The following is a 144179-nucleotide window of genomic DNA, read 5'->3' on the forward strand; positions in this document are numbered from 1 at the left end:
TAGCCTCAACTTCTATAGAGTCTACTTATGTATGGTAGCAATCAAAACACTGTCAAAAACAACATCTACAACAATGTTGGTCAATCTCTTCTTCTATTCAAGGGCATGCCCAACTTTTGAAAAGTACCAATCAGGTCAGGGTCCACCTCATCCACGCTACTCTTCCTCTTCTACTCTCTTTGTTTAGGTTTAGAATAATATCAAATGTCTTGGAAATTGATGGGTGGGTAAAAGTTATTAGACTATTTGGGTTCTTCCATTTTTAATCATTGTCTAAGCATTGAGTCTAAATTTCAAAAGCCATTCAGATTCCTTCTTTTTAGGTGAAATTAATCTAAGCTTTGTGGAGTTGTAAGGTTTAATGGATCTAAGTATATTCTACTTAAAATATAGTAACATGGTTTAGAACTATAGCCATTGAGATTATAATCTAAGGATGAAACAAAAAATATTTTATGTTCATGATTACAAGAAATTTTAATTTATATAACAAAGTTTGAGGAAGGAATAGTATTTGAATCTTACCAGAAAATATGGTTGCATAACTCAAGGCCTTTGAATTTGGGCATTATAGATTCCATTACACAAACAACCAGCATAGATCCATCTTTACTCTGAACAATTTTTTTTCACTCTATGCTAGTTTGCATATGAGGATATTTGATCGCTCTCGGTGCTTAGTAGATCCACAGTAAAGATGGATCTATGTTGGTTTAATTCCCCCCTTTAAATAGGCTACATTCCACTTGAATACCATGGATCAATACCATTGCTTCTCAATACCGTGGTTCAATACCATGTGCCATATTTACTTCTATTAATATCAATATTAGGGTTAATAATATTTTTTTTGCATAGTATTAATAATAATTTGGCCCATGGTATTTGGCCTATAGGCTCACCTAAATAAAACCTCATTTTTTAGCGTTCGTAAATATAAAGGGAATTATGGAGTAAATATAAAAAATGTTTATTTATTTACCATACCTCTCGTTTATTTATATTTTTATTAACTTCCCATACTTATTTTATAAATATGGTATTTGACCCATAGTATTTAGCCCATGGTATTAAAATAGTATTTAGCCCATAGGCTTCACCTAAACAAAACTTCTTTTTTTAGTCTTCTTTAAATATAAAGATGTTTTATTTATTTACCTTACCTCTAGTTTATTTATATTTTTATTTATTTACTATACCTTTGGAGTAAGTATAAAAATATGTTTTATTTATTTACCATACCTCGATTTTATTTATATTTTTATTTATTTACCATACCTTTTTTTAGTGTTCATAAAACTCTTTATGTTTAAAATTTATATTATGTTTATAAAAAATAATAATTAGATTGATTTCTAAATAGGGTCGACATCAGATTAAAAATGTTAAATGTTAAACATTACATACTAAATTTTTGCATTTACGTTTAGGTTTACGTGTTTATGTGATATCTATCCCCATAGGTTTTTTACATGTTTATGTGAGATCTATCCCCATGTAATGCCCCACTTAAATCTTATCCTACAAATTTTGTTAATGTTTACATTATCTAAAAATATTGAGAAATATTGGTCTAATATAAAATTCATGATTTCCATTATTCAAATTCCCCACTTACCTTCTCAAATTGAATATTAGGTAGGATATGGTCTCCTTCCATTATTTCAAAATATATGTATTCATTTCACATTACCCAATGTACCCTCACATTTACTAAGGAGAAGACATGGTCCTCTCCATGTAATTACATCTCACATTCCCCAATGTACCCTCACATTTACTTGGGAGAAGACATAGTCCTCTCCATCTTATTATCAATATATATATTCATTTCACATTCCCCAATGTACCCTCACATTTACTAAGGAGAAGACATGGTCCTCTCCATGTAATTACATCTCACATTCCCCAATGTACCCTCACATTTACTTGGGAGAATACATAGTCCTCTCCATCTTATTATCAATATATATATTCATTTCACATTCCCCAATGTACCCTCACATTTACTAAGGAGAAGACATGGTCCTCTCCATGTAATTACATCTCACATTCCCCAATGTACCCTCACATTTACTTGGGAGAAGACATGATCCTTTCCCATTAAATTCTCAATTTTATATTCATGTCACATTTCCAAATGTACCCCTAGCTTACTTGGGAGAAGAGAAGTCAATTGTAAGGATGGAAGAGAAGTTAATGACATTAATGAGAGGTGGTTGAGATGGAGAAGGGAAGGAGGGTATAAAAAGGGAAGGGGGAAGGAAGAAAAGGGGGGGTTGGAGTCTTGCTTAGGATTGGGGGGGTTGGTTGTGATTGTTTGGCCTTGTCATGATTTTGGGAGACCTTGGAAACCTGTGGAGGTTTCTTGGGTTTGAGAAGAGGAAAGTATCATCATCTAGTTTTGCACATTCTTCTTGAGGACACACTATATCTGGTTGGACTTGGGCACGGAGGGCTAGGGAACCCGAGGAGGTTTCCTGGGCTAGGAATTTATTTCCTAGTTGGCTGGGAGGTAAATCCGGTTGGGTCGGTGAGAAGGAGCGTTCAGCAGGAGCTATACAAAGGTATCATCATCAACCGCCGGAACAGGTATTTTCCATGGACCACTCTTGTTAAGTTGATATCAATGGAATGCTCACCTTAATTTATGTTGCTTATGATAAAGTGATAAGATGTTAAATGTTTAAATCTATGTAAGAAGGTCAGCAAGTTCTTTTTTTACTTTTAAAACAGTAGGAAAATAGATCTGTTAGTGTATAATAGATTGAGACTCTAATAATAGGAATCAGGCCCCTTACACTTGGTATCAGAGCTGGTTCAACTTTCGGACCTGTTAAGTTTGTTAAAGATTTAAATTTATCGAAATAAGGTGGTGCTAAAGCCATTCAAATCATGCACCCAGTAATCAATCTAACAGTACTCATTGTCTATTAGGACTTTAGCTAGATGAACTTTCATATGCGACCTCCCTATTGATTGTTTTACCATAGGTCTTCTCAGCCTCACTGGAAACTGTATCTCTAAGCTTTGTGCAAAACACTGCTTGGCCCTCGTTTCCTTTTTGTTATAGACATTTTTGTGCCTTACAGCATGAAGCATGAAATGTCCATAATCTAAGGGATCCAAAGTCCCTAAACATGTTGTTCCTACCCCTAGAGGAACAAGGTCAGCAAACCACAGCACTGAATATCAGTTCTCCACCTGAAAACACTCAAAAACAAGGCAATTCTGGATCATGTCAACTGCTCCACTGAGCATCTGCGCTGAATGTCAACTGCTCCACTGTCTACCTGCGCTGAATGTCAACTGCAAAGAAGGCAACCTGCGCTGGGCGAGTTGGGACATGTGGCACAGTCATTCCTCAAGGTGTCAATGCCCAGGAAGCTTCCAAAATGACACTTGGATCAGGGAATTCGACTGGTGATGAGTAAGAGGGTCTAGATCTCCAAGTGGAAGCAAGAACCTCCAAGTGGACTCAAGAACTAAAGAATAACTGAAGTGGGAGAGGACACTAGTCAGCTTCATGCCAGCCTCAAGCTAACTCATCCTTTCTCCAAAACTCCTATATATAGAGCTCTCTCATGAGGTCTAAGGAGGCTGGAATCTTGTGAATGTAAGGAAGTGCTGTTGGTTTGAGTATAGAACTATTGGGTGATTTGCTTTGAAGGAGGTGAAGAGGAGATTTCTTTCTGCTGGGAGGTGATGCTGGATTGGGCCTCTTATGGTTGTATCACTTCCTAAACTTTACTTCTTCCATTAATAAAGCATTTGAGGTTCTTCTATATGCATGTGTTTCAATGGTGTATTGTTATACTTGTGTATTTGATTTATTCTAATCCTTGAATCAATTATGAATGTATGCTTCTTGTAGTTTCCCTCTCTTGCCATTTTGCAGGATCTTGTTGTAGCTGGGCCAGTGAAAGAGCAAGGAGCTGGGAGCAAGCAGCAAAGAGAGAAGATTGGATCAATCATTAGTGAAAGACATCGGTTAGTGGATCCCTTTCTCCCCTCTTTTACATCTCATAAAGAAGTAATCTCAAATAGCTTTGCTTTGATTGTTGCTGAGGTACTATCACCCTTAGAGTGGGATAGGGTCATTCCGTATTGGATACTTTTCCCAACAACAAATTGGCGACTCCGCTGGGGATCGTATCTTGTTGGTTGTTTGTGTTTTTGCTATTCATTTCCTAAACACAGGGAGTACCGAATCGAACTGCATTTGGATCTTTCAAATGCAAAGTAGAGGGCAGCTACTCTAGCTCAGTCTCTGGGCATGTTTATGATTTGAAGAGCTGATCCACAAGGACTCTGAATAGCTCTTAGTGATAGCTTTTCATCCTCCTTTTCATCCTTTAGTGTGTACTTGATTGATAGCTTCTGATTTGGCCAAAAACTGTGAATTTTTGAGCAATATGTAACCCGGAAACTGAGAAAAACGAAAGTTTATCTCTTCATTGCAGGCACTGTGAAGGCAGTCTGCATTTCATCGCAGGTCCCGAAGGGGCTACCTACACTGAATGTCAAACTGACAGTGTACTACCTGCGCTGAACCAGTTTTGCCTTGTGCAACTGGGGTTCCCTGCTGTTTATTGCCCTGTTTTCATCCTTGTTTTTGCAGCCCGTTACCAGTCAATGTGCCTATCTGAAACCAACTTTCCTTGCCACTATTCCGCCTCGGTTGTATAAAGAAACTGTATTTGTTTTTTGTGTATTTCTTATGCCATTTGCAGTTTCCCATAACGAAAAGTGAACTAGTCTTGCTGTGGCCTCTTAGATCTAGACCTGTGATAAGTGTCGTTTTGATCTTAAGAGTTAGTTTGTTTGCTGTTCATAGCTGATTGAGCTTTTGCTTTTGTCATATGGTTTGAATTTATGTATTTCTAGTGTTGAAACAAGTAAATCTTAAGGTGTCTTTTGATTTTGGACAAAGCTTGTTTGCTTCCACTTGAAATTGAATTCAAAAGTTATACAACAACTTTATTTTTGTAATACATCAACATTAAGAAAGAGAAAAGAAATACCTGCATTGTGCATTTTGCATTTGATAAGTTTGCATGTTGATTTAGGAAAAAGTGCATTAGTGTGTGCTCTTTGATCTGTGTGAAAAGATGATGTCTTTCTTTTCCCTCAGTAGTTAAGATTTTCATAAGTCGAAAAGATTGAAAAAGCTTGCTTATCATCTTAGACTGCATTTAGGAATTTGTATCATACATCTCGTGGTGAACCTTGAAAGGCAAACTTTAAAAAGATCAACTTAAAATATATTGAATGAACCTAACAACGCTTTGAAACATAACGCAAACACATAGAGGTCTAGGTAGAGACGTGTTCCGGCGTCGTTAAACATAGTGACTGTCGATCTCGAAGAAGGTGGGTGATTCCTCCTGAGAGTCGGTGGCACTAATACGGATTGTGCTCCCACGTACCGTCGCGTATATATTGGGAGACCCCTATAGGAATAAAGCCTTTATCCATAGGAAGCCGTGTCAGCCGCCCTACTGATCGCAATGCAGTGAACACAGCATTCACGAAGATCGACCACTCGTACCGTAAAACGTATTCTGTGGTTTTGCGAAAAGTTTGGCACACCCTCTGCCTAGAACTCCAGAGTAGTTTCTTTTGGCCTTTTTCAAACTCTATAACTGAAAAAGTCCATCCGAGCATTTGTCACTTCGGGCTCGTTAAAACATCGAAGGAGACTAGAGTCATCTTTAGCTTTTTCTCGACTCTTAAAAAGTGAAAAAGCAAGTTGTGTCTAAAAGCGTCTAATAAAATTCATTCAATTCGGAAACACAAATTTCCCCTTTTAATATTTTGGTTGATCGAGTAATCCGCAATCATGGAAGAAAGTCAATTGAAACCCCGTCGTTCGCAGAGGCTTACGAGTCAACCATCTTTGTCTCCGGAATCGAAAACAGTACGGACAAAGCGGACTCGTTTAACCGGTTCAAAATCTCCTATAAAAGTTAGAACAAGTGTTCCAACTACATCTGAGGTTCCGGTTACTCCAAACATTTCTGGAAACCCTGCCTCTATAGAAGAAGTTCAACAGCCACAGAAGGACAGTAATACTGATCCTAGTCTGGGGGCAAATACTTGTATAACTGAACCAGTTCCATCTGTAACCGGTCCAGAGAGTTTTGTTCCTCAAACAACTATCGCTGTCGAAAAAACCACTTCTTCGGCACCAGAAATATTTTACGGACCTGACGGTCTTCCTCTTCCACCGGGTTTGATTGCGATAGAGGAAATTGCAGAAGATCCACAAGTAAGTACTCCAACTCATTTTGGAGTCGGGGTCACTCTATTTCCTTCATCAGAGGTTAATCCACCACAAGTGGAAGTTCCTGTAGAATCGCTAGGCAATCTATTGGATAGACTTAAAATGTCTGAGCAACCGTCATCATCTAGGACTGTGTCAAATGACACAGCGACAGCAGAAGCCCCTGCCGTCACTCCGAAAATGTTTGCCGGCATACCAGCTGTCCCGACTAGCTCACAACAGCTAGAAGGAGTCCACCAAGGGACTATGTCGACAGTATGGTCTGTTCCAGTTTGTTCATCCGGAGTAATATCTGGAAACTCTTATGTTGAGACTCGCCAAATTGATCCATTTGGAGGTCAATTTGGTAAATCCAGTCCCCAAGGACAATCAATCCCCTTGAGTTCCGGATTGCTACCATATGGGGGGCAGTATGCCCTTTCATTACCCCCTCCGGGAGGGTACCCATATGTGAGTTCACAACAGTATTCAGGTTATACTGGAATTGCATCAAGTAGTTGGGTACCTATGCTACCTCAACAACCAAGGGTTGTATATTCTATGCAACAGTGTGTACCTATGACGAACATCCCAACCACACCGGCTATTGTAACAGTGTCACAAGTTCAAGCGATACCTGTTGCATGTCAACCTCAGATCTCTCAGGTTGTAATGCAACAGCCACTTGACCATGGGTCACAACCACAATCGCCAACTGGTGGGGCGACACAGGTCCAAACGGGTACAATTACCCCACACCTTGGTCCAACAGTTAGCATAGCACAACAGAACATGGCTTCACAACCATGGCTAGTACAATACCAACAACCACAATTCTAGCAAGTGTACCAAGGTTCTGAGCAGCAGATCTTTGCGAATAGTGGACAACCGTATATCCAAAACGGTCAAAACCAACCACTTTACAGTGGTCAAGTCCACCAACCGTATTAGTCATACCAACATCAATTACATTATGCTGGTATGCAAAGGCTCACTGCTCAAACGATTCCATCATACCCTGGTTATGCTTCGCCTAACCTGAATCAACAGTTACCATTCGTGGCGACTTTAGAGTTACCCGATCTACACCGGTTAACCAACGATCCGATTGCTTATGCCCCTTGGTGGCCAGCGATTCCTCATAAACTTCCATCTGACATTCCTAAATTCAATGGATATCCAGGTGAAGACCCATCGAATCACGTGATGACTTTTCATCTGTGGTGTTTGTCGAACACCCTAAACGACGATTCGATAAGGCTTCGCCTTTTTCAGAGGACATTGACAGGTCCAGCGGCTAAATGGTATATTGAATTACCTAGAGCCTCTTTCGACAATTTTAGCTCCCTAGCCACGACTTTCTTAACACATTTTCAATTACCGATAAGGTATGAAACGGGAACAGAAATATTAACCAACTTCAAGCAGACAACTGCCACCCATATATCTGATCATATACATGAGTGGCGTCGTCGTCGTAGGATGGTGAAGACATACGTTCCCGATCAGCTGTTAGCTGAATGGTTTATAAAGTCGTTACTTCCTGCTATAACGGAAGATGTGGCCAAGGGAGGAGTCGTAATAGAGGAGCAAGTTATCGCTCGTGCACAGTATTTGGACTTAGTTTATACTCAGTCCGGCACGCTCTACGACAAGATACCTGACGCTCCTAGACCAGAATTTTCAATTCCTCCCCCTCCTAAATCCAATAGTGACTCTCATTCCGGTGATGGCGTGATTGGCACAGCAAACGCGAAATCGATAAAGGCTTCGTCAAAGAAAGCCCGTAAGAATTCGGATCAAAATGCAAAAGAAGAAATTCTTGCTTCGGAAGTAAATTCCGTATCAGCAGATAAAGGCAAAGAAACCAATCAACCAGGAAGCAAGAAGAAGCAAAACAAAGGGAAGAAGAAGAAACAGGGTGAGTCATCTCCTCAAAAAAATTCTTCAAACCCTCCTGGGCAAGGGAAACAAATTTATCCATGTCAAATATGTGATGAAGAGGATCATTACACAAAGAATTGTCCATTCAAAGCTGAGTTGAAGAGGTTCTTTAAAAGTTCCCAAACCTCAGCTATGTTGACTGATCCGTTTCCCAACCCAGGTCAAAATATGGTTGATAGTGGAAATGCTTCCCCGTCGCAAGTACTTATGTTGTCGGTTTCAAAACAACAGAATGATGCTTTGATTTCGACAAGGAACAAAGATTACGGGAATCCTCAGCTGTCGAACGAAAAAGGTAAAGATCAACCAAGTAGTTCGACAACAACTTCGACAGAAGTTGTAATGCCCACCATCCCTGAATTAACAATAAAACCGCCGAAGGGTGTAGTACACAAGTCGACATTTAATCCTCGCGCCAGAGCGGCGCAACATTATAACATAGTGGAAGATTTGGCACAATCGCCGTCCGCTATGTCGACTCTTGAAGTATTACAAAATTGTCCATCCCAAAGGCAGGCGTTGTTATCAGCTATTGGTGGGGTTGATCCTAAGGATTCCAATCTTGTATCCTTTGATCACAAAGGATACGATCCTCAGTTGCCAGCTCAACTAGCTTTCCTTATTCAAGTGAAAGCCCTCAACAAAACTGTTCACAGAACAATTATTGATGAAGGAGATGAGTTGCTGGAAAACTTTAGGATCTCCAACCTTGTCACGATCTTCGACGACATTAAAAGCTTTCGACGGTAGAAATTGATGTTGAGGTCATCGATGGAAATCTTGACTATAACATCCTACTGGGTAGACCATGGATTTATGCCATGGCAGCTGTTGTGTCGACTTATTTTAGGAAGATCGCATTCCCGTTTGAAGGAGGGATTACGGTCGTTGACCAACAGAACTTCCTCCCTAATGGTTCACAAGTTACAGGAAGCATTCCCATGATCCATGAGAGCAACCATTGCTTCAAGACATCGGAGTAGGATTATTGAAAGACCCCACATTGATGGGAACTTTCGCGCTACCACCTCCTATTTATATAGGAAATGTACCGTTTGTAGCAACCTGCAACATGATATCTTCCACGAAGGTCGACATGGATCGTGCAATTGTCTTGCCCCCAAGCCATTTAGAAATATTGTAGCAATCAATGTTTCAAGCATGGGAGGCGAACCCAAATCAACGCTCGTCAAGCATTTGGGTAGATAGGTCTAGAGAATATGGAACCCCATTAGATCCTTGGTCGAAAGTACATGGGACTGACGAAGGAATCTTACAATCAATGTTGATTGAGGGGGCACCATGGAATGATCACCACCATCATTCCCTTCTTCCGGAATATGAAGAAGATACTCAAAGTGACCTTTATCACCCTTCAGTTTTTGAATTCCTAACAAATACTGTAAACACGGTGGATTCCGAGCGAAACTTATCCAATATTGAAGAGACTATAGCCATAAATATCTCGACTAAAACAGATGTTGTAGAGAATATTTATGTCGGCAAAGGTTGTTCCCCTTCAGAACTGGAAATATATAACGCTCTTTTTCGCGAATTCAGAGATGTCTTTGCTTGGTCATATGATGAAATGCCAGGCATTGACTCGAGTATCGTTGAACACGAAATTAAAATGTATCCTGATGTCAAACCAGTAAGACAACGGCTTTGGCAGGTGCACCCCAAGAAAGCCGCTGCCATTAAGGCGGAAGTTGAAAAACTTCTCCATGCTGGATTCATCTACCCGGTTCCTCTAACCGATTGGGTATCGAATATTGTCCCTGTTATGAAGAAACAAGGGACGATTAGAGTGTGTGTCGACTATAGGGATGTAAACCAAGCTTGTCCAAAGGACAACTACCCTACACCCTTCATCGACCAGATAATTGATGAATGCGCCGGATGTGAAATCTTTTCATTTATGGATGGGTTTTCCGGGTATAATCAAATAAATATCCGCCCACAGGACCAGTCAAACACTGCATTTATTTGTCCGTGGGGCACATTCGCTTATCAAAAATTACCCTTTGGTTTAAAGAACGCAGGGGCGATGTTTCAGAGGGCAATGAATTATGCCTTCCATGACATCAAGAACATTGTTCAAACTTATCTCGACGATCTTCTGGCTCATTCGCGAAAGCGGACGGATCATCCGCAGCATTTAAGAGCGATATTTCTACGTTGCAGACACTACAAGATAAGACTCAATCCGCACAAATGTGTGTTTTGCGTCGGTTCTGGTCGTTTACTTGGCTTTGTAGTCTCTAAGGATGGGATTCGTCTCGACCCCTGTAAGGTTCAGGCAATCATTAATTTGCCTCCACCTTCAAATTTGCTTCAGATTCAAAAACTCCAAGGGAAAGCGAACTTTCTGAGGAGGTTCATTCCAAATTACGCAGAACTTGCTAAAGGTTATACTCGTCTTTTGAAAAAGGATGTACCTTTTGTCTAGGACCAGGTGGCGCAAGCTTCCTTTGATGCTCTGAAAGATTGTCTAGTAAAAGCATCATTAATGTACGCCCCAGACTATCAAAGAGATTTTAACCTGTATCTGGCTGCAGCAGATACGACCATTACAATGGTTTTAGTTCAAGAAGTCGATGGAATTGAACATCCTATATATTATTTAAGTAAAAACTTAAATGATACAGAAAGTAAATATTCTTATGTTGAAAAACTAGCGCTTGCAGCGGTTCAAGCGATTCAAAGATTTCGACATTATGTCCTCTTTCGGAAAACTACCATCTTGTCAGATTGCAACCCCATGACTTATATACTGTCGCGACAGTTGCTGGGGGGCAAATATTCAAAATGGATAGCGATCCTTCAAGAGTTTGATCTGGAATTTGTAAAATCCAAGTCAAAGAAAGCTCTAGTTTTCGCAGAATTATTGTGCGATCTCCCATTGTCGTCCAACGATGAAACATCAGAAGAGTCAATCGTGGACGAAAGTTTGTTTCTGATATCTGTAAGCGATGAGTGGTTTGGAGATATCATAGTTTATCTCCAAACCCAAAAATTCAGGCCAAACACCTCTCACTCCGAACAAAAACGTATACGATACCAAGCAAAAGACTACATGATCGTCGATGATACACTTTACCGTCGTGGTATCGATACAGTTCTGAGGAGGTGCCTTACCCATGAGGAGGCCGAAAAAGCCCTGAATGAATGTCATTCAGGCGCGTGTGGGGGGCATCAATATGGATATGCAACAGCACAAAAAATCTTACGAGCAGGATACTTCTGGCCAACCATGTTCAAAGATTGCATAACCGCAGTCAGAAGTTGCCATGCTTGTCAAATTTTTGATAGCAAAACCAGACGACCACCCGCACCTTTACAGCCAATAGTAGCTGTTGGGCCCTTCGCCAAGTGGGGCATCGATTTCATGCAATGTAACCCCACCTCGACCGGGGGGCATGGGTATATTATAGTCGCTGTTGACTATTTTACCAAATGGGCCGAGGCGATGCCTACATTGGATAACACTGGTGAAACAGCTGCCCTTTTCTTTTTCAGTCATGTAGTCGCCAGGGTCGGCGTACCACAGGCTATAGTTACAGATCATGGGTCGCATTTTCGCAATCACATGATGGTCGAATTAGCTGCCAAGCTAGGGCTATCTCACGACAGCTCTACCCCATATTATCCGCAAGCCAACGGACAAGTTGAAGCAATCAACAAGGTCCTGAAGCGTATATTGCAAAGGATGATCGGGGTTCATAAAAGAAGGTGGCACCTAATCCTGTACTCAGCCTTGTGGGCTTACCGAACATCGGTAAAGAACGCGACCGGGTTCACACCTTTTCAATTGGTGTATGGCCTGGAAGCAGTCTTGCCAATCTAGTGCGAAATTTCGTCGCTTAAACTCGCAATTGATCTCCTCCCCGGAACTTTAGAAGAAGAGGCTCATTTCTTGGAATTAATCCAATTGGATGAAACCCGTCGTGATGCCTCTTTGGCTAACAAAGCCCATAAGAAACGAGTCAAGGCTCAGTTCGACAAAAATGTCAAACCCCGTGTCTTCTCAGAAGGTGATTTGGTCTTGCTTTATGACCAAGAATCCGATAAATTGGGAGCAGGTAAATTTAATTCCTTGTGGATGGGCCCCTATATTGTTAAAAGGGTGTTAGCAAAAGGAGCCTACGAGTTAATGGATTATGACGGAATTCCACTGGCGCAGCCCCGTAACGGGCTGTACCTCAAGCGTTACTATGCTTAAATAGTAACCTACATGCTTTTGTTGTATTTTGTTTTCGCTAAAGTATTTGTTCTGGTCGAGTGATCCACCTTTTTAATTTGTTGCAGATGTCGAACCTTCTAGAGACATGTGTTGGATATGCCGACGAAGCGAGTCGTAGTTCGCGGAACCTATCCTCCGCAGCCTGGGCCATTTTTGATCCAAGCGGCGAGCTAGTAAGTTTCAGAGGTGTGTGTATTGGGCAATCAACGAATAACATCGCTGAGTATACTGCGTTGATAGAACTACTCTCTGATGCCATCACACGTGGCATATGCCGACTAATTGTCAGGCTAGACTCACAGCTCGTAATACTACAACTCAATGGTATATATTCCGTTCGCAATCCAGCTATTTATCGCATGTTCCTAAGGGTTAAGATTTTGGAAAGACAATTTGATTCAATTCAATATCAACATATTTCCAGAAATTTAAACACATTAACTGACTCATTAGCAAACTATGTGTTAGATAGACATTTGCAACATTTATAAAAAAGGACACATCATCAAAGATTGTACATATGGATCATATAACTCAAACAGAATAAAACTCGAAAATCAAAATATATAAGCTGTTTATAGTTCATACATAATGTTCTGTAACCAAGACAAAATTGGTCATATGACCCAAAGCTCAAAAAAGCGCTAGGGGGCACCCTAGCCTAGTGGTGCTCATGATAGCACGTCACGGCCTGTGCAATCATGCGCAAGAGACGAGTCCATCGTCTAGGCACACCAGTAGTGTGTCGCTGCAGCTGTAAAGGTAACTCATCAATCCTCACATCAGGAATGCCAAGAGTAAGGCTCTCAACCTGCTCCTGCACAGCTGTAAGGGTCTTAGTATCGTCGAGGTCGCGGAGGATAGCTCTCCTAGCAGGCTCCACTGCCGAGGCAGCAACTGGCGGTCTCGGATGAACTGCTGGACGAACAGGACCAACATCTGCATGCACACAAGAGTATGATTAAAAGTCTTGATAGAATAAAGCACAACAACATTATGAATAAGAACAGTAAACAGTGATATGGTCAAAGAATTTACCAATAGCGCCCCATTGTTCGCCATCCGGTAACACCAAATCTGGATCACCTCGGAAATCCATACCCACATATGGATACTCAGAGAAGACCATCTCCTGGCGCTCGAACCACCTGAAGAAGGCATCAGTAAAAGTAATCTGAGGTTGACCAGCATGCCTAGACATGTGATCAACCCACCTCTGCATGCATGGCTCGGTCGAAGAAGGAAAGTCGAGTATAATGTACTGAGGCTGCATCAGTGGGATTTTCTCCAAGGCGAAGGCAGTCAGAATAGAACCAAATCCAAAGTTCTTCAGCTTCCTGTCCTTCACCTTGGTCAATTGACTTTTCATCTGAACAAGTACTGCATCACACCAGTTGAATACTTTCGGTTGGAGACACTCCAAGGCGTGCTGCATATAAGATCTATTGGCAACATGTAGAGCTGCGCTACCGGCCATCCTACCAATGGTATACAGAATGGACCTGAGAGACCTGTCAGTAATCTCACGGATAACAATCTTGCTGTCTCTGCTCGGCTGAGAACCTTCCCTGCAATACTGGCGGACATAATCTCTCACGGAATCAGTCCCCCGGGCCGTACCTGACAAGGAAATGGGGGCACCTCACCTTGACAATCCAGTCAAGAAGTACATGTCCTCTATGGTCAAGGGGATGGACTTCCCCCTAATCTGGAATACTTGGTTAATAGGATCCCAAGCATCAAGCATATACTGCAGCAAAGTGATCTGTGCTCTCATGCTAGAGATACGGAAAAACTTCAGCAGGCCACAGTTCCGCAGCGCGTTCACCGTGACAGGGTCATGGAGGGCAATCATGTCCTCCTCTTCATGTTCTCGTTCTCGCCATGTAAGGGACATTTTGTTCAAAGTTCCCTGCAAAACAAACAAGAGAAGGAGTAAGTTCTTGATTTTGATGAAAAACTGGCGAAAATTCATCAAAAAATGAGCTGGAAACTCAGTTTTCTGAGCCCAACGCACGCAGAGAGTGTCCAACCTGCGCTGAAGGTCAGGCTGCCTTAAGGCAGCTTGACATTCAGCGCAGGTTTCGAATGGGGAACCTGCGCTGAAGTTAGGGCGCCCTGGAAAAACCCCTGAGGCTCAGAAAGACTGAAAAACAGGCATAAAACTCAAAAAGGAAACCATGAAAAGAAAGAGCTAGGGTTTAGCTCCTACCTGGTCCAGACGGCGCCGAAAATCGTCCGCAGAATCTCCCGAAATCAGCTGGTGAAAATCAAGGGGAAAGAGGCACCTCCAGAGCTCCAACAAACCAAATGCAAATGAAGTGGTAAAATGAGAGGTAAAAACACCTTTTATTGGCTTTTTACATAGTTCAAAGCGAAATATTAGGGTTATAATCTCATTTTCATGCAAATATTATTCATTTCTAACGAAGTTTGTTGCAGCAATTGAAAATGCAGTACTATCCTTGAAAAGAGAAAAGCTAGTAATGGTAAAAAATCAAAATCTGACCATATATCGAGCAGTTTTAGCACATAGTTCATGCTCGTTAAAAAATAAACATGAGATTCGAGCAGTTTTACCGCGGAATTTATGCTCGTTAAAAAATAGAAAAGCGAAGATCCGAGCAGTTTTAGTACATAGTTCATGCTCGTTAAAAAATAAACATAAGATTGAGCAATGTTTTGGCGCATTCGAGCTCTTTAAAAAATGAACCCAGTACCGGTAAATAACCACTGTGATCGTAAATTTATCAGCCATAAAAGCCTTGGTCGTGTTTTGCACCTGCCACCTCCACTGTCATTTGGCCGATCGTTCACCTCCATATGATTGTTTACCCATTTTGAGGGACAGCTGCGAAGAGTGATTTCACCTAGCGATCCTTGTGACACTGCCGTGATTGGAAAATTCCAACCTGTACCTGGAATCTGCTGCTATCCCTGTTTATCACTCGTTCCTCAAAAGACGAGTCTTCTTTGAGCTCTTTTCAACTGACTCGTAAAATATGAAAAGTTTGCCGAGTTTTGGCCTTCCAGCTCGTTAAAAGGACCGGAAGAGCTATCCCTCCTTTAGATTTTAATCTTTTTGGACCTGAGGGATTATTGCACAAAAAGGTCGAGCGCTTGTTTTATTCGGCTCGTTAAAGTTATGGAAAACTCATCCCTTTTGTATTGTTTTATACTTTTTCGGACTTAAGGGATTAGATGACGAAAAAGGAATTTTGGAGTTAACTTTCTGTACCTTTTTAGACTCTCTAAAAATGAAAAGGACCGAGTTTTCCTTGTCGTTAGACTCGTTAAAATGATTAAATAGCGACAAACTTGTCTTTAGACGAGAACAAGTTTCCCTATCGCTAGGCTCGTTAAAACATAGCGATGGGCTTGCCCGAAGGGCAGGTTATAGAACAAGCATATGTTATCCTCCTCAAGCTTGAAAAAAATAAAGAGGCACTGGTCAGAAATGACTGGGGAAAAATTGGGAGAACCTCAAAGCTTTAATGGTAGCAAGTCGCTCTTGAACATGACACTTTTCCTCCGTATCATATCGGGTTGGGTTGTTCCATTCACCTGTCTCATCACCATGGTCTCGCCAAACCATCCACATTTGGGGTAACGATACCGATCCATCGCATCAGTGTCATTATATGTTCAAGAGATGTTGTTCAGAAAGAGTCAACCGTGTCCCATCCACTGCCATACATTATCCTTCATCCATCCATGATCGCCACCCTGAATCATATGTCACAGATTGTTTTCACCTCCATCAAAATCATTAGCTCCATTCCGTGTCACTGATGTGGGATTCATTAAGGCCCTCCTTTGACGGATCGCTTCTTGTCGACTTCAGCTCATTATCCAAGAAGTTGATCTAGGAACAACCCCCTCAGTACTTTGAAGCTTGCATGCCTCAATGGCAAGTTTCTCACTTCCGGCGACAGGTATACATCAATGACCTTCGACCAGAAGATTTTGCGTGGTGTTCGACGCCAAGTCCTTTATTCACACCACGTGAATTGTACTGCAGTACCTTGAGGGTCATTATCATTATCGGTGATTCCTCTCGCGCTTGTTAACGGTTTACATCATTGACCGGTAATCAAGCGATGTCTTTCCATGTTCGACTTCAGCGCAATTCTCACATGGATCGACTTGTACTTAGAGTGAAGATCGAACGAGTTTGAAGACCCCGGATCTAGTTTCATCCATCCGAGCTGCGATATATATTCGGGAAATATAAAGACATTTGATATGTACATCATTGCAGCAGATGATCATCCTGCTCAAAGGATGATAATTTCAGCAGAGAATTATCAGTCTACCATCAGACGATCGTCTGTTCTATGTACCAAAATGAATTTATAAAGCTGAGCATGGGAATGCCCGCCTCAGCTAGATCATGAAAGTAGAATGAAAAATAATGTATTATTACAGGTCACCTCTCAGCGATTGAATGAACTTCGGATCCTCCTGATAAAGCATTTCACCCGATAAACGACCTCATACTTTAGGGGGCAACTGTTATAGACATTTTTGTGCCTTACAGCATGAAGCATGAAATGTCCATAATCTAAGGGATCCAAAGTCCCTAAACATGTTGTTCCTACCCCTAGAGGAACAAGGTCAACAAACCACAGCACTGAATATCAGTTCTCCACCTGAAAACACTCAAAAACAAGGCAATTATGGATCATGTCAACTGCTCCACTGAGCATCTGCGCTGAATGTCAACTGCTCCACTGTCTACCTGCGCTGAATGTCAACTGCAAAGAAGGCTACCTGCGCTAGGCGAGTTGGGACATGTGGCACAGTCATTCCTCAAGGTGTCAATGCCCAGGAAGCTTCCAAAATGACACTTGGATCAGGGAATTCGACTGGTGATGAGTAAGACGGTCTAGATCTCCAAGTGGAAGCAAGAACCTCCAAGTGGACTCAAGAACTGAAGAATAACTGAAGTGGGAGAGGACACTAGTCAGCTTCATGCCAGCCTCAAGCTGACTCATCCTTTCTCCAAAACTCCTATATATAGAGCTCTCTCATGAGGTCTAAGGAGGCTGGAATCTTGTGAACGTAAGGAAGTGCTGTTGGTTTGAGTATAGAACTATTGGGTGATTTGCTTTGAAGAAGGTGAAGAGGAGATTTCTTTCTGCTGGGAGGTGATGCTGGATTGGGCCTCTTATGGTTGTATCACTTCCTGAACTTTACTTCTTCCATTAATAAAGCATTTGAGGTTCTTCTATATGCATGTGTTTCAATGGTGTATTGTTATACTTGTGTATTTGATTTATTCTAATCCTTGAATCAATTATGAATGTATGCTTCTTGTAGTTTCCCTCTCTTGCCATTTTGCAGGATCTTGTTGTAGTTGGGCCAGTGAAAGAGCAAGGAGCTGGGAGCAAGCAGCAAAGAGAGAATATTGGATCAATCATTAGCGAAAGACATCGGTTAGTGGATCCCTTTCTCCCCTCTTTTACATCTCATAAAGAAGTAATCTCAAATAGCTTTGCTTTGATTGTTGTTGAGGTACTATCACCCTTAGAGTGGGATAGGGTCATTCCGTATTGGATACTTTTCCCAACAACACTTTTCCTTTTCTCTGCAACTCCTTCAGCCTCAAATCTCTGGTCAGTCGTTGGCTTCGAGGTGCATCAAGTTCATCGTATCTCGACACGTAGAGTCCTGGCAATTTCTTCATAAGATTATCACGCTTACTACAGAAGGACCTCTTACTGTCAGGACAATCTGCCGACTCTATGTCCATCCCGTCTTCTATCAGAGGACGAGTATTGGAGTCTCCCATTTCTCAATTTCTTCACAAATCCAACAAAGAAGGGTGTCTGGAGCCTTCTATAGCAGGGGTTTGTCGCTATTTCTGGGACGAGGATCCCAGCTTTCTATGCTTGCTGCCTGCGGCGAGATATTTCTTAAATTTAATCGATTCCCTGGCTTCACAGTTTAAGCTGGTGATCACAGGCGAAGGGCCAGGACAGAGCGACCAGACGGGTATAGATTCCCTTTTGGCCTCTGCAGCCCCTTGTCTTGCATTTCATCCTGGTGGAAGAAACTAATCCGTTGAAAAGGTGGTTGTATGCTCGGATAGCCACGTCGACAGGTCAGTCTAAGATCTAGAGTTTATAACATCAAATCAGATTCAGTCAGATTCAATTTTGGTTTAGGCTCTGCTTAACGGTCCGAACGATTTTATCGCCATTAACCATCTGTGCAAAAACGAATTTAGCCCATAATCAGTTTTATTATGAAAACTGTGATCATGGAATGAATAACTGCATCCAGTAAGAAAATTTAGAAACCTTTCAAACAATACTATTCCTGACAGGATCAAACAAAAATTTCCACCGTTTAAACCAAATTCTCCACTTTCACCGACTCATTACTATTTTCTAAAGCTAATACTATTCGTAAATAAATTATTACAAAATAATAAAATCTTGAAACTTCCTTTCATCAGTATACCGACCCTGACTTGGAGGTCCGACCTTGACTTGAAGCTCCTTATTGACCCTCAGAATTTAATCAACAGATCTGAGGATGAGCTATCCAGTTATAGTTCATGATGATACTACCTTTCAATTTGCAAAATAGTATGTGTTTGTCCTTAAAAACCCTAATATTGATGGTGAAAGCTCAAACCCTAAAACATTCTGATTGTGAAAATCACAAAGCTCAAATTTATAGTATCAAGAAAATCTCTGTGCACAAATTTCACCAGAACATATTATCGGAAAAATAAAAAAACATCTCAGTTAACTGCATGTTTGGAAAGTGTTTACTTCCAGTTATAATGTTAATTTTGACCTAATAATACGCTGGCATTTTGGGGACACTGGCAGTTTTGAAGAGTCTTTTGTTTTAGTCCTACCAGCGATTCTTTGCAACATATTGATACATCTTAATGTTTCACAGATTTTCATTTAATAGTTCAAAAAATGTATACCAACTTGTGCATGAACTGTAAAAATCATTCCATGAACTTGTGCATGAACCGTAAATTTTCCTTTTCTGCAAACAAATTTAAATTTAAATTTAAAGGAAAAAACGTTTAATTTGTAGTTTGACTAAAGCGATCTGTTTTGTCGTTAATTTCCTGCCAATCGACACAAGGTTTGATTTTAGCAGAAAATGAAGCGTGAAGAATGAGGTCTGCATTTGATTAGAGTCTCTGATTAATTTAAAGATCAAGATTTGACAAAATTCGACATGTTCCATAACTCCAATAATTCAATTTCATTAAATAATTTAGAATGGACAAACATTGCATTAAGTCATTCAGAAATTTGTGTCATATTCATTGTTGCACACACTCATCTGAATCAAATATATCTTAAATTAAGATAAAAATCCACCATGGTTAAGGAATTTTGTATGTTTGTTTTAATGATTGGGGGCTGTCAGTGCCACCCACTAAATCAACTGATAAGTAAAAGATCTGCACTAATCAAAGGGCCAATTTATTATGGAGTTTCAAGATTCTTTTTTTCACTAGCATAGAACATATATTGTTTTCTATGGGGTGTTTATCTCTATGAATTTATGACTTCAAGTCTTTAAGCTGTTAGACGTATTACAGGACACATTTTCCACAGCAAAACAAATACCCAATTCTTCTGCGTTAGGAATAGTCTACCCTTGAAATTCTTGGAGCGTGCACATGGATATCATCTTAACTTTGTCAGTCGCTATTCTTAGAGGTTACCTGATTTCAAATTTCTTCTCTACAGAACTCTTTAATCCAACCCAAGTTTACTATATTGCATGAAATTTTTTCCTCTAATTAATGGATTTCAGCTTCAGTGGATATTGAGTAAAGTTGTCTGGAAAATCCGCATGGAACTTTCCCTGATTATTGAATTCTAACTTCAATGGATGTGGATTACTGTAGCTTACATGGTAGTTGGAGTTGGCTCAGTGGATGTGAAGCCTGGGCTGTTAGTGCTAGCATTCCTATGGATTCCTTCCACGATACTTGTACCCTCTCTAAAATGCTCACTGCTCTCCATGATTTGCCTCATAATTTGTTGTTCTATCACAAAGCTCCTAATATCATTAATCATTTTTAGTACAGCTATATGTTAAGTACATGGTTGGCTTCTGAAATGTGTCCCTTTGGGGTTTTCTTTAATAGTAAAATAGTCCTTTCGGATGATAACCGTGACTTTGCGAAACAGCTCTTCAAAAGGATCTTCCGATTGATTTCTCATTTTCACCTTTTTCATAGATTAACTTAGAACATCTGCACTCAATTCATAAAACTGCAAAATTGCTAATAAACCTAAGTCACTGACATGGCAGCGACATATTAAGGGTAGAAGCAGTTAGTCTAGGTGCTTGAGTCCTTACTTTTCACAACCCTTAATCACAACCTAGGTTAGGAGGGCAACCCATATCAGTATTTCTCATATAGTTTCCAGGAAATATGGATATTAGGAGAGATTTGTATCGTCAGTTCATCCAAAATTCTGTGAAATACAATCCTACAGTTAGTAAATTTGTTACAGTCAAAGGTGGATTACATCTTATTCACCTTAGCAATGAAAGGATCTTTTTCCTGAGAACCGAGTAAAAAGGTTGGGCAACTAATGATTACAGAGCGAGGTCCCCTAACAGAACCACCCAACAGTGACTTAGAAGGAAAACTGGGGAGATGTGTTGAATTTTTTTTTATAATACAAAACACTGAAGATAGTTATTTCTTGATATTCAATACGCTACGAAGATAGAAAATTTTGTGGTCATGGCAAAAGTAAGTTCAAGTTCGATCCTCGGAAGAGGCAAGTTTCTTCGGAATACAAAAAAACTAAGGAGGGGGCTGGAGCTTATATTCTAGAATAGAATGCCCTTTAATGTGAATTTGGTCACCGGGATTTTGAACGACACTACTCATTTTATGCCCTCAATCCACATTCTCCGATTTATGTGCTCTTCAATTGATCCCTAGATTAATGTACACTGCTTTCCATACTTTTTAATGTTAACTTTTAAGGTTTTGATTTTAAATATCCCTCAGATAGTGGAAACTAACAAGTGAGTTAAGGGAGCTGGGTTAGGGTTTTTCCACTTTGTGCAATAAAATATTAGTTCACATAATCAATGACTATTAAAATACCTTGGTAAACATGAATGTAGATATTTATGACCCCAATTGGGGTCCACTTTAGACATTCATAAATGAAGAAAATCGTTTTCTGTAGCCCTTACTCAGTTTCAAGTTTTTGCATGAAGTTTAATGCCCAAACCTAATATTACATGTAGCTGAGATAAATGTTAAACCTGCATTCTGTGAAATTTTTTGAATCTTACACATCAGAACCTTTACTGCATTTTTTGGTTTACTATCTCCTACTTGTTCTTTGCATAAACAAAGTTATTTAAATGCATAAATATCAAATTAAACACAAATGCAGCCTTCCCAAAATAAACAGATCAACATGTTCTAAAGTTTAATTTTATGGCTAAGAAGTAACTTGAATAACTTGAATTGATCTATTGCTTAGGGTTCTCTATGGACTATCTAGAATGTGGTAGAAAATGTTAGGAATAATGCTAATAAGTCTTAGATATCACGTAGATTTTGAACAAATCAAAATGGCGAAAACACGAAGGAACCAAGGGCTTGGAGAGTCTTCACAAGGACCTCCTTCAAATAACCCATTACCTTCACCAGAATTGACTCTCATCCTGCGTTCCTTGGAAGCAATTAATGAAACCTTAAGAGGACGCCAAAGAAATGAAATGGAAGGGGAACACCCTTCATCAGGGTTAGGGAACCCCGAGGGATCTAGAGATTATGATAGAAGACCTCCAGTTGAGGACATTACTAGAGAGCTCCAGAAGATTAAACTCCCAGAATTTGCAGGAGGTCGTGCCAGTGAGCGTGCAGAAGCCTGGTTAGAGGGGATGGGAAGGTGTTTCGCACTAAGGGATTACAATTCCAATTCCAAAGCCAAAATAGCAATATTCCAACTCAGAGATAGTGCTCTGAATTGGTGGGGTAACTTGGAGTGTCAACTACACCTCACTCCAGACACAGTTACTTGGGAATTGTTTGAGGAGAGGTTCAGGAAGAAGTACCTACCAGCATATTATGAAGAACAACAGGTAGGAGCCTTCCATGCCCTGATACAAGGAGGTCGTACTGTAGAAGAATATGAAATTTGATTTATGGAATTGGTCAAGTATGTTTCCTACATGGATACTGACCAGCGCAAGCGGATCGTTTTATGTATGGATTAAGACCGAAGATTAGGGCAATGGTACAGATGTGGAAACCATCCTCAGTTGCAGAAGCTGTAGAACAGAATTGTTATGTCAAAGAACACCTAGATTTAAAGGGTGAAGGCAGAGCCATATTTCCACGTCAAACAGGGTTTATGGGGAAGGCCCCTTGTACCTTCCCAAGGGGGGGGAGTCGGAGGCCACCACCATATGGAAACAGGGTTATACCTAGAACACCAACAGTAGGAATTTCAATGGTTTCTAGTGTAGCTTCACCCACAGTTTCAAGGGTGCGTACAAATCAAAGTCATAGGCGAGGAACAACAAGTGGGGGTAGGGGTTCGAGGGGAAGAAACTCTTTCCAAAGAACTCCACAACATTCAGTTCAAGGTCCACCATGCATCACTTGTTGGGGATGTGGAGGACCTCATTACTAGTGGGACTGCCCAGAGTTTCGAACCAGTAACAACAAAAGAGAGGGAAAAGAACTAATGGGGGGAGCAGGTAGCCACCACCGAATCTATGCCGTAGTTGACAATCAACAAGTTGAACACCAGCCTGCCGTGGTAGAAACCTCAGGTATGATAAAAAAAGTAAAAGTTAAAATTTTGTTTGACTCTGGTGCTATAGATAGTTTCATTTCACCAGTTGCATTAGAAAAATGTGGGTTGGCAACCTATGAGCACGATGACTTTAAACAAGTTGAGATGGCTTCTGGAATAAAACAAGTAGTAGGGCCTAGTGTTGACCAATGTCAGGTAAACCTCGGGGTGTGTATGACTAAGTTGAAGGCATATGTCACAAAATTGGGAATGTATGATGTAATTGTTGGAATGGATTGGCTAGAAGCTCATCAAGCTTTGGTAGGCTGTTTCAAGAAGAAGGTGATCTGTTTAGATGATGAAGGTAGGCCAATTGAGATTTGTGGAATCAAGAGGGGAGTGTCCCTATGATTCATATCCATGATGAAGGTAAAACGTTGTCTCAGACAAGGTTGCAAACTGTATTTGGTCAAGACTGTAAGTGACCAGAAAGGACCTTCCCTAGATCAACATCCAGTTTTGGCTGAATTCAAGGATGTTTTTCCAGAGGAATTGCCTGGATTACCTCCTGTAAGAGAGATTGATTTCACCATTGATCTAAAACCAGGCGCAGAACCAATATCTAAGACACCCTATAGGATGACAACTCCAGAGCTTTGTGAGTTGCAGATTGTTATAGACATTTTTGTGCCTTACAGCATGAAGCATGAAATGTCCATAATCTAAGGGATCCAAAGTCCCTAAACATGTTGTTCCTACCCCTAGAGGAACAAGGTCAGCAAACCACAGCACTGAATATCAGTTCTCCACCTGAAAACACTCAAAAACAAGGCAATTCTGGATCATGTCAACTGCTCCACTGAGCATCTGCGCTGAATGTCAACTGCTCCACTGTCTACCTGCGCTGAATGTCAACTGCAAAGAAGGCTACCTGCGCTGGGCGAGTTGGGACATGTGGCACAGTAATTCCTCAAGGTGTCAATGCCCAGGAAGCTTCCAAAATGACACTTGGATCAGGGAATTCGACCGGTGATGAGTAAGAGGGTCTAGATCTCCAAGTGGAAGCAAGAACCTCCAAGTGGACTCAAGAACTGAAGAATAACTGAAGTGGGAGAGGACACTAGTCAACTTCATGCCAGCTTCAAGCCGACTCATCCTTTCTCCAAAACTCCTATATATAGAGCTCTCTCATGAGGTCTAGGGAGGCTGGAATCTTGTGAATGTAAGGAAGTGCTGTTGGTTTGAGTATAGAACTATTGGGTGATTTGCTTTGAAGGAGGTGAAGAGGAGATTTATTTCTGCTGGGAGGTGATGCTGGATTGGGCCTCTTATGGTTGTATCACTTCCTGAACTTTACTTCTTCCATTAATAAAGCATTTGAGGTTCTTCTATATGCATGTGTTTCAATGGTGTATTGTTATACTTGTGTATTTGATTTATTCTAATCCTTGAATCAATTATGAATGTATGCTTCTTGTAGTTTCCATCTCTTGCCATTTTGCAGGATCTTGTTGTAGCTGGGCCAGTGAAGGAGCAAGGAGCTGGGAGCAAGCAGCAAAGAGAGAAGATTGGATCAATAATTAGCGAAAGACATCGGTTAGTGGATCCCTTTCTCCCCTCTTTTACATCTCATAAAGAAGTAATCTCAAATAGCTTTGCTTTGATTGTTGCTGAGGTACTATCACCCTTAGAGTGGGATAGGGTCATTCTGTATTGGATACTTTTCCCAACAACAAACTGGCGACTCCGCTGGGGATCGTATCTTGTTGGTTGTTTGTGTTTTTGCTATTCATTTCCTAAACACAGGGAGTACCGAATCGAACTGCATTTGGATCTTTCAAATGCAAAGTAGAGGGCAGCTACTCTAGCTCAGTCTCTGGGCATGTTTATGATTTGAAGAGCTGATCCACAAGGACTCTGAACAACTCTTAGTGATAGATTTTCATCCTCCTTTTCATCCTTTAGTGTGTACTTGATTGATAGCTTTTGATTTGGCCAAAAACTGTGAATTTTTGAGCAATCTGTAACCCGGAAACTGAGAAAAACGAAAGTTTATCTCTTCATTGCAGGCACTGTGAAGGCAGTCTGCATTTCATCGTAGGTCCCGAAGGGGCTACCTGCACTGAATGTCAAATTGACAGTGTACTACCTGCGCTGAACCAGTTTTGCCTTGTGCAACTGGGGTTCCCTGCTGTTTATTGCCCTGTTTTCATCCTTGTTTTTGTAGCCTGTTACCAGTCAATGTGCCTATCTGAAACCAACTTTCCTTGCCACTATTCCGCCTCGGTTGTATAAAGAAACTGTATTTGTTCTTTGTGTATTTCTTATGCCATTTGCAGTTTCCCATAACGAAAAGTGAACTAGTCTTGCTGTGGCCTCTTAGATCTAGACCTGTGATAAGTGTCGTTTTGATCTTAAGAGTTAGTTTGTTTGCTGTTCATAGCTGATTGAGCTTTTGCTTTCGTCATATGGTTTGAATTTATGTATTTCTAGTGTTGAAACAAGTAAATCTTAAGGTGTCTTTTGATTTTGGACAAAAGCTTGTTTGCTTTCACTTGAAATTGAATTCAAAGTTATACAACAGCTTTCTTTTTGTAATACATCAACATTAAGAAAGAGAAAAGAAATACCTGCATTGTGCATGTGCATTTTGACAGCTTGTATGTTGATTTAGGAAAAAGTGCATTAGTGTGTGCTCTATGATCTGTGTGAAAAGATAATGTCTTTCTTTTCCCTCAGTAGTTAAGATTTTCATAAGTTGAAAAGATTGAAAAAGCTTGCTTATCATCTTTAGACTGCATTTAAGAGTTGTACCATACATCTCGTGGTGATCCATAAAGGCAAACTGCTAAACAAGATCAACATTAAAATGAATTGAATTTACATAACAACGCTTTGAAACATAACACAAACACATAGAGGTCTAAGCTAGAGACGTGTTCCGGCGTCATTAAACGTGATATCTTAGTGTTGAGTGGTTGGGTGATTCCTCCACGGTGAAGCGATAAGTATCAATACGGACTTGTGCTCCCACGTACCGTCGCGTATATATTGGGAGACCCCTATAGGAACAAAGCCTTTATCCATAGGAAACCGTGTCGGCTGCCCTACTGATCGCAATGCAGTGAACACAGCATTCACGAAGATCGACCACTCGTACAGTAAAACGTATTCTGTGGTTTTGCGAAAAGTTTGGCACACCCTCTGCCTAGAACTCCAGAGTAGTTTCTTTTGGCCTTTTTCAAACTCTATAACTGAAAAAGTCCATCCGAGCATTTGTCACTTCGGGCTCGTTAAAACATCGAAGGAGACTAGAGTCATCTTTAGCTTTTTCTCGACTCTTAAAAAGTGAAAAAGCAAGTTGTGTCTAAAGCGTCGTTATAAAATTTATTTTAAACGAAACATAATCACCTCCTATTCCTGCGTTGATCTGTAGGTTGAGAACATGGAACGCCCCAACCAAGGAATTCCACATGATGGAAATCCTAGTCCTTTCTCCTCTTGGGGAGAAGTTGGTGCACCCCACATGGCCACATTGTCGCTTCCAGGACTGACAATTGGCCTGCCAATTTGGCTATTCTCAACCAATGTAGTTCAGAACACCATGGTTCCTGAACAGTCGAGTCAACAGTCAGATCAGTCTAGAGCTGCCCAGCAGCCTTCTACTTCCTATAACTCTTCTTCCAATCCTTCATCTTCGCAAGGTAGAGCCGGCAAAAGCCAAGCTCCCATGGAGAAGAAGGAGAAGAAGAAGAGAGAGAAGAAGAAGAAGGAGCCTAAGGCGACTGGGGGCAAGCAAAAGACATCTGACAAAAATCCACACACAGCACAGACCGGGCCTAAATCGCCATGTGTCATATGTAGAGGAGACCACTTCCATAGAGATTGTCCCTGTATTCCCCGGATACTAAGGGACTGGTCCCCTCGTTTGCACAATTCGGGAGCATCAACCTTTGATAGCCATGTTGAATGCTTACCATCAACCAGCGAAAGTGAAGGTTCAAGACAAAGAGGGGGAGCAAGATCCCCCTGCAAACTGTGTGAAGGCGATCACGCCATCCACTGTTGTCCCTTCTTAGACGAAGCGAAGAGAGTTTTGGAAGATCGCCCGGTTTCACCGTTGAGACTTCCTCCTGGATACAAGAAACTCGTGCCAAGTCCTTCGTTGGTTGAGAATACAGCTGGCCCGCTCAAGTGGTCAGCTGAAGCGTCAGTCATTGAAAATGAACCTACTGAATCCAGACCGGACGAAAGTCCAAAGGTCGAAACGGCAGTTGACCCGGTTCTTCCTTCAGAAGTTTCATCGTCAAATGACACCGTCACTGAAGATTCATCTTCAAATGACACCCTCACTGAAGAGAATAAGGATGACACCATCCAAATTCTTTTCATCAACACAGACTTTGACGAGCATCAGGGCAATGCGCCCGTTCCTTTATCGCAGGAAGGAACATCGTCAGGGTCATATCCGGCCGTGTATTCGGTCCCACCACCAAGCAACCTGGTTGTGTCCTTTGATTGGAACCAACTAGGCAGACCCCGGTTGCTAGCCAGTATACCATTCAGAATCATGGTCCAAATATACAGAATGGTAATGGCTGGAACTATCATTGATGAAGGGGCATCTGTGAGTATCCTTTCCTCTATTGCTTGGAAAGCACTGGGTTCCCCGGCGCTTTTGCCTGAGATAAGAAATCTCTCGGGTTTTGATAAAGGAACCAGCCGACCATTAGGGATCCTCCCCAATGTGCCTGTTACATTGAAAGGGAAGACCGTTCAAATGAACGTGATGGTCGTTCAAGGACCCTTGGATTATAACCTACTCCTTGGACGAGACTATATATATTTCATGGGAGCTGTAGTCTCCTCACTCTTTAGAGTAATGTGTTTTCCACACGAAGGAAGAATGGTCAAGCTCGTAGATCAACTTTCATTTCCGGGATCACGCATCGCAAATAGTCACATACCAACCCTGAATGGTCTATTCAATCAAGAAATGTCTCCACCCCCAGTCCTCCTTCCCGATGAGTGTGAGTGATTCGGAAAGATGGGGCTGGAACCTAGGGGGCATGCATCCTGGTCTGCTTAGAAAACCTTGGGTATAAGATAGAATTTCCGCGGGAGAATATGACTAGTCCGTACCCCGTCCGTGGTTGGAAGAGGGGTTGTTCTAGAATAGGATTCTTTTGTCAAAGTTACGTGTTTGACAACAGTCATTCACCCTTGTCTATTTCGGTAGACATTGCCGAGGAAGTGTTCAGTTTGAAAGATTAACAGAACAATCTTTGGGTAACCTGAAAGAGGTAAGCCTCACCCTTTAAAACAAATGTTTTGACGGATAAGTAGGGGCAGCCTTGAAATTGTATTTTATACCTGGGGGCATGCAAACCTTTTGGAGTGCAAGCTAAGAGCGGTTATTTATCTATTTTTTGGGTTAGCCGTTTCCGAACTTGCATAAAGAAAGGATATGGAGTAAAGCTTAGTGAAGATGAAACTCCTTAAAAAATAGAGATCTCACAGGGGACATTTCTTATCTTATGACTGGTATATCGAGCAGTTTTAGCACATAGTTCATGCTCGTTAAAAAATAAACATAAGATTCGAGCAGTTTTACCGCGGAATTTATGCTCGTTAAAAAATAGAAAAGCGAAGATCCGAGCAGTTTTAGCACATAGCTCATGCTCGTTAAAAAATAAACATAAGATTGAGCAACGTTTTGGCGCATTCGAGCTCTTTAAAAAATGAACCCAGTACCGGTAAATAACCACTGTGATCGTAAATTTATCAGCCATAAAAGCCTTGGTCGTGTTTTGCACCTGCCACCTCCACCGTCATTTGGCCGATCATTCACCTCCATATGATTGTTTACCCATTTTGAGGAACAGCTGCGAAGAGTGATTTCACCTAGCCATCCTTGTGACACTGCCGTGATTGGGAAATTCCAACCTGTACCTGGAATCTGCTGCTATCCCTGTTTATCACTCGTTCCTCAAAAGACGAGTCTTCTTCGAGCTCTTTTCAACTGACTCGTAAAATATGAAAAGTTTGCCGAGTTTTTGCCTTCTAGCTCGTTAAAAGGACCGGAAGAGCTATCCCTCCTCTAGATTTTAATCTTTTTGGACCTGAGGGATTATTGCACAAAAAGGTCGAGCACTTGTTTTATTCAGCTCGTTAAAGTTATCGAAAACTCATCCCTTTTGTATTGTTTTATACTTTTTCGGACTTAAGGGATTAGATGACGAAAAAGGAATTTTGGAGTTAACTTTCTGTACCTTTTCAAACTCTCTAAAAATGAAAAGGACCGAGTTTTCCTTGTCGTTAGACTCGTTAAAATGATTAAATAGCGACAAACTTGTCTTTAGACGAGAACGAGTTTCCCTATCGCTAGGCTCGTTAAAACATAGCGATGGGCTTGCCCGAAGGGCAGGTTATAGAACAAGCATATGTTATCCTCCTCAAGCTTGACAAAAATAAAGAGGTACTGGTCATAAATGACTGGGGAAAAATTGGGAGAACCTCAAAGCTGTAATGGTAGCAAGTCACTCTTGAACATGACACTTTTCCTCCGTATCACATCGGGTTGGGTTGTTTCATTCACCGGTCTCATCACCATGGTCTCGCCAAACCATCCACATTTGGGGTAATGCTACCGATCCATCGCATCAGTGTCATTATATGTTCAAGAGATGTTGTTCAGAAAGAGTCAACCGTGTCCCATCCACTGCCATACATTATCCTTCATCCATCCATGATCGCCACCCTGAAGCATATGTCACAGATTGTTTTCACCTCCATTAAAATCATTAGCTCCGTTCCGAGTCACTGATGTGGGATTCATTAAGGCCCTCCTTTGACGGATCGCTCCTTGTCGACATCAGCTCATTATCCAAGGAGTTGATCTAGGAACACCCCCCCCAGTACTTTGAAACTTGCATGCCTCAATGGCAAGTTTCTCACTTCCGGCGACAGGTATACATCAATGACCTTCGACCGAAATATTTTGCGTGGTGTTCGACGCCAAGTCCTCTATTCACACCACGTGAATTGTACTGCAGTACCTTGAGGGTCATTATCATTATCGGTGATTCCTCTCACGCTTGTTAACGGTTTACATCATTGACCGGTAATCAAGCGATGTCTTTCCATGTTCGACTTCAGCGCAATTCTCACATGGATCGACTTGTACTTAGAGTGAAGATCGAACGAGTTTGAAGACCCCGGATCTAGTTTCATCCATCCGGGCTGTGATATATATTCAGGAAATATAAAGACATTTGACATGTACATCATTGCAGCAGATGATCATCCTACTCAAAGGATGATAATTTCAGCAGAGAATTATCAGTCTACCATCAGACGATCGTCTGTTCTATGTACCAAAATGAATTTATAAAGCTGAGCATGGGAATGCCCGCCTCAGCTAGATCATGAAAGCAGAATGAAAAATAATGTATTATTACAGGTCACCTCTCAGCGATTGAATGAACTTCGGATCCTCCTGATAAAGCATTTCACCCGATAAACGACCTCATACTTTAGGGGGCAACTGTTATAGACATTTTTGTGCCTTACAGCATGAAGCATGAAATGTCCATAATCTAAGGGATCCAAAGTCCCTAAACATGTTGTTCCTACCCCTAGAGGAACAAGGTCAGCAAACCACAGCACTGAATATCAGTTCTCCACCTGAAAACACTCAAAAACAAGGCAATTCTGGATCATGTCAACTGCTCCACTGAGCATCTGCGCTTAATGTCAACTGCTCCACTGTCTACCTGCGCTGAATGTCAACTGCAAAGAAGGCTACCTGCGCTGGGCGAGTTGGGACATGTGGCACAGTCATTCCTCAAGGTGTCAATGCCCAGGAAGCTTCCAAAATGACACTTGGATCAGGGAATTCGACTGGTGATGAGTAAGAGGGTCTAGATCTCCAAGTGGAAGCAAGAACCTCCAAGTGGACTCAAGAACTGAAGAATAACTGAAGTGGGAGAGGACACTAGTCAGCTTCATGCCAGCTTCAAGCTGACTCATCCTTTCTCCAAAACTCCTATATATAGAGCTCTCTCATGAGGTCTAGGGAGGCTGGAATCTTGTGAATGTAAGGAAGTGCTGTTGGTTTGAGTATAGAACTATTGGGTGATTTTCTTTGAAGGAGGTGAAGAGGAGATTTCTTTCTGCTGGGAGGTGATGCTAGATTGGGCCTCTTATGGTTGTATCACTTCCTGAACTTTACTTCTTCCATTAATAAAGCATTTGAGGTTCTTCTATATGCATGTGTTTCAATGGTGTATTGTTATACTTGTGTATTTGATTTATTCTAATGCTTGAATCAATTATGAATGTATGCTTCTTGTAGTTTCCATCTCTTGCCATTTTGCAGGATCTTGTTGTAGCTGGGCCAATGAAGGAGCAAGGAGCTGGGAGCAAGCAGCAAAGAGAGAAGATTGGATCAATCATTAGCGAAAGACATCGGTTAGTGGATCCCTTTCTCCCCTCTTTTACATCTCATAAAGAAGTAATCTCAAATAGCTTTGCTTTGATTGTTGCTGAGGTACTATCACCCTTAGAGTGGGATAGGGTCATTCCGTATTGGATACTTTTCCCAACAACACAGATGCAGTTAAAGGAGCTCTTAGACTTGGGATTGATCAGACCTAGTATTTCCCCTTGGGGTGCACCAGTAAATTTTTTCAAGAAGAAGGATGGTTCCCTGCACCTATGCATAGATTATAGAGACTTAAACAGAGCCACGATAAAGAATAGGTACCCAATACCTCGAATAGATGACTTATTTGATCAAATGAAGGGGGCAGCGGTCTTCTCAAAAATCGATCTACGATCTAGGTACCACCAATTGAGGATAAAGGAGGAAGACATCTCAAAAATTGCATTTCAAACTCGATTTGGGCACTATGAGTTCGTAGTTGTTCCATTCGGTTTAACCAATGCACCAACAATATTCATGAGCCTCATGAATGGTGTGTTCAGGAAGTATTTGGACCAATTCGTGCAAGTCTTCCTTGATGACATTCTTATATATTCCAAGAATGAAAAGGAGCATGAAAAGCACCTAAGGGTAGTATTGACTTGTTTAAGGGAAAATCAATTGTATGGGAAATTGTCAAAGTGTTCCTTCTTTCAGAAGAAAGTCCATTACCTTGGGCACATCATTTCAGGAGAAGGGATTTCAGTTGACCCGGAAAAGGTGAAGGCCATAATGGATTGGCCAGTACCAAAAAATGCCCATGAGGTACGTAGTTTTATGGGGCTAGCTGGGTATTATCGCAGGTTTGTGGAAGGGTTTTCAAGGATTGCAAAACCCATCACCACATTACAACGAAAGGGGGTTAGGTATGAATGGACAAATGAATGTGGCACTGCATTCACAGAGCTGAAGAGGTTACTAACTAGTGCACCGATCCTTCAAGTACCAGACATGAGAAAAGACTTCACTGTCTGCACCGATGCTTCGACGCAGGGATTGGGTGCAGTATTGATGCAAGAAGGTGGAGTAATAGCTTACGCTTCTAGAAAATTGAAGAAGCATGAAGAGTTATATGCTACCCACGACTTAGAATTGGCAGCAGTGATGTTAGCCTTGAAGCTATGGAGACACTACCTCATTGGGAGAAGATTTGAGTTAAGAACAGATCATGAAAACCTAAAGCATCTCTTCACTCAAAGGGATTTGAACGCCAGACAAAGGTGATGGAGAGAATTCATGAGTGAGTATGATTTTGAAATCTCATACATCAAGGGAAAGGAGAATGTAGTGGCGGATGCACTAAGCAGGAGGCTACGAACTTTCTTCCTAGTAGCCTTAAAGGTAAATTTAAGGGAGCGGATATTGGAGAAACTTTTTGAAGATAGTTAGTATTTAAAAGTCATGTCAGCTATCCAAAATGGGAAACAGATAGAACCAAAGTTTGAAGGATATGTCCTTGAACCAGATGGGCTATTGAGATTCCAAGGGAGAATATACGTACCTAAGGAAGGAGGTATAAGAGAAACCATCCTCGGAGAGTCTCATAGAGCACTCTATTGTGCACATCTTGGGGTAAAGAAGATGTACGCAGACACAAGGAAACTCTTCTTTTGGGCAGGCATGAAGCATGACATAGTCCAGTTTATCGCCAAATGTCTTGAATGTCAGCGAGTGAAGGCTGATCATCGCCATCCAGCAGGACTTCTACAACCTCATGACATCCCTACATCTAAATGGGAAGTAATTTCCATGGATTTTGTGGTGGGTTTGCCACTCACTTCCCAGAGGCACAATGCTATATTGGTTATAGTTGATAAATTGACCAAAAGTGCCCATTTCATCCCAGTAAGGGACACTTAAGATGTTACGGATGTGGCGCGAGTGTTTGTTAATGAAGTTATCCAACTGCACGGATTGCCCACAAAGATCATTTCTGATAGAGACTCCCGATTTACATCTAGGTTTTGGACGAGTTTGCAGTCAGCACTGGGAACTCAGTTAAACCTAAGCACTGCATATCATCCAGAAATAGATGGGTAGACCGAAAGTGTAAATCAGGTTCCGGAGGACATGCTTAGGATGTACGTCATGGATAATCAGACTCAGTGGGAAAGGTACTTACCATTGGTAGAGTTTGCCTATAATAACAGTTATCACAGTTCAATCGGGATGCCTCCTTATCAAGCTTTATATGGAAGACCTTGCAGGACGCCATTGAGTTGGGAAAAGTTGGAGGACCGAGTGATAGTTGGCCCGGAATTAGTTCAAGAAATGGAGGAGCAAGTAAAGCAAGTTTGGCAAAGGTTAAAGGAAGCACAGGATAGACAGAAGAGTTATGCTAACTCACATAGGATTGATCGCAGTTATGAAGTAGGGGACCAAGTTTTTATTCGTATCCAGCCCAACAAAAGCACCATCCGGTTTGGGAAGGGCACGAAATTGTCACCTCGGTTCGTAGGACCTTTTAGGATCAAAGAGAAGATTGGACCAGTTGCTTATCGTCTTGTACTGCCGCCCCATTTGCATAAAACTCATGATGTTTTTCATGTATCTGTTTTACGACATTATGTTTGTGATGAATCTCACAAACTGGATTGGCAGGACTTGCAGGTCTCGGACATGGGAACCATAATGGTAGAACCATTACGCATATTGGACCGTAGGGTTCGACAGCTCAGACGTCGCACGATGGACCAAGTTAAGGTCCAGTGGGACAAGTATAGCCCAGGATCTGCTACCTGGGAGGATGCAGAGACTATGCATCGTGACTACCCCTCACTTTTTGAGCATCTGTGATGCCTATTTTGACTTAGATAGCTACCTATGTTAAGATCATATTTCCATGTTATTTATTTATGAACATTATGTAATATTGATGCATTTGGTTGACACATAAAACTACTTATATGAATCAGTTGATAGATTTGATATTAATGATAGAAATGGTTGATGTATGGACTACATGTATGACTCACTTAGTGATGGACTATCTAGTGCATAACTTATCAGAATTATTTTGGTTCATATATAGCTCAAGTGGATATGATTTATTTAAATGAATGACTTAGCGAGAATTCCTAGATTGACACATGGATACTAGACTTAATAATGTGATGATTATATGTCTTGTTGTTATATAAATGCATGAATGAGAGCTAACCCGCAGGGGAAAAGAACTATGTGATAGCCAAGAGGGAAGGATGAGACATCTCATGAGGAAGGTATAATGTACATTATTTTACTTCATTTGGTATCTACTTGATATGCACTCTTATGACACAAGAAAAATGCAAATGACAGGTGGCAAGACGACCTGACTGGATTATTCGATGACAAGTCCAACCAGCTCTGTAGTGTGGTCTGTATTAGGGTATTAACCCTAGTTCTGCAGGAGGGGTGGAGGCATTTCCCACCGTGTATCCTCCAAAACCTGGAATCGTGGGAGGGCAGTGGTGGACACGCTCCCCTAGACGTGTGATGACGATTGCCAATTGCCTGCTGGGGAAGTTAGGTCGATGTATTCGACGCTTCCACCATGTCGGTTTTATTAGTGGTTAGTATGGCCGTTGCCACTAATAAAGCAACAGAGGACGGATAGGGTGGGAATGGAAGTAGGCTAGGGTGGATAGGAGGATATAGACCAGTTGGAGACTCTTGATGGGAAGAAATGCCATTGTCAGACTTATTCGATTTTATTGCTATAACTCTCTCTGGTTGCTATGCTTTCAAACTCCTTGCATCATTCATTCTAACTTCGGGACGAAGTTCTCTGAAGGAGGGGTGTATGTAATGCCCCACTTAAATCTTATCCTACAAATTTTGTTAATGTTTACATTATCTAAAAATATTGAGAAATATTGGTCTAATATAAAATTCATGATTTCCATTATTCAAATTCCCCACTTACCTTCTCAAATTGAATATTAGGTAGGATATGGTCTCCTTCCATTATTTCAAAATATATGTATTCATTTCACATTACCCAATGTACCGTCACATTTACTAAGGAGAAGACATGGTCCTCTCCATGTAATTACATCTCACATTCCCCAATGTACCCTCACATTTACTTGGTAGAAGACATAGTCCTCTCCATCTTATTATCAATATATATATTCATTTCACATTCCCCAATGTACCCTCACATTTACTAAGGAGAAGACATGGTCCTCTCCATGTAATTACATCTCATGTTCCCCAATGTACCCTCACATTTAGTTGGGAGAAGACATAGTCCTCTCCATCTTATTATCAATATATATATATATATATATATATATATATATTCATTTCACATTCCCCAATGTACCCTCACATTTACTAAGGAGAAGACATGGTCCTCTCCATGTAATTACATCTCACATTCCCCAATGTACCCTCACATTTACATGGGAGAAGACATGATCCTTTCCCATTAAATTCTCAATTTTATATTCATGTCACATTTCCAAATGTACCCCTAGCTTACTAGGGAGAAGAGAAGTCAATTGTAAGGATGGAAGAGAAGTTAATGACATTAATGAGAGGTGGTTGAGATGGAGAAGGGAAGGAGGGTATAAAAAGGGAAGGGGGAAGGAAGAAAAGGGGGGGGGGGGTTGGAGTCTTGCTTAGGATTGGGGGGGATTGGTTGTGATTGTTTGGCCTTGTCATGATTTTGGGAGACCTTGGAAACCTGTGGAGGTTTCTTGGGTTTGAGAAGAGGAAAGTATCATTATCTAGTTTTGCACATTCTTCTTGAGGACACACTATATCTGGTTGGACTTGGGCACGGAGGGCTAGGGAACCTGTGGAGGTTTCCTGGGCTAGGAATTTATTTCCTAGTTGGCTGGGAGGTAAATCCGGTTGGGTCGGTGAGAAGGAGCATTCAGCAGGAGCTATAAGACAAAGGTATCATCATCAACCACTGGAACAGGTATTTTCCATGGACCACTCTTGTTAAGTTGATATCAATGGAATGCTCACCTTAATTTATGTTGCTTATGATAAAGTGATAAGATGTTAAATGTTTAAATCTATGTAAGAAGGTCAGCAAGTTCTTTTTTTACTTTTAAAACAGTAGGAAAATAGATCTGTTAGTGTATAATAGATTGAGACTCTAATAATAGGAATCAGGCCCCTTACACCCCATAGATTGTAGAGTGCCACTCAGCGCAATCAACCACTAAAAAAAGGTGAAAAGAAAAAAAAAAAAAATCATGCATTCAAACCCTTAGGCAGGAGCGAACTAATCTGTACAATAAGGACATGAAAAATTCTTATTTGTCCATTGTCTTGTTCTCCACAATCAAGGTCTGCATTATCATAATCAGTAAAGCCTTTGTACAATAAGGACATGCACAATGCTTACTTGTGCATTGTCTTTTGATGAATTGTTGATTGCAACAATGCTTGCTTGTGCATTGTCTTTTGATGAATTGTTGGCTGCAACCAAGATCTGCATTGTCTTTTGATGAATTATTGTTGGCTGCAATCAAGATCTGAATTATCATGATAATTAAATCCTCAGCTCTAGATGAAATTTATGCTTTGACCATATAAATCATCGAAATTATTTACCCATAAGAACAAAAATCATCTTTAGTAGAAAGCAAGAACTCTCGAGTCCAAATTCATACCCATGTACAAATGGCCAAAATCTTCAGGTCGAATGACCTTGCCCTTCCTCCATCTAATCGTTGATACTCTCCTAAGGTGTTTCACATGCAAACTCCATCTAGGGTTCAAATCCCATTCTTCTTCTAGCATTTCCACGTAGATATTAACAAGGCAGACAAAAATGCAGTGCTACAATGTGATGTTGTAATCTGTGAATATTTTATTTGAACCCAGCCCTAAACTATAAATGAAAAAGAAAATAAATATTTATAATGGAAAAAATAAAAGAAATATTTATAATATAAAATCAAATATATAAATTGCAATTAGGTTAAATTAAAAAGAAGAAGAAGAAGAAGTTAAAAATGATATTGGGATGAGTGTAAACATTTAAATATGGCATAAATTAATAATAAAAAGTTAAATTAATAAAAATAATAAAATTAAATTTGTTATATTTTGATTTTGTTATTAACTTGTCAATAGGCTTTGTTACAATACCATGGGCCAATACCATGACTTATCATTACTACAAGTCCAAAAACCATAACTTATTTCACAACCAAAACATATATGACAAAATATTCACCCCCACATTATGGTAGATATTATTAACTTGTAAAAAATAGCCTTTGCTACAATACCATGGGTTAATACCATTAATTATCAATACCACATTCCCAAAAAACATAAATTATTTCACAATAGAAATATTTTATAACAATATGACAATATTGTTAACCATTGATATTCATCATCACATTACCATGGATATTAACTTGTAAATCGGATTTGTTATAATACCATGGGCCAATACCATGGCTTATCAATACCACATGCCAAAAAACCATAACTTATTTCATAGTAAAATATTTTATTTTAATTTAATTTTAATTTTTTTTTTTTAATTGAATCTAAAAAGGAAAATGTTACAATTTGAGATATATCTAAACCCTCTATCCCCATGACTACTAAGAATGTTCCCATAGAAATTAAATTAAGGTTTTAATGAAATTAAGCTAAGATCCATCTTAGCTAAGGATCCAAGGGATGAGAGCAAGAAAATTGACTAATTATAAAGTTTTTCATTATTTTATTTTTTTTGATATGATTGATCTAAAATATAGGTTTGATATTTTACAACCAATTATGTTTTTTTAATTTAGATTATTTCTTAAACACAATACAATGTGATGAAATTTAAGAGAGAGTTTGGGAGGGGGTGGAGAGAGGGAGGGAGATAGTGAAAAAGTTGGAGGGCAGAGAGAGAGAGAGAGAAAGAGAGAGTGATGGGGGTGGGAGAGAGGGAGCGAAAGAAAGGAAGAGAGGGAGAGAGATAGAGAGAGAGAGAGAGAGAGAGAGAGAGAGAGAGAGAGATGGAGTTGGAGTGGGAGAGAGAGTGAGGAAAGAACAAATACATAGAGAGATAGAGGTGGAGAGAGAGAGGAGTGAGAAGGGAGACATGGAGAGAGAGTGAGGGAGAGAGGAGAGGAGGGAAGAGAAAGAAGAGGAGAGGATAGAGATAGGAAGAGAAGGGGAAGAGAGAGAGATGGAGACATAGAGATGGTTAACGACATGGAGGGGTGAGACAGTGATAGAGTTGGACGGATGAGAGAGAGAGAGGGAGAGTGATTTGGGGGGAGAGATAGAGGGAGGTGGGAGATAAGGGATAGAGACAAAGAACAATAGGGATTAGGAGAGAGAGATGGAATTGGAGGGGTCAGGAGTGGGAGGGAACAAGAAAAACATAGAGGGATAAAGGTGGAGAGAGAGAGGGGGTGACAAGGGAGTCATGGAGAGAGAGTGAGGGAGAGAGGAGAGTGGGAGGGAATAGAGAGAGGGATATAGATAGAGATGGAAAGAAGGGGAAGAGAGAGATAGACAGAGAAGCAGAACAGAGGGAGAGAGAGTGTGTGTATGTTTTGGGGTTGAGATAGAGAGAGGGAATAACAAAGAGACACAAATACAAATATAGATATTATATAGTATTATATAACCAACCTAGATCCATATTAACCCTATAACTATCAAGTGCTGAGAGGGATCCAATCTCTTGAGGTGCAAACATTTCCTCAAGTTTTGCATTAGAAAAAAAAGTTTGTACCTCGAGTGATTGGATCCCTCTCGGTGGCTAATAGATCCGGGGTTAAGATGGATCTAGGATGGTTAATATGAAATTAAATTAGATTTTATTTGATATTATAGTCTTAAAAATAAAAATTGCTCTTCAAATTAATTTCAAATTAGAACTAGATCCAATTAGATTCAATGAATAGATTTTTTAAAAATACATAAGATATTTTTTTATTAGAAAATATATTTTTAAAATTACAAATTATTAGAGATAAAAAAAATGTAAAGTTGGATAACCTATATTGTACCATGTGAGGATGAAGAAGTGTTTAAGAAAAGATGACCTTTCAACCAATCTTTAACAACCTTTGAATCCCGTATCACTTGTAAGTTTAGATTGCTTGACACAATTAAGATGACTAACATAAAAAATTGATTCATATTATTGTAGTACTTGTTAGGTAGTTGTATTTTGTTCTTAGATTAAATTGGTCATTCATGTTAGTCATTTTTAGTTGTATTACTTATTATCTAGTCACATATTTTAACTTGTGACAAAATTAGTGATTTATGTTAGTCATTTTTAGTTTGGTCACTTAAGATTTCTCATTTTTGGTAGCATTTCATTTGGAAAAGCTGTGGTGACTAACTTTTTTAGTCACATAGTCAATAATTTATCATTTTCTACTAGTGGAAATCCAGTTTTTCATGATCGGTCCAAGCATATAGATATTCGGTATCATCATCTCAGAGATTGTGTATTGAGGCAGATCATGTTGTTAGATTACATTCCCATGGAGGAGAAAGATTGTGACATCTTGACAAAGGCATTGCCAAGATGTAAATTAGAGTTTCACAGAGACAGGATCAGGGTAGTGGATAATCCCTTTCTTGTTGAGAGGGAGTGTTGAGAAATGGCAACAAGAAATTTCAGTTTAATTTATCCTTGAATTAATCTGTGAATTAAAATATAATTATTTTCTCATAGCAATTTGAAAAATTATAATTAATTAAGTTTAATTAGCTTAATTAATTTAGGAAATTCAAATTGGAAGTGTTTTAGAAGACATGTATATGTTCTCCCTAACTTATAGGAGTTAAGGATGAGTTATGAATGAGTTATAATTAGTTAACTTAGTTTATTGAGTTAAGTACAGTTAAATTAGTTCCAATTAGTTTCAGGAACTGATAGTGAGAAAACAGTCAGTTGGGACACTAGTGACATAATTAGTGCTACTCTAGTTAACTGAAGATTCCACCATTAGAAACTCATGCATGTTGATTCTGAGAAAGGCCCAGTTGAGACTAGAGTGTAGGGACAGTATACTAATTGTTTTAGATTTTTCTGAGTTGCATTGGTATTGCATGCATTCAAGAACTGATCCTTGAGGGATTGCGCTATTTTTAGAGGCTTTATTTCCCTTTAAATACAATTTATCCTTCATAGGAATTACACATTGGAATAGATATTTGGAGAGCTTGTGAAGAGGCTAAGATTTGGCCTTGAGCTTGCTTATGAGTTGGAGATTGAATTTGCTGAGTGCTAGGATTGTTCTAGAGAATCATTGTAATTTCATCTTGTTTTTCCAGATTAATACAAAACAAATAGTGGGTTTTTGAGCTGTGGCTTTCCTCGGATATTTATTGTGTTATGTGCTTTTTATTATCTTCCTGTATTGATAATTTTTTTCTCGATGTTTATTGGATTTCGTTGTAAAGAGTATAAGTAGACTCTTGTCTCTTGTTTTAGTAGATTACATGAGCTTGTGAATCTACAAGTTTTTCTACATCACTCTCATATTTTTTCCATATAAAGTTATCAAAAATCCTTCTCTTATCAGCATATGTACTTACCATCGGTTAAAGCTAAAGCTACAGATGGTATCCATTGTAAAAACCATAATACGATAATACGATCTAATATCTATAGCAAGCCACCACAGGTCTAGAATTTTGTTCCAAGCATAGATCTTATCCAATATCTATATTGGTGCCACCACATGTGAGCTCTAGAGTCACATTGTATGTTATAATATTTGAGCCATTATATGCTTTTCCATTACAGAGACAGCAAATTTGAATCTCCTCTTTGTAATGTAGAGAACCATTGTAATGTGAATCATAAAGAATATAGATCGGGTCACAAAATTGTATAAAAAAACCACAAGAATGTGAAAGAAAATCCCAATCAAATATTCAATGAACCATATGAGACATAGTCATATATTTAAGTCATAATGTATAAGTGCAAGCATCCTTTTACACCAAACTTCTTCTACTTAAGAATTCATACCATATTACTTCAAAAATTTGGACTATTTTCCTTCATAAGACCACCAAATTCCATAGATGATACATAGACTTCTGAACACTATTAAGTGGATTATCACGTGACCTTGAGTTTCGATTAGTTCTTTCCAGGTCTTCTTCAATCCTTGGCATTTTATTAAGGCTTCTTCCACAATACTCCAGTCCCTGTCCTAGCTCTGATATCATGTTATGATTCCAATGAAAATGTGAATTATTTTATCATGATAATTACTTGTGAACATTATTTTGATTCTTCTTATAACTTTGTTAATCTTCTTCATGAATAAATTATCAATAGATACAAGACATTATAAATATTTGAACACAAGGAACAAGAGACATAATAAATTAGCCTCAAAGCCAAGGCAAAACCCCCATCATGGGGGAAAACCCATCAATCCTTTCTTTATAGAATCCAGAGAAATTCAAGTCAAATACATATGCTTTAGTAACTAGCTTCTTTCATTGCTAAGTCAACCCCCCACTAAATATTTCCTTCAACTATTCATAAGCTGATATCAAAATTCTCCTTCCAGTTCATACAACTGCAACAATATATCATAGTATTATATCTTCTCTTTTTTTATAGTAGCATGTTATAATAGCATATCATAGCAACATTGGAGCCTTTTTCATAGAACTTCGGATAGCAAGTATTTTGTAGAGATCAGATAGATTTCTCAGGAAATTCGCACATATTACAGTGCTATATCCACAATAGAAACTCACATTTCTTTCTCAGATCCTTAAGCCACAGAAACCTCGCACAAATTATCACAAGAAACTCACATTCTTGTTACAAAACTTCAATGAACTTCCTTAGGTGATTCCCAAACGTTTTGCCAAATGAATTAGCATGTTGGGATATATATAGTGGTTCTCACGTCTATTGAGCCGACCTGTCTCCTATGAGGGCCGACTATGCAATTTTGAAGACAAATTATCAATTTATAAAATTCAAATTTTCTTTTTCTTTTTCTTTTTCTTTCATGTGTCCAAATGGGACATATACGAAATCAATTTTCTTTTTATAAAATAAATATATTTTTCAATCAATTGTGAAGACCAAACCTAGTGACAATTTCCAAAATTTCCACCTACAGTGCAATAGAAGTTGATGCCATTATATTCCATTAGTTAGTTGGTACCCTATTATATTTGACTCATACTTGTATTGATATTTCATCTGATGTCGGTCTTATTTCCCGGTATATGCAAACACAACATGAAGGTCATTAGAAATCAACAAGAAGGATATTTTGATATATTAATGGTACAATTCAGTTTGAGATACATTATAGTTCAGGGGGGCTCATTTGTTGGTTGGTTTTACTGACTAATATTCGACAAGTGACCTTGATGATCGAAATTCCACTATAGGTCATGTTTTCAATCCTAGTTCCAGACCTATCACTTGGGCTTCTAAAAAGAAATAGGCTATAGCTCTTTCTTCAGAATAAGAAGAGTGTCAGGAAACAACTAATGCAAGTCAAGCAATCTTGTGGCTTTGACAAATCCTTTCAGAGTTTGGATTTCAGTAGTAGCATTTGAACACCCTCAAGTTTGATAATTAGAGTTCCATAAAGCTTATGAAAGATATAATAAAACATCAATGCAACAAACTCATTGAGGTACAAATGCACTTCATTAGAAAAATCATTCATGATCGAGTTATTGAAGTTCATTTTTTCCATATAGATGATCAAGTAGCAAATGTTTTCACAAAGTATCTTATAGAAGTAAAGTTTTCTAAACTTTGATCTATGTTAGGATTTCATAATTTTTTTCATTAAGGAGGGGATAACCTATATTTCCTCCTTCTCCTTTTCCGCCACCTTTGTAAATCCTTCAATCAGATTCCAATTTGTTCTTAAACGGGGATGTTAGGATATTTAGACAATTAGGAGTTAATTAAGTTCAACTTGGTTTAATGTGTATATTAGGTAAAAATGTGTTTCATAGCATGTTTCTTTAGGATGCCTTAGTTCTAGTGTAATAAAACAATCATAATATGTTCTAGACATAAATTGATTTGATCGCAAATATTCTCCTCTATAATAATATATATTAATCCATGGATTAATACTTGATTGGTCCATGATATCTATTTAAAGAGCATGGAGGGTCATGGCTAATGATCGATTATGAGAAATCTCTTATTTAAAATGCTTTGTTTTATATTAAAAAAATTGCCTCAAGTGGTCATTGATTGAGGTCATGCATTGTTTCCCTCTTAGATAGTTTTAGTCACATAAAAATAATGGCATTGTGACATCTTATCTCGTTGTGTAAGTGGTTATTGATGGTTTTCATCCTGTATGGAATACCATGTTTACCCAAACAAAACACGCACTCAAAATTTTCTACTTCATTAACACTTGAAAAATTTTACAAGATTTCAATAATATTCTCTAACTTTGATTCCTAAAATAAAAAAGTTCTCAATACTCTACTTTGCTTCCCATTCATTTCACTTCACCTTAAAAAAATTTCAATAGTATTAATCATTCTATTAACACAAAAACTCTAACTCAATGATGGCTTCTTTGGAATTGCTTTGGCTTAAACTCTTTGTTTGACTTTTGGTAGAATCATTTAATTACTCATTTTAAATTTGCCTCAACTTGCCAAAATTTTATCAATTATAGTTTCTTTGGAATTATTTTGGCTTAAAGTGTCTATTTGACTTTTGGATAGGATAATTTTTAATTTTCCTCAACTTGCCAAAACAATTTCAATCATGGCTCCTTTGGAATTACTTTCACTTCAAGTCTCTATTTGACTTTTGGTTATGATCATTTAACTACTCATTTTTAATTTAGGCCAAAATTTTATTTGACTTGACCTTGCAAATAAGAACATTAAGTTGATTAACTTTAGCACAAAAATCTAAAAATAAATCCATTACATTAATGCTTTCTTCAACTTTAAAAAATGAAGGACACCAACTTTCATGCTTTCTCAAAATTCAAAAATGGAGGAGGACTTCAACTATAATGCTACGGAGCTAATAAATATAAAGCTATTCTACCTTTCATGCCCTCTTTACACACATAGATAGGGGATAAACTCTTGCGAGCACTTCCTCTCTCTCCCTAATCCTATCCTTGTCTATATGCATTGCCATTCTTCTTTCAGACAACCTTGCTCTTTCTTATTTCACACACCCAAAATCAAAACGAGGTTGTTTCTCCTCTCACAAGTGTACTAATGGTTGGCTACCATTTTTTGTGTGTAAAACAAAGGAATATCTTGTGAGTTAAGAAGCATTGTTGTTATTCATTCGCTCTAGGAGGGGGGTCATGAGGAAGGGTGGATACAACATGGTAAACCAATATGTTTGGAGACAAGAGATGATGTTGGAATGAAAAGATGTGGAATGGGGTAGCTATCACTATATAAGCTCTATAGAATGGTAAAACACATTATGTAACGTGTTACTTAAAAAACCTTGTGTATACAAGGGGATTCACACATGCAATCATAAGACTATTCTCTCAACAACACTTGATACTCAAACCTTACCTGTGTTTTACTTATAACTCAAAAATATATTACACCAAGTTAGGCTTCACTACCACATATTTGTATTATTCCCATTGAGGAAAGCATAGAAAGCCTTAGTATGAACTTCAAGTTACCGTATATAAACCCACTTTACTAGATCACACTACTGAGGATAAAGGATCAAGACCTAGTTTGTTTAACCTGACTTTCAGGGACTAATAATTATCTTCTACCATGCTCTAGGAACCAAAAACAAGCCATACCTTTAGAAGTTCAAGTTTTGGGGCATTGTGGCAATCGTGCTTGTCAATAATAATAATGTTCCAACTCTTTATGGAACTCTAGAATCCTATTATATATCAAGAATAATATTTATATATCACTCGTTGGCATGCCCAGGTTTCTCAGTTGCTCTGAATGAAATGTGTAGAACCCAAAAAGTTGTGAATAAGATGTGAATTCCTAGAATCTGACCGCACTGTATCAAATACATCATTACCAATATCATCCATCATATATGTTTATCGCAACATTGTCACGTGACAAAAGCATGCAAATTTCGTCTTATAGTTGGTCTAAGAGATTTGCAACTTGCTTGGGTAGTCTCCTGTAGCTAGTCCACTTCTCCATCATTCTCCAATTCAACATGATGGATACTTCTGCACATTGTATTAATTATAATAATAATACATTACACTCTCACTTAATAATAATAATATAATACATGAGGCTTTGGAATATAGAATTGAGGTGCATAAAACAAATTTCTAATATGATTAATTGGATTAACAATCTTCATAAAAAATCTCTACAATATCTCCATGAATATTACAACCAATTTTATATGATTTCCATCTTTAATTTCTCTCATTGTCGTTATATTTTTTGGATGCCCCCAACAGCTAAGGGGTCTCCTCATTGTGAATTCCCAATTAGACCTCACACCATTTGGGATAAGAGCCTCATCTGGTATGTGGGCCCAGCTGCCACCATGAATGTGTTTCTCCTGGTTGTCAAATGAAAAGATGTCAAAGCGAGGGTAAGAATGAAATGCTTGAATAATGGAACAAGGTCAACCTAAGATTGAAAAACTACAAAAATATGTACAACAAAGTCACAACAACTATAAGTAGTATGCCATGAGAAGGATCAATGAGACAAAACCACCTCAGACATACATAAACAAGAACATAAGAGAGGTTAATTGCAAATTAGTTCGCAATAGGTCACCAACATGGCATGGAATAAGTAAGAATATACTAAAAAAAAACTATACATGCAACAACTATAAACAAGTCCATAGCATATTACTCGTATGAAAGCACACATACAAATATAGTTAAAACACTAGACAAATAATACAAGCACAATGAGTAGGCATGGGAATCAGTGCCATAAATGAAGAACTTCTTACTATTATTGTTGCAAATACAAGTAGACATCCTACAATTCGTCAAAGCCCAATATTGGAACATGGGCTATTCATACCATTATCCAATGCAAAACTCTAGCCTCGCTACAAGTCCTCTTACTAGCTACCATGTGTTGATTACCTCTAGCTTTCAAGCACTGATCAACTATCTACTACTGGTCCTAGCTCAAGTGTTAAGAGACCCCCTTATTACAAATGAGGCACGAGGGTATATTTATAGAAATGAGGAGGGTGAACTTTCACCTTCCCCTGTGATCTCTCATCTACCCTCATGACTCTTTACCTTTACTATTCCTTGTGGTCGTAGTCACACTTCCTAGTCATAGTCACCCTAGTAGTTGTAATTTCAATTTCTAGTGACAGTGGCATTTTCAAAGTGTAACTTGACTTGGTCAAATGCGATGAGAACAATCTTAGTCACAAGTCACATTTGTAGATGCTAGTCGCAAGTTTCATTAGAAAAGGCTAGTTGCAAGTCACATCAGTATAGGTTAGTCACATCTTCAAGTCATAGTGTTAGACGCATCTTCAAGCTACAATGCTGGTCACATTTTCCTCTTCATGGTGTTGGTTTCATTTTCAAGTCACAATGTTGGTCACATCTTCAAGTCACAGTGCTAGTCGCATCTTCAAGTCACAATGTCGGTCACATCTTTAAGTCATAGTGTTGGTGACTAAAAGTGTGACTTGCGACCTAAGGGAGAAAATTGGTCAATTCTAGTCGTGGGCTGCAATGATAGAGGGCATACAATGGTTATGTGTGATGGAAAGAACGATTAAGGGTGAGATAGTCATTTTCATGCTCAAAGTGTAAGTTGTTATCTCCACTAGTAGTGGCGAAGGTTGAAGGTTCAAGTCTAAGAAGAAATTTTGTGTTGTGTTAGAGGTGTAGTGATTTCGAGTAAAGGGCATCTTGGAGAGTGAGTTTGTAAGAGGGATATGAAAATGAAGAAGGGTAAAGAGTCTAGGTGTAAAATACCAAGGCGAAATATGTATGTAAAGTTGAGGTTCAGGGAATACAAATGGTTATTGAATCTGAAGAGACAAGGATATGAAAAGTCACAGGGAAATTCATAATCTCAAAACACAAGGACGGGTGGGTCGCAATCATAAAACTAGTGGCTAATCGCGGGTCACAAATCTAATGGTTAATCAAAGCTTTCTTTTGCAAGGCCAGGTTGTAGGTAGTAATTGTGACTTGAGGGGACTCATAGGATGAGAGTGGGTCACAAGTCACATTGAGAGGATATGTCCCAAGAGAAGATGGATTGTGAAGTCATAGAGAAAATAGGTTGCAAGGTCGCAGAGGAGAGTAGGTCGCATAGATCGTTTACCTTCATAGATGTGATCTTGTGACTAAGGAATGGTAAATCACAAATCATGATAAAAGCTAGATCACAGGTCACATAACTAAATACCAGGTCGCAGGAGTTGCTGGTTTCTGCAACTTTGATTCCAACTTAGTGACTAGGGGAGAGGTTGCAAGGTTGCAGAAGAGACCAGGTCGCAGAGGTTACTATCTTTTATAGTCGTGATTTTGCAACTATGCGACTAAGGGATCTAAGCAACTCACAAGTTGCACAATGGGTTAATATTACTATTGGTGGATCTGCGACTTGATAGAGACTAAGATCAATGGGTAGGAGAAGAACTTAGATCTTTCATCCTTTAGGGTAGAATTTTCTAAGTTCTAAGGAAACCCTAAATAAGTAAACATGGAGTGAAACTCTAAGAATTCATTGGTAAAGGATGGTAGAGAGAGTCCAGTATAAGGGTGATCAAATTCATTATTGAATGAGGACTCATGTATGGATGAAGCTCAGTTGACCCTTGCAACAATATACCAACATTGAACTACTGATGACTTGTGTTGCATCTTATAAAACTAGACATAATGATATATTCTTCTTTCTATGAGTTGCATCTTGATGGTGATGAATATTCTAATCTAGTTGCAGCCTTGTCAAACCCTAGAACATATAAAAACACACATAAATATCAAAACAAGATGCTCTCTACATAAATAAATAGGCATGAAGGAACAATGTTAAAATATCCATGGAAAAATGAATGAATGTAAATGCCCTAAGCCCTAGTGTTGAGGATGAAGCAGGACATGAAAGCTTAGATAATGTGCCTATAGAACAATTTTAGCTTCGATGATGGGTGCATTATTAAAGGGTTTTGACCATTATGATTAACAAAGATAACCATTACGACATTGAAAAGCACAAGAGGATTCAAAATTTGGGTATGCCTAAAAATTTTTGGTGTTGTTGTAGTGACTACAATAATTGGCAAACCACTCATAGAATCTAGCATCTCTGGCTACATCCCTATAATAGGTCAAGTCTAGTGAATTATGCAAGGAAGTATTAAACCAGGTACTATGGGTACTCCTTGGGTTAATAGACCTTTTATAGATGTACCCTTACCCTATCTCCCAGCTAAGCCCTATTAGCCATTGAAAACCAAACTATAATTTCACACACGCCAATAGTTAACGATGATGTAGAGAACAAGGTAGAGGGCATATCATATGCAGAAAATTAAAATGAGTTGATGGTTTTTCCTCGCTTCCAACAACCCTTTTCATTAACCCTATGGAGCCAATCCAAGCAATCACAAACATTTCTCTGTTGCCAACGACCTTGTTCAGTACGTCGGCAAAGTCGTTGCATCACCTCTCTGTGCAGGAAGCTTTTCTCAATCCTTTACCCTTTATTTAATTTAATTTTATTTATGTGCATATTGAGATAATTTATTATGCATTTATTTCATGACGGCCGATGAGGGATGCCGACATATTTTTCTTGCAAGAGACAATGTTACTTTCTTGATAGAAACTTAAATATTTTTCTGATTTAGGTTTTCCCTCATGCCCTACTTCCACATCATATCTCCAATTTATAGGTGGATAGTAAAAACACACTAGGAAATATTTAGGATCATGCTAGATACATGGTTAAGGTTACATAAATAGGTCATTTGAACTAATTTGAGTTCCGCATGAGTACATGCATATATTTTCCTCGTTAATGAGATAAACCGATACGAGACATGTTATGGATGTAGTTTCAATTACTGGTTCTAAGAGAGGCTACCCTTTGGAGCAACCACCATAGCCATAAGCAACCATTGGAATCACGTTTGCGACATTAGGGAAAAGTGCCTTTGAGAAATATTATAGGGTTTTTTCAAGTGCACAGAGGCATATGGTGAGTTCATCCTTACTTATAATATTTTCAGAGATCATGCTTAGAACCAGGCATGTGAAGATTGATGCGGTGTCATGCAACATAGAGAGGAGATGTAGTGCTAGGTCAACAACTAGGGTATGTTATGAAAGAATATGAATGCATGATGTAATACAACAAGAGGGGCTACAATGCAATGTAATTCCATGTAAATACAAGGAAGAAATCAAATAATTGCATTTAAAAGACATGTGCAATGCATATGCAGATATTTCATGAATGTCATGTAGAAAATAAGAGTGCGAGAATATGAATGCAACCTAGAATCATAATATGGTGCAGCAAATTAAACTACCTACAATAAAGAAAACACAAGAAATCATATCTAAACTGTAAAGAAGATCTTAACAAGAAAACCCTAATTATCAAACTTGTACAAATAAACTTTAATTACCAAACCCTAACTAGTATAAACCTAAAACCCTAATTTAACAAGAGAAGAGGTCAGATCATGTGAAATAAAACTTCCAATGCATCCATCGCAACAATTCCCAACCTGCAAAAAAAATATGTCAGTGATTAGAACGAGTATAAAGAATTGTGCAAAGACAATAATAGTTACCTGTGAAACATGCACAATAGCAAGAAGGTCGCACCTGTTGGTAGGAAAATGTGCATGACAGGATTGTTCAAGTCAAGTTGCAACTCTATCCTGGTAGACAAAATGATACACTTGAAAGCCATGATCATCCACCCATGATAGGTATTCATTCATGCTTAACCCTAAATCTAGTGCAAGTGAGGCAAGATGATATCTACTTATAGAGGAATTTGATAGATAAGATTATTCAAGCCAATCAATAATTTATCATTATATTGAGGATAATCAACATGAAAACCTTCACAATTTTCCAAATATGGTCATCCATTAGGTGAAATTGAGATACCAATAGGATCTAGTGCAGAAACCCTAATTTGAGGTTGTCCAAGGATTTTGTCAAGGACATGAGGACCTGACATAACCATCAGCAAAATCTGAACTGCCCCACCATCCTGAAAAATCTATGAACCCTCAAATGGAAAGTCATAAAATATCATTGGTTTTGTAAGATCAACATATGAATGCATACAATCATCACCAGGTGTTACAAGAAGATCATCAATGAATATATTATTAGTTTGGTCAAATGTTCTAGAAAATACCTACTAGTTGTTCAAAAGATCAGAAGGAGGTGAATCAAATAGGATAAATCTCCTGAAAGAACTTAGTAGTGATGTTTTCTCGCTCTCAGTGGAGTGAAAGACAACACCAACTTGCACCTCATTATCACCTACACGAGATAAGGAGGAATCAAAAGTATTTAAAACAATTACCAATGTGCTTTCTTCAACAAACGAATTAGGGTACAAAGAGTTTTTCATAGAAGATGATATATGATCGAGAAATGTGTCTAAAAAATTCTCGGATAAGGAGCTTTCCAGGATGAGCTTTCATCTAGAAAGATGATGTTGAGAGGAGAGTGGTTTGTGGAAAAACTAATTTAACCTAGCTTAGGGATCTCATTAGGATCATGAGAACCTAACATAACCATCAACAGAAGATGAAGTGCCTCAACTTCCTGACAAGTCCTTGGGCCCTCAAAAGATTGATCATCAAATCTCGAGGCTTAGTGAGGTCAACAGGTGAACATGGATAGTTACCATCAAAAGTATTATTGAATACATTATTGATTGGATGATATTAATAAAGCCACTGATTTGATTAGAGTCGGCATCTAACTGATAAGATCCTTAATGGATTAAGAATGATGATGAATCGACCAAAGGGTTCCCTTGAACTTTTGGGAATGCAGATCATCTTCTTCACATGTAAAAGATTGCAGATGGAAAATATCATGAACAATTGAATCAATATTTTCATCCTTTGAGTGTGAGGAAATGTTGTGATGCTCATGATCACAACCAATATTAGCAGGTTCTATATCTAATGAATTTGGAGGAACTACTCGCATAGAAGACTCATCAAACAAAATAGGGACAATGGATGAAAATCTTTGGATGAATGAACATTAGCTTTGGTTAAATGATATCCAAGAATCACATCCTATACATTAATATTAGCCTAAGGTACCAAAGGATCAGCATGCACATTGTGCTTAACGAACTAAACTGAACACCCAACTTTACCTGATAGAAATCTTTGTGTTAGGGTCATGGATGAAGGAGACTGTAAAGGATCCTTAGAAGAAGCATCACTTTCAACTAGATCTCATTCAATATTTTGATTTAACATCAAATTATTATATTTGTGTTATCCTCTATGGATTTCAGAGGACACTCAGCTTTATCCGAGACAAGAGTGGGGTGATTACAAGCTGGTGAATGAGGGAGAATAACATGAGGATATTTAGGTAAAGATTCAAGAATATGCTTAACATGTTCAAGTTGAATATTGTTAGTAGAGAAAGATGTTATTTCAACTTGATCCTTAGGTTGTCTAATTTCAACAGGATGTATGAGAGGCTCGGGAGCTGGACAACTTGATTCCTTTCCTTGCAAACACTCTTCATCATCTAAATTATTGATGAAAAAAATTTCATTAATTGATGAATCTAAAGGAGGATGAAAAATTTCACAAGTAGTAATTTCCTCCTTAAAGGTGTGAGGCTTTTCCCGACTCATAGAGATTGGCAAACAATATTAAGGATAATATTTGGCCAATTTGTATCTTTTATATTATCATGATGATAATCAGAATTGGGATTTGCTCCATCTTGAAAGTGTTGCAGAGAAACATAAACCAAACATTGAAATTTCTTACTCAAATACATCAAGTCTACATCTCTTTCAGAATATTCACAACAAAGATGAATAAACCTATCAGCAAAATCCTTTAATGATTCTTTAGGTTTCATTCTAAGCTTATTTATCCTTCTAAACACATCTTGAAAATCGTACCTATCAAAAGCTTGTCAAAGATTACTGATGAGTTTCTCGAACGAATGGATGGAAGTTGAGGCAACATATGGACGCATTGTTTGATGCGGCCTTCAAGTGTGAGGGTACAAAACATGCCAATAACATATTTACAATGTATTATTTTAGAGTGACAGAAATGAATAACTTGGAGCATGTGTCCAAACGTTGTTGTTCGATCCTTTCCATCAAACTTCCACCGTCACAAGTGATAAACTATTTCCGCCGGAACCAAGAGATTTCTATTTTTAGAAAAACACCCTAGGATAGAGATTTGATATGAAGCCATTTATAGATATGATAATAAACAGCAAGCTCCAAGGACTCAACTTGTCATCTGTCCTCCTTCTATCACCAAATATGTTGACGGTGTTGGATGTCGCCAATAGTTAAGGGGTCTCCCTAGTGTGAAGTCCCAATTAAACCTCAATTTTTTTTTGATAGGAGCCCAATCTAGTATGTGGGCCTAACTTCCACCATGAATTTTTCACAATTGGATTTTAAATGCAAATATGCCAAAGTGAGGGAAAGAATGAAATGACTGAATAATGGAATAAGGTCAACCAAATATTGGATAACTACATAAATAGGTACAAGAAAGTCACAAAAACCAAAATAAGTATTGCATGAGTAGGATCAGTGAGTCAAAAATGCCTCAGACATACATAAACAAGAACATTCCTTAAGTTAATTTCATATGAGTTTGCAATAGGTCACTCGCATGGCATGGAATAACTAACCATATATTCAAAAGAAAAGATACATGCAACAAATACAAACAATTCCATAAAATATTTCTGCTATGAAATCACACATACAGTGAAAGCACCATCCAACCGATACAACCACTATGAGTAAGCATGGGAATCATTACCATAAATGAAGAACTTCTTATTATTGTTGCTGAAAATACAAGTAAACTTCTTGCAATTCTTCAAAGCCCAACATTGAAACATTGAATTCTCATACAATTATCCAATACAACGCTCTATCCTCACTACAACTCCTCTTACTAGACACCAAGAGTTAATTGCCTCTAACTCTTAAGAAAAAATTAGTTATCTACTATTGGTCCTAACTCAAGTGCTAAAATCCCCCCTATTACAAATGAGGCATGAGGGTATATTTATAGAAATGAGGAGGGTGACCTTTCACCTTCTCTTGTGATCTCTCATCTACCCTCATGACTCTTGACCTTATGTATTCCTTGTGGCCACAGTTGCAATTACTAGTCATAGTCACCCTTGTAGTTGCAATTGTAATTTCTAGTGACAGTCATAGTTTCGACTTCGCTTGGTTACATGTGATGATAATAATCTTAGTCGCAAGTTTCATTTGTATATGTTAGTCATAATTCCATCAATAGGGGCTAGTCATAAATTACATCAGCAGAGGCTAGTTGCATCATCAAGTCACAGTGCTAGTCACATCTTCAAGCCATACCATTGGTCAAATTTTCCTCTTCATGGTGTTGGTCACATTTTCAAGTCACAATATCAGATGCATCTTCAAGTCACAGTGTTAATCACATATTCAAGTCACAATGTCAGTTGCATCTTCAAGTTAGAGTGTTGGTGACTAAAAGTGCGACTTGTGACCTAAGGGAGCAAGATGTTAAAGTCTAGTCACTGGTTACAATGATAGAGGGTAGGAAATGGATGTTGGTGATGGAAATAATGATTAAGGGCTAGAGAGTCATTTTCATGCTCAAAGTGTAAGTTTCTATCTCCGCTGGTAGTGGCGAAAGCGAAGGTTCAAGTCTGAGAAGTAATTTCATGTTGTGCTAGAGGTGTAGTGATTGTGAGTAAATGGCATCTTGGAGAGTGAGGGTGTAAGAAGGATATGAAAATGAAGAAGAGTAGAGAGTCTAGGTGTAAAATACGACGGGGAAATATGTATGTAAAGCTAAGGTTTATTGAATACGAAGGGTTATAGAAGCTAAAGAGGAAGGGATATGAAGGGGCATAAGAGCAAGCCATAATCGTAAAATAACAGGATAGGTGGGTTGCAAATCACAGCACTAGTGGCTAGTCACAGATCGTAGATCTAGTGCCTAATTGCAACTTTCATTTGCAAGGCCAGGTCATTGGTAGTAATTGTGACTTGAGGAGACTCACAAGATGATAGTGGATCATACAGGTTGCAAGAGAGGATAGATTATGAGGTCATAGAGAAAATAGGTCACACGATTGCAATGGAAAGTAGATAGCATAGATCGTTGACCTTCTCGGATGTGATCTTGTGATTATGCAACTAAGGGATGCTCAATCCCAAATCACAATAGGAGTAGATCATAGGTAGCATAAATATATAGGTTGCAAGGCCACATAAGAGACAAGGTTATATGAGTTTTGGGTTTATGCAAATAGGATTGCGACTTACTGACTAGGGAAGAGGTCACCAGAAAGGAGAGCTTGCAAGGTCGTAGAAGTGTCCAGGTCGTACATGTTACTATATTTTCTAGTCGCGATTTTGTGACTATGTGACTAAGGGATCTAAGAAAATCACAAGTCACACAATGGGTTAATGTTACTATTGGTGGATTTGCGACTTGATAGATACTGAAATCAATGAGAAAGAGAAGAAATTAAATCTTTCAGTTTTTAGGGTATATTTTTTCAAGTTCTAAGGAAACCCTAAATAAGTAAACAAGGAGTGAAACTCTAAGAAGCCATTGGTAAAGGATGGTAGAGAGAGTCCAGTATAGGGAGGTTCAACTTCATTATTGAATGTGGACACAAGTATGGATGATTCTTGGTTGACCCCTATGACACTATGCCAACATTTAACTATCGATAACTTGTGTTGCATCTTATAAACCTTGACATAATTATATTTGATTCTAACTATGAGTTTCGTATTAATGGTGATGAATCTTCTAATCTAGTTGCAACTTTCTACAAACCCTGGGAAACACAAAAACACACATAAATACCAAAAAATGATACAGCTCTACATAAACAAATAGGCATGAAGGAACAATGTTACAAAATCCATGTAAAAATGAATGAATGCAAATGCCCTAATCCTCAGTGTCGAGGATGAAGCAAGATAAGAAATCTCATATAACATGCCTATAAAAAAATTGTAGCTTCGATGATGGTTGCATTATTAAATCATTTTGACCATTATGATCAATGGGGATAACCATTAAGCCCTTGAAAAGCACAGGAGGACCCAAAAATTGGGATATGCCTAAACGTTTTGGGTGTTGTAGCGGCTACAACAAGTTCATAAGAATTTATTAACTTTTCCTTGTGAATTATCAATTTGATGTTCCATTTTGGTTTTATTATCAACTCCACCAAATTGTGACATGAAACCTTCTTAACATTTCATAGTTCACATGGTAGAACTTACCATTCATGGATACCCTAGCTAGAGCTCGGTATTCCATTTTGCACCCATGCTAAATTTTTTCATAAGCTTGGGAGCTCTCTTATTATTGCCATTATATTATGTCAAAGCTACATGACTTCCTCTCAATTTTATTTTTGGCCATGACTCACAAGGCTCCCACATTATTTTGTTTCAAGTGTCACTACTAAATTTCATGCCATTACTTGTCCTTTTTTTCCTAATGCCCACTTCAATTTGTCATACATTTCTCACTACTCCTACATTCTCCTTAGTTACTTCCATATGAATTTATTTCCTCTATAACTCATACCTCTATATCCATGAAGGAAACATATTGATGAGTGCCCATATCTTGCACATATTTTCTACATTTTGCATAAGTATGTTATGTGCACTTGGGCCTAATATTTTTGACCCATGACATGCATTTCCTTCAATATATTATAGAATTATTTTATGATTTTTCTAGGCCTTAATTACATGAAAAAAAGACAAAAAAACAAAAAAAATTGAAATACGATAAAGAGCGAGAGAATGGGGAAAGAATTACAATCGTTGTTTTTATTGAATTACGGCTTCTGTGATCCATATCAAGTTTTTGAGACATGTTTTTCAACGATAAGCACATCAAAATTCATTTTTGATGCGTTTCAAACCAGCAAGTGTGGTTGATCTTCAGGACAAAATGAAGAACCACATCATGGCAACAAGTTAAATAGAGAGACCGATCATTCAAACAGCTAGAAAGAAACAACTACTTTTGACCAAATGAAATGGCTACAATGGACTGGATGTTAGCTACAATTGACTGGACCAAGAATTGAGGGAAAGGTTGATAAATAATTAATTCATTAAATAATTAGTTAATTGTTAGATTTATTTATTTTATTTAAAACTAAATATATATCGTAAATAATTGTTAAGGGACATTATGAGTTCTTCCTTTTCAATTTAAAAGACTACAAATAAACTTATACTACTATATGAATGAAAGTGTATTAATTAAATAATCAATTAGTTAATTTGTTTATTAAGTTTATTTATATATATGTAAAAATATATTATATCCAATTTTTAATTTAAAAATAAATTATATAAATTTATCATGGGATAAATTAAAGTACTAATATAATTGTTTATTTTTTTAATATGTTTATTAAATATATTTATTTTTACTTGAATATAAGTTATAATTAGGGTTAAACATAAATGTATACTAATGAATCAATCACTTAGTTAAATTGTTTGAAAACTTTATTTATTCAATAAGAATGTAACTAATTAAAAATTCAATGAAAGGAATATAACAAGAACCTATATTTAAAAATTAAACCTAATAAATAAACATTACGTTAAGTTATATTATCCTCTTATTACAATATAAAAATAAACTTATAAGAATATTATTATAGGAACAAAAAGAAAATATTAATAAAATAGGAAAAATGGAGATAAAGGGTACCAAAAAAAGAAAAACAACAACTATAAATCAATAGAAAAGGGAAAAAAAAACAACCAGAAGTCGAGGGAATAAAAATAGAAAGGAAAACGAAGGAGGGTAAATGAAATGGGGGGGGTGTGGGGGGCGGGGCTGGTGGGACGGGGCTAAAAGGAAAGGGCAGGGATCCAACAGTGGTTAATCTTCCAGCTGTCATCCCTATTAAGATTGATCAACCTCCTTTCGATTTCTATGGCTTACCTAAACTTATGTTGATGAAAAGGAGCAATCTTGGCAATAACCTGGGCCTCCTCAATACATATATGATGCTTAGACTTCTCCATGTGATTAGCCAAATGCTGAAGACCGAGTCCTCCCATGCATGATGTCGGTTGCGTGCTCATGAATCCTCTGATTAATAGAGAAGTTTCACCAACATAGGGGGTCCCACAAGAACAAGGAATAACATAAACACCTTTCATGTCCTTGGGGTCAATAGGGTCTTTTACAGACCTAAGGGATCTACGAATGGTGTTAAGGGGTCTAAAGGTAGAGGGAAAATTATGCTTCCTAAGAAGCCTCACGATCTTGTCAGTGGTCCCCTGGATGAAAGGGATATGCACCCTGAGATTCAGTCTTTAGGGTCTTTCTTAGGCTTGGGACCTCTGCTACATAGTAAACTTTATGGAGAAGGATAGATCATTGAGATGCTGAAAAAACTAATCTAACTCTTCTTGGCCACGAGACCAGATGACACAAGTGTCATCCACAAACCTTTTCCAAAAATTAGGTAGGACTCAGGCTGAGGCCAAAGCCATGGATTCAAAGTCTTCCATAAAAATATTAGCAACAACTGGGGATAGGGCGGAGCCCATGGAAACCCCGCATGTATATTCAAATAATTCTCCTTCAAGGCATAAAAAAGTAGAAGTAAGACAAATCTTTACTAAATGAGCAGTATTGGGATCAGTGAGGTGATTGATGACCTCAATAGCCTCCTTAATAGGGATGAAATTGTAAAGGGAGACTGCATCAAAACTAACAAGAATATCCTCAGGGTCAAACTTTATTCCCTTTAACTCATTGACAAATGCAGAAGAGTATTTGACGAATGCATTTGTAAGGCCAACAAGGGGTTTAAGCTTCAGGGCAAGGAATTTGGCTAGGAGGTAGGTTGTCCCTCCTAAGGTGTTGACGATGGGTATTAGGGGGCTGGCTTCCCTATGGATCTTGGGAAGACCATAGATCCTCAGAGTGATGGGGCTACTCTCAATAAGCTTGTGGGAAAGGGTTCCCATAATGATACTAGACTTAATAGCCAGAGAAATTATTTTAGAGATCCTTTTTAGGGGATTCTTATTAAGATTTTTGTAGCTACCACTATTACACAAGTGATCCAACATCTTCCTGCGATAATCCTCTTTGTCAAGGATAACAATAGCCCCACCTTTGTCAGCTTTAAGAACGACAATGTCATGGTTATGGTTCAAGGATCTGAGGGCATCAAATTCATCCTTGCTAATATTGTTCCTAGGGGGCTTTGCCTTCCTGAGGATTACAACACAGTCTTGCCTTATTGTGTCTTTAATATTATCAGGTAAGCCCCTAATCCCAAACTCCACGTCACACATAATGTCTTCCACAAGGATTTTTCTAGGAGCAAGGGCAAAATTTAATCCCTTATTAAGGAGACTATAAACAGAAGGGGGAAAGGAAAAACTAGAAAGATTGACTGACTTATTTCTATAAGAAAGATTGTTATTATTATTATTATTGCTATTACTATTTTTATTATTATTATTATTATTATTATTGTTATTATTATTATATTTATTATTATTATTATCATCACTACTACTAATACTACTACTACTATTATTATTATTATTATTATCACCCTCATTATTAATACTATTATTGTTATTATATTCTCCATTATTACTAATATTGTTATTATTATTAACAATGTTGTATTTTATATTATATTTTATATTAGTATTATTATTACCATATTTAAATTTTTTATTAATATTATTATTAATTATGTTATTATTATTATTATTATTATTTAATTTCATATTATTGCGTCAAGAGGTGCTCCACAGGGTAGATCTCAAGTAAAAACGTAAACGTAAACTTAAACTTATGGTGTAGATCTCAACTAAAAATGTAAACACGTATATGTAAATGTAAATGTAAACATAAACATAAACTTAATGTTATTCGAAAATTTAATCTAATGAAATGACGTAAATCTCATGTAGAAAAAACATGTCAATGTAAATGTAAAACGTAAATGTAATGTGAAAAGTTAATCTAATTAATCTAATGTCGGCCCTAATAAAAAAACACGGCTATCCTAACTATATAAATAACACAAAAACAAAGTGTCTAATTCTATTTATGAGGAAGCATAGTGCGAATATTTGCGGATCTCTGCGAAGTGGGAAACGATTTCGGTGTGAGAAAGAACTGCAATTTCAGTGCGAGAAGGATTTCTAGGTTTGATTTCTTCTTTCGTGCATTTTATTTTAGGTTTGATTTCTCTCTCCATGAACCTTTTTTATTTTTATTCAGAAAATCTGAACGTAGAAAAGAAAATAATAATAAAAAATAAATAAATAAAAAATAAAATTGGCATGCTCTGTTCAATCTAGAGGATTGTCTTTATATTTTATGTTTTTCATAATGAGTTTCGGCTCACAATTAACATTTTGCACAGTTGTTCCTGAGGCCTACAAATTTTTTCGTTCAAAATGGAGGAATTTTTACTTTCTAATGGTGGTGTTAAATTTAGAGATTAGAGAACAATTTTGCCTCTGAAATTCCTTATTTTAACAACTTCATTCTGTTCACCGAGTTTGAGTTTCACCAAAACAAATCCTTCAATTTCTTTGTTAACAGAGCCTGTATACAATGAGATGCATATTATCTTACGATTAAAAAATATTTCACAAACCACAAAGTCCTTTGATATTATATTACAAAATATATAAAATAAAAGTATTATTGCACCGAGAGGTGCTCTACAGCCCAGTATGGGGGTAGATCTCAAGTAAAAATGTAAAAGTAAATGTAAACCTATGTTGTAGATCTCGCCCAATATGGGGTAGATCTCAAGTAAAAATGTAAAGGTAAACATAAAACTATGGTGTATATCTCACCTAAAAACATTAAAATGTAAATGTAAACATAAACATAAACATAATGTTATTTGAAAATTTAATCTAATGAAATGCGGTAGATCTCATGTAGAAAAAACATAAACATGTAAATATAAATGTAAATGTAAATAAATGTAAAAACGTAAATGTAATGTGAAAATTTAATCTAATGAAAAATTAATCTAATCTCGACCCTAATAAAAAAACATAGCTCTCCCTCACTATAAGAATAACACAAAAACAAACAAGGCATCCAATTCTATTTATGAGGAAGCACAGTGTGAAAATATTTCAGGATCTGCGTGATGTGGGAAATGATTTCAGTGTGAGAAAGAACTGCGATTTTGGCATGAGAAGGATTTCTAGGTTTGATTTCTTCCTCTATTCATTTTATTTCTAGGTTTGATTTCTTTCTCTGTGAATCTTTTTAATTTTTATTCAAAAAAAGTGAACACGACAAATTTTTTTGGCATGTTTTGTTCAATCCAAAGGGTTGTCTTTATATTTTATGTTTTTGATAATAAATTTCGGCTCACAATAAACATTTTTCAACATTTTTCACAGTTATTCGTGAGGCCTGCAAATTTGTTCATTCAAAATGGGCAAATTTTTACTTTCTAACGATGATGTTAAATTTAGAGATTAGAGAACAATTTTGCCTCTGAAATTCCTTATTTTAATAGCTGTATTCGAGTTTCACCAAAACAAATCCTTCAATTTCTTTATTAACATAGCATGTATATAATGAGCTGTATATTATCTTATGATTAAAAATCTTTCATGGACCACAAATTCCTTTGATATTGCATTCAACATAAATAAATAAAAATATTATATTTACTCCATAGGTATGGTAAATGAATAAAACCTCCTTTTATATTTATTCCATAAACCTCTTTATGTTTACAAAAAATCAAAAAATATGTTTTATTTAGGTGAAGCGTACGGGAAAAATACCATGGGACAAATATTTAATAATACCATGGGCCAAATACCATATTTATAAAAGAGGTATGGTAAATAAATAAATATAAAAAAGGTATAAAGAGGTATGATAAATAAATAAAAATATATCAAATAGGATTATAAATCAATATCTAACTATATACCAAGCCTATGGGCCGAATACCATTGTAAATAAAAGAGATATGATGAATAAATAAAAATATAAATAAAACAGATGTGTGGTAAATAGATAAAACCTCTTTTTATATTTACTCCATAAACCTTTTTATACTTACTAACACTCAAAAAATGGTTTTATTTAGGTAAAGCCTATGGCCCAAATACCATGGGCCAAATTATTATTAATACCATGCAAAAAAACATTATTAACCCTAATATTAATATTAAAAGATTATTATTATTATTATTAAATCTAATATTCATATTAATATTATTAAATTTAATAACTTTGGATTAATACAATATTAAATTGGTTATATTATAATATATATTAATATATCATGATGTATATTAACTCTAGATATATATGGGAGGGAAGAACAAAGACATAGAGTGATAGAGGCTTAGAGATAGGGGGAGTGACGAGAGAGAGAGAGAGAGAGAGAGAGAGAGAGAGAGAGAAGAGAAGAGACAACAAGAGAGAGAGAGGAGGAGAGAGAGGAGAGAGAGAGAGAGAGGAAGAGAGAGAGAGAGAGGAGAGAGAGAGAGAGAGAGAGAGAGAGGAGAGAGAGAGAGAGAGAGAGGAGGAGAGTGATGGGGGAAGGGAGAGGATTGGAGGGTAGAGAGAGAGAGAGAGAGAGATGGGGGAAGAGAGATGGAGGTAGGAGACAAAGGGAGAGAGAGGAAGTACAAGAGAGTAGACTTGAGAGAGAGGATGAGAGAGGGAGGGAGAAAGGAAGAGAGATGGAGGGAAGAATAAATACATAGAGAGTGAGAAGTGGAGAGAGAGAGGGAGTGACAAGGGAGATATGGAGAGAGAGTGTGTATGTTTGGGGATGAGATAAAGAGACAAAGAAGGAGAGATGAAGAGAATGGGTGAGAGAAGGAGAGAGGAGAGGGGGAAGGATAGAGTAACAGAGTTGGAAGGTGAGGAGAGAGAGGGGGGGGGGAGGTAAAGAGAGATGGAGTTGGAGGGGGAGAGAGGGAGGTAAGAAGAAAGAATTAGAGAAATAAAGGTGGAGAGAGAGAGAGGGAGTGATAAGGAAGATGGAGAGAGGGGGAGGGAGGACAACAAGAGGGAAGAGAGGTAGAAGTGGGGGAGAGGGAGAGAAGGGGAAGAGAGAGAGAGAGGGAGAGGAGGAGGGAGGGATAGATAGATATATTGAAGAAAGAGAGTGTATGTTTTTGGGGTGATATAGAGAGACAAACAAAGATATAGATATAGATGGAAAGTGAAGAGAGGGAAGAAGGGAGATGGAGAGAGAGAGGGAAGGACATAGAGATTGATAGATATGGAGTGAGAGAGCGTGTGTTTGGGGGGTTGAGATAAAGAGACAAATAAGGAGAGATGGAAGGAGATATAGATATAGATTGAGGAGGGAGATAGGGAAGAACATTTATTGCACTAGATGCAATGATTTCAGTTTAGATGGTGATTTCTAATCCTATTTCATTGCTTGCACTGGATGCATTGATTTTAGTGTAGATGTTGATTTCTAATGATATTTGATTTCTTGCACTAGATGAATTGATTTCAATGTAGATGGTTTCTAATCCTATTTGATTTCTTTCACTAAATGCATTGATTTCAGTGTAGATGTTGGTTTATAAACCTATTTTCTTACTTGCATTAGATGAATTTATTTGAGTGTAAATGTTGATTTCTAATCTTATTTGATTGCTTGCATTAGATGCATTGATTTCAGTGTAAATTTTGCTTTCTAATCTTATTTGATTTCTTGCATTAGATGCATTGATTTCAGTGTAGATGTTGATTTCTGATTTGATGTAATTGGATGTATAATGGTGCAATAATTTTAAAGTGATTGGATTAATATTGTGCATTGATTTCGGTGTAAGCATAAAAAATTATTGACAATGTACATTGATTTTTGTGTTATAGTAATTCAACCTATTAATATTGAAGAGAAAGAGAGACAATGTATGATGTTTACTACAATATCGCGAGCTAAATATTTAAATGGTTTACATTTTAACCTATGATTTTCATACAATCGATATGAAAAGACGACAAAAGTAACAAGGGTGACATTAAGAATAGTAGAAGAAAATAGTTTGAGATTAATCACAATGAAGGCTATTTGTAATTTACAATATTCTTATTATTCAGATTTTCTATCATTTAACACTATTACATTGTCACTTTACATTCAAAAATTTTATTTCATCATTTTTCGTAATTAAGTTATTCACAATATTCATCACTCAACAAATTGATGTAACTAAGAAAAGTTAAAAATAAAATGACCAGATTAATCTGAGACATATTTAGCATATTTAAAATGATTATATTTTTTTTGTAAGCTTGGTAGGACTCACCTATTTTCATGTCCATTACACACCCCACTACATCGGAAGGGTAGCCCAAGATTTGAACCCAAGACCTCCGGTTCGGTGAGACTTCATTTCCATGGCCACTGCCACTTGAGCTACCCCATGCAGACATATTTAAAATGATTATATTAATATAACATGTGTTTACATATTTTTTATAAAATTAATCATATGTTCATTATATTTTCTTTGGTCGCACACGACTGAAACCAACCTAGATCCATCTTAACTATGGATCTATCAAGCACCGAGAGGGATCAAATATCTCGAGGTGTAAACCTTTCCTCAAGTTTTTCACTCAAAAAAGAGGTTTACACCTCGAGATATTTGATCCCTCTCGGTGCTTGGTAGACCCAGAGTTAAGATGGATCTAGGTCGGTAGTAATCGCAATTACCAAAGTTCAAAGGTTCATTATTCGCAATGCTATGATACTCATAACCTAATATCCCAATCCATAAACTAATTAACCTATTATAAATGATTTGGCATGGTAACGTAGGCTTACCTTGGTTTTTGTCTAGTAAATGAAAACCACTAGAACCCCCACACGTGTAGGAAGGATCGGACTCAATGCCATTGTAGTTGGGAAGGCCCAGATTTGTTAGGGAGTAGGGAGGCCAGTCAACTAGGGATGGTGAAGGTAATTCTACAGTGTCAGATAACAAAGGGATGACAGAACCTGCGGTTGCGTTATGAATAAAAAGGACTATGTGGGTATGGATATCTACCAAAGGAGAAGAATGGGGCTCGAATGAACCATTCATCACGCCAATGGAACTGATATCAACCTTGGAGGCAAGAAAAGAATCTGAAGTAGGAGGGATCGAGCAGGGGCATCCAGATCATCGCGGTACATACCAAGCTCCATGTTGGGAAGCGGTGGAACTGACAGCGAACAGCTAGAGACCAAAAGTAAAAACTCCAGTGAATTAGCCTCTCCACTCAAACCCATCCATAAACCATTAATCATAGGGCCTCAATTGGTGTGAGGCCAACCATTAACCTAGGATCGAAGAGCGACAATTTGACCAATCGATATTTGGCTCTTAGAAGAATGACTGAAGGAGATAGAAAGATCGTTGAGCCGAGAGGATCTTTCAGACAACTTGAGAAACTTTGAAGACTACTTCTGCCTCCACATATCTTCCATCCTCTGAGATTTAAGAACCGAACAAGCATCGATCCTTGCCCACAAGGAAGCAAGAATTAAGCTAGAAAGTTCCAGATATAAAAAGAGAAGAATACAAGAATGTTGATCAAGAACTTTTCTAACCCTGCAAATCTCAGATCTCAACAAGGCTAAACTGGCCTTCAGAAAGACACGATGGTTCCTAGGAATATTAAGGCGATGATTAATCTAGGAAAAAACCAGAATGACTGAGTAATCTCTACATCTCTTAAGGAATGCCAGATATTACTTCAACTTAGAAACCTGCAAGTGTTCGCGTTCAAAATGATGAACCTTATTCATAGTGTCCCTTCCATGTAGTGATGTAATTATTGAATTAAGGCTTTTGTGATCCATATCAAGTTTTTTAGACATGTTTTTCGGTGATAATCACATCAAAATTCATTCGTCGACGTGTTTCAAACCAGCAAATGTGGTTCATCGTCAGGAAAGATGAAGAACCACATCATGGCAACAAGTTAAATAGAGAGAACGGTCATTCAAACAACTAGAAGGAAACCGCTACTTTTGACATTTTTTTTGTTGATAGCTATCATGATTTATGTCACCCTTAAACAAAGGACCAAGTTTTGAGTCATCCATTCAATGTGTTGGGATTTAATATAGTCTTAGGAATCCAAACTTGATTTTCAGTCTATCACTCATCTAATTTGTTACTCTTCTAGTCACTACAAAGAGTCTTTTTATGCCTCCCATGTTTCATACTTTTATCGATGTTTCATTTTGCATCAAATGTTCCCAAACTCACCATTATGTTGTGATTATGATCAAGTGAAGTTATTGCCTATGTCAAACATTCCTCAATTTTTTCTTGACTTCCCATGTTGGTCTTCTTGGTTTTTATGTTATCTCAATATCATTGGTATTCATTTTATTTACTCATGCCAATATGGAAGGTCTCCATTGACTTCTCACTATCAAGTAATCTCTCAATGACTATTGGCATATCGCACTTAGAAAATTGACCTTGTTATGAACCATGGGCCTAAAAATGATAAAAATCCAATAATTAAAGTCCACTTTGAAGCGGAAACCTAATTTTACAATGAATACAATGTGTGAGATAATATATGATGATCCTAAGACTAGGTTTCCTTGGGATATATATAGGAGATAAAGGTTAGAACTATAACGAAAGGGTACAATGAAAGCTTTTGGCCTATATAACAAAATATAGCCATATAAATGTAATAGATTACTATTTAGGGCCTAATAATAGGTTTCTAGGTTAAAATGGGGTTTTCCTAGGGATTAACATGCCCCTCTGGGGGAGGAAAGAGTGGGAGGGGTCATTTTATGCCCTAATGGAAAAATAGTGTCTCAATTTGCATGGGGTTTAGGAAAAGAAACAAACAATATGGCAAAATTCCTCGCACTATGGAAAGGATTAGAGGTGAGCATAGAAAAGAAACTTCCAAGACTCATATTTTTTGGAGACTTAATGATCGTCAATCAACAAATGACAAAGGAAAGGGAATTAATAAGCTACATGTCTCCTCCTATGAATTAAAGAGTGCTTAATTTGAACCTCAATTCAAACAACTAGAATTATACCATATCCTTAGACATTTCAATACTGGAGTAGAGGAGTTAGAAAAAAAAGGCTCTACCATGGAACAAGGTAGACTTTAAATGGATAATAATGTATGCATATTTCCAATTCCATTTGTGATAATAAATTTTACAAAGTTTGAAAGGATGGTTAGGAGCACCTCCACTCCTTTGATTTATGTGTTGGAGCATTAGTTAAATTCCATTCATTTGAATATGGACATAATTAATCTCAATGTTGGTTTGGTTATGTGGCTTGTCCTTCGGTCTTCTTTTCACAAGGTAGTAGAAAAATTAGGACCCTATCTCCAGAGAAATTCCTTCCTTCGATCTCACAAATATTCTTGTCTTATTAAATGTGAATTCAAGTGGATGGCCCCCTCAAACATTCCAAGAAAGTGGCATCTTCTCCATTTATTTTCTCACAGGTGGGATCTGGATTTATGGTAATCTTTTGACACCATGCCTTTGTTGTCATTCCTCTATCCAACTAATATTTGGGTGATGGAGATAGATCCTCAGATGATGCTTGGCTCATCGACTGGTAATAACCTCACCTATATAATGAGTCTTTGGTTTCCTCATAGTATTGATGAGCTCTCATCTCAAGCCAGTTATGTTGTAGGATCTTCCTTTACTTGTGAACAAAATAGTTGGGTGCTCAACTCCAATTTTTTATGGATAATTCTCTCATCCCTCCAAATAAGAATGAGGCATGTATGGTGTTAGACATATTGTTGGATGCTTCACATGCACTGCTTATCTCCATCTCAAAGCTCAAGGATATGGTTGAGAGGAAGTGAATGTCATTCCAATGTTTCCTGGAAGCCAAGATTCTTCATTATCAAGATGAAATGGAGCAGATGATTGATGAACTTAGAGAGGAAATTCAAGTGGTTGGTGATCATCTAGCAGCCTTAGATATAATTGAAAATGGTAATTCATTGAATATTGTGGGAGAGGAATTACCTAGCATCACTATTGGAGGGGAAAGAGTTTGTGGACTAATACGAAACAAAAATCCCAAAGTATGAAAATATCTTTAACAATATTTGGTTATTAGAAACATTATAATGGAAAATCCATGTAAGGGTTCTAGTCCCTAATATGTATATATTAATAAGTAACCCTTACCCATGGGGGCTTCACTCAATGAACCTCTGACATATCATGTGTGTTTGTGGAATAGTAAACAATACCCCTAATTTGACTACATATTGGAAAATACCTCTAAAAATCACATTATTAACCCCCTACCAATACAAACCCAATACACCTTCCCAATTTTAAAAAACCCCTACTTTCACCAGATATTGTAGGCATAGGTTTTTTCATTAACATTTTTTTATAGCCCTTTATATTTTTACATTAATTTTCAGCTCCATTTGTTGTACTTACCAATATAAAAATCCTTTACCCCTATATATCCCCCAATATATTATGTCATTTATTCCTCAATATATATCCCCCAATATGAACCCACGTGGTATGGTATTTATCCCCGAGTGAAGCCCCTAAGCCCATTCTATTTAAACAAAAACATACCCCTACCCTTCAAATAAGTGTTGTGTTGTATTCAAAATGTGACTAATGCATCTTCCCATGTTTCGTCTTCCACCAGTAAGCTCTTTCATTTGATGAGGCACTCAATAATTGCTCAATTCCTCAGCTACTTAATCCTTGTTTCCAAGATTGTTTGTTACAGTTCTAGTATGAATTTTCCTTCTTCATCAATCTTTGGTAAAATATTTTAGAGTAGGATCTTGTCACCCATTACCTTGTTTAAGAAAGAAACATGGAAGACCTCACGTACATGTGAAGATAGAAGTGACCCATTTTTGTAATATGTACTTTCAATACTCCACAACACCTCACACATGCCATAATTCCTTAGCATTAATTTATTGTACTTCTTGTTTCTTGATGGGATTTATTGATATGGTTGTAGTCTCTAAAATACCCAATCCCCCATTACAAATTTCCTTTGACCTAGATATTAATTTTCTTGTCATTTCATCATATTTTTTGCTATAACCAATTTTTCCCTCAATATTTTGAGAACCTCTTGTTGGTGCCCCATGTGTTCCTCCACTACTTGAGCCTTTCACATCCCTTTAAGGGTGATATGTTGAATGGATTATTATATCCATAAAGTGCCATAAATGGGGACATTTTTGATGAAGTATGAAGGAATATGTTATACCGCTATTCTCCAAAGGAAACCACTTGATCGATTTTGTTTATCTATTAGATGCAAAGAAATTAAAACATATTCTAAACCTCTATGTGAAATATCAATTTGTCCATTGGATTAAAGATATTAGGATGAGTTGTGAGCCAAATGAGTACCCAAAAAAGAAAATAATTCAGTCCAAAAAATTTCAGTGAAATATCGATCTCCATCACTTACAATAATCTTTGGGATTCCATAAATCTTTTGGATTGTTTCCATGAATGTTATTGTCACTATAATTTATTTAAAAGGATGAGAACGAGAGAAGAAAGATACAAACATTGTCAATTGATGTACCAATACCATAGTGACATTATTTCCTTTCTATTTGGGTACACTAGTTGACATGTTATTCAATTACCTCCTCGTTATTTAGTAGATAAATGAGGAGCTGCACATTTAATTATCAATTTGGTATTCATAAGGAACTTATTAATTTTCATGCACTATATATGTTAGTACAATAATGCTAAGTTTCAATGAGGTTGTGGTGTTCTAAATGTGTGTTTTGAAGCAAGATGTAAGGTCTTTTACAAGTCACCGAGGGAACCAAACCACATTTACAGGAAATTAAAGGCCACACTTGAAAAATTGAAATAAAACACTTCTACCTAATGGAACTAGGAATATTAATGTTGTAACCCCAACATGGGTAGAACAGTATAGACAAGCAAAAAGTAAATTACAAAGGCAGTAAAGCAGTGAGCAATCTTGCTCAAGGTTTTTTGTGATCTTGATCATTGGAACAAATATACATGTGCAATGGTAGAATGATGATAAACTCTAGTACACAAAATTGAATCTTAACTGAAGATATTAAAGACAACATTGGGAATTCATAAAACAAAGTGATGAAATACAATGGTCAGAAAACTAAGTTACCTATTCTTATTTATGAGTTGCAGGAATATAGGGAAACAAAACTACTTATGAGATTAATCAACAACCATAACTACATATCAAATTTATCTTGATCAATGAGTTTCAATATCATATAGAAACAAAGTCATTTATCAAGTTAGAAAGTTGCAGCAACATATAGAAACAGAGTAATTTATCATATTAACAAGTTCTAGAAAAACATAGAAATTTATCAAATTAATGAGTTGTAGCGATATAAAAAAATTGAGTTACATAAATTTGAATGAAATTATAACTAATCTATAAGGTTACATGAAGTACCCATATAAGGAGGGTTCCCTACCTCCTTAGACGAGGAAATATTTATAAAAACAAATCATGTAAGTTATCAACACACCATTAGCATAGAGCATAATAAGAAATGGAACAGAACCATGGTATTTGTGTTAAAAAAAATTATAAATAAAATAACAGTATTTTCCTCCTCCCTAGCTTGAGTAGAGGAGGGTATTTAGAGTATTGTAGTATAAATTGGATGAAGAGGTAAAAGGAAAAGAATGAGAATCTTCATATTCTCAACTTTTTCCTTCTCAGTTACAATAATTCACCAAAAACTAGAAAATATTTAACAACCATTAACTCGTTGAGTTGTTGTCAGAATTGGTAGTTGGGTCAATCCTTTGTTGTGACTAGGGTTTCCTTACTAGCATCAAACTACCTCTTGTCACTTTATTCATCAGGTGATGAAATGGCCATCCTGTAACACATTTATGAAAGTTGTGTGGTTGAAATTTGGTTGGAGGTGCATTCTACTAGATGTCCCTTAGTGGAAACAATTATCTTCAATAGTTAATTGTTAGTGTGTTGCAACATCAAGCTTAGGCATGTTACCACATTAATATTGTTTTTCTCTGTCGTGTTGTAGCAATCAGAGTTGTAGCACAATGCTTTTTCATGTTGCAAAAATGTGTTATAAATTATACTAAAACACATTCATGTTGGCTCTTTCCCAATAGTTGTATTGTAGTAGTAGGAATTGCAACATTTTCTTTTTGGTTATATTATAGTAGTGGGAGTTGTAGCAATGAGATACTTGGGGTGTTACTTCATTGCAACCTAAGTGTGTCACAACAAAACACAAGGGTATTGCAACAGCTATATTTTATTGTTACTTCAAAAGGACCTTCCGAAGCCTCCCTAGAGTGGTTCTCATGGATTCTCACTAGTTATCGTAAAGGGGTAAATTCCCTCATAAATACATAAGGATGAACATTAAATTGACATAATTGAAAAATAATTGTAGCTTGAAAAAAAATGAAACAATATGGGAAAAATAGGAGATAATGTGGTATAAAAAGGGGAAAAGCTACTCAAAAATGTATTGGACAGGAGTTAAAAGAATGCCCATTTGGGAAATTATCACCTATATAAAAATCCATTATAACTTATTCCCAACATTGACTTAGTATAGCTAATGGTGGTAGGAGACCTAATTTCTTGATTATCTTTCCCTTGTTATGTTGGAAGATCACAAATTCCACCACAAAATCTTAGTTATCATATTGATGGCCCCTGGTATTACAATAATAATTTTCAAACTCCCGAGGGTTTCAAATTTAATTATCAACACGGGGTTCGTAAAAAATTAAGAGGTGTCGGTAGTATATGTGCAATAGGAAATATATTATACTTTGGTTGATCAAATGCAACTGAAGAGAAGCTAAAATGTACAAAGACCACTTTTATTATCTAGGATACAGGAAATGATCAGAAAACAAGGAACAAAATATAGACCTATTCTAGTTTGTGAGAAAGGAAAAAAAAAAAGAAAAAAAAACCTATCTATTTGCACAAAAGTAAATGATAATAAATAAACCTACTCTATTTTGCGGGAAAGGTCAATGAAAATAAATAAACCTACTTTCTTCTTATAGGGAAATAAATTACAGGAAACAAATGTATGCTAACTAAGAAAAATCTAAGAAAATCGTTTGAAGAATGTTGGTGAAAAATAAATTATATTCTATGATGCATGATAAATTAACTTGCAGTTGAAAGAAAACATTCAAATAGTAAACCCAAATTGCAAGAAAAAAAAAAAAAAAACTTTTTGCTACAACTACTAGGGTAAAGTTTATAAGGGGTCTCTAAAATTCTAATCTCCATTTCCAAGGTGTAAGGAGCATTTTAACGTGCTAAGGAATGATATACAAACTTTAGGTACAAATCTGGAGGCGTTCTAAGGCAATCTATGTGCTGCTACAAGATGACCCTTTTTTGCTACAAGAAATAACCAAGAGTTGTTTTATGAGGTCTAAATGTGGTCTGATGGGTGAAGAAGGTGAAGGAAGGTTGTAGAAGGGTAAATGAATCTTTTCCAATCCCAAGTACCTCCAATGGATCAGTTCATGTGTTGGAATAAAAAAATATGGAGATTCTTGTAGCTCATCTAGGTAGAAATAAGTGTGTTGGTAGATTAGAGAAATGTGTAACATTGAGTGAGAAGATTATGTTTTAAGTAAACCAAATATATCAAAAAATACTAACTATACCTATGAAATAATAACACCTAACTGAGAAAAATGCATGGTTTAATAGTAAAAGCAAAGTGCATGAATGACTGATAAATTACTAATTGCAAGAAATAAAACAATAATAGAATGGATGAGTTAAACTTTAAATGAAGAACACCATTGCATGAAAGAAACTATTTTTGAGTCTATCAAAGCAAGATACATAAAAAAACTTAGAGAGAAGCTTATTCATAAAAAATATTTTTTAGAGATGAGATTTTCAGAAAAACACAACTAAACTAAATGCATGGAAAGTAAAGGTACAAGAAGGAGGTTTCAGCACCTAGGTTGGGCCCTAACCCAAGGAGGATTAGGTCTGTTAAAGGAAAACCAGACTAGAAACCAAAGAGTGATTTTCATTAATCTACAAATTTTCTCATACATAAAACATGACAAAACTAAAATACCAGGCGAAAGTCTTTCTATACTAGTGTGTATATTCTCCAAAATTTCAAATCTCTAATGGGCTAATAAGGCCTCTTATTTATAAAAAGAAAAAAATCTTGAGGGGCAGCCTTGTTGAAGAGAGGACTACTTCCCTCCAAAATTCCTATAAAGCAGGATATGATCCCCTCATTACTTTGCAACTACATGGAAGCAATAATGTCCTTGATCCAACCAAGTTTTGATTATACTATAGTAGGGGAAAAGCCCCATATTCTTCTCTTGCTAGACTTTTGTGTGATCTACAAAAGAAACCTCATTATCATGCACAATAAATTCTTTAGGCACACAAGATATGGAAATCATCTCTTAATCCACCTAAGAACATAAAAAAGTTTAAAAAATCATTATTAAGTGAAAAAAGAAAGGTTATATATGCCTAAGGATGGTTATATGGGCCTTAAGTTGTACCTATTTGAGAGACCCATCATATCCCCCTATTGAAACTATTTTTCATCCTCTGAACATCCTATTCATCTTGCTACTTTTCATTAATTATCATGATGACTTGAATGACATCCTAAGATATTTAAGATGTGGTAGCTCCTTCTAGATGGAACCTTGCATTCTCCTCAATATTTTTTTGATTCCTTGTTTTCCTCTTTCTGATCGTGATGCTCTTGTAGGCATAGCAGTAAAGGAGGTATGAACTTGAGCCCAATCCATTGGAATCCAAACTCTAGACGATTCTTCTATATAGAGGGTCTATTTCCAATTCATTCCTCAACCTTTCAGGTGACTGGTATTCTCTTATTCTTAAACTATGCCATAATGTATGTCATCTTCTTGGCATTCCTGTAGGATTTTCTCACCCAATAATCTAAATCTATCTTCAAACTGAAGGATTGTCTATGCTTGCCTTCGTTTATAAATTGTTTCATGTTAAGATTTTCATCTATGAACCTCCAATTGGAAATGATGAATTTTGGGGTTGGTAGTTCCATAGTGGTTCATCTACCTCCTTGGATAGTATTCTCTTGATCTCCTTGCCCTAATTTCTTCATGTTTAAGTAATGAATCTAGAGACATTAACTATACATCACCCAATTGAGAATTTGAATCTCAAATAATCATGTTTGTAATTACTAAAGCCTACATGTAAAATTCTGTAATTTTAGCTCTATCCTTGATGCAACATTAGAGACTAAAATCAATGAATTTTCTTACATATTGTAAGGGAAGGGAATAATTTTGTGCTAATGTCATAATCTGAAACTGATACCACTAATCCTTTAGAAATAGAGAATAAGTTTTTGAAGGGTGTATGCAATGTATAGCCTCCATGGAGAGACTTGACATGGTGACAATTTGGTATTCTTTCTCCTGCAATAGATTTTGTGTTTGTTTCAGTTGGGCTTTCAACTTACTTTTATCCTTTTCTAGATGAGTTGTTATGTTTGCTTCATGGAACCTGGGGTTGGCCATCTCTTCTCCCATCTTCTTCACCTTTTCCTCCATAATGCTAACATCCTCAACCCCTTTGGACTTTGCAATTTTCATCCATCCATAAGTTCCACCTCTTTCTTCCTCTAGTTCAAAGAATAATATTGGTGCAAGGGGGATAGGAATCAATTTCTCTGCATCAATCCAAACACAATAATATTTGAGTTTTCGCTGAGGATTTGGTTCCTGTAGCTCTTTATTATGCCCTTATGGTTCTATAGTCTTTCTTATAGCTCATCATTCAGTTCTTGTGGTACTATGGTTTTTTCTAGGAGCATTGTATCATGAGTGCTCAGCCCTTCTGGCTAAGCTTGTAGTTTGTTTCCCTTGAGTGATGTGGAGGTCATCTTAGATTATTGTTCTTCTTCCTTCTTAGGTTCTTCCTCCTTATGACTAATTCACACCTCAATGGTAATTGGAGTGGGAGATGGTGGTTGAGGTTTTCGTTAGTTTATTCTATTCCTCTTCCTTATTCTCAAGAAAAAAGGGGATTCCCTTGGTTTCCTCACTCTCGAATTCATTGGGGTACTCAAGGTTGCTAAGGTATCAACAATGTACTCTTCTAATTTTTAGTCTATAGTTCTCTCTTTTTCCCCCATTTGATATTCCTTACTGGCCTGGATGATCTCTCAATAGCCTCTTAGGGAATTTGAGTCTCTGATTCTATCAAATTAAGCTTATCCAACACTTCCTCAAGCATTTTTTCCTGTGGCTATGCTTCAAATGATTTCTTTGTTTTTATTTCTGCTTCTTTTTCTATATTTTCTTCTGATTCTTCTTTTGATTACTCCCCTTCAATCTCAACTTCTTCTTATTCTTCTTCTTTTGTTCCAATTTCTTCTTTTTCTTCTACCACCTGTAGTTTCAATTGAGTTTGAACTTGGGTCTCCAAAAAGGCTTCCCTGCTTATGTGGATGAAATCAATCCAAGAGATAGGATTTTGTAGGCTTTCCAAGGAGTCTAGGACTATTAATATAGTAAACCCATGGTGAGATAGATAATGATGTTTCCCGTTTCACCCTTATGCTCATTTATTTTATAGACTAAAGGGGGGAATGAGGAATGCAAAGTCTCTCTTACACGTAAATATAATTGAAATATGAGTTGGTAAAGTAATATAAACTAATAGGCATATACAATTTTGAGCTTTACCTCATATGAAATATATTTGAGGATGTGATAGGCCACCTCATCGGGTATGACAGGATTTCCCTCCTCACTCCGTTTTTGTCCTCTATAGGTTGCTCATTATGAAGGAAGAAAATTTTCTTGGCTATAGTAGCCTCAAACCTCTCTTCTTTGTTCCATTTGAACCCCCCAAGGTGTGTGGTGATCGTACAAATAATTTCTTCATTTAGATAGATGATGAAGCCTCTAACCATAATAATATCCTCATTCCCTTCTGGTTTTTGGATATTTGAGGCAAACTCTTGAGCAATTTCATCATCAAAAATGTTTCTAACCTCAGGGTTTTGATGGATCTTGGAGGGATCTATAGGCTCTCTTTTGTTAAAGTTCCCTCCCATGGCTTAATATACTTCTAACATAATAGAGAAATGTATTTATCTTTTATTTGTACTATAAGATCCTAGGGTTTCTTGTACAATGGAGAATGTTGTAGCAGAGAAAAGTTGATAGGTTCTTTTTCAAGGTTGAGGAAAGTAAAATTACAACATGCACCCCTTCCTTATTAAAAACACCATATCCTTAAGCAAATTCTAATCCAATTCAACTATTGTTCTTACTAAAATTCAAATTGTAAAATTCTAGAGTGCATTTATGGAGGAATTTTCTTGAATACTTATGCCAAATGTTGGGGAGGATAAATGTTTCTTACATTTATTCTAATGATTTCCTTTATTGCTCGAGGCTTGATGGCTATTATGGGTAGAATTAGACTTCTTGTCACACTCAATCAACTTCCTGTAGTAATCCTCTATAGATTCATGTAGCTTCCTGTAATAGCATGTTTTGGAAATGTTTTGGTTGGGTTGACCTCTTGTAGCACCAATGGGGCTTCCTTAGTGTTTAAAATAGACTTGAATGAAAAGTAGAATCATAGGGGCCCAACTTAGGTGGTAATGTATTGATGTTATGGGCTCAACATGATATGTGAACTAGCCCCCTCCTACCACATCATGCTCCACGTTCCACAATGATTAAGAAACATCGACCCACCCTCTTAAGTTATTTCCTTTTTTGTCTCGTCCTCCTTTCACGCATGAGGGTGTCCTTTGGTGGAAGCTAAAGTTGACTTCTAGATATGGTCAAGGATACTCTAACCAAATTTGGCTTACAAAACCTTGTCCTTCTAACACTTCCAATGTTTTTTTCAAGTTAGAATAAGTTCGAAGGGGAGGTTATCAGAGTTGCATACACGACTTTACATTTTTCTTTTTCTTACAGGTGTTATGGATGTTGTTGATGTAATTCTTGAGGTTGTCTTTAATTATATCGAAGTACTGAATGTTGTTGCTAACTTTGATGACCTGTTGGAGATTCTAATGGTGCTACTACTACTTCTGAAGATCTTCTGGAATATTTTCATTATCGTTGTTATTGCTCCAAATATCTCTGGTTCAAATGGTGGAAATATCGTTGTTATAGGTGGTTGAATGTTGTTGTTGTAGGTGATTGAAGATCTTGTAGCATCTTATAGGAGATCGTATAGTTTCTCAGGCCCGATTTCTTTTTCCTATGAATATGGTGGAATTCATGGATCTTCTTATCCATAATGAAAACTTGGGCTTGTAGGGTTTCTGAAGACTACTACAAGATTATGCATTTTCCTATAGTAGCCAAATAAGAACCTCAAAGTCATAATTTATTCTTGCTAGAGCCTTAATACAATTTTCATAATTTAGGAGGAAGCTACTTGTGGTGATGGAGATGAATTTTATGCTTATGATTGGTGGGAAAGAGTGGAAATATTTGACTGTTATCCTTGAACAATGAAATAGTGGAGGGAAAAAAGGAAATTGGTAGGTGAAGATAGGATGTATGGGTGTCAGGGCCTCCTAGATACCTTCATCTTTGTTTGCGGGTGAAAAAAAATCATCCCTACACCATTTGTATTCACTCTATGGTATCCTCTAGAAATACGAGATCTTTCATGTAACAATTCAGGATAGTGAATGAAATGAATGAAACAGACATGGTAATGATGGTGGAAACTATTTAATGGTGTGGGAATGAAAGAAAAGGATGTGGAGAAGCTTCCTAGCTATTCTAAAAGTAAATGCCATTAGTTGCAGGATAATATGTTAGTTTTGTTGTTGGATTTCCGTTATACCTGCAAAACTATCAAAATAGATAAAACAGATAAAAGTTTTTTTTCTTCATCTTTTCTTTTTGATCTTGTTTTTATTATTTATTATTTTATTATTATGAGGCCCACTTGCTACCTCAAGGAGGTTTTCCGCCTTGTGGGTCTATGTCAGGTGCCTCATGGGAGGTTTTCACCTCGGGATCTCCTATTTTTGTTTTTTTTTCTCTTCAGGCTCATTCGCATCCTTAGAGACGTTTTTAGCTGATGACCTTTCCTAAGGTGCCTCCAAGGAGGTTTTCGCCTCGACTTTTCTCTTTTTCTTTTTTTTGCCTTATTTTTTATCAGGGTTGAATGGATTGGAAGCTCTAATGCTCTCAATCACCTTCAATTCTCTTCTTATTGAATTATAAAATTAATCCCTTGAGTGAGGCTTCCCATAAAACTTCAATTTGTCGCCATTCCTTAGAATTGGGATTTGTTCTTCATTGGTTGTCCTAATCTAAACTAAGCCATTATCATGAATTTTTCTATAAGATAAGGTCCTAACCATTTGGTTATGATTTTTCCTTTGAAATATTTGAACCTAGAATCATACAAGAGGGCCTAATCACCGTTTTGGAAGGTTGTAGCCTTAATGTGCTTATCATGCCAAACTTTCCTTTATAGTTAAACCACTTAAGTGTGCATTAGAGATCACAAATTTAGTTCGTCAAGTGCATTTAGTTGTTGTAGTCTCTCTTCTTGAGCTTTTGTGATGTTCATTTCAATTTGTGTTCGCATTATTAGTGTATTGTACTCAAGTTCAATGGACACTACGACCTCCTTTCCATAGACCAACTCAAAGGGGGTCAACCTAGTGGTGGTATTACAAGTAGTGTTGTAGGCTCAAGTGGCCTCAACAAGCCTTTATGCCCAATATTTATTATTGTTGCTAACCACCTTAGTCAAAATGATTTCTAGTGCCCTATCAGTCACCTCCTCTTGCCCATTTTCTTGAGGGTGATATGGGGTTGATTTTCTCTGTTTGATATGATGCTACCTCATTATCCCATCTATAATATTAGTAGTGAATTAAGAACCTTGGTTTGTCACTAGTTCCCTTGGGAAGCCAAATTTGTAAAAAATGTTTTTCCTTAAGAAATTTGCTATTTTTTGTTCTATTGTTGCCTTGACTACCTTCACCTAAGCTCACTTGCTCCAATAATTTTTCCACACAATGATGTACTTCTTATGTCCAGATGGAGGGTCAATATGGCCAATTCAATCCATGCCCCACATCTCAAACGGTTTGAAATTCACTTGAGGTTAATCTCGTCCCTCTAATTAGGTTTCCCCATTCTCAAACACTCATCAAATTGTGCAGTATATCTCTTGGCATCTTGATGAAGAGTAGGCCAATAGTATCCTGCCTGAAGAATATTGTAGGTTGTCTTCTTAGTAGCAAAATGGCCCCCACAAGGTCCATCATGACAGGATGAGAGGATGTTATAAACCACATCTTCCCTTACACATCTCCCTAGGATTTGAAGAGGCCCTAACCCAAAACGATTACCTCCAATCCAAGCATAAGGAGCCCTTTTCCTAACAATTTTTCTCTTTTATTTTGAACACAAGTTAGGGGGAGACTAGACAACAACTAAAATGTCTGCTATATTATCAAAACAATGAGAAAATAATGATATGGAAAAGTGGTGTTCATTGAGAAGTTGGTCATCTAACATTTTGTTGTAGTAGCTGCAACACCCTCCAAAACTTTGTCTTACATCCAAACTTCAGATACTTCCTTGGTTTTTCCTTTGATGGTTGCAAATGCTCGAGCTCACCCCATGAGCTCTTGTAAAGTCTTTTCACCCTTTTTCTTATTTGATCAATGGTCATCTTTTGCCACATTGATTGCTTTGTCATGCTTGCAATCTTTTCTTGGTAAGTTTGAAGGTTTGTCTTTGTGTGTATGGTTTGTCTTTGCTATGTAAACATTTTTCGTACTCACACACAAAGTTGTAAGCATTGTCGCGCAAGTGTCGTCACAGTCGTCCAAAGGTCTATCTCAATTGTCGCACTTGTCTCTTTTAGCTTTAAGACAGTCTCACCGAGGGCATGTTTTTTCTTGTTGTAATGGTGGTCTATGTTGTCTCATTGTCAAAGTATGCTAATTGTACGATCACAATGTCATGTAAGCACAAGTTCGCTTGCTTTCAACACTTAGCCATTTTCCTGAAAATCTGTCTGACCGATCAACCCTCTTCCACCAGATCTTGACTAAGTTGTATTGCGCATTCTCAGCCCTCGATGAACTTGCTCTGCTACCCGGAACTGCGCAACGCTTGAAGATTTCCTCTAGGTCAATTGCATTGTTCGATCCCTGAGGTGAGCAACCTGTTTGCCTCCCAGAACTGTGCAGAAATTGCCTTCATGTCCAAACTAAAGTGCACATTTCTCAAGAAGAGTCATCAAGCCTCCCTCTGGTCTGATGGAACCCTACACTGCACTTAGACCTAGGTCTGCAGTACTCTCCAAAACTACACAGTCATGTCTAGTAGACCCTTTGCTACCTGTCTTGCAATGTTCTCCAAAACTACATAGTCTTGTCTAGCAGGCCCTTTGCTTCCTGTCCTGCAATATTCTCCAAAACTGCACAGTCATGTTTAGTATGCCCTCTGCTCCCTGTCCTGCACTATTCTCCAAAACTACGCAATAATGCTCAGTAGGTCCCCTACAGGTCTGTCTTGCCTTACCTCCTGAAACTTCACAAAAGTTCCCCTCAGGGTCCCACCTTGCAACTACCACTAGTGTCCTTCACTATGCAATTCTCCCTCCAAGTGATCACTACACATTTTTTCCCAACAGTGCAGGTTATCCTTCGGGAGTTCCTCATTCCAGCCTGAGCTGTGCTATGCGTTGTCTCAGTGAATTGTCATCCCTCCCTATCACCCAGAACATGAGAACAATGCATCATTCTAGACTAGGAGGTTTTGGATTTGATGTTGTCCTGTCATGAGTGAATTGCAAGAAAAGGTACCCTAATAGATCATGGCAAGATGATGAAATGGATGAAGATGGAGGGCACATTCTAGAAGACTTGCTTACAGCTGGATGGATGTACCAAGCACATCAAGAAATAAGTGAAAGGAGCATATGCATTGAACCATCATGCAAATCCAAGACCATCGAAGACCCCACAACACTATCCCATGCAGAGGAGAAGACAAAGCACACCAAGAGTACATCCATCACTCAACAACGCAACATCTTGACACAGACACCATAGTTAGCCAATACATGTCAGCAGTTTCATGTTGAGTTGTGGCATTAGCTATCTTGGCCACATCACCACTATGGGCCATATATGTTGTAACTCAATGTAATGTAAAGTGAATTCCAATGGATGCACATAAGAAGTAGAAGAGTCATGGTAGTTGAAAAGTCATTGGAACTAGAATGAACATGAGGGTAGTCCAAGAGTCACAAGGGTCAAGCATCACCCTTGGCTATATATACCCCTCCCATTGTATGAGCAAGGACTTTTCACCTTGGCTCCTCCCACATAGCCTTGAGATTTTGTAGTCTTTCCTTTAAGGAGCGAGGAGTGGCTTCAATGTCCCACTATTGGGACTAGTGATGTATGATGTATAGATGTGTCTTGGGAATTTTACCTAATTCAAAAGATTGTTAAGGCCAACACATTTTCATGCATGTTTTGTAGAAGTTTGTAATACTACTCTTTAAACATTTGTAATGCATTTTTTCTTAACTTTTATTAAGATAGTTGAACTACGTTGGTTATTTTAGTACTTACATTGTTGAATATGTGCTGTATTGCTTATCATTGTTGTCTCATCCCTATGGACTACTCCGCAAGATACTAGAAAAACCACCTTTGTCTATTTCCTATCACCATTTTCACTACTCTGCAAAATACTCAACAAACCATCTTCATTTCTAGTTATAATGACCATCACATCCATGCGGACTACTTCGATGTGTGGTGTAAGTGTTGTTCCCTTTACCTTAGTTTTAGCAATTGTTGCATCTGTTGTGGACTATTTTGTTGGGTGTTGGATAGACCTTTTTGTTTTGCGTGTGTCTCTTCCTGGGTGGTACTACTACCTTTCATTTATATTCTCACTTTAATCCCCCCCTCTATAGTAAGAAAAACTCGACACAGTTACATTATGCACTCACCAGGGACATGTAACTTGTTGTTTAAAGATACCAGTGTAACATTCTCATGTGTTGACAACTAGAGCCAAGGAAGATCTCTAAGTAAATGGTAATCAGGCCTTCATACTAGATGGCTATCCTACACCAAATGGTGTGAGGTCTAGTTGAGACTTCACATCAGGGAGATCCCCTTGATTCACGTATTTCTAGCATCGTCAACAAAATGGCACTGGAATGAGGGCCATAGATAGGTTGTGCCCATAGAGTTTGGTTGAATCTCGTATTTAAAATGGTTCTTCTTGAAATCATAATCTCATGATGTTTTTCAAAAGAGCTTTATTGTAACATCCCTGCGAAACTCATTCATGACATGTCTGAACTTTAGTTCGATGGTGAGAGTGAATAAAATTTTCATGAACATTTCTTTCAAGTTATCTGTCTTTGTTTGTGTAATAGAGTAGACTCTAAAGATGTCATGGCTAGATTACTCACCCTGACATCGGAAGGTCATTTTAAGAAATGGTGTCATACATTACCTGTTGCTTCTATCCATTCGATCGCTTAGCTTGCCAATATGTTGTGTAAATCTTTCAATAAGTACAACCACCAAGATGTCTATAGAAGAATATGTCACTTAAGAATGAAGCATGATGAATCAGTCGAGGACTTTGTTGATCAGTTCCTTCACCTCTCTTGTGAAATTCCTCAAAAAAAATTAAACAGAGATTTCTTTGGACAAGAGTTTAAAAGCCTGGTTCATGTTTCCCAATATGGTGAACCTCCTTATTTCCCTTCTTCCCCAACTCTTGTGGATCATGAGGCACCCCAGACTGAAGAGGAGGAGCCCAACACCCCGTTCTTTACTTGTCCTCCTCCTTTTCCAGTCCCGATGTGGGTGCTCCCTTGCAATGATTGCAAAGCTAAGAAATTTACGCAGCATGTCCGGAGACCATATTCTCATTTGTCTCTTGCTTCTATGGAGGAAGTTTCGGAATGGCTTATGAAGCCTAGAGAGAAGACTCACTCCTCCATTCCGAAAGAGGACTTCACTGTTCATAACTTCGGTCTTGAATTTGATCTGCATCTCTTCCATCCTCCATCATCAAAAAACCACGATCCCTTGTACCATGACTCGCTTGACCAATCCACTTCATCAGCTAATTATTTGCATTCTCTTGATTCTCAAGTTGTTGGCTCAAATTGCGATTAGGTGCAAGTCAGTCACATTACACAGGAAAAGGAGTAGAAAGGTGATGAACTATCAATATTCCCTCTTTGATTCAAAATTGTGCGTATCAAAATAATGAGCTTCCATTCTTGAAAGATTCTCAAACTACTAATCTCGATGGAACATCCTGCACAACTGATTCTTTTGATCAACCCCCAGTATTAGGCAGTCATCACGCCCATGCTTACATATGTCGTGAAGAACGCCCAAACACATCATGTGATCTTTTGTTTTCTCATGAAGACTCTGACTCAGATCAAGAATGTGCTTCGGTGAAAGAAGATGTTCATATCAAAACTTCCTCTTCACCTCACTTGCCCATGTGTCCTACCACTCATAACGCATCCACATGTGTTAGAGATACTCCACGTTCTCTTGTTTCTTCATCTGATTATTTATCCCCTCAATTTACACAAGGCAGTGAGGTTTTCCATGATGAATTTGAAGACAATCTAATCATAGAGTGTTCTTCCCATTCCCCGCCATATCTTATTTTGCATGAAGACAACTCTTCAAACCAGCTTGTTGAAGCTGAAAAATCTGGTGAAACTTGTGACAGAGATCGATGCCATCTGAAGAGAAAATTTGAAATCAACAACAATAACCACACTCAAGCCATGCATGATCTGGTTCACACTTCAAAATGTGATTTTGTAATTCTGGAACATTTCGGGACCTGCCAGGGAGTCGAGGCACTTCAACGTCCATTGATGGTTATGTCAGGACCTCGCAACTCTAGTAAGCCCCCTGAACCCAATCAGATATGGTTTCTCATGAAAAATCCATCTATCAACATGATTTCATTGAGTGTGGATCCCTGTGTGAAAAAGTGTGTGGTATTTCGGGAGTGATCTTTCAAATTTTCAAAATTTTTCTTATGATTGAATCCATTTTACAGTGCATACATCTTCATGCAAATCTCTCAATTCAAACTTGGGTTGGGAATGTTCATCTATCATGAAATCATGGGATTGTAAGGTTGATCATCTCAAAGGCTCTCCTTGTCCGCACTCATAATTATCGAATTCACCTATTCATGGTCAGCTCCTCGGCCTTCTTGCAAACCTTGCATTGCAAATATGTCCATCATATCTAGCTCACAACGAACTTGGTTCCATTATTCGGAGCATTTGCAAGATTTTTCAAATGGATTTTTCTTTGTTCATTTCAAAATAGGAATCTGATGTTTCAACCAGCTCATTTAATCATTCCTCTATATTTGGTGACTGTCATTCATCTTATCATTTTCCCAATAGCACATCCAATGACAATTACTTCACACACTCAAATATTCATTGTTTAGCATCTTTATCCTCTGATTTTTGTCAAGCAGGTGGGCACTTCAACCTACGTTGATGGTAGGTCCTCACTGTCTTGGCATGACTATTGAGAATAATCAAATTTATTTTTCCTTATGAGATTCCCATCATGATCTTGTCTGCCAAATCAAAAATCCATTTTTTAAATATCATGTGGCTTTCCAAATATCCATTACAAATTTTATGATCCAATTGGTGAATGGCTGGAAAAATCTTACTTGGCAAGCTCTATTATAGACAACAAGTTTCAATTAGTCCTCACACTTGCCAAGAAGCTCAGTACAGATGAGGACGCACTCACAAGAGGTTTCCAAGGTTTGTTGAATAAATTTATTCATCGAAAAGGTAAGCATATGTATTGGGTGAAAGTAGTGGTTGTGACAGTCTTTCTACCGACATGCAAGACTTCTTTTCCAAACATCTATATATGTATCTCTCCTCCATGAGATCTAGAGGCTGGAATTTTGTTATTGCAAAGAATTGTTGTTGGTTTGAGACTGGAACTATTGGGTGCTTAATGCTTTGAAGGGGGTGAAGATAGGAATTCCATTTGCTGGGAAGGAGATGCTGGATTGGAGCCCTCTGGGTTGTATCTCTTCCTGAACCTTGTTATTCATCAATAAAGCTATCTTGGTTTCTCCTATATACTGATGTATCTTTGATGTATGATTGCATTAGTATGTTTAGTTTATTTCTAATCCTGAACTAGTTATGAATATGAATCCATGTCTTGTGTAGTGTTCTCTTCTTGTGATCTTGCAGAAACCTCTTGAAGCTGGGCGAGCGAGAAGGCAAGTAGCTGGGAACTCTCCAAGAGAAGAGAAACCGGATCGAGGGACAAACGGAAGACACCGATTAGTCCATCCATCTCTCTTCATTCTTAATTCATAAAGGAAGAATACTAGAATAGCTATCTCTGTTTGTTGCTAAGGCACTGTCACACCTTAGGTGGATAGGATCGTCCTACATAGGCATTTTTCCCCACAAAAAATTGGCGATTCCACTGGGGAGATCTGTTTAGTCATTTTATTTGTGTTTCTATCATTGTTTGTTTCATAGACTTGACAGCAGCAATCGAACTGCATCTGCTATTCCCGGATGCAAAGTAGACAGTTGCTGCTTTGATCCAATCACTGGACTTGTCTATAATCTGAACAATGGACTCACAAATGATTTGATGATCCTTTGTGATAGATCTTAGTACTCCCTCAAAGCATCCCTTTGATTGTACCTTGCTTGTTGCTTTTATTCGGCCTGAAACAGTAGATTAAATAGCAATCTGTGACCCAGAACCCAGTGAGAAACTCTCGTTTCTCCTTCAGCGCGACAGCTGTGAAGAGGTTCTGCATTTCAACGCAGGTCCCGTGAAGGCTACCTGCACTGAATGTCAAAACCCCTGTGTTGAGGTTGCGCTGAACCAGTTTGGCCTTGTGCAGCTGGGGTTCTCTGCTCTGTTTTGCCCTGTTTTGATCTCTGATTTTTGCAGCCTGTAACCAGCATAGGTACCAGTCTGATAACTCCTTTTCTCTGCTTAAATTCCGCCTCCTTTTGTACAAAAAGACTGTGATTGTTTTTATGTGTTTGTGGCGTCATTGACAGTCTTCCTTTGCAAGTGTGAAATAGTCATCCTGTAGCCCTTGATTCAGATCTGTTGATTGTGATCTGAGGAGAGAGTTCATTGGCTGTTTATAGTTGATTATACATTCATTCTTGCTTCTGGTTTGAGTTTGTCTCTTTTAAAGTGTCGAAACAAGAGTTTATTTCGAAAATCGTTAAGTGTTGTAATCTCTTCTACCCTTTCTGATTTCGAAAAAGTAAACTTGTTTGTATTGGTCATTTAAAAGCAAATTCAAAATTGTACAAAAAGCTTTCTTTTGTAGGCATCAATACTAAGAAAGCGGAAAACAAACACCTACATTGTGCATTTGCATCTTGATAGTTTGCATGTTTGATTTAGGAAAAGTGCATTAGAGTATTCTGATTGCTCTTTGAGAAAAGATGGTGTCTTTCTTTTCCCTTAGTAGCTAGGATTTTCAAAGTTGAAAAGATAAAAAGCTTGCTTATCATCTTTAGACTGCATTTAGGATTTTGTATCATACATCTCGTGGTGAACCTTGAAAGGCAAACTTTAAAAAGATCAACCTAAAATAAATTGAATGAACTTAACAACGCTTTGCAACATAACGCACAACATAGAGGTCTAGGCTAGAGACGTGTTCCGGCGTCGTAAAGCCTGGTGACTGTCGATCTCGTTGATGGTGGGTGATTCCTCCTGAGGGACGATAGCACCAGTACTGATTGTGCTCCCACGTACCGTCGCGTATATATTGGGAGACCCCTATAGGCATAAAACCTTTATCCTTAGGAAGCCGTGTCGGCCGCCCTACTGATCGCAATGCACTGAACACAACATTCAGGAAGATCGACCACCCGTACCCTAAAAAGTATTCTGCGGTTTTGCGAAAAGTTTGGAACACCCTCTGCCTAGAACTCCAGAGCAGTTCCTTTTGGCCTTTTTCAGACTCTATAACGGAAAAAGTCCATCTGAGCATTTGTCACTTCGGGCTCGTTAAAACATCGAAGGAGACTAGAGTCATCTTTAGCTTTTTCTCGACTCTTTAAAACTGAAAAAGCAAGTTGTGTCTAAGCATCGTTAAAAATTTATTTTAAATGGAACAATCACCCCTATTCCTGCGTTGATCTTTAGGTTGAAAAATGGAGCACACCAACCAAGGAATTCCCCTTGGTGGAAATCCTAGTCCCTTCTCCTCTTGGGGAGATGTTGGTGCGCCCCATATGGCCACATTGTCGCTTCCAGGACTGACAATTGGCCTGCCGGTCTGGCTCTTTTCAGCCAATGTCGTTCAGAACACCACTATTCCTGAACAGTCGAGTCAACAGTTAGATCAGAGCAGAGTTGCCCACCAACCTTCCACTTCATCTAATTCTTCCTCTCCTCCTTCCTCTTCACTTGACGGAACTGGTAAAACAAAAAACCAAGTTCCTAAGGAGAAGAAGGAAAAGAAGAAGAAAGAGAAGAAGAAGAAGGAGCCAAAAGCGACTGGGGGCAAACAAGTGTCGTCTGACAAAAATCCACACACAGCACTGACTAGGCCTAAATCGCCATGTGCCATATGCAAGGGAGACCACTTCCACAGAGATTGTCCCTGCATCCCTCGGATACTAAGGGATTGGTCTCCCCGTTTGCACAGTTCGGTAGCGTCGACCTCTGATAGCCATGTTGACTGCTCACCGTCAACTAGTGAAAGTGAAGCCACAGGACAGAGAGGGAAAGCTAGATTTCCCTTCAAATTGTGTGAAGGCGATCATGCCATCCACCGTTGTCCCTTCTTAGACGAGGCGAAAAGAGTTTTGGAAGATCGCCCGATTTTACGAGCGCAACTTCCTCCTGGATATCAAAAACTCCTGCCAAGTCCTTCACCAGTTGAAAACCCGGCTGGCCCGCTCAGGTGGTCAGCCGAAGCACCTATCATTGAAGATGAACCATCTGAATCCATACCTGACGAAAGTCAAAAGGTTGAGACGGCAGTTGACCCGGTTTTGCCTTCAGAGGCTCTATCTTCGAATGATACCATCACAGAGGAGAATAAAGACGACATCGTCCAAATTCTCTTCATCAACACAGACTCCGACGAACAAGGGGGAAATTTGCCCATTCCTTTATCGCAGGAAGGAACTTCGTCAGAGTCATACCCGGCCGTCTATTCGGTCCCACCACCAAGCAACCTAGTTGTCTCGTTCGACTGGAACCAACTAGGCAGACCCCGGTTGCCAGCAAGCATACCATTCAGAATTATCGTTCAAATATACAGAATGGTAATGGCTGGCACCATCATTGATGAGGGGGCATCTGTGAGTATCCTTTCCTCTATTGCTTGGAAAGCGCTTGGTTCTCCAGCGCTTTTTCCTGAAATGAGAAATCTATCAGGCTTTGATAAAGGAACCAGTCGACCTTTAGGGATCCTCCCCAATGTGCCCATAACATTGAAAGGGAAGACCGTTCAAATGAACGTGATGGTCGTTCAAGGACCCTTGGATTATAACCTACTCCTTGGATGAGACTATATATATTGCATGGGAGCCATCGTCTCCTCACTCTTTAGAGTAATGTGTTTTCCGCATGAAGGAAGAGTGGTCAAGCTCGTGGACCAACTTTCATTTCCCAGATCACGCATCGCAAATAGTCATATACCATCCCTAAATGGTCTCTTCACGCAAGAAGTGTCTCAACCCACGGTCCGTCCTCCTGATGAGCGCGAGTAATCCGGGAGGATATGACTTGAACCCAGGGGGCATGCGTCCTGGTCTGCTTCGGCAGGAAAAACTTTGGGTATAGAGTAGGTTTCCGCGGGAGAATATGACTAGTCTGTACCCCGTCCGTCTAGGAAGAGGGTTATTCTAGAATAAGATTCTTTTGTCAAAGTTATGTGAGTTGGCGGGCTTCGTCGCTCACCTTTGTCTATTTTGGTAGACATTGCCGAGGAAGTGTTTTGTTTAAACTATTAACGAGACAATCTTTGGGTAACCTGAAAGAGGTAAGCCTCTCTCGTTAAAACAAATGTTTTGACGGAAAAGAAGTAGAGGTAACCTCGAAACTCTGTTTTATTCCTGGGGGCATGCAAACCTTTTGGAGTGCAAGCAAAGAGCGGTTATTTATCTGTTTTTTGGGTTAGCCGTGTCCTAACTTGCATAAAGGAAGGATGCGGAGCAAAGCTTAGTGAGATGAAGCTCCATAAAAAATAGAATCTTGATGAGACACTCTTATCATATGACTGGGATAATCGAGCAGTTTTAGCACACAGTTCATGCTCGTTAAAAAATAAATGCAAGATCCGAGCAGTTTTAGCGCATAGTTCATGCTCGTTAAAAAATAAACATAAGATCGAGCAAATGTTTCCACCCGCGTTTAAGCTCGTTAAAAAATGAACTATCCCGGTAAATAACCACAGTGAATGTAATATCATCAGCCATTAAAGCCTTGGTCGTGTTTGCACCATCACCTCCACTTTTCCATTGGCCGATCGTTCACCTCCATATGATTGTTTACCCATTTTGAGGAACAGCTGCGAAGAGTGATTTCACTAGCCATCCTTGTGACACTGCCGTGATTGGAAAATTCCAACCTGTACTTGGAATCAGCTGCTAACCCTGTTTGTCACTCGTTCCTCAAAAGACGAGTCTTCTTTAAGCTCTTTTCAACTGACTCGTAAAATATGAAAAGATTGTTGAGTCCTTGGCCTTCCAGCTCGTTAAAGGGACAGGAAGAGCTATCCCTCCTCTAGATTTTAATCTTTTTGGACCTAAGGGATTATTGCACAAAAAGATCGAGCGCTTGTTTTATTCGGCTCATTAAAACTATCGAAAACTCATCCCTTCTGTATTGTTTTATACTTTTTCGGACTTAAGGGATTAGATGACGAAAAAGGACTTTTGGAGTTAACTTTATGTACCTTTTCAGACTCTCTAAAAATGAAAAGGACCGAGTTATCCTTGTCGTTAGACTCGTTAAAATCACTAAATAGCGACAAACTTGTCTTTAGACGAGAACGAGTTTCACTATCGCTAGGCTCGTTAAAACATAGCGATGGGATTGCCCGAAGGGCAGGTTATAGAACAAGCATATGTTATCCTCCTCAAGCTTGACAAAAATAAAGAGGTACTGGTCAGCAATGACTGGGGAAAAATTTGGAGAAACTAAAGAAAACTTTGATGGTAGCAAGTCGCTCTTGAACATGACACTTTTTCTCCGTACCACAATCGGGTTGGGTTGTTTCATTCACCAGTCACATCCATGGTCTTGCCATACCATCCATATTTGGGGTAATGCTACCAATCCATCGCATCAGTGTCGCCATATGTTCAAGAGAAGTCGTTCAGAAAAGTCAACCGTGTCCCATCCACTGCCATACATTATCCTTCATCCTTTCATGACCGCCACCCTGAATCATATGTCACAGATCGTTTTCACCTCCATTAAAATCATTAGCTCCGTTCCATGTCATTGATGTGGGATTCATTAAGGCCCTCCTTTGACGGATCGCTTCTTGTCGACATCAGCTCATTATCCAAGAAGTTGATCTAGGAACAACCCCTTCAGTACTTTGAAGCTTGCATGCCTCAATGGCAAGTTTCTCACTTCCGGCGACAGGTATACATCAATGACCTTCGACCGAAAGATTTTGCGTGGTGTTCGACGCCAAGTCCTTTATTCACACCACGTGAATTGTACTACAGTACCTTGAGGGTCATTATCATTATCGGTGATTCCTCTCGCGCTTGTTAACGTTTTACCTCATTGACCAGTAATCAAGCGATGTCTTTCCATGTTCGACTTCAGAACAATTCTCACATGGATCGACTTGTACTTAGAGTGAAGATCGAATGAGTTTGAAGACCCCGGATCTAGTTTCATCCATCCGGGCTGCGATATATATTCAGGAAAGATAAAGACATTGACATGTACATCATTGCAGCAGATAATCATCCTACTCAAAGGATGATAATTTCATCAAAATTATCAGTCTACCATCAGACGATTGTCTGTTCTATGTACAGAAAAATGAATTTAAAAAGCTGAGCATGGGAATGCCCGCCTCAGCTAGATCATGAAAGCAGTATGAAAAATAATGTATTGTATTGTATCTTATTACAGGTCTCCTCCCAGCTTTGGATGAACTTCGGATCCCCCTGATAAAGCATTTCACCTGATAAACAGCCTCATACTTTAGGGGGCAACTGTTATAGACATTTTTGTGCCTTACAGCATTAAGCATGAAATGTCCATAATCTAAGGGATCCAAAGTCCCTAAACATGTTGTTCTTACCCCTAGAGGAACAAGGCTAACAAACCACAGCAATTCACAGAAGTTCTCCACCAGAAACTACTCAAAAACAAGTCAATTCAGGATCAATTCAGTAGCTCCACTAGCTGTTTGCGCTGAATGTCAAAGCCAACACTGGCTACCTGTGCTAAATGTCAAAGGCAACACTGGCTACCTGCGCTGAGCGAGAGTGGACATGTGGCAAGTTCATTTCTCAAGGTGTCAGGACCCAGGAAGCTTCCAAAATGACACTTGCCTCAGGGAATTCTACTGGTGATGAGTAAGAGGTTCCAAATCTCCAAGTGGAAGCAAGAACCTCCAAGTGGAATCAAGAACTGACAGAGGGAGAGGACACTAGTCAGATCTCAAGCTGACTCATCCTCTCTCCAAACATCTATATATGGATCTCTCCTCCATGAGATCTAGAGGCTGGAATTTTGTTATTGCAAAGAATTGCTGTTGGTTTGAGACTGGAACTATTGGGTGCTTAATGCTTTGAAGGGGGTGAAGATAGGAATTCCATTTGCTGGGAAGGAGATGCTGGATTGGAGCCCTCTGGGTTGTATCTCTTCCTGAACCTTGTTATTCATCAATAAAGCTATCTTGGTTTCTCCTATATACTGATGTATCTTTGATGTATGATTGCATTATTATGTTTAGTTTATTTCTAATCCTGAACTAGTTATGAATATGAATCCATGTCTTGTGTAGTGTTCTCTTCTTGTGATCTTGCAGAAACCTCTTGAAGCTGGGTGAGCGAGAAGGCAAGAAGCTGGGAACTCTCCAAGAGAAGAGAAATCGGATCGAGGGACAAACGGAAGACACCGGTTAGTCCATCCATCTCTCTTCATTCTTAATTCATAAAGGAAGAATACTAGAATAGCTATCTCTGTTTGTTGCTAAGGCAATGTCACACCTTAGGTGGATAGGATCATCCTGCATAGGCATTTTTCCCCACAACACTGTCCTCCACTATTCTCCAAAACTACGCAGTTGTGTCTAGCAGACCCTCTACTACCTATCCTGTGATGTTCTCCAAAACTACGTAGTCATGTCTAGCAAGCCATCTGCTACCTGTCCTACATTGTTCTCCAAAACCTCACATTCATGCTCAGTAGGTCCCCTGTAGCCCTGTCTTGTCTTCCCTCTAGGAACTATGCAGAAGTGCCCCTCACGGTCCTACCTTGTAGCTTCCACTGGTTTCCTTCACTGCGCAATTCTTCCTCCCAATGGTCACTACATAGTTTTTCCCCAATGTGCAGGTTGTCCTCCTGGAGTTCCTCATTCCATCCTGAGTTGCGCTCTGTGATGTCTCATTGAATTGTCCTCCCAATGGTCACTGCATATTTTTTCCCCAAAGTGTAGGTTGTCCTCTTGGAGTTCCTCATTTCATCCTAAGTTGCGCTCTGCAATGTCTCATTGAATTGTCCTCCCTCTCTTTCAGCCGGAACATGAGAATAATGCATCATGTTAGACTAGGCGGTTTTGCATTTGATGTCGTCCCATGATAAGTACACTGATACATCATCCCAAGGCAATGAACAGGATGAAGAAGGAGTGCACATGCTAGAATACTTGCTTGCATATGGACAGACATACCAAGCACATCAAGCAACAAGCGAAAGAAATATATGCATTCAACCATCATGCAAGATCAATACCATCGAAGACCCTACAACACTATGCCATGCGGAGGAGAAGACAAAGCACACCAAGAGTACATCCATTACTCAGCAGCGCAGGAGCTTGACACGGACACCATAGTTAGCTAGTACATGTCAAAAGTGTCATGTCAAGTTGTTTCATGAGTTTTCTTGGCCACATCACCACTATGGGCTATATCTGTTGTAACTCAATGTAATGTAAAGTGAAGTCCAATGGACGCACACAAGAAGTTGAAGAGTCATGTCAGTTGAAATGATATTGGAAGTTGAACGGTCATGAGGGTAGTCTAAGAGTCACAAGGGTCAAGCATCACCCTTGGTTATATATACCCCTCCCATTATATGAGCAAGTAATTTTCACGTTGGATTCTCCCATATAGCCTTGATAGTCTATAGTATGCTATTTGAGGAGCGAGGAGTGGCTTCAATGTCCCACTACTGGGACTAGTGATATATGGTGTACAAATGTGTCTAGGGACTTTTGTTTAATTCAGAAGCCTATTAAGGCCAACATGTTTTCACGCATGTTTTGTAGATGTTTGTAAGGATACTCTTTAAACATTTTTAATGCATGTTTTCTTAACCTACACTAAGATAGTTGAACTACTTTGTTTATTTTAGTACTTACATTGTTGAAGATGTGTTGTATTGCTTATCACTACGGTCTCAACCTTGTGGACTACTCTGTGGGATTCTAGACAAACCACCTTTGTGTATTGGCTATCACCATTTGTTATCAGGAAAACTAGTGTCCATTCAGAGCTGCTAGTCCCACTAAGACAGGTAGCTATCTTAGAAACAAAGAGATTAAAGTTATTTGTGTTTTCCTTTATGAGAGATAGATGAGAGATAAGTAGAGAGCACCAACCTCAGTCTTTCGCTAGTCTCCTTGCTTGTTTCCTCTCTCCTTTGATAGAGCTTTCTCCACTCCTTTCTCACTCGTCCCGCTTCAAAGAAGACCTGTAGAGCCAAGGCAGCAAAATACCATCAAAGCATAGAGATCTATAACCATAAATAATGTAGGATCAGATGTACATTAACGATATAAATGCATATACAAACAAGATTCAGAGATATACAAGCATATGGAGGAAAACTCAAATAGCTTTATTGATAGAAGTAGTAGAAGAGAGGATTACAACCAGGCTGTCTAATCCAGTGTCATCCTCCCAGGATGAAAGCCCTCTTCACCTCATACAAAGAAAAATCACCCAACAATGTCTTCAAAGAGAAACCAATAGCACTTCCTTGCAAATTACAAAATTCCAGCCTTGGGATCTCTTGGATGAGGGATCCATATATAGATGTTTACAGGAGAGTGAGCCAGCTTCTAGGATTTTGATTAGTTCCATTTCACTGATAGTTCTTGGTTCCACTTAGAGATTTCAGATCTCTAACTCATCCCTGGGCGAATTTAGAGAGGCAAGTGTCATATGAGCAGCTTCTAGAAGATTCTCTAGGTTTCCACCTAGCACACTGCTTCTTCCATTTGTCCACTCTCGCTCATCACACCCTATAAAAGGGCTTTCCAGTATGCATCACACCCCCACTGTGTAATAGGTGAGATGCATCGCACCCTATGCATGGAGCAGTCTGTATGGTCCTGTTTTGACCAGTTCTGAGTAGTTTTTCATGGAGAACTTCTGGGAGATGATGTAATCAGCTAACCTTGTTCCTTTAGGGTATGAAACAACAATTTTAGGGGTTTAGAAGCACTTGGTTTATGGACATATGTGATTGGGGTTGCAGTGCCCAAATGTGTCTATAACAATTTCCCCCTAAAGCATGGGGTCATATCCTTTTGATGTCGGGTGAAATTATTTATAATGAGGATCCGAGGTTTTTCGAACTGGAAGGTGACCTGTAATAATATACAACACAATACATTATCTTCATAATATTTTCATGATCTAGCTGAGGTGGCCATTCCCATGCTTAGCTTTATAAATTCATATTCATGTACATAAGACAGACAGTCGTCTGTGTGGCAGACTAATGATTCTGGCAGAGCCATCATCCTTTAGTTTGGATGATTATCTGTGCAGCAATGATGTACATTTGATGTCTTTATTTTCCTGACTATATCACAGCCTGTATGGATGAAACTAGATCCAGAGTCTTCAAACTCGTTCAATCTTAGCCCGAAGTATAAGTCGATCCATGCGAAAAGATGTTCTGATGTCGAACATGGAAAGACATCGCTTGATTACTAGCCAATGATGTGAGTTGTTAACACCCACGAGAGGAATCACTAATAATGATGATGAACCTCAAGGTATTGCAGTACAATTCACATGGTGTGAATACATGAGTTGATGTCGAACAGCATGCAAAATCATTCAGTCGAAGGCCATTGATGTAAACCTGTTGCCGGAAGTGAGAATCTTGGCATTGAGGCATGCAAGCTTCAAAGTACTGAAAGGGTTGTTCCTAAGTCGACTTCTTGGATAATGAGTTGATGTCGAAAAGAAGTGACCCATTGTAGGAGGGCCTTAATGAATCCCACATCTATGACACAGAACGAGAAAATGATTTTGTGGAGGTGAAAACGATCTGATGATACAAGGTTCAGGGTGGCGGTCATGAAAAATGGAGAGTGAAGGTATTGCAGCGGATGAGATATTAGCTAGGTTGGTGAATTCCCTAAGCAAATTCTCTTGAACATATCAGTGACACTGAGATGGATTGGTAGCATTAACCCGAAGGTGGATGTTATAGTGGACCAATGGTGATGTGACTGGTGAATGGAATAACCCATCCCGACTCAATCATGGTGACAGAGTGAAAGTGTCATGTTCAAGAGCGACCTGCTACCAATGAAGCTATTCAAGTTTTCTTCCTGTTTTCCCCAATCATTGTTGACCCGTACCTCTTTATTTTTGTCAAGCTTGAGGAGGATAACATATTATTGTTCTATAATTTGCTCTTCGGGTAGACCCGTCGCTATGTTTTAATGAGCCTAGCGACAGTGAAACTCGCTCTTGTCTGCATGGAAAAGTTTGTCGCTATTGTTTTAACAAGCTTAACAAAAAATATAACTCAGTCCTTTTCAATTTTAGAGAGTCTAAAAAGGGACATAAAGGCAACTCCAATGGTCCTTTTTCGTAACGTAATCCCTTATTTTTGAAAAAGTGTAAAATAATACGAAAGGGATGACTTTTTGATAGTTTTAACGAGCCGAACAAGACAAGCACTCGATCTTTTTTTGTAATAATCCCTCAGGTCCAAAAGGATTAAAATATAGAGGAGGGAGAGCACTTATGGTCGCTTTAACAAGCTAGAGAGGCCAATTGCTCGGTAATATTTTCATATTTTATGATTCAGATGAAAAGAGCTTAAAGGAGACTCGTTTTTTGAGGAATGAGTGATGTTTTGGATAGCAACTGGTTCCAAGTAAGGTTTGGAACATTCCAATCATCGCAGTGTAAAGAAGGTGGCTAATAGAATCACTCATCGTAGCTGTTCCTCAAAAGGTTAAACAATCAAATGGAGGCGTATGATCGGCTAAAAAAGAGTGGAGGTGATGGTAAGAACATGACCAAGGTTCAAAAGATGATATTCATGCGATCAAAATGGTTATTTACCGGGGGTGGGGTTCATTTTTTAATGAGCTTGAACTCTATGGAAACACTTGCTCATTGCTAGGTTTATTTTTTGACGAGCTTGAACTTTGCGTAAAACTGCTCATGGCGAGGTTTATTTTTTAACGAGCTTGAACTTTGTGTAAAACTACTCATGCCAGTCGTATAATAAGGATGTCTCATCGATAGGTTCATTTTTTAGGGAGCTTGCCCCATTCAGAAATTTGCTCTTGAGCCTTTCGTTATGCAAGCTAGCAACGACCAACCTATGAGTCTAAAGGGTGGAGAGCCTACAAACTAAGAAAATAAATGGTCACTTTTCACTTGCATGCAAAAAGGTTTGCATGCCCGTAGGTATAACGAAATAGAGTTTCCAGGTTACCATACGGAAGTTCTTGCATTAGAAAGATTGTTTCATCCACATGTGCAGACAAAACACTTCCTTGGATCTATCCATCGAAATGGAAGAAGGTGATTCTAGCTCCAATCACCTAACCTTTGATGGAGGAATCCTTTTCCAGACTGATCCATTATCCTAAACGGACAGGATTGTCAGACTAGTCATATTCCTATGCAGAAACCTATCTTATATCTGGGGTTTTTCTGCCAAAGCAGACCAGGGTGCATGCCTCCTGGGTTTCAGTCACAATCACCAAATTAATCGCGATCATCAGGTGGACAGATTGGAGATTGATGAGACATTCCTTGTGCAAAAAGACTAGTTAGGGATGGCATTTGACTAATAGCTGTGTTTGAAACAGGGAACAAAAGCTGGTCTACGAGCTAGACCACTCTGCCTTCATGTGGAAAACAAATCACTCGAAAGAGTGAAGAAACGATAGCTCCCATGCTATAAATGTAGTCATGCCCAAGGAATAGATTGTAATATAGAGGTCCTTGAAATACCATCACGTTTAGATGAATAGTTTTCCTTCTCAAAGTTATAGGAAAATTTGGAAGGATCCCTAACGATCGATTGGTTCCTTCGTTGAAGCCTGTCAGATTTCAAATCTTAGGTAGAAGCGATGGTGAACCAAACGCTTTCTAAGCAGTTGAGGAAAGGATACTCACAAAAGCCCCTTCATCTATAATAGTACCGACCATGATCATTTTGTAAGCTTGTACTATGATTCAGAATGGTACATTAGATGGTAGGCGAGGTCTGCCTAGTAGATTCCAATCGAAGGAAACAACTAGATTTCTTGGAGGTGGGACCGAATAAACGACCGGATACATCTTTGATGAAATTCCTTCCTACGGTAAAGGAATGGGTAGATTTCCCCCATGTTCATCAGAGTCTGTGTTTACGAAAAGAATTTGAATGGTGTCATTCTCATTCTCTTTAGTGACAGTATCATCTGAAGGTGGGTCCTCTGTAGACAAGATTGGGTCGACTACCATCTCGACCTATTTGACTTTGGTTCGGTGTGGACTCAGAGGGTCTATCTTCAATGATAGGTGCTTCGACTGACAACAATGGTGTGTCAGTCATATTTTCAACTAGCGATGGACTTGGCAAGAGTTTATTGTATCCAAAAGGAAGTTGCTGCGGTGATGCAGGACGGTCATCCAAGACTCTTTTAGCTTTGTCTAAGAAGGGACAATGGTGGAGGGCATGATCGCCTTCACACAACCTACAAGGAAATTTGGATCTTCCTTTTTCTCCATTGATATCGTTTTCACTAGTTGACGGTGTGCTTTCAACATGATCGTTAGCGGTTGTAGACACGACAAGTGAGGAGACCAGTCCCTCAGGATCCGTGGGATGCAGGGACAATCTCGATGATAGTGGTATCCCTCGCAAATGACACATGGAGATTTAGGTTTGGAAGGTGTAGTGTGTGGATTTTCACCAGATGATGTACGATTGCCCCATTTTGTTGTTGGGTTCTTCTTCTTCTTCTCAATTACTTGGTTTTTAGCGTTACTAGCTTCACCAAGTGAAGAGGAAGAAGGAGAGGGAGAAACAAATGAAGTAGAAGGTTGGGGAGAAACTTCATCTGGTTGTTGATTGGATTAATGAGGAATTGCGGTGTTTTGAATGATAGAGGTCAAGAAAAACCATACTGGCAGGCCAATTGTGAGTCCTGGAAGGGACAATGTAGCCATATGTGGAGCACCAACATCCCCCCAAGAGGAGAAAGGATTAGGATTTCCCCCAAGGGGAAATCCTTGATTGGTAGACTCCATTTTCTCAACCTAAGACCAACGATGGAACAGTGACATTATTCCGATTAAAATAAATTTTATGACGCTTTGACACAACTTGATGTTTCAATTTTTAAGAGTCGAGAAAAAGCTAAAGATGACTCTAGTCGCCTTCTATTTTTAATGAGCTTGAAGTGACAAGTGCTCAGATGGACCTTTTCTTTTAAGGAGTCTGAAAAGGAATGAAAGTGATTGCTCTAGAAATATAGACAGAGGGATTACCAAACCAATCGTAAAATTGCAGAATACTTTTTACGGTACAGTAGTTAATCCTCCTTAATGTTGTGTTCAGTGCATTGCAATCGATAGGGTGGCAGACATGGCTTCCTAAGGATAAAGGATGTAGCCTATTGTGGTCTCCCAATATATACTCGACGGTAAGTGGGAGAACAAGTCCGTACTAGCACTTGTCATCTCAAAGAGGAGGAATCACCCAACCTACGATGAACGCGATAGTTACCAGGCTTTACGACTCTAGAATACGTCTCTAGCCTAGACTTCTAAATGTTGTGTGTTAGGTTCCAAAGAATTTTTATGTTCATTGAAGTTTATTTTACAGTTGATGTTTCTTAAGAAGTTTTCCTTTAAGGTTCACCATGAGATGTAGATATACAATTCGTAAATATGAAATCTAAGATGATAAACAATCGTTTATTTTCTTTTTGCAATGACAATCCTAGCTACTAAGGAAAGAGAAATGAAATTCTTTCAACATAGAGCAGAGAGCACACACTAGATGAACTTATCCTAAACCAATTTCAGCATGCAGTCTTAATGCAAATGCACATGCATGTATTGTTTTCAGTTTCCTTAATGTGAGAATGACAAAAAGAAAACAAAGTATAGATCTGAACTATCTTCTTTCAAAGTGACAGTACTAATAATTTTCTTTTCAAAAAACGAAAGTAAATCCAAGACGACACTTTGCGATTTTGAATTTAAACTACTTTCGACACTTGAAATACTAATGATTCGAATCAAATACAATGGAAAAAGTATAATCGACTATATAAAAGAGGAATGCTTTGTAATACTCTTTTTCTTGACTGAAAATGACACTTGCAACACTTTCAAATCAAAAGACAATAGTTCGATTAAGCTACTATTTGCACAAGAGAACTGTAAATGATGAAAAATACATAAAAAAACATTCACAATTCCTTCTGATGGATGCTGAATAATGCAAAGGAAGATGGTTTCAACAGTGATATACTGATCACAGACAACAAAACTACTGAATAAAGCTGAAGACAATGAAGAAAAAACCAAAATCTGGACGTAGAAACAGTCTTATTTGATCATCGCACCTGTAACACAGGGAAACAGGGATGCATCTCACCTATAGTACACAGGAGGTGCGATGCATCCAGATTACCAGAAGAGACAGTACGATGGTCCAGGGATGAGACTGAGCTTGGTTTTTGCTCACAATTTGCAGCTAAGTTCAAGGATTTAGGCTGAGCTAATGATTGTCAGTAAGCACAAAGTATAGGGGCTGATATAATGAGGTTATTTGAGCTACCACCAGGGCACTTAGGATGCTTGCAAGCTAGATGTTCAGTTCATAAACCAACCCAGAGATTGACTAAAGCAGCGTTGATCTACTTTGCAGTTGCATAGAAAAAGCAGTTTGAAGGCTAGTTGGCTTGACTTTAGGCTCCGTTTGTGGTTTATAAAGCAAACAACATTAACAAAACAAATAAACTATTCGCTCCCCAGCGGAGTCGCCATTTTGTTATCGGGAAAACTAGTGTCCATTCAGAGCAGCTAGTCCCACTAAGATGGGTAGCCATCTTAGAAACAAACATATTAAAGTTACTTGTGTTTTCCTTTATGAGAGATAGATGAGAAAGAAGCAGAGAGCACCAACCTCAGTCTTTCGCTAGTCTCCTTGCTTGTTTCCTCTCTCCTTTGATAGAGCTTTTGCCACTCCTTTCTCACTCGTCCCACTTCAAAAAACACTTGTAGAGCCAAGGCAGCAAAATACCATCAAATCATAGAGATCTATAACCATAAATAATGTAGGATCAGATGTACATTAATGATATAAATGCATATACAAACAAGATTCAGAGATATACAAGCATATGGAGGAAAAGTCAAATAGCTTTATTGATAGAATTAGTAGAAGAGAGGATTACAACCATGCTGTCTAATTCAGCGTCATCCGCCCAACATGAAAGCCCTCTTCACCTCATACAAAGCAAGATCACCCAACAATGTCTTCAAAGAGAAACCAACAACACTTCCTTGCAAATTACAAAATTCCAGCCTTTGGATCTCTTGGATGGGGGATCCATATATAGATGTTTACAGGAGAGTGAGTCAGCTTCTGGGATTTTGATTAGTATCATTTCACGGATAGTTCTTGGTTCCACTTGGAGATTTCAAATCTCTAACTCATCCCTGGGTGAATTTAGAGAGGCAAGTGTCATATGAGCAGCTTCTAGAATATTCTCTAGGTTTCCACCTAGCACACTGCCTCTGCCATTTGTCTGCTCTCGCTCATCGCACCCTATAGAAGGGCTTTCCAGTATGCATCACACCCTATGCATGGAGCAGTGTGTATGGTCCTATTTTAACCAGTTCTGAGTAGTTTTTCATGGAGAACTTCTGGGAGATGATGTAATCAGCTGACCTTTTTCCTTTAGGGTATGAAAAAACACTTTTATGGGTTTAGAAGCCCTTGGTTTATGGAAATATGTGATTGGGGTTGCAGTGCCCAAATGTGTCTATAACACCATTGTCACTACTCCACGGGATACTCGATAGACCATCTTTGTGTGTGTTTATAATGACTGTCACATCCATGTGGACTACTCCACTGGGTGGTGTACGTGTTGTCCCCTTCACCTCAATTTTAATGATTGGAGCATCGACTATGGACTATTCCACTGGGTGCTCGACAGACCTTTCTGGTTCGTATGTGTCTCTTCCTGGGTGGTACTAGTACCTCTCATTTAGAGTTTCACTTTAATCTCCCCCTCTATAGTAAGAGAACATTGACACAGTTACATTATGCACTCACCAGGCACATGTACGTTGTTGTTTGAAGATAGTAGTGTAACACTCTCATGCGCTGACAGCTAAATCCATGGAAGATAATCGGGCCTTCATACTAGATGGGACTCCTACACCAAATGGTGTGAGGTTTAGTTGGGACTTCAAATTGGAGAGATCCCCTTGGTTGATGGATTTCGAGCACCATCAACATATCTCTTCATTTTTTGCAGACAAGGTTAGCTTAGAGAAGAAATTTGCAACAACATTTTCTTTCCCTAGTTTATCAAGAATTGTTAGATAAAATTGTTGTACTAGTAACAAATATTTGAGAATTTACATCATTTTTGTTCATCAAGTACTTAATTGTGGCATGGTAAGTGTGCACAAAAATCCGATATCTAGTAATGTAGTTTCCTGGATTTATTCAAAGAATGCACAACAGGGAAAAGTTATTTTTCAGTAACTATGTAATTGAGCTCAACCTTGGAAAAGTTTTTGCTACTGAAATAGATGACATAAGGAAATTTGACTTCAAGATGCCCCAATTATGTCCCCGCTGCCTTATTTGATTCATCTATGTGAATGTGGAAGTGCAAGCCAATTTGCACCCTACGGAATGGTGCAGTTGTCAATTTGTCCTTTATTTCTTCATATTCCTTTTGACATAGGTCTATCCAACAAAAATATGAATCTTCTGTTAGTAGACAAAACAAAAGTGAAGAAATTTAATTACAATCATTAATAAATATTTTATCGTATCCAACCAATACTGAAAATATCCTACATATTTTTGTCTCTATGGGACAAGAACCTTTCTAATGATGGCTATTTTTTTGGGATCAACCTGAATTTCGTCTTTAGAGAGGAATTTTAACCTAGGATAATTCCTTCACTCATAAAAAATTGTAACGTTTCAGGGCTTAAGGAGAGATTCATCTCTATGCATCTTTCCAAAACCTTGCACAGGTTGGAGAGGGCTTCTTGAAAAGCATTTCCATAAGTTGTAAACACATCCATGTAAATATCTATTGAGTCATGTACAAGGTTAGAAAAATAATCAATACCGCCCTCTGGAAGGTGGTAGGGGCATTGCATAAGCCAAATGGAAATACTCTATAATCAATGGTACGCCATCCATTAGTGACAAAAGTCTTATCCCAGTCTTCAAGACTAGTTTGGATCTGATTGTACCCATTGAACCCATCCAGAAATGAAAAGAACTTATTTGCTACAAGAACATCCAAAACTTGGTCAATAAAGGGAAAAGGAAAGTGATCTTTCTTGGTGGCCTTATTAAGTTCTTTGTATTTAATGCAAACTCTCCATTTCCTATTATTCTTAGGCACAATTACTAAAGGTGACACCCACTCAGTGTTCAAAATTGTATAGATAAAACCTACATCTAATAATTATTGCAAGTCCTCTTTTACAATGTCCTTTAGTCCCAGGTTCATTCTTCTCTGAGGTTGGAAAATATGTTTAGTTTATGCCTTAATGTATATATGATGAGTACATATATAGAGGTGAACTCCCTTCATCTCTTTTCAACCCCATGCAAAAGTATCAAGATTTTTCCTCAAAACAGTGAGCAATGCTTCCTCTTTGTTATATAAAAATAGGGTTGATTTTCAGAGTTTTGGAGGGGTTTTGTTTCTATTATTTTTACATTACTTTGGTGAGAACCAATAGTGATTAAATATAACCGTGATTTGTTCTGAGAGCATCCATGTTTTCCTAAATATTCTTCTTTTAGACCATAATTATTCATGGTAGGAAGATATTTATTTTGCATAAATTTGTCAATCAAATTGTCCTCATCTAATTGCCCACAACCAATTGTGGTTTCTGGTGTATAGATGGGGTAGGTTGATGACTGATAAAATTATTCTTCTTCTACCTCTTCTAACCACATAGGAAAATCATTCTCAAAAAGGGGTTGAGAAAGAGAATATAGTACAAGTTGTTTTCTTAGCTTCCTGTTGTAGTGGATTCAACCACCCTCCAAATATTACCTTAGCTTCATTTTGGAGCCTCCCTACCAACCATCCTCAACACCATGTCTTGCACTATTAAGTACATGAGCTTCAGTGCTTTTCTAGTAGATTGCTAGCCTATGCATGATAGTTTATTTCACTCCCCTCACAATCTATCTCTTTGGACTTGGTCCAACTGCAGGTTGAGCAGCTCCCTCATGAAATTGTACAATTTTGGAGGGGAACCAACCTTCTCTCCATAAATTATGCAATCTTGGCTTGCAGCTTGTTAGGCTTAGAAATTGTGCAATCCTATTAGTCAAACTTCCTAGTGAAAACTGCGGAATCTAGCCCAGCAGGACTGCTCAGCCCATAAATTGTGTAATTCTGGGGAGCAGTTAGCTACTGAACCCAAAAATTATGCAATCCCCCTAGTCAGCAAGCTCAACCCCTCCCGAAATGCGTAAATTTATCCCTCGGGCAAGCAAGTTGTTGCATGTGCCATCGGGTTGACCGGTTCCACCCGGGACCTAGAAAATTTGACTTGCATGCATGGAATTATTTTTCCTGATATAGAAAAAAGTAACATGCAAAAAACATCCCTATATTTTAGGGAGATATTTTTAGTAGCTGGAGGTTACATGCAAATATTGTTTTAAAATATTTCCTCCAAGTGTCGCTTTTTCCTAGATTTGTGGCATGCACATCATGAGGCTCAAAATTATTTATTCGACACTTTAGAGCTCACTTCTTCACATCGATCTTGGAGCTCTGACATCTCACAACACATCTAGGAGTCTTTGACACATCCAACTCAACTATTTCTGGGTAAGTCTGCTTAACTTATCTTTTGCAACATTTCTGTCAATTTTTGTGTTTTGGCTTGTGTCAATCCTGTCTTCTTGATTTCTATGAATGCTTGCTGTTTTTTGCATGCATATTAGCTTGTACTAGCATCATTTCAGGTTTTGTTAGCATCTCACTGTTATCACATGCATGACACTGTTTTGCACGAACGGTCGCGATTTGGCGACTCGCTTCACACACATGCATGTTGTTCTGTTTTCTAAATCTTCCATTCACTGTTTGCATGCATGATCATTCACTCTTGCTTACACTCGGTATCGCTAGCCATTCACATCCACATTTACTTTTAGTTGCCCGACAGCAAGTCTAGGCAACCTTGGCTCGGACTCTACCTCACCAAGACAACATTGCACAATCCTGCAAGGGAAGGCTCTGCCTTCTCCCAGAAAATGTGCATTTCTGCCCAGTGACTATCCTTTAGTCTTGCATTATGAAATTATGAGCGGTAGTGACTGTTGGCCCATAAAATTATGCAATGCAGTCACTGGGACTACAACCCCTGCCAGCTGAAATTGCACATTGTGCAAACCGAGTAGCCAACATGCTATTCTAGATTACACGTTTTGCAATTCCAACAGCCAAACAGCCTCCCAGTAGTCCAGACTACCTTTTGCACATTTCTAGCATCCAGTCTCCCGACTTCACAGGAAAATTGTGCAATCCTTGCCAGTCAATCCCTAGGCATGTTGCATGTCATTCCTCGGGTTTTCTTTGGTTTTAGCTAACATATTTCTTGCCATGCATGTCTCCATGTCTCCAGATATAATAGGTTTTCATCTTCCTCTCAACATTTCAGGATCAATGGCCTCCATGAGAGCAAGACCAAAGGACATCGATGGAAGCGCAATTGGAGCAGAAGTTGAGCGAGTGTCTACAAGTTTACCAATCTATGAAGACACCAAGCTAATTGTAGACAAGGACATCAAGTTGAAATGGCAAGAGGTCAATGATGCATTTGCAGGCACATTTGGGGAAGACCTCGAAGACCACCAAGTCTATGTGAACATTCACAAGTCTGACTTGTACCAGATTGCATGCAGGTATCCCATGTTCCCATGCACGGACATGATACATTGGATCGTCTCGCACACTAATCCTGAGATGATGACATTGAGAAGTTCCAACAGGACAAATATTTCTACCTTCAGGTCACAGGATTATGAACATATGTACCATATGTCGAAGCTAGTGATCACCATGGAGACACCCTTCAGCATACCCAACAACAATGCCAACTCTAGGGATATCTTGAAGAACTGGGTGAAGGAGTTGGCAAAATTCAGGATGACACCCAACCAGGTTTACAAGACAAAGATATTGCGGAAGGTGTATCAATACTTGGTTGTCTTTCCATGTCTCTTGTATGGTAAAGAGAGCATGGAAACCTTCCTATAGAGTTGGGTGATCACGTTGGACCAACTGGCTAGTGAAGGCAAAGCATACAACTGGGCCGACATGTTGGCTCACATGTTGAAGGAACATGTAACAAGAGCTCAACAACCACACAAAGGTCAGCAAGTAGAAATATATATGTTTGCTTACATCATGGATGCAATCTATGCTCGTCAGAAGTTCCCGGGCTTGAAGTGGGCATGGACATTGGTGGAGACCTCTGTGAACACTTATTGTAAAATGTTGTCTAAATGCATCTTTAAAGGAGTCATCACACAACTATAGGATCATTTTGTCACCCCAGTGTACAAGATGATATTTTAGCAGGATCCACCTTGCATGTTGAAGGCAGCAATGGAGGCACTGATTGACATAGCAGATTGATATGCCTCACTATTTGACACCTTCATATGGATGTATGGCATGGAGAAGCCTATGCATGTTTTGTTGAAGTTTACCATGGACAAGCTCATCATGCAAGAAGTATCATATCACATATTGGCAGGATTGTCAGTCAGGCTGCACCTAAAGAAGAGGGAACCTTGGCCCACTATTCCATTGTGGATCAGGTTGTATGAGATATGAAACCTCAAGCATGCAGATGTCAAAAGAGAGGAGATCAAGAAATATCCTTTCGATGTCCGAAGCTTTAATCTGTATGACCCGCATTGTATTGTGAAAGAGCACTATGCAAGAGTACAATTTTAGTGGATCCATAGGGCATGTCATTGGGTGGAGGAAGACCCATGGAGATATTTTTACAGCTTCTCCAGGCCCAATGAATAGGTCGACATTGTGGAATGGTTAGCAAAGCAGCATGAAGTAGCATCCAGGAGAGCACCAACACTAGCAACAACAATAACAGAGGTAAACATACCAGTGCGCGACAAAGACAAGAGGAAGATTGTCGACATCACAGAGGAGGAAAAAAGATATAAGTTCTGATCAGACCCACTTGTGCAGAAAGGAGCTTTGGAAATATAGGTGAAGAGAAAATAGTGCAACAAGAGGAACATGCAAAGGTAGAGAGAAAAATGAAGAATGGAGGAAACATAGAAGGAGTTGCATGAGTTGAAGGAGAAACTTCGGAAGGAACAGGAGTTGCGCAGACACGAGAATGAATCGTAGTAGGAATAGGTAAAGCAGGGGCGCAACATGTACAAACAGAGGAAACTACGCCCATACAGGTAGTCAACCCATCTCAATAGCTGGCACCAAGCAAACGGGGTGAGCAGTCGTAGGAGTAGGACTTCGCTCAAGAGATTTAACAAGCACTTGAGTAGATAAATACAGACATGGAGAAACAAGAGTTAGAGGAAGACATCGACGTCATTCCTCACCACCAAGAGTTTGACGCACCAGCTTCACCAGATCCTGAATCGGAGCAAGTCCCAAGTGACCAAGGAGACATTGAAATCCTTGGAGATAATACAAAGGGAGATATGCACAACATCTCATTCGATGAGTCCCAACATAGGGTTTTGAAATCTCGCAGAGTGTCAACTACGGAAGATCGCACATCTCCTAAACAGTTTGAGGAATGAGTGATCGTGTCTAACGTGGGAAAGAATCCAACAACATTGGCTGATGCTACTAGAGCATATGTTGAAGCCACTGGCTCTAGTGTTCGCTTCTTGATAGCTGAAAATGAGTGAATGGCTAAGGAGTTACAGACTACCAAGCAAGGAGGAGAACTTGTTATAGTATCCACCCAAGAAAAGTTGAAGAAGGTAGTATTGGATGAAGTATGGTGCCTTGACACAGTTATGCGGGCATTTTATTCGAAATTTGGTACCGTGCATAAGGCAGTTGTCCATCTCAACAGTTGGCAGCAGTGATGTGCGAGGAGAGAACATATCTTGTCAAGAATTCATGCTATTGTTGATTACATGAAAACATGGACAATAAGATACATGGGAGCCCTGTTACACTTGCCCAAGATGACGAAGCTCGGAGCGGTCAAGATGAAGGCATGCATCCGAGTCAGATTCGAAACTATGAAGATCTCCTGTAGCTTATCACTCATTTGCAGGCTTCCCATGCATTGGTATTCAGGATTATGGATGTTGTTGTGCACGCACACACAATCCCATTTATTGGGACATTCACCCAAGAAAAGGCAAAGGCATAAGTTCGACTAGAGCTTGACTCGTATGTTGAAGAGTTGATAAGCATAGCCACGAGCGTAGACTTGGTGATCAGTGAAGACACCATGCATCAGTATGTTGCTAGTCCAGCTGCACTCAAGACAATGATGCACATGTTATCAGACTAGTTTCACAGAGGAGCTCAAGCAGTGTACCTGGATTCTATGGAGGAAAGAGCTCATTTCCAGAAAGTTGTCACCTTAGAGTACACAGACACCATCATGGACTACCGAACTTAGCATCAGTTCGCTACTGTCGACCACCATGAGGATGTCGAAGAGCTAGTCTTCCAACGGTCATCTGAGTCATAGTGATGCCTTGCATGCCTTGCACAAGCCTATTTTGTCTCACATGGGCACATGTGTCAAGTGGAAGTTCAAGTGTCGATATTTGGATGTAACAATCATAGAGTAGATGAAGAGTCATTAGAGTAGTTGAGTTGTCACAAAGGGGAATGTCAAGGGCCACCTCACCCTTTGTTATATATAGTCCATCGTAATCATTGTAAAGGCTTTTGTTCATCCAAGCTTCCGATAGGAGTATCTTAGAGAAAGCTTGGAGAGTATTCTAACGAGCCTTGGCTTCTTCACTGTGTAGAGCTAGTATATCTCTTTGGAGGAGCAGGTGGTAGTGATTATAGCGTTCTACTAACAAAACTAGTGATTGGTCATGGTTGTATTGTATGATTGGAACTTACACTTCTTAATATAACAAAGCCAACACGTTTCATGCATATGTCATATTGTATTTCAGCTATCTTGTTTACTCTAAATGATATATGTATCTGTTTTCTTACGCATGCATTTGTAGCTATTTTCTGTATATGTATGTATGAATCTTACTTAAATGTGTTGTTGGTTTAACCATCACTATAGATGGCTAGTGTTGGGCGTGGGATCCCCCAAGGGAATTTTTGGGGCTTAGAGCCCAGATTTTGGTCAAAAATTGTAAACTCTGATGTAAAGAATACACATTTTGTGGGCGCAGAGCACGTAGCTTGTAAAAGAATCATAGGGTTGTTTGCCCTAAATTTTGTTAATGTAATGTCGGCTGTAGAGATCTACCCATGGTCCATGGACCATGGGAATGTATAAATAGAGGGAGGCTCTAAGTAGTTAAGGAATCTAATCTAATTGAATAATCACAAGAAGGATGAAGAGTTGAGTCATATTTGTGGAGTAAAGTATAGTTTTGGGTCGTAGAGTAGGAGAAGGCTCTGCAGCTGAGTTCACAGAGGCCTAGTAGTCCACAGCTGAGTGCACAGACCCCTGCAACTGAGTGCATAGGGTGAGTCAAGTATGTAACAGTTGGAAGTATTAATAAAGAGAAGTTTCATATTAATTTTGCGTATTTATTTCCTGTTTTATGCATTGAATTTATTGGGTATAAATTGCACTTCTACTATTTATATGATGCACGAGTATATATGAATGTGTTGATTAAGTGAATGTGAGATAGAATATCTATTTACACGAAGTTAACTAAGATCCGTTAGGAATATAAGTAAGATACGTGGTGTAGTTTGGGGAAATAGTGCAGTTCGCTGCCCTAGTAGCGCGAAACCATCTTAGCCCCTGGTTAGGGCTGCGCGAAAGAAGATTATAATAGATTGTGAAGGGATTGAAGGTTGGAACAAGTGCTTGAAGTGACCTGTGCAAAGACAGATCTAGTTGAACTAAGTCGACCTCTCAAACATCTCAAGGGTGTGGAAACTTGGATCGAGAATCCCCCCATACTGCTTCGGGTGAGACTTAAGTCCGCGCTCCACAGGCTGATGCCGAAAAGGCCAGTAGTGTAGGGATTTGTTTGGCTAAATAACTCTAAACCTGGGTCAAGCCCCCTCATGCCAACAGATGGTTCCATTACCCAGACTGGAATCTGCATAGAGATGTCTAATGTCGTATCATTGGAATCCAACTAAGAAGGAAATTTAAGACTGGTTGGATAAAAGAATTCATGAGTTTGCAGCACAGGAGAACAGGAACCCGTGACTGTCAAAAGAGGAGTGGTTGGATTGTTACCTATACAAAGAAATCCATAGAATCTTCTTCGTGTCCTTCCCTACTGAGCTATATGAGTGGATCATGAAGCTAGTAGATAGCCAAGGAAGGTGGAAACTTGACGGTCCTATTGTGTGGACCCCAGAGTTAGTGTGAAGGATGTAAGCATCAGAGGATAAGATCGAATGCATCATTGATCATTGGCTCGATCAGATTATAGGAAGATTCATTACTGAGTTCACGGTCGACACCTCAGTCAGCTATAGCGAGGCAGAGTGACGCTTTCTCAAAGGACCATGAGGTAAGTACGTAAAGTATTTGAATACTTGGATTAAAATGCTATTGCGCAAAAATAGGGTTATGAAGTTACCTTGATGTTCGAGGCTATGAGAAGTGGAAAAGCTTACAGGAACGAAGGAAATAAGGGACCAGAAACTATCCCCTTGATTTCATCTCCATGAGGAGATGAGGAAGAGCTTGTGAAGGTCTCACTGCGAAGTGTGATCCATCTGATAAGGAAAAGAATTCCACGAATACCACCTCCACCCACACCACCACTAGCTTCACCACCATCTCCTCCACCTTCACCCATACCACCTCCAACACGACCACGATTCAATATGGCAAGCACAGTGAAGTTTCCTATGTTCAAAGGTTCGGGTAATGAGGATCCGAAACAATTTTGGTTCATGGTAAGGGTTGTATGGGAAGCGCAAGGAGTTACATATGACAATATAAAGAAAGTGACACTAGTTAGCACCTTGCAGGACCACGCATTGACCTGGTATATTAAGCACTCCAATGATAATCCAAATGTGGGAATCGCAGATATCTAAGAAGCGCTAAATAGAGAATTTAGTAGGCCGAAGTTTGAAGCACAGTCGAAAATTGGATTCAAAGATATCACGATGATACCAGGTGAGACTCCTTCAAAGCTGGATCAGAGGCTGAAATGTACGATTCGCAAAGCTAATATGAATCTGACGAATGGACAACATCGCGAGTGGTTTGTAGCTTCGCTAATGCCACATTTAAGGAGTGCGCTATCGCAGCAGAAGATAACGACTCAGGCGGAGGCCTTAGAGATTGCTATGAGGCTACATGAGACCCCAATGTAGGATCCTAACCTAGGAGTTCAGCAGATCCATGTGTAGCTAAAGAATTATGCCTTGAGATGCAAAGTCTGAAACAGGACAGGACAGCTCAACCAGAAGTGTACGAAGAGGTATGGTGCATAAAATGCAAGGGTCAGGGTCATGACAAGGACCATTGCCCGGTTTTCACAAATTACCTTGTAGGAGGGGGACCGATGCCCTTAAGACCGGAAGCGCAAGTAGGACCTAGTGCGACACCAACTTTGTGGTGAGTGATTTGTCAAATAGCAGGAAAACATGCCATGAACAATTGTCACTTGTTACAAAAGTATATGCAAAATTCGTGACAGTTGTTCTGCAACTTTTTTAGGTCACTAGGACACAATGAGTGCACTTGTAGAAGCTATGAGTTAATGATGGATATAACTCCCACCTATAGAGTTCAGGCTGAAATGTGGCCCCTTGACCAAAATACAGGAATGGCGTGAACAGGATTTTAGGGGCGCGAACGAGGCCAAGGCAGAGGAGGACCTAGAAGAGGTCGCAGACAATTGATATGCTACAATTACGGAGGACCAGGACATTATGCCCGCGATTGCATGAATCCAATGTGCCTGTCGTGTTTGTATTGCACCTTGTTTGATCATGAGACAGAAGATTGTCCCACACTAATAGCTAGGATACGCAACAAAGGAGCACTACCACCTCCCCCGACTCAGAACTTGCAGATGATGAGGTCTAAGCTGCACGAAGAAGATCCAAATGTGAACATTGTGCTCTGAAGTGGAATCACGATGGGAGATAATAAAGGCAAACAACTAGAAGATAGTACTTGGGTTCGCAAAGCTTTGGTGAAAGAAGCAGAGTTTGATTTGGAGCGTACTCAGGAAACCTTCATGGAAGCTAAGAAGAGCTTCGCTGATGCCTCCACTTCAGGAAGCAAAGATAAACCGGAGCTGAAGATGGACCCATTTATGCTCACAATGTTCCTGGAAACATGTATGAAGCTACTACGTGACAGTAAGGCAGTGAAAGGGTTACAGGAACTCATTAACAGATGTGCTGGGACCGCGCCAGGAGAACCACGTGTAGTCAGGAAGATTGGAAAACATAAGACAAGAATGGGAAGAGAGATGAGACTAACCACGTAGATCAAAGAATATGAGATGGATCAAGTCATCCTAGATTTAGGATTGGATGTGAATGTTTTGTCGAAATAGACATGGGAGTGAATGGGACGACCTGTGCTGCAGTGGTCTCCAATTCAGCTAAGGATGACGAACCAACAAAAAATAATACCCATGGGGTGATTGCAGGGAATAATTGTGGATATTGAGGGAGCGAGCACGCTGGAAGACTTTGAAGTGATAGATATTGTTGATGACAACAATCCCTACACCGCGCTCTTAGGAATTGATTAGGCCACTAACATGAATAGGGTGATTAATCCGAAGTAGTGCAAGATGATTTTTGAGAAGAAGTCACTATGTTTAATTATACCCCTGGACCCTGCTGAAGGATCACGCTATACGGAGCCAGTGTGTGACTATGAAAGTGATGATGATTTGTAATGCATCTATAATATAACAACATGAAACCAGGACTGGGTGAATCCCACCATAGATGGATGGATTGCATGGGAGCGTGAAAGCTCTTGTACTTCGTATTCGGATGAGGAAACAAAGCGATGGCAGAATCAGTTACATGAGGTAATTACACTAAATTGTAATATGATGACAAGGTCGCTGTGCTAAGAGACTTTCCTACTTATGATGGTCTAAGTGAGGTATATACCTTCTTGAATAAATTTTAAAGGGAGGTGCTGAAATAGCAACGCTTCCAGGCCTTGCACTGGGTACTACGCGCTACGACCGTGAGATGGTGGGGTACGCATAAAGGGAGATTTGACGACTGGCGTGAATGTAGGGGAATGATGCGCGCATGATTTGGGAAGCCTAGGGTGTGATTGACAGATAAGTATAATGGATGGGATGATCCGCGCACGCATCTGGCTAGGTGGGCACAGGCATATGGAAAACAACCTACGCGGATGCACATGAACTCCGTGCTGAAATGTATGGTCAATAAGCATGTGTTGGGGGGGAAATGTGAAAATGTCTCTTAATGTTGGGGAGACATTATGTAGGAAGAGCAGTCGCGTAGAAGGTTCTCTGCGTGGAAGTGTTAATTAAGGTATGCAACCTATTGAACAAGGTATGCAATGTGTAGCGAAGTGATTGGGACCTGCGCGTACCTGCAGTATTATGGGCTTATAGGACGACATGAAAGAAACTGACCTGACAGACACCTTTTAGGCTTGTTTATGGAGTGGAAGCTGTAATTCCTATGGAATACATCATGCCTAGTCTGCGCATAGCCCTGGAGGAGAGGCTCGCATAGTTGGAGGAGCTCGAGGAAGAATGATTTTTGGCTAGATTTCACCAGCAGGTACAAAAGCAACATGAAAAGGCTTGGCACGATTGAAATATTAAGTTTTGCACCTTCAAGGTGAATGATTTGGTGTTTTTATATGATAGTAAGTTTGATAAGTTCCCAGGGAAGCTCAGAATGCATTGGCTGGGACCGTATGTTATTAAGGAGATCATAGAGGGTGGCGCGGTGGAGTTAGTAAAGTTAAATGAAGAACTCTTCCCAGGAAAAATAAATGTAGTTGTTTGAAGCCATACACAAGTGGCCCAACCATCTGACTAGTCAACGGAAGCACAATCTTAGTGCTCCAGGCAGCAGAAAGGAGGTGCGGGACTATAAAATACTTTGCACGAGAGTTGTGTGATGTCAGGACTACGCATAGTAGCGAGGTGTCATAGGGTCCACAACAACGCGAGTGTAGCTACACTGTCACGCGGGTCAGCTAGAAAGTGACCGTTACAATCATTATTCATGATGTGATGCTTTGTTTGAGACCAAATGGAGCGGGCAGCAGGTAATTAAGGTGAAATTTATCAGCTAGATTCTAGAAAATCTACCGCCAATCAAGCATTATTGGACCGAAGGTGGGGGGAATAGTCGAATTCAAATTCAAAAGATACTATAAATTACAAAAGGTTGTCCAGCAAACAACACTTGGCAATTTGAGGATTTAGTTTTTGCACGCCCAGACATTCATGAACCCAAACTTGTTCAATCTTCTTAAGGCGAATTCGTTGCTTGAGAAATTACCTGATCCGTTAAGAGAATTATGGAATTGCATTATGGCAGCACCTAAGGAAGCCATGGATACCAGAGTAATGACCGTTGAGGAAGCCGTGCAGGCCATTACAGAAGTGGAAGCCTTGGATAGTGTAGGGATAATCGTAGAAATCCCTAAATAACCATGCACGCCGAGACCCAAGAAAGAAAAGTAGGCTATGGTACCAGTGCACATATCCCCTAGGAATCCATTAAGGACTAGGTTCACCATGGAAGAAAAGGGGAAGGCTATCAATTTGGAGGTTGATGAGGAGGAAGAATTTGAAGAAATCATGGTAGAATAGGAGGATGTAGAAATGGAGTTTGAGACCCAAGGTGCAAAACCTCTTACTAGGCTGCCCACATATGTTCCTCCATGGAAGGTAAAGCAAAGGTGCCCAATGATATAGATGAGAGAAAAAGCTCTCTACAGACTCCACTTCTCCCTAATGACAATATTTTTGAAGGAGTGCACCTGGTGCGAGTGCTTGTACTGAAATTTGAATATTGGGATCTCGCGAACCACTAGAAGTTCCCACATTTGGCAATTGCGCAACGAATTTTCCAGAAGAAAGATGCACCGAATGGAATCATAGAGTTGGAGCCACGTAAATGGCTAAGAGGTGTGGAGAAGGCAAGAGTATTAAACCTTCTCTAGGTGTCGCATTACCATTGTGCCCCAGTGACCATTTTTGTCATTAGGTAGCTGCTCTGCTTGGTGCATGATGGGTACTTATGGCTGGAGGAGCCCATCCCCATCATAGACCATTTGATTCACAAAATTACCCAGCTCCCTTGCAAAGGGAAGGATCCAGCGAACATCTTGGAGGGAAAGAGTGATGATTTGGCCATCGCAGAGGCCAGGAAGAAGAAGTTTAAGCTGGAGAAGAAGAAGAGAGGGTGCGCCATTTCTAGCATCAACAACCCTGCGGTTAAATTCGCGATGTAGATATTGGTAGGGAAGGTTATGTGGAAGTGCCACACGGATGAGGTGCCCACGCCGGTGGTTGCACTAGTAGTACAATGCGCAGAAGGGGTCCAGTTCAACTAGGAAAACTACTTATGTGGAGAGTTCCTTGACAACTGCCATAAGGCGTAGGAGCAGGTAAAAACTTTTCACTATGCGTGGCTTCTATTGTCCATAGTATTGGTGGCATGGGAATTGCCCGAAGACAATTAGTTCCCAAGAATCGCACAGGACCTTCCAGAGGCAGCGAAGTATGCTTCATTATGGGCAACCAAGGATGTGCAAAGGATAAGGGATAGCAAAATCTTTCAGGGGCTCATGGAGATGAACATCAGAATGGGGATTAATCAAATGCCGCGGTTATCACCCATGGTCTACAATAGTCTGCAGAGCTTCGCAGAGTTCAAGGCATATTTCCACCACGTTTACATCAGGGAGAGAAAGGACCCTACGAAGATGTGGCACGAGCTACCCTATTTGGCGACAGATGACATCATCTTAGCTGTCCTTGAGTCGTGGCCGCTGGAGTGGCGCTCTCAAGCTAGCTCCACGGTGGAAGCAGGGAAGTCCACCGCACAATGGAAAAAGGAAGAGGCGAAACTGCAGATGAAGCAGTTGGCAGAAAAGTGCAGAAACGAAGTAGCAGCAGCTAAGGCCTAGGTAGCACGCAACACTTTGAAGTTAGCGGGAGAGCAACAAAAGGTAGCAGAGGAATAGTGCGGAGGACAGAATTCACCTTCGCCCGAGCCGGAGACAGATACAGAGCAAGGTGGTGGAGACTCGCAGACAACGCCCACCCAGCTAAAACGTCTGTGCCCAAGAGAGCAGGTAGGGCTACGAAAGAAGTCAAAGTCTTCAAAGACTTCTTTCGACCCGATCACCCTCACTGAGGGGGATCTACATGACATTGGCGCAACGGTGAGGGACGTCACTGTGGAGACCCTGCAGCAACTCGAGGAGGAACACCAGATGGTGTTGGGGGCCCTCCAGGCACAAATACAGGAGTTACAAGTGCGCACTCCATAGGCTGGCACTGTGTCAATTAGCCTTGCAGTAGGCACATCCGCCGGTGAGATGACCAACACCATAGTGCTGCCAGATGGAGCACTCATCATAGAAAATGTGGCTGACAAGCCTATGGTCAGTGGGTTGAAGGAAAGCAGGTTAAATGTGGCTGTGCTCCCTCAGGAGACCCTCTATGTTTTGCAAGATGGAATCATTGTTGACTACGAGCTAGGGAGGGTAGCGCGCTCCAGGTAAGTAGCAAGCAGTGTATCAACATTGAACAGCTAAGCTTGCAACATGATGAGGTAGTGGCGCATAATAGATAGATCATGCATGTGGTGGAGGAAGCCTACCATATGGTCTCGGAGTTGTCCATCCAAGCAGGAGAACTAGTGGAGGCGCGCATTTGGAAATTAGCAGTAGGGGTGCGCGAGGCAAAGGAAGAAATGGCCAGGGTTCAACTGGAGTTGAACCTTCAGATAGCTAAACTACAATTGAAGGCACAACCTTCAACTTTGTCGGAGGTTAAGGAATAGTGCGCCATCACGATTACAGCAGCAATAGCGGAGGTTATTAGTGCAGTGAGAGACTGCACAAAACTGTTCAAGCAATCGTTCGAGGTTCTCACTACACTGCATGAGGACCCAAACAGACAACGCCTAGAGACAGAGGTGCATGAGCTACAATAGAAATATGATGAAGTAAAAGGGACCATGTAGAGAGTTGCGCTTACACAGAGGCTTACAAGGGTGTAGCAGGCGAAAGCACTCAAGGAATAGGTAGATGCTGCTCGACATAACGAAGAAATTTTGAAGGCACGATTACACTCATGGTTTGATGAGGCATATATCATTACAGACTCCATTGAAGCAAAGATAACACAGCTGCAAGCAACACAGGAAAAGGTTCAGGGTAGCAGTTCAGCCACATCAGTCTCTGAATAATGCATCGAGGAAGTACAACAGGCAGTCGTTGAGTGCGTTGCCGATCTTGCAGTGATCCAGGTAGAATTGGGAGGTTTTCGCGCAAAGATCTTCACACCGACAGAGTGACTTAAGGGCGAGTCACGATGTTTTTGTTGGGGGCCTATTGGGTGTGGGATCCCCCAAGTGAAGTTTTGGGGCTTAGAGCCCAGCTTTTGGTAAAAAATTGTAAACTTCGATGTAAATACTCCACATTTTGTGGGCACGGAGTGCGTAGCTTGTAAAAGTGTCATAGGGTTGTATGCCCTCAATTTTGTTATTGTAATCTTGGCTGTAGAGATCTACCCATGGTCCATGAACCATGGGATTGTATAAATAGAGCGAGGCTCTAAGTAGTTAAGGAATCTAACTAATCAAATAATCACAAGAAGGATGAAGAGTTGAGTCGTATTTGTGGAGTAAAGTATAGTTTTGGGTCGTAGAGTAGGAGAAGGCTCTGCAGCTGAGTGCGCAGAGGCATAGTAGTCTGCAGTTGAGTGTGCAGACCCCTGCAGCTAAGTGTGTAGTGTGAGTCAAGTCTGTAACAATTGGAAGTATTAATAAAGAGAAGTTTCATATTAATTATGTGTATTTATTTCCTATTTTATGCATTGAATATATTGGGTATAAATTGCACTTCTACTATTTATATGATGCGCGAGTATAAATGATTGTGTTAATTAAGTGAATGCAAGATACAATATCTGTTTATGCAAAGTTAACTAAGATCTATTTAGAAGATAAGTAAGATACGCAGTGTAGTTTGGGGAAATAGTGTAGTTCACTGCCCTAGCAGCGTGAAAGCATCTCAGCCCCTGGTTAGGGATACACGGAAGATGATTATAACAGATCGTGAAGGTATTGAAGGCTGGAACAAGTGCACGAAGTGACCTGTGTGAAGAAAGATCTAGTTAGACTAAGCCGACCTCTCAGACATCTCAAGGGTGTGGAAACTTGGTTCCAGCATCCCCCCATACTGCTTCGGGAGAGACTTCAGTCAGCGCTCCACAAGTTGATGCCGAAAGGGCTAGTAGTGTAGGGATTTGTTTGGCTAAATAACTCTGAACCTAGGTCAGGCGCCCTCAAGCCAACAACTAGCTTACTTGCCTTCCATGTTGTGATTCATATTTTCTCGTGTGTTCCCTTCTTAACTCCGTGCTTTCACAGGTTTCCACGGGGTGCACTCACCTCGCCCTCTGTGTGTTAGAACTGCTCATGCACCTTCCTTGAATTTTCGCATATGTCACACCCTTGCTGCCAACAGGAACATATTACATTCCTTTGTGCAAAACCGTGGTCAAGGTGATACCGTACGACCCACTGTTGGGACTCCTACACCAAATGGTTTGAGGTCTATTTGGGACTTCTTACCAAGAGATACCCTGACATGTTGGCGGGTCCAGCATCGTCAAAATTTATGGCACTAGAAGGAGGGCTAGATGACAAGATGTGTCCTCTCATCCTGTTTTCAACCTTTGAACATCAATCATGGATTCTGCTACACTCACCCCTCAATGATGTTTTTCGCATGCCGAACCTCTCAACATCACTAAGGAGTTTTTTTAATCTCTTGTCCAAATTCACGTATGATGGTGAAGGCAAAGTGGCCTAGCCTAAGTACTTAGAAGACTTCTATGCATTCCTTGAGAATGGAGATCAGGTCAATCTGCTACTTGCATACACACTTCGTGAATCCCCACAATGGTGGTGCTGAAGCCTACCAACTGACAGCGTGCACTCACTCGAGCAGTTCTGTGATCTCATTGAATCTACTTTGCATCATTTTGTTCCAGAACCTCTTGACAAAAAATGGTTACAACAATGGCAAGCCCCGCATGAATCACCTAAGGATTTCTGGCAGCACTTCCTTGTTTTGCAGTTTGAAGTTCCGAAAATCAAGATGAAATTTCCATATCTTTGGGATATATTCGAGTATTGTCTTAACAAATAGTCCATCCCAACAATAATTTTGAGCCCAAGCCTCGTGCAACATACCTCAGTGATGGACTTGCGCAATCACAGATGGATACAGTTACTGTCATAAGTGATTGTTCGTTGTCCCCTCATCAAACAGTTCCACCATTGGAGAGTGATACGAGAGAATAGGCACACATGTTCATTCAACTGTCACATCTTCCCAACATCACTTCACTTAATTTTCGCACAAATTTGGTTGTTAGTCCATAGAGTTGTCACATGCATTTTGTACCTCAACCTCCATCTTCATACTTGGATGATACTGTAGATGATACTGTCTTGTTTTCTTCCATTCCAGACTCTACACTTATTGTGAATGAGGATCAAGCCATCGACTGAGTTGTTGTTGCACAACCAACATGCAATGTCGTTCATGAAGAGTATGACTGGGATTTTGAGCATCAACAATTGGTGAAGGATGACTCCCTTCTGCCTGAGCCTCATATGTTCTTTCCTGAGAGCTTTAGTGAACCTATCATCCATGATTTCATATGTGTATCTCCATCTACGAATGCACCCATTATTGATCATTCGTAGAACACACCAGATGTCAGTCCATCATCCAACAACGGGGAGGATAAATTATTCATTGAAAATCCACTTGACTTTTCATCTGCTTTTTTCAGAAACACAGAGGGTGAATTTGTCCACTACTCATCTACCCCTCTGTTTGATTCATCAGATAATGAGGATGCCGATGAAATTATTGATTTTTCTGATCTTAGCTATTGTGATCTATTTACTCTCATATTTGATCACAATGATAATTCTATCGTTGTTGATTTTTCGAAGCCACTTGTTTATGATGATCTATCTATCGATGAAGTCGAAACCCGCGAGAATGTCGAGGCACTTCAGCTCGAGATGATGGTTATGTCAGGCCCTTGCTATCCTGAGGTTGGTTTCACTTCCAATCAAGAAATTGTTGAAACACCGCAGGCTCCTCATCACTCATCTGTATGCATTGAAGATCAATCTCACACATAGATCATACTTCCTCCACTCGAACTACACGATCCCATCACTCATGCATTGGAGGAATCTTACATAGCAAGCACATGTGCACGACGCAAGTTGTCTTTGTTTCTTTTGTTTGCTTACAAGTCACAGTCAAGATTATGTGTATGCTTAACAGCTACACACAGTGTCATAAAACACTGTGACAAGTCCACAAATTACATGTCATATACTTGCACTCACTTATATTCTGTGGACAATTTAAAACTTGGAGTGTGTTTGTCTTCATTGTTATATCTTTCATGTTTGCTGGTTCACACAACTGTGTTGTTCGCAAACCATGCCTTCACCAACATGGGTCAACCAATGCGTCGGTGCCTTCTTTGGAAGTATCACTTCATGTGATCAGGCCCATGCATTATTAGTTTACGAGTAGGAGTAGTGTTTTCTTTTGGTTGTTTGCTTGCATGCTTGTTTGCTTACTTCCTTCACATGTTGGTTTGTTTTCTTACTTTCTTTGCTTTCATATTTACTTCTACTTTCTCTTTGTTTAGTTGTTGTTTGCTTGCTTTGCCCTCGTAGGCTAGTTTCACATGAAACTATGTGTGACTCTTAAAACAAGATGGGTAAAGTACAAGAGGACTTGTATAGCTATTATCATTTGGCTATATATTGTCCACTTCTCCCATGAATAAATTGTTACTTTAATCCCATGATACATGAATTGAAAATACATACTCTTTGAAGTGAAGCTTGGTGAAAACACAAATGCCTGCACACTAACTAGTGTCACCTACTCTAGTTGGTTGTTTTCGGGTTAACCCTTGTCAGCTAGGTCAAGTAGAGTAAGGTGAGGGGAAAAACATTAACAAGCACATTAGAGATATATATAAACTATTTCTTTGAAGGAACAACCTTTGCTGCCCTCAATATGTCAGGATCCCTCTTCCGCCTCTGAATTGAATAAGTGTTATGCACAGTTATGAAAAATGAAAAATGAAAAATGTATAAGGCAAAAGAAGAGAAAGGTTTCCTGTGCAAAGAGGTTATGCAAGTAACTCCATCGGGGTATTGACAAGGATCGCTAGTAGCAGAGTGATTCTTGTGTTCCTGTGTGACTCAGTCAGGGTACTATTCAGGCCTGTTGGCAGCGGAGCAACACTAGAGATGAAACTAAGACTCTGATGACCATATTGCTTGTGCACCAATATACCCCTCATCCCCAATCAAAACAACTGTGTTGGCTTGGCTTGGAATGTGTTCCGACTGACCAGGAGCTTGGTAGATGCTACATCTTACAATCAAGCAAGTGTGGAAACCAAGATGAACAGAGAACTGAACAATACTTCCAGAGGTGTTATACTTGCTTTTGATGAACAAGGTTCATTCACAGAGCTAGAGTTTTACTAGTGTGTTGCCAATTGTTGTAGTGGCTACAAACACCCTCCAAAAATTTTCCTTAGCTTCGTTTTGGAGACTTCCTATCAACCATCCTCAGCACCATGTCTTGCACTGTCAAGTACATGAGCTTTAGTTGTTTTCTAGTAGATTTCTAGCCTGTGCATGATAGCTTATTTCACTCCCCTCACAGGCTGTTTCTCCGAACTTGGTCCAATTGCAGGCTGAGCAGCTCCCTCAAGAAATTGCAAAATTCTAGAAGGGAACCATCCTTCCCTCCATAAATTGCGTAATCCTGACTGGCAGCTTGTTGGGCTCAGAAATTGCACAATCTTGTCAGTCAACCTTCCCAGTGAAAACTACACAATTTAACCCAGCAGGACTACTCAGCCCAACACAATTATGGGCTGCAATCAACTTCTCAGCACAGAAATTGCACAATCCCCTTGGGAAGCCAGCTCAGCTCCCTCCCATAAATGTGAAAGTTTCTACCTCAAGCAAGGATGTTGTTGCATGTGCCATCGATTTGACCAGTTCCACCCGAGACCATGAAAACTTGAGTTGCATGCATGTGTTGCTTTTTCCCAAAATAACAAAAAGAAGCATGAAAAAAACATCCCTAAATTTTAGGGAGATATTTTTAGCAGCTGGAGGTTACATCCAAAGATCGTTTTAGAATCTTTCCTCCAAGTGTTGCTTTTTCCTAGATTTTTGGCATGCGCATCATGAGCCTCAAACTTATTTATTCGACGCTTTAGAGCTCACTTCTTCACATTAATATTTGATCTCTGACATCCCATAGCACATCCAAGAGTCTTCGACAAATCCAGCTCAATTATTTCTGGGTAAATCTGCTTAACTTGTATTTTGCAGCATTTCTGTCGCCTTTTGTGTTTTGGCTTGTGTGAGTGTTGTCTACTTGATTTCTATGAATGCTTGTTGTCGTTTGTATGAATATTATATTCTACTAGCAACGTTTTAGTTTTCGTTAGCTTCTCATTGTTTACACATGAATGACACTATTTTACATGAACGGTCGTCAATTCAGTGACTCGCTTCACACACATGCATGTTGTTCCATTTTCTGAATCTTACATTCATTGTTTTCATGCATGATCATTTACTCATTCTTTCACTCATTATCACCTTGCATTCACATTCACATTTGCTTTCAGTTGCCTATCGGTGGGTCTAGGTAACCTTGGCCCGAACTCTGCCTCACCAATACAACATTGCACAATCCCGAGAGGGAAGGCTCTTCCTTCCTCCCAAAAAATGCACATTTCTTCCCAGTGACTATCCTCTGTCTTGCATTGCACAATTTTGAGAGGCAGTGACTGCTGGCCCAAAAAATTGTGCAATGCAGTCACTGGGCCTCTAACCCCTGCGAGCTGAAATTGTGCATTACGTAATCCCAGGAGCAAGCAAGCCCTTCTGGATTCCACATTGTGTAATTCCAACATCCAAACAGTCTCCCAACAATCCAGAATGACTTTTGCGTAGTTTTGAAAGCCACTCTCTAGGCATCACAGGAAAATTGTGCAATATTTACCAATCACCCCCAGGTATGTTGCATGTCTTTCCTCAAGTTTTCTTTGGTTTTAGCTGACATATTTCTTGCCATGCATGTCGCAATGTCTCCAAAGCTAGTAGGTGTTTTTCCTCCTCTCATTAGTTCAAGATTAATGGCCTCCAATAGAGCAAGATCAAAGGACACCAATGGAAGCGCAACTGGAGCAGCAATTAAGCGAGTGTCTACAAGTTTACTGATCTATGAAGACACCACACTGATTGTAGACAAGGACATCAAGCTGAAATGGAAAGAGGTCAATGATGCATTTTCAGGCACATTTAGGGAATAAATTGAAGACCTCCAAGTCTATGTGAACATTCACAAGTCTAACTTGTACCGGACTGTATGTAGGTATCCCTTGTTCCCATGCGCGATATATTGGATCATCTCGCATGTTGGGTTGTGTTATATTCTTTCCACGACTAGCCCACGTAGTTAACCGGGGGGTTAGAGGGGGGGCAGAGCCCCTCTTCATTGCTCCAATTGTGTGGCGGGGGGGTCACAAGGGGTTTGAGGTGTACCCGTAACCCCACTTTATGGGGTCCAGTGTAGCGCCCCGGAAAATTTTGGTTTTGGACCCTATATTAGGTTAGCTGAACCACCTATGGTTTTGTGCATGATTTTCGCACATGTTTTTTGGACGCGATGGTTTTTGGTCCATGGTTTTGGACGCGATGGTTTTCGGTCCATGGTATTGGATGCTTCGGCATGTATAAATATGTATTGTAACATTGAAAGGAACATAACAAAAAATCAAGTTGGTAGTCCCGGTTTTGGAATACAGGGGGAAATATCTGTGTATATGTGTTTTATGTGTTATGCTCTCACATTATTTATTTTCTGTGTTTTAGAATTCGTATGCAGGTAATTTTTGTACGGGGTTAAAACCTACATTTGGTATCGGAGAAGTTTTGGCTTCAAGGGGATGCCTTTGTTGCTAAGGGGTTTTGCTTGGGCTTATGGTAGACCCTGTTCAGTGGGAGATCTGTGAGATAGATTGTGGTGGTAAAAGAAGACGGTGAGCAGTGGAAAGATAGAGATCGAGAAATTTAATGGTCAAAGTTTTGAGTTGTGGAAACTCAAGATGGAGGATTTGTTGGTGGATAAAGATCAGTGGATCACAGTAGATCCAGGTACTAAACAAATGGGAGTGTCCAATGAAGAATGGAAGAAGTTGGATCGGAAGGCAAAGAGCATAATATGATTGTGTGTCTCAGATTCAGTATTGTTGAATGTATCAGGGGAAGCTACAGTGAAGGCTTTGTGGGACAAGTTAGGGACTTTGTACCAATCTAAGTCTCTGGTGAATAAACTGTTCCTGTGGAAAAAGCTTTATAACCTAAAGATGAAAGATGGAGACTCAGTGACAGAGCATCTGAATGCATTTAATACTGTGGTAAGTCAGTTAGCATTTGTTGATATTAATATTTCAGATGAAGATAAGTGCATTAGTTTGTTGTGTTCTCTACTAGATTCGTGGGATAGTCTGGTTATTACAATAGGTAGCAATGCAACTTCCTTGTAGTTTGATGAAGTAGTCTCAACCTTGCTGACGGGGGAGATGAGACGGAAAAATATGGAGAGCCAGAATGGTGATTCCTTGTCTGTACAAAGACCGTCCCAGAACAGAAACAAAAATAAGTCATCGAGTGGGAGATCTAAATCCAGAGGGAGATCTAAATCTCCAGGAAAACCTGTAAAGGTGGTGTGTTGGAAATGTGGAAAGGAATGGCACTACAAAAGGGACTGTAAATCTAAAGCTCCTGATAAAGGAAAGGGATCTGATGATGCTCCTTCTGTAGAGGCGAAAACCACCTCAGATGAAGGTGGGGATGTGTACTTGGCTTCTTTAAGTACACATGTAGATCATGAGGCATGGTTGATTGAATCAGGTGCATCGTTTCACTTCAATCCCCATAGAGAGTGGTTCTATGAGTATCAGAAATACAATGGTGGTGATGTCTTCTTGGGGGATGATAGGAAGGCTAGAATCATTGGTCACGGAAAAGTAAAGTTGAAGTTACAAGGTGGAAGGGTTAGAACACTTTTGGGTGTTCTACATATTCCTGCATTGGCTAGAAATCTGATTTCTGTAAGCAAGCTCGATGATGCAGGTGTAAAAACAGTGTTCAAGAAGGATACTTGCAAAATGGTTCATGGAACACTGGTATTGATGTGGGGAGTTCGAATTGGAACTCTATACAAGTTGCAACATAGCACTGTTATTGATGGGTGCAATAGTTCTATGATTCCTGAAAGTGGAGCAGAAAATCTAGTGGTCTCTGGAGAGAAGACCATGTTGTGGCATCAAAGGCTTGGACATATTGGAGAGAAGGGCCTTCAAATACTTCATGGTAAAGGTATGGTAGAAGGTATGAGTAATAACTCTCTGGATTTTGATTTGTGTGAAAATTGTGTATATGGGAATCAGAATCGGGTGAGTTTCCCCTCTGGTAGTAAGAGGGTGAATCAGATATTATAACTTGTGCACAGTGATGTGTTTGGACTTGTGAAGGTTCCATCACTGGCTAAGTCTATGTACTATGTATCATTTATAGATGAATTCTCAAGGAATACATGGATATATTTCCTTAAGAAGAAATATGAAGTCTTTGATAGGTTTAAAGAATTTAAGGCTCTGGTGGAAGACCAGACAGAGAAGAAGATAAAGGTGCTGAGGACAGATAATGGTGGAGAGTTTTGCAACAAGGAATTTGAAGAATTCTGTAAGAAGTGTGGTATAGCATGACAGAAGACTACTCCATATACACCTCAGCAAAATGGAGTTGCAGAAAGAATGAATAAGACATTGATGGAAAGGGAAAGAAGCATGCTCAGTGGTGCCAGGTTAGGACAGGAATTCTGGGCAGAGGCGATGGATACTGCATGTTACCTGGTCAACAGGTCACCTTCATCAGCGTTGGAGGATAAGGCTCCACAAGAAGTATGGACTGGTAAGGGACCCTCTCTTTCACATCTGAGGGTATTTGGATGTGATGCATATGTACATGTTCCAAAGGAGAAATGAACCAAGTTGGATAGTAAATCTGAAAATTGCATCTTTATTGGGTATAAGGATGGTTTAAAGGGTTATAAGCTTTGGAACCTAATCACACGGAAGGTTGTGTACGGCCGAGATGTGGTGTTCAGAGAGGTAAAAGATGTTATTAAACATGAAGTCCAACCAAAGGAACCTGAGAAGATAGATTTTGAGCTTAAGGAGGAAGAAGCAGACTCTACAACAGAGGAGGAATCAGAAGATGAAGAGCCACAAACTCTGAGTGTGAGAAGATCAGTTCGAGAAAGAAGGCAGTCAGAAAGGTATAGTCCATCTGCTTTCTATTCAAATTTTGCTTTATCTATTACTGACGATGATCGTAGAACTATGAAGGAAGCAGTAGATTCAAAGGATGGCAAACTCTGGAAAGAGGCCATGGTTGATGAAATGGAATATTTGCACAAAAATGAGGATGGGATTTGGTGGAGTTTCCGGTTGGAAGGAAACCCATTGGCACAAATGGGTCTTCAAAAAGAATAAAAATGCAGAAGGAAAAGTGGAGAAATACAAAGCTTGGTTGGTACTAAAATTTTATTCCTAGGTGTCGGGAATTAATTTTGGTGATATTTTTTCTCCTGTTGCCAAGGAAACTTCTATTAGATTACTTTTATTTGTTGTTGCTGCTCTTGATTTTGAGATAGAAAAGATGGATGTGAATAAAACATTTCTTCACGGGGATTTGGAAGAGGAGATCTACATGAAGCAACCTGAAGGCTTTGTGGTGAAGGGTAAGAAAGAACTGGTATGCAAGTTAAAGAAGTGTCTTTATGAGTTAAAAATAGTCACCAAGGATGTGGTATCAGAAATTTGATACATTTATACGGGGAATTGGCTTCACCAGAAGCAAAGCAGATCACTGTGTGTATTTTAAATTAATTGGTGACCGTGTTATTTATCTGGTCTTGTATGTGGATGATATGTTGCTGGTTGGAAATGACAAAGAAATTATCTAGGATTTGAAGACCCAATTGTCCTCCAAATTCGACATGAAAGATCTTGGTGCTACAAACTATATTTTGGGCATGGAAATTAAAAGAGATCAAGCAAAGAGGAAGCTCTAGCTAAACCAGAGGAAGTATGTCGAGACAATATTGCAGAGGTTTAATATGCAGGATAGTAAACCAGTGAAGGTTCCTATTCCTGTAGGTGTGAGGTTATCTACTGAACAATGTCCCAAGACACAAGAAGAGGAAGAGAACATGTCTCGTGTTCCATATGCAAGTGCAATCGGTAGCCTGATATATGCAATGGTATGTACTAGACCAGACATTGCACATGCAGTGGGAGTATTGAGCAGGTTTATGTCAAAACCAGGAAAGGAGCATTGGACAACAGTGAAGTAGGTTTTCAGGTATTTGCGTGGCACTAGTGATTATGGTTTGTGCTACCAAGGAAGACAAGGATTGGACAGAGTGTTGGATATTCATGGCTTTGTTGATGCAGACTGGGCTGGAGATCTAGATCAGAGAATATCTACAAGTGGGTATTTGTTTAACCTATTTGGAGGTGCGGTCAGTTGGATGAGTAAGAAAAAATCTGTAGTGGCACTATCAACTACAGAGGCAGAATACATGGTAGCCAGTCATGTAAGCGAGGAAGCAGTTTGGTTGCAGAGATTATGTTCAAGTATGGGGTTAGTATATGGAGTTATAAGGATAGACTGTGACAGCCAAAGTGCAATTTTCTTGGCAAAGAACCCTGTATATCATTCAAAGACAAAGCACTTTGATGTTCAGTATCACTTTGTGAGTGATATGATAGAAGACAAAAAGGTGTTGCTGGTAAAGGTGGACACTTTGAATAATACTGCAGATGCAATAACAAAATCTGTGAGCTCTTGTTAACACCCAGGTTGTTCCCTATGACTCCCAAGGGAATACGGCCGGGGTAACCACTAACCAATCTTTGGATTACAGTTTCTATCCAAACTGTAATCAGAGAGGGCTCTCTCTATATGATTTGTCTCTGTTCTGATAGTTTTTTAGGCTAGCTATGATGTTGCAACTTTTGTTTTTATATTTGGTTGGAGAATGTTTCAGTCAAGATATGTATGCTCTCCCTGGAATGCTATATGTCATTGGGCAATGGAGTCAGTGGTCCTTTAGTTGTTTGAGGTGCTGTATGATACTGTAGTGATGCTGCAGAGCCAGATTAGTGTCTGAGGAACAACGTTCATAATAGTGATTGGAGTGGGGTATATCCAGTTTATGCAAGGAAATTAAGAATCTTGCAGTGAACTGCTAAAGAAATACAGTGAGAATATTATTCTAGAAGCAATGAAGAATTTCTAGGTAACATTCATACATATAGAATTCATAGACACATGAGCAATTAAGAATTCATGTCCATAGTAATCCTGAAGACAAACATTTACAGCAGCAAAAATTGAGTACAAGGTGTGATAAAACAAATCCTGCACTATTCTTTTTCTTTACTGCTAGTTTAGTGCAACATGAGTATGATTTGATACACATAAGAAAACAAGAACAGAGTTTGAGAAAAACTTGTTATTTCATCAGACATCACAGGAATTCTGCATCAGCACATGTAGCTTCATCCAGACATCAAATATTTCAGGAAATCACTGAGCTAATCCAACCCTTTGTATTAGATAATTCTGAAAATGTACAATACATTTGCCTTAGAGTGAAAATTACCAACCCCTTATGCGTTACTAAGGGGAGTATATATACAAAATTTACATGTAAAATATCAGAGAATGAGTAAATGTCTTATTTATGATAAGCCAACTTTGGAGCGTAGTAGCTGAGGGAGTGAATGCTGCAATAACTCTTGAGTTCCTCAGCTGTCAAAAATGGTCAGAAGATATTGGACTTTATGGCTGTTAGAGTCGGCTGGAGATGCGCTGTCCAAAACTTGCGTTTTTTCTTATCCTTTGGGCTAGCTGTCGTTGTCTATGTGATGAGTCATTTTTCAGCTGCTTTAAATGCTAACCCTTTTCTGTTGTTTGTCTTTTAGTGAGCTGGAGCTGGCAGTGACCGAACAACTGAGGCTACCGTGGCAGAATTTGAAGCATTGCTTGCCACCAATCCTCCTTAGGCATTTGATGTCTGCGCATCTTTATCAAGGTTTCCTCGGCCTCTGTATATCTATAAAAGTTGGGAGGGGTTTCAAAAAGATGATTCACCTCATTCTCAATGAAGAACAGGCCTTCAAGTTTGTCATATAAGCTCTGTCCTGTGGGAGGCCCTGTTTGCTCAGATGAACTGCCAGATGCGGTGATCTGATTTTCAATATAGGTTGCCATTCTGTTGGCAAATTGATCTCGGGAGATCAATCTTCCTGCACCGCTCAGGAGGCTGGGCAGGCCTTTTGCTTGCAGCACTGCCATCTTAACTTTATATTCCTCCACATCTGCTTGTATCTCATAGCACTTCCTCTCCACAGTTTGTACATAGTTCCTGAGAGTTAGTACCTTCTTGGCAGTGAGGACAGCCTCTGTTCTGCTGGGAATGCCTATAGCTGCCAATTCCTCCCTTTCTTGCCTGTTTAGGAAGTCTATCATTCTGTTGGCCTGTTCAGGCCTGTCTCCCAGTAATGTTTTGGCCTTATGGATTTCTGCTTGTGCTTGGCCCATCAAGTCCATCTGCTCATGTATTGTTTTTATTGACCTCCATTGTTGAGTGATGGATTGGCCAATTTTGGCCCATAGAATCCTCTTTATGTCGGCCATGGCAGTCTCTAGATTCAGCTCTTTCTCTAAGGCCTTTATCTTTTCTTTTAGGGCCTTTATTTCTCTGCCCTGCTCTGCTACAGTTACTTTGGACTTGTCATACTTGGCATCCAGTTCTGCCAACTTCTCCTTGGCCTTCTTTATTTCATTTGCCTGGAGCTCCATTGCCTTGATGGCCTTGGTCAATTCTTCTACACTTGTGCTAGCACCCGGAGCTGTTGTTGTTGCTGCTGCTTCTGTTGTGGGAGGCACTGCTGCCTCTGCTGTTGTTGAAGTTGTTGGAGGAGCTTGGGCTGTGGATTCCCCTTGTTTATCTTGTAATGTCCCTTCAAGCTCTTTCTCCAAGTCAAGGACCCTCTGGTTTAGCTGCATTATGAGGTCCAGCTGGTCATCGATCTGCTTTTCTTTCTGTAGCTCTGCTGTCTGAGGATGCTCTGTAGGCTGCAGCTTTAACCTCTTTTTTAAGGCATTGAGGTCATCCTCCTTTTTCTTCATAAGGGCCCTTACACCCTTTGGATCCTTAGGATCATGCCCTAGGTCAACAATAATGTCCTCCAGTGACTTTATTCTGTTATCTTTGGCTAGGGAGGACATTCTCTCAAAATCCAACTGAGTGTTGGTATTTTTGAGTGACTCTTTCAGTTCATGGGCCATGGTTGCCTTCTCCACCAAGGTTGCATAGAGCATTTCTCCAGTCTGTTTGTGGAGTTCAATCTGGTCCATGGGATGTATGTCTCTGGCTAGGACCTCCACCCTTGTCTTCACATAATCTGCTGCTGATTTTGGATGGGGCACTTTAGGCTTGAAATGGCTGAGGATCATTTTCTCCTCTTGAATGTCATATACCGACATTAGCCTTTCCTTTTGGGCTGGTGTTGCATCTAGAAATTGTTTATAGACCTCTACCCTCAGCAGATCATTCTGAGCCTTTATTTGTTTGAAAGAAGCCTTAGTGCTCTTGGGCTTCTTGCTCTGCTGGGAAGAGGAGGACACCTCCAAACCAAGTTGTAAACCTTGCTCCTGCTGAAAGGAGCTTGTACCTGTATGCTGACTGCCCTCCCTGTCTTTTCTTGCACTGTCCAAGACATCTTCAGTGATGTCTTCTACCTCTGGGGAGTCTGCCCTTTGCCTTTTGGCTTCCGGCTGCTGGGAGGATCCACTGAGAGGAGTGGACTCTTCTCTATCTCTTTTTGTACCCCTTTCCTCATGTGCTGGGGTCTGTAAAATTGGGGCAGTCAATGGCTCAGTTTGTGGGGGTGGAATTTGCATTGCTGGAGCTGCTGGTAGCTCAGTCTGTGGAAGGACAATTTTCCCTTGCTGCTGTTCTTGTTGCTGCTCTAGTTGCTGCCCTGGTTGTTGCCCTGGTTGCTGCCCACTTGAAGGGGCATGCTTTTCTTTCACGGTTTCTTCATCAGCACCCATTATGCCTTTCCCTTTATCTGTAGCTAGTGCTGCTGTGGAGGGTGCCTGTGTGGCTGGTGCAGTCCTTGTGGCCGAGGTCCCTTCTCCTGCTGAGTGAGGCCGTTTGAAGGGTACCTGCTGCACAGAGTCTAGGTCAATAGTTTTTTCAAGCTCCTTTACATTCTTTAGCATTGTCTCTTCTTCAGTTAGTTTTTCAACTAGAGTACCCTGCTGCCATTCTTGCTGGTTGGCATATCTTTCAATGTGTGGGTATTGACAATGCTTATAGCCTATTAGCCTGTATTTGACTCTCCTAGCAGTGATGAAGCCTTCAGGGTCATAAGGAACCCACCGAAAACTATATGACAACTTGTATTTGTCTTTGAGGATGAGGTCAGCATCTTCCCATCCTTCTTTCTTGTTCATGATGAAGGGGCCCAAGTGATGTTTGAACTTGAGATGGGCTTTCTTTCTGGAGCTGTGGAAGTGGGTGAGGTCAGACTGAATCAGCTGCCTATAATATTCCAAGGCAAATATCCTCATAGGCACATACTTTGGGAGTCTGTATGGACAGAGCTCACAGCCATAGACTCTGATGACTGTGTGATCCTCATATAGGTACCAGTCACCTATTTTATACTTCTTGGAAAGCTGCAGGGCTTTCTGTATCTCAGTTGATATTCTGGGAGGAGGGGACCTCATCAATAGGCAAGAGACAGGGTATACAAATTGGTCAATAAATTCACAATAAGAATAGGGTGAATTTGGGACTTTGTGATAGACAGCTGTCCAGAAGATCACAGATCTTCTCTCCCCTCTATAATCTAGCTTTTTGATGTAGCAAGGAAAGACCTCGGACCGATAGTACATGAAAAGATGATAAATATAGGCCGAGTACTTGAAGACACCCTGTCTGTCCACTTTGCTCAGCTGATCATGAATCTTGTTAGCTATGAACTTGGCAAAGTTATATTTGCGGGCAGGGGGTTGGCCTGGGCTGTAAACAGCCAGCAATACCAGCATGGTTTGATCCACATGCTCACTGGTTCTATACCCCAACACATAAGCAATCATGTCTAGCAACAGTCTGCCTACCTCAGTGAAAAAGACATCCAAGTAGGGAGGTGGCCCTGCAGGCTGGCATTCAGGTCTCATAAATGTCCTGGTGACCTTCTGAATCTCCTCACTAGTCATCTTGGCACCAGTGTCCAACAGATAATTCATGGAAAATGGGAACAACAGCTCAGTTTGATCAAAGTGGAGCATCTTGTTGATGGTTTCAGGATTGATGTGAAAGAGGATGCTCCCAGATGGAGACTTAATAGCTCTTTGCTGCACATCATAGTTTTCAGCACGAAGGCGAATGACCTCAGGAAAAACATTGACAGAAGGGAGGCAGTAGTGTGGGAGATTTGATTCCCATATCCCATATGTGTCCTTGCCATTTAAATAGTCCTCTCTTAACTGCTTGTAGGTCTGTAAGAAGTCCCTGTTACCCACAAAGTCTTCAATGAGATAAGCTCTGTCAGCAAGAGGCAAGGACTCCAAGTCTTTGTTTGGTGGATTTAGTGGAGCAACACTGAGGGCTGATGGTGCAGGAGTAGCCATTACGCAGGCTGATTTTAACAGAGGTGAGTGAAATGGGTTGCAGGGTTCCTTAGAGCTTAATTGATAGGCTCACTGTAGACACTGTCTGAGCTCTTGTTCACAGTTGAAAAGGCAGGCTTGCTTCTGCAGCTTTTTGGTAAATTCACAGGGATTGTGAATTGCTAGGGGTAAAATGCAGAGGGCATGTGGGATTAGTTAGGTGAAAAACTGCTGCTGGTCTGCACCCGGCAAAAGGGAACAATGCCGGGCACCTCGAGTATGAATTCACAGCTTTGGCCCGTGAACTGACTGTTTCAGTGTTGAATTTATAGTTCTGGGGGTAAGCAGGTTAGCTTAGCTCACTTTTAGGTAGCAGACTATGCTTAATTGTGGAATTTGACAGGTGTTTTAATGGTGAATTTACAGATAAATGGTATGCATGGGCGAAAATGGGGAATTACGGTGAATACCTGGATAGAAACGCCTAGAAAGCCTGCGGGCCCGACTGTGAAGGCTGAATTGATGAGTTGGTACGGTTGCAAATTTGAATTTGGAGGTCCGGAGGCGCTTTGGCAGTGAACCAGCTGCAACGGCTATGTCTTCTTTTGCGCGAAAATGACATAAAAACGGCCCAAACCGTGACTTTAACGACAAATTCAGAAAAAATAGTTAATTGGCACCTTTCCGCCGATGACGTCAGCATGACATCATGGCAGGCCCGGGTACGGAGGGTGACGTGGCTGCTGAGGTGTAGGCCAGGGTGGCAGGACACGGTGGCGGGTGGATAAGGTGGCAGGGCTACGTGGAGGGCCACGCGGCGCGGGGGCGGGAGATGGTGCTACGTCATGATGACGTATGGATGACATAAGGGGGAGGTGGTAACGGGGAGGGTGGTAAGCGGTTTCCCCGCACCACCTTTGGGCAAAGGCGGTATCGGGGAGGGGGGCTCCGAACAACCCCGCCGCCTGCCACGCGTCCCATGTACGGGCGGAAAACCACGGTTCCCCGGACGCTAAAGGTCGGCAGCTTCAGATCTAAAAATACCCGCCCACCGTTGGATCGTGGGTGGCAGACGATCGACGGCTGGCGGGCCTTCCGACGGATCGCGCAGGTTGGGGGGGGGGTCCCGCCAGCATATTAAAATATTCGATTTAATAATCTGGGCGGAGAACCTTAGGTTTAGGGTTATTTGTGGGTTTTTTGGGGGTAGGGGTTAATATGCGGGGGGAAATAGGGTTAATAAGTGGATTTTAAGCAGAGGGAAGGGGTTTTTGTGGAATTACTTGGGCAGAGGTGAGGGGATGGCTTAGGGGGTGGTTATTACTCCAACCAGAGGTCAGAGCAATCCCATGACAGGGTTGACCATAGTCCCTGATGGACTAATGTCTCCCTTAACTAACTTATTTAGCTATAGTGCTAAGGGGAGGATATTTATACAATGCTGGGGGATTTATACACCTTGGTGTTTATAATAGTAGGGGGAAGGGAAACATAAGGGACTTTAGATAATAGAAGTTAAGGGTTAATATGGATGGAAGAAGTGGATGAGGGATGAAATCACTAAGTTTATGTGAAGATAACTTAGCTTAGGGAGTAGATCAAAATGAAAAGAATTTTAGACAAGAAATGTGGCTTATAAAGGAATAAGAACCACCATGAAACCTCAAATTCTTCCATGAATCTCAACTGATGAGGGGATGTTAGTAATGAGAGTGAAAGGGGAAACTGGGAAGTTAGACATGCTCCATTGCTTTGCTGCATCATAATGGAGAAGAGGACCTTCTCAATCCACTGTTATTCCTTTGTAAACAGTTTATCAAACACTCAACTAGAAAGGAATGACACTTCTGCAACCCCAACTGCCTACCCATCTATTTGCCTAGCATTTTTTGTTTCTTCATGGAGGGTGCACTTAGACTTGCAGACCCTTATTTGCCTTTTCTTTTCTTTGGCTTTTTCCCTTTTGATCCTCTATCTAAGGCTATCCTTATTGCTTCCAAGGTCCCAGATTAAGCAGTTGGGAACCTTATTTCTCTACCTAGCTACTTTGTCTGCCAAGATTAAACAGTTTGGACAGACTTCTTTCTCTATTCTACAACAGAAAATTGAAACATGGCATGATCCAGATTAGGCTGTTGGACCATCCATCAAAATTGGGACAACATCAAGCTATATACACACATTGTCTTCTCTTGGAAATATGGGATCTTTGCATCACCAAAGCAGAGCATATTTGGACCTTTCTTTGCCAATCATGAAATATGAAACCTATTGATATAGGTAGCTAACAGCTCTGAGAAGTTCTCTTGGTATAGAGAGACAATGGGCATTTCAAGGATGGAAACATGACTAAGCTCTCTTGTGGCCACCTGTGGAAAGAAAACAACAAGTGGGAGAATGTTGGGTTGCGTTATATTCTTTCGACGACTACCCCACGTAGTTAACCGAGGGGTTAGAGGGGGGGCGGAGCCCCCCTTCGTTGCGCCGATTGTGTAGCAAGGGGGTCACAGTGGGTTTGAGGTGTACCCGTAACCCCACTTTATGGGGTCTGGGGCAGCGCCCTAGAAATTTTTTGTTTTGGACCGTATGTTAGGTTGGGCGGATCCACCTATGGTTTTGTGCATGATTTTCGCACATGTTTTTTGGACACAATGGTTTTCTGTCCATGGTTTTGGACGCGATGGTTTTCTGTCCATGGTGTTGGATGCATTGGCATGTATAAATATGTATTGTAACATTGAAAGGAACATAATGAAAAATCAAGCTGGTAGTCTTGGTTTTGGGATCCAGGGGAAAATCTCTCTGTATGTGTTTTATGTGTTATGCTCTCGCATTGTTTATTTTCTATGTTTTAGAATTCATATGCAGGTAATTTCTGTATAGGGTTAAAACCTGCATCACACACTGATCCTGAGATGATGACATTGAGCAGTGTCAACGGGACAAAGATTTCTACCTTGAGGGTATAGGATTATGAACAAATGTACCATATGTCGAAGCCAGTGATCACCATGGAGACACCCTTCAGCATACCTAGTAGCAATGCCAACTCCAGGAATATCTTGATGAATTGGGTGAAGGATTCGACCAAATTCAGGATGACGCCCAACCAGGTTTACAAGACAATGATACTGTGGAAGGCATATCAATTCTTGGTCATCTTTGCATGTCTCTTGTATGGCCAAGAGAGCATGGAAACATTCCTGCAAAGTTGGGTGATCACGTTGGACGAACTGGCCAGTGAAGGAAAATCATGCAACTGGTCTGATATGTTGCCTCACACACTAAAGGATAGGTAACAAGAGCTCGACAGCCGCCCAAAGATCAACAAGAAGAAATATACATGTTCGCTTACATCTTGGATGCAATATGTGCCTGTCAGAAGTTCCAAGGCTTGAAGTGGGCATGGTCATTGACAAAGACCTCTATGAACACTTATTGTAAAATCTTGTCCAAATGCAGCTTTAGAGGAGTCATCACACAACTGTCGGATCATTTTGTCACCCCAGTGCACAAGATGATATTTGAGCAGGATCCACCTTGTATGTCAAAGGTAGCAATGGAGGCACTGATTGACATAGCATATTGGTGTGACTCACCGTCCGACAACTTCATATGGATGTACAATGCGGAGAAGCCTCTACATGTTTTTTCGAAGTTTTCCATGGACAAGCTCGTCATGCAATAAGTATCTTACCACATCTCGGCAAGACTGTCAGCTAGGCTACACCAGAAGAAGAAGGAACCTTAGCCCACTATTCCATTTTTGGATTGGGTTGTATGAGATACAAAACCTCAAACATGTAGATTGCGAAACATAGGAGATCAAGAAATATCCTTTTGACGTCTGTAGCTTCAATTTGTATGACCCACATTGTATTGTTAAAGAGCACTGTGTAAGAGTATACTTTCAGTGGATCCACAGGGCATGTCATTGGGCAGAGGAAGACCCATGGATATATCGTTATAGCTTCTCTAGGCCCAAGAACCGGTCAGCAGCATTGTGTAATGGTTATCAATGCAGCGTGAAGCAGCATCCAGGACAACACCAGCAGAAGAAAAAGCAGAGGTAAACATACCGACGTGCGACAAAGGCAAGAGGAAGACTGTCGATAGCACAAAGGAGGAACAAAGTCGTAAGTTCCAAGCAGACCCACTTGTATAGAAAGTAGCTTTGACAATAGAGGTGAAGAGGCAACAACGCGACAAGAGGAACGTGCAAAGGTAGAGAGAAAAATGGAGAATGGAGGAAACATAGAAGGAGTTGAAGGAGTTGAAGGAGAAGCTCCAGAAGGAATAGGAATTGCGCAGACAGGAGAAGGAAGTGCAGTAGGAATATGTATAACAGGGGGCACAACATGTATAGACAGATGAAACTGTGCTCGTACAGGTAGTCGACTTATCCGAACAGCTGGCACCAAGTAGACAGGGTGAGCAATCGCAGGAGAAAGACTTCACTCAAGAGATTGAATAAGCACTTGAGGATATGGATACGAACATGGAGCAACACAAGTTAGAGCAAGACATCGACCTCATGCCTCACCACCAAGAGGTCGACCCACCAGCTTCACCGAATCCTGAAGCGGAGCAAGTCCCAATCAACCAAGGAGACACTAAAATCCTTGGAGACAATCCAAAGGGAGAGATTCACAACATATCATTCGATGAGTCCCAACATAGAGTTATGCAATCTCACAGAGTATCAACTCCGGAAGATCAAACATCTCCTGTACATTTTGAGGAATGAGTGATTGTGTCTAATGTAAGCGAGCATCCAGCAGCATTGGCTAATGCTACCAGAGCATATCTCGAAGCCACTAGCCCGAGTGTTCACTTCTTCATAGCTAAAAATGAGTGAATGGCTAAGGAGTTACAGATGAACAAGCAGGGAGGAGAGCTGGTTACAACATCCGCCCAAGCAGAGTTGAAGAAGGAAATACTAGATAAAGTATTGTCCCTTGACACATTCATGCGGGTGTTGTATTCCAAGTTTTGTACCATGAATAAGGTAGTTGTCCATCTTAATGGTTGGCAACTGCGATGTGCTAGGAGATCATGTATCATGTTGAATGTGCATGTTGTTGCTAATTACATGAAAACATGGACAAGGGGATACAAGGGAGCATTATTACACTTGCCCAAGTTGATGAAGCCCAGAGCAGTTGAGTTGAAGGCACACATCAAGAGTCATATCCATAACTATGAATATCTCTCACAACTCATCACTAGTATGCAAGCTTCCCATGCATGGGTATTCAAGAGTATTGATGTTTTTGTGTGCGCACACATGATCCCATCTATTGGGACACTCATCTAGGCAAAGGAAACGGCACAGGTCTGACTGGAGCTTGACTTGTACTTTGACAAGTTGAAGCGCAAAGCCAGATGCCCATACTTAGTGATCAGTGTGGACACCATGCATCAATATGTTGCTGGTCTAACCACACTCAAGACAATGATGCACATGTTATCAAACAAGTTAGATAGAGGAGCCTGAGTAATGTACTTGGATGCTATGGAGGAAAGAGTTCGTTTCTTGGAAGAGGCCACCTTAGAGTACACAGACACCATCGTTGCTACCAAGCTTGGCATCAATTCGCTACTGTCGACCACCGTGAGGATGTTGAAGAGCTAGTTTTCTTATAATCATCCTAGTCATAAGGATGTCTTGCATGCCTTTCTCAAGCTTATTTTGTCTCACATGGGTACATGTGCAAATTGTATGTAATGTCTTATCAAGTGGAAGTTCAAATATCGATAGTTGGATGTAACATTCATAGAGTAGATGATGAGTCATGAGGGTAGTTGAACTGTCACAAAGGGGGATGCCAAGGGCCACCTCACCCTTTTCTATATATAGTCCCTCATAACTCATTATAGAGACTTTTGGTCAGCCACGCTTCCGATAGGAGTATCTTAGAGAAATCTTGGAGATTATTGTACCGAGTCTTGGCTTCTTCACTCTGCAGAGCTAGTATATCTCTTTGGAGGAGTAGGTGACAGTGAATGTAACCTTCCATTGTTAGAACTAGTGGTTGGTCATGGTTGTATTGTATGACTGGAACGTACACTTCTTAATATAACAAAGCCAGTACATTTCATGCATATGTCATATTGTATTTCAGCTATCTTGTTTACTTTAAATGATATATGTATATGTTTGCTTACGCATGCAAGTGTAGCTATTTTTTGTATATGTATGTATGAATCTTACTTACATGTGCTATTAGTTTAACCATCGCTTTGGATTGCTAGCTTAATTTCCTCCCATGTTGTGATGCATCTTTTCACGTGCGTTCCCTTCTTAACTCTGTGCTTTCACAAGTTTCCAAGGGGTGCACTCACCTCACCCTCCATGTGTTAGAACCACTCGTGAAACTTCCTTTACTTTCCACATATATTACACGCTTTCTACTAACAGGAACATCTTACTTTCCTATGTGTGAAACTACGTCAAGGAAATACTGTACGACCCACTTTTGGGACTCCTACACCAAATAGTGTGAGGTCTAGTTGCAACTTCTTACCAAGGAGATCCCTGACATGTTGGCGGGTCCAACACCATCAACATTTCTGGCACTAGAAGGAGGGCCAGATGACAAGCTGTGTCCTCTCATCCTGTTTTGAACCTTTGCACATCCATCATGGATTCTGTTACACTCACCCCTCCACAATGTTTTTCGCATGCCAAACCTCTCAACATCATGAGGGAGTTTTTTGATCTCTTGTCCAAATTCACGTATGATGGTGAAGGTGAAGTGGCCTGGCCTGAGTACTTAGAAGACTTCTATGCATTCCTTGAGAATGCAGAAGAGTTCTATGTAGAAGAGGTTAGTCTAATTCTTACATACACACTTTGCGAATCCCCACAATGGTGGTATCACAACCTACCAAATGACAACGTGCACTCACTCGAGTAGTTCTTTGATATCATTCAATCTACTTTCCATCATTTTGATCCAGAACCTCTTGACCAAAAAATGTTACAACAACGAAAGGCCCCACATGAATCGCATATGGATTTTTGGCAGTGCTTTCATTTTTGCAGTTTGAAGCTCTGAAAAGATAGATGAAATTTCCATATCTTTGGGATAGATTTGAGTACTATCTTAACAAATCATTCCATCCCAAGAAGAATTTTGAGCCCAAGCCTCACTCAGCATACTTTAGTGATGGAGCTACATAATCACAGATTGATACGATCACTATCACAAGTGATTGTTTGTCATACCCTCATCAAACAACTCCACCACTGCAGAGTGATGCGAGAGAACAGGTACACATGTTCGTTCAACTGTCACATCCTACCAACATCACTTCACTCAATTTTCTCACAAATTTGATTGTGAGTCCTTTGAGTTTTCACATGAATTTTGTACCTCTACCTCCATCTTCATACTCAGATGATCCTACAGATGATATTGTCTTGTGTTCTTCCATTTTGGACTATACACTTGTTTTGAATGAGGATCAAGCCATCGATGGAGTTGTTGTTGCACAACCAACATGTGTTGTCATTCATGAAGAGTATGACTGGGAGCTTGAGCATCAACACTCGGCGAAGGATGACTCCCTTCTGTCTGAGCCTCCTCTATTCTTTCATCACATATTTGGTTAACCTTCCATCCGTTATTTTGCATGTGTATCTCCATCTACGGATGCAACCAAATTTGATAATTTGTAGAACACATCGAATGTCAGTCCATCATCCCAAAACGAAGAGGATACATTATTCATTGAAAATCCACTTAACTTTTCATCTGTGTTTTTTGGAAACACAGAGGGTGAATTTGTTCGCTACTCATCTACCCCTCTGTTTGATTCATCAGATCATGAGGATGCCAATGAAATCATTGATTTTTATGATCTTAGTTGTCATGATCTATTTACTCTCATATTTGATCACGATGATAATTCTATCATTGTTGATTTTTCGAAGCCACCTGTTTATGATGATCTATCTGTCGATGAAGTCGAAACCTTCCAGAATGTTGAGGCACTTTAGCCCGAGTTGATGGTTATGTCAGGCCCTTGCTATCCTGAGGTTGGTTTCACTTCTGATTAGGAAATTGTTGAAACACCCAAGGCTCCTCATCACTCATTTGTATGCATTGAAGATCAATCTCACACATAGATCATACTTCCTCCACTCGAACTACATGATCCCATCGCTCATGCATTGGAGGAATCTTACATAGAAATCTCACGTGCATGATGCAATTTGACTTTATTTCTTTCATTTTCTTGCATGTCACTATCAAGAGTATGCGTATGCTTAAGAGCTACATGAATTGATGCACAACACCATGAAAAATCCACGGATTGCATGTCATGTACTTTCACTCACTTATGTTCTGAGGACACTTTTAAAATTGGAGTGTGTTTGTCTTCATTGTTATATCTTTCATCTTTTCTGGTTCTCACAGCTGTGATGTTCTCTAACCATGCCTTCACCAACATGGGTCAACCAATGCACTGGTGGCTGCATTGGAAGTATCACTTCACGTTTTTAGGCCCATTCACTGTTAGGTTAGGAGTAGGAGTAGTGTTTACTTTTGGTTGTTTTCTTGCATGCTTGTTTTCTTAATTCCCTCGCATGTTTGTTTGTTTTCTTGCTTATTTTCTTACTTTCTTTTTTTTTCATTTACTTCTACTTTCGCTTTGTTTTGTTGTTGTTTGCTTGCTTTGCGTTCGTAGGTTAGTTTCACATGAAAGCATGTGTGACTCTTAAAACAAGTTGGGTAAAGTAAAAGAGGACTTGTATAGCTATTAAAAATTGGTTATTTGTTGTCCACTTCTCTCATGAAGAACTTGTTACTTTCAATCCATGATACATCAATGGAAATTACGTACTCTTCGAAGTGAAGCTTGGTGAAAACACAAACTCTTGTGCGCTAAATAGTGTCACCTACTCTAGTCATTTGTTTTTGGGTTAACCCTTGTCAGCTCAATCAAGTAGAGTAAGGTGAGGGGGAAAACCTTAAAACGCACATCAAAGATATATATAAACTACTTCTTTGAAGGAACAACCTCTGCTACTCTCAATAAGTTGAGATCCCTCTTCCGTCTCTGAAATGAATAAGTGCTATCCACAGTTATGAGAAATGAAAAATGAAAAAAAAAAAAATTGAAAAATGAAAAATGAATAAGATGAAAGAAGAGAAAGTCTTCCTACATAGAGAGGTGATGCAAGTAACTCCACCGGGGTACTGACCAGGCTCGCTGGTAGTGGAGCAATGCTTTTGTTCCTGTGTGACTCCGTCAAGGTAATCTTCATGCTTGCTGGCAGTAGAGAAACACTACAGATGAAACTAAGACTCTGACGACCATACTTCTTGTGCACCAATATACCCCTCATCCCCAAATGAAAAAACTATGTTGGTTTGGCTTCGAATGCGTATCGACTGACCAAGAGCTTGGTAGATGCTACATCTTACAATCAAGCAAGTGTGGAAACCAAGACGAATAGAGAACTGGTCAATACTTTCGGAGGTGTTAGACTTGATTTTGAGAAACAAGGTTCATTTAGAGAGCTGGAGTTCTACGAGTGTGTCTCCAAGTGTTGTAGCGACTATAGCCACCCTCCAAAATTTTTCCTTAGCTTCATTTTGGAGCCTCCCTACCAACCATCCTCAGCACAATGTCTTGCACTGTCAAGTACATGAGCTTTAGTGGTTTTCTATCAAATTACCAACCTGTGCATGATAACTTATTTCACTCCCCTCACAGGTTGTTTCTCCTGAATTGATCCAGCTGCAGGCTAAGAATCTCCCTTAAGAAATTGCGCAATTCTAGAGGGGAACTAGCCTTCCCTCTAGAAATTGCGCAATCCTGACTGGTAGCTTGCTGGGCTCAGAAATTGTGCAATCCTATCAGTCAACCTTCCCAACGAAAACTATGCAATCTGGCCCAGCAGGACTGCTCAGCCCAAAAATTCCACAATTATGGGCAGCAATCAACTGCTCAGCCAATAAATTGTGCAATCCCCCTAGGCATCTAACCAAACTCCCTCCCATAAATGTGCAAATTTCTCCCTATACAAACAGGTTGTTGCATGTGCCATTGGGTTGAACGGCTCCACCCAGACCCAAAAAACTTGACTTGCATGCATGGGTTTCTTTTACCTGAAATAGAAAAAAGAAACATGCAAAAATTATCCCTAGATTTTAGGGAGCTATTTTTAGTAGCTAGAGTTTACATGCAAAGATCGTTTTAGAATCTTTCCTCCAAGTGTCGCTTTTTCCTAGATTTGTGGAATGCGTGTCATGAGCCTCAAACTTATTTATTTGACACTTCAGAGCTCACTTATTCACGTCGATATTAGAGCTTTGACATCCCACAACACATCCAAGAGTCTTCGAAACATCCAGCTTAGCCATTTCTAGGTAAGTCTGCTTAACTTGTCTTTTGCAGCATTTTTGTCGCTTTTTGTGTTTTGGCTTGTGTGAGTGTTGTCTGCTTGATTTCTGTGAATTCTTTTTTTCATTTGTATGCATATTAGCTTTTACTACCACCATTTCATTTTTTGTTAGCATCTCACTATTGTTGCATCCATGACACTGTTTTGCACGAACACTCGTCGATTCGGTGACTCGCTTCACAGACATGCATGTTGTTCCATTTTTTGAATCTTGCATTCGTTTTTTTCATGCAAGATCACTCACTCCTACTTATACGTAGTATTTACATGCATTAACATCCACATTTTCTTTCATTTTCCTGTCAGCGGGTCTAGGAAACCTTGGCCCAGACTTTGCCTCACCAAGACAGTATTGCGCAATCCTGAGAGGGAAGACTCTTCCTTCCTCCCAGGAAAATGTGCATTTATGCCTAGTGACTGTCCTATAGTCTTGCATTGAGTAATTCTAAGAGGCAGTGACTACTCGCCCAAAAAATTGTGCAATGTAGTCATTGGGCCTGAAACCCCTGCCAGCTAAAATTGTGCATTGCGTAATCCCAGGAACCAACAGGGCAGTCTAGATTTGGCATTGCACAATTCCAGTAGCCAACCAGCCTCCTAGCAGTCCAAACTACCTTTTGTGTAGTTCTGGAAGCTAGTCTCTTGGCCTCCCAAGAAAATTGTGCAATCCTTGCCAGTCAATCCCCAAGTATGTTGTATGTCGTTCCTCAA

Source organism: Pinus tabuliformis, chromosome 6 (assembly GCF_031772625.1).
Source record: "Pinus tabuliformis cultivar Carrire ecotype Pingquan chromosome 6, CPIR1, whole genome shotgun sequence".
Lineage (NCBI taxonomy): Eukaryota > Viridiplantae > Streptophyta > Pinopsida > Pinales > Pinaceae > Pinus > Pinus tabuliformis.